Source organism: Oncorhynchus mykiss, chromosome 10, assembly GCF_013265735.2.
Source record: "Oncorhynchus mykiss isolate Arlee chromosome 10, USDA_OmykA_1.1, whole genome shotgun sequence".
In the NCBI taxonomy this organism is placed as follows: domain Eukaryota; kingdom Metazoa; phylum Chordata; class Actinopteri; order Salmoniformes; family Salmonidae; genus Oncorhynchus; species Oncorhynchus mykiss.
In genome coordinates this window covers 59,639,729-59,783,907 of record NC_048574.1, presented here as the reverse complement: position 1 = coordinate 59,783,907, position 144,179 = coordinate 59,639,729, and the positions used below count along the sequence as shown (strand labels likewise).

Here is a 144,179-nt window from a genome sequence, read left to right as displayed (position 1 = left end):
CAGTTCGTCTTGTCAGGTCGCACCAGTGTGTTTCCCCCCGTTTTTCTTGTCTCAAGTTTTTGTTTTTAGTCTTCCCAGTTCTGACCCTTCTGCCTGTCCTGAGCCTGCCTGTCATCCTGTACCTGCCTGACTCTCCTGGATTTTCGAACCTCTGCCTGCCCTTGACTTGCCCTTTGCCTGCACCCTGTGTTAAAAAAAACCATTCAAACTATCCGCCACCTGTGTCTGCATCTGGGCCTTATCCTGAGTCGTGATAGACACAAATACAGTAGTTTGACGATTAGGAGAGAACTCTCCTTTTCTTCAACACCTAAAACAATAGCAAAGTTATAATTGCAATGGCTTAGCAGATAATAAGAAAAGACGATCAGTATTTACCTGGCTAAAAGAGAAGGAATAGTATCTATTATCTATTATCTATATCTATTGTTTACAGGAAAGTCATTCAACAATTTTAGATGAAGTTTTGTGGAAAAGGAACTGGGGGGGGGGGCGAAATATATTTCTCCCACGGGCAAAGAAATTCATAAGGGGTGATGATATTAATTAACAGTAAACTTGATCCAAATGTGCAAATTGTCCAAACAGATCATCAAGGTAGATTGATTATTTTAAATATGTTATTGGACAATACAAATATATGGCTTATTAACCTATATGGTCCAAATAATGATGATCCAAGCTTCTTTGAAAATATATGTAAAAATGTATCAACTCTACAAGCAACACTAGACTCTATTATTATGGTGGGAGATTTTAATGCGGTTTTAAAAATACCTCTATGGACAGTAAAGGAAATCACACTACAAACTATCACCCTCAGGCACTTAAGGAAATCATGAATGTCATGGATATCTTGGAATTAGTGGATATATGGAAGCTTAAATACCCTGACCTAGTGAGATATACATGGTGGAGGCTTAATCAAGCCTTGATTGCATTCTTATGCCATTCTCTCTGGCACCAAAGTTTAAAAAGTGTTGATAAGGGACAGAATGCGGTCGGATCATCACATAATTGTCATATATATTACTCTTACAGAATTTCCACATGGGCGAGGATATTGGAAATTTAATCAAAGCCTACTGGATGATAACTTGTTTTTAACTAGGACAGAATAATTTAAAACTTACTTTTTCCGACATAACATAGGTACAACAGATCCCCTTATTTTTTGGGATACTTTTAATTGAGCCTTTAGAGGCCATGCAATTCAGTACTCATCTATGAAACAAGAGCAATTTAGATCAAAAGAGTCCATATTAACAAAGGAAATTTAAGGACTAACAGTACAGTTAGATAGCAATAAAAACGGTACCATAGAGGCACAGAATAAGTTATAGGAAAACAAAAAGAAATCAAGGAACTTATTCAAGAAAGATCCAGTGTAATATATTATAAAGTCAATTGAATGGAATATGGGGAAAAATGCATACAAATATTTTTCAATCTTTAACATAGAAACGCTACCAGAAAATGTACAAATGGAGTCACGCATGATTCATCGAATGATATTTTGAAAGTGGAAGAAAAGCACTTTAAGAATATGTCTTTGTTTCAGTCTCCTCCATCTCCACTAACCGAAGCTAATTGTATGGATTTTTTCCCTATTAATAATGTAAAATTAGCGTCTGTAAAGTGCCACATGTGAAGGCCAAGTTACAGAGGAGGAACTTCTTGATGCAATTAAAGCCTTTAAGGCTGTGAACTCCAGGGCTGGACCAGTGGAAGTATACCAAACGTTTTTAAATATATTCAGAGGACCATTATTAGCACCTTTTAACCACTCCTATATAAATGGTAGATTAACGGACACACAAAAAGGCTGACTGATTTCATTATTACTGAAACAGGATCTAAGTTGTATATATAAAGATCCAGACCATTTAAAAAATTGGAGTCCACTTACACTTCAGTGTTGTGAGGCAAACATTCTAGCTAAATGCTTGGCGCATAGAATTACAAAGGTATTGTCAGATATTATTCATTCTAATCACAGTTTTTTTTTTTTACATGGACGATACATTGGAGATAATATAAAACAAGTGTAAGGTTCTGTTTTAATTGTCTTACTCAACCTTGTGTTCTGTTTCGTTGTGTTCTTTAACGTCAAATCAAATCAAATCCAATTTTATTTGTCACACACACATGGTTAGCAGATGTTAATGCGAGTGTAGCGAAATGCTTGTGCTTCTAGTTCCGACAATGCAGTAATAACTAACAAGTAATCTAGCTAACAATTCCAAAACTACTACCTTATAGACACAAGTGTAAGGGGATAAAGAATATGTACATAAAGATATATGAATGAGTGATGGTACAAAGCGGCATAGGCAAGATACAGTAGATGGTATTGAGTGCAGTATATACATCTGAGATGAGTATGTAAACAAAGTGGCATAGTTAAAGTGGCTAGCGATACATGTATTACATAAAGATGCAGTAGATGATATAGAGTACAGTATATACATATACATATGAGATGAATAATGTAGGGTATGTAACATTATATTAGGTAGCATTGTTAAAAGTGGCTAGTGATATATTTTACATCATTTCCCATCAATTCCCATTATTAAAGTGGCTGGAGTTGAGTCAGTGTGTTGGCAGCAGCCACTCAATGTTAGTGGTGGCTGTTTAACAGTGATGGCCTTGAGATAGAAGCTGTTTTTCAGTCTCTCGGTCCCAGCTTTGATGCACCTGTACTGACCTCGCCTTCTGGATGATAGCGGGGTGAACAGGCAGTGGCTCGGGTGGTTGTTGTCCTTGATGATCTTTATGGCCTTCCTGTGACATCGGGTGGTGTAGGTGTCCTGGAGGGCAGGTAGTTTGCCCCCGGTGATGCGTTGTGCAGACCTCACTACCCTCTGGAGAGCCTTACGGTTGTGGGCGGAGCAGTTGCCGTACCAGGCGGTGATACAGCCCGACAGGATGCTCTCGATTGTGCATCTGTAGAAGTTTGTGAGTGCTTTAGGTGCCAAGCCGAATTTCATCAGCCTCCTGAGGTTGAAGAGACGCTGCTGCGCCTTCTTCACGATGCTGTCTGTGTGGGTGGACCAATTCAGTTTGTCTGTGATGTGTACGCCGAGGAACTTAAAACTTACCACCCTCTCCACTACTGTTCCATCGATGTGGATAGGGGGGTGTTCCCTCTGCTGTTTCCTGAAGTCCACAATCATCTCCTTAGTTTTGTTGACGTTGAGTGTGAGGTAGTGTAACGTAGCCCTGTTTCTTTGTGTTCTTGAACGTAACCCTGTCTTTCATTTTTGTTCATTTATTTAACCTGTGTTAGTTACTCACCTGGTCTTATCAGCTCCTTATTTAGTTCAGTTCATTCTGTTGTTGCCTTTTATGAGGTATTGTTCATTTTGACTGCAGTAAGCCTTTTCGTAGCTTGTTTGTGAGAACCAGTTATATCCTTCAGTCTTAGTTCTGATTCACCTGCCTGTTTGCCTACCTGTGTATGACCATTGCCTGCCTGTGACTAAGATTCCTGCTTTCTGCAAAGGCGGAATAAACACCTGCCTCGCTCTGCATGTGAATCTACACCTTTTTCTCCCTGAGTATTCATCAAAGAAGTACTGGAAACAACAGAATACTATGACATATCGGGGAAACCAGGCCTGGTTTTCATATCTGATTTTGAAAAGGCTTTTGATAAAGTATGACTGGAGGTTATATATAAATGACTAGAATATTTACATTTGGGATAATCTCTTATAAAATAGGTTAAAGTTATGTATAGTAACCCTAGGTGTAAAATAATAAATAATGGCTACTTCTCAGAAAGTTTTAAACTGTCAAGAGGAGTAAAACAAGGTTGTCCACTATCGGCATATCTATTTATTATTTTCATCGAAATGTTAGCTGTTAAAATTAGATCCAACAATAATGGATTAGAAATCCATAGCTTAAAAACAAAGGTGTCATTGTACGCTGATTCATGTTTTCTTTCAAAACCACAATGAGAATCCCTCCACAGCCTCATAGAGGATCTAGATACTTTTCCCAACCTCTCTGGATTAAAATCAAATTATGGTAAGTGTACTATATTACGTATTGGGTCACTAAAATGTTTTTACTTTTACATTACCGTGTAGTTTACTATTAAAATGGTCTGACGGGGATGTGGACATACTCGGTATACATATCCCGAAATAAATTAATTATCTACCTCCAATACATTTTAATAGAAAGTTAGCAAAAATAGATAAGATCTTGCTACCACAGACAGGAAAATACTTGTCTATATGTGGAAAAATCACCCTGATTATCACAGTTTACCTATTTGCTTATGGTTTTGCCTATACCTAGTGACCTGATTTTTAAATGATATGAACAAAAAAATATACAATTTTATTTGGAATGGCAAGTGGCAAGCCAGACAAAATTAAAAGGGCATATTTATATAACGAATATGAATTCTGAGGGCAGAAATGATTACATTTTAAAGCATTTAGACCTTTCACTAAAGGCATCAGTCATACAAATGTTATGCTTAAATCTGAAATGGTTTTCTACTAAATTAGTAACAATGTCTCACCACATGTTCAAGAATGGCCTTTTCCCCTTTTTTCAGATTACAACTGCTCACTTTCGGTTATTTTAAAATGAAATAATCTCCAAAATATTGTTCTTTTTTTAAACAAGCCTTAGAAAGTTGGTTGTGATTTCAGTTTAATCAACCTGAAGAAACAAAACAAATAATACAGCAAATATTGTAGCTAAACTAAAACACACTAATTGATAAAAAAAATACGTATTTTTTTGATAATGTTTTTAAATTATGTCATAAATAGGACTGGTGGAGTTATATCCCACATGCAGCTAACACAGACATATGGAAATGTCTGCTCTACCCAAAATTACAAACAACTAATTGTAGCATTACCACAAAAATGGAAGAGGCAAGTGGAAGGGGGAAAAGGAAGAAACTTGTCTCGGGCACTGCATTAAAGACCAAAAATGGTTGATACCAGTTTCATTTAAGGACCAAAAAATTGACAGCTGAGCCATATAATTTGCAAAATCGTTGGGAAGAGATTTTTGATGTGCCGATTCCATGGCACATTGTTTATGAATTGACACGCAAAACAATGCCGGATTCAAAACTTCTAATTTTTTAATTTAAATTATTATACAAAAATCTTATATGGGAGATACAATCTTCCCAGATTTCGATGGGAGGAGGCAGTCATTAGATCATTTATTTTGGTATTGTCCATATGTAGCTCGTTTTTGGTTACAGGTCCAGGAATAGCTGAAGAATTGCAACATTTACATAGAACTAACGCTGCAGATAGCAAAACTGGGTGATTTGAAAAGTCATAGTCTATTGATCAATAATATAATACTAATTTTAGCAAAAATGTTTATCTTTAATTTACAATCTGTGGAAGCTATGAGAATAGAAAGGTTCAGTACTTTTGTGAAGCATCACAGCACAGTTGAAAAATATATGGCAAGTAGAAATCCAAAATGAATGGTGTTAAGAGATAGATGGGAGGGGTTGAACGGAGTTGAAGGGTGGGACTAATAACAACAAGATAAGTAATGTAAAACCTACGGGGTCTGTAAAATGTGTATAGGCTCAGAAATGTTGCGAAATAGCACAAATAGAAATCAAACTGGATGGACATCAGAAATGGAGGAAGGCCAGGACTAAAAACAAACAAAATATAACTATTGTAAAATAGATTGTGTCTGTAAAATGTGTATAGTATGTATAAAGTGCAGGTAGAAGCCTAAGTGTTATTGTTTCTTAGTTTACTCCAATTGGGGGACAGGTGGTAGGGTTTGCAGGGAATAATAAAGGTATATTCTAAAAGAAAAGTGTGTGTGTGTGTGCGTGCGTGCGTGTGTGTGTGTGTGTGTGTGTGTAGATAGATAAATAGATAGATTTACCCCAAAAAAGATATGGGGGATTGGAAATGATGCAGACAATTACATTGATGGAAGCAACAATCTATCCACAATATTAAAGCTGATCCACCCGCTGAAAAAATAAATACAGATTCCTATAGTTTAAAAAAAAAGAAAAAGTTTTAACACACTGTGACCTGTAATCAAACAAACAGTAAGCAATCATACTTCGTAATAGCGACCAGCAATACAACATAACACATTTTCATTTGTAAAACCTGTCAAAATCTCTAAATATATACTGAAATGAACTATCACTTCAGGGTCCTAATTTGCATAACCAGGTAAACAGAATCCTTTAAGGCCCTATAATTGTGACCCAGAATGTACTCCACAATATCTCACTGAAGTGTTCTGTGAAAGTCCACGATGACAGCAGTCAGCAGTGGCTATGAGTCAGCCTAGTGAAGTGCAGTAGCAATCCCCCCAGCAGCTCTCCACTGGGTGAGTATCCCTGTAACAAACTCTTTGGCGTAAATCAGCAGGTCTCTTCCTCAGCCCCGGACCACACTCAGCCTCCCCCATAATCCACTCATCATAAAAGAGGAGAAAATGGAGGAAGGAAAGAAAGAAAGTGAAAAACCTTTGGCCCAAACACAGCTACTGTAATACGGGGAAAGCTAACAATGAGACTTCAACAAAGTGATAAACAAGGAGAACGATCAGGATATTTTTTGTTTATTTTGTTTAACCTTTTATTTAACTAGGCAAGTCAGTTAAGAACCAATTCTTATTTACAATGACGGCCTAATCCATGATACCCTTGATGCCTTTCCATGGTGATTTAGGTAATTGGTGAAGGAAAAGCGCAAGGTGCTTCTGTGACCTATTTCGGGTGTACCCACCGAATTGTCGCTTACATTTAGAATTTGGTTTGGATATCGAAGAATTTTCAGTTAAAATGACTATATTAGGCTACACTGTGTAAGACAGCCAATGACACTCAGACGCTTCCTATGAGTCACCCGTTTTATATACATTATAGATATTTAAACGTATACATTTCTCATGAGTAGCAATGAGCTGTTTTATTATGCATATTATCCCTTGTGTGTGTGATACTTAATGAATGTAAGACTAGCTGTCACCATTGGAGTTGGCTAACGGGGTTTCTAATCAAATAAATAAAAAAATGTATTGCCTTTATGCATTCATACAGCCCGCTAAAAAGGAGCATCTGAGCTAAATGCTTGTAGGAAGTCATAAAATGCACTATTAGGCACTTTAAAGCAACAGTCTGGGATTGGTACGTCCAATTTGAAAACAAACGATGGGTGGCCTTTTTAGTTGTTGTTTTTTTAATCACAGACTGTAGCTTTTAGTACATTCAAAACGTTTTATAAACAGGTGGCACATTTTTACCAGAAATGGTAGTGTGGTGACAAGAAGAGGCAATGTTCTAAGTTTCCAGTTTGGAGATAAGTTGTGCCTTTTTCAATACTTTTGCCAACACGGGCATTCTTAATACAAGTAGTCTAATTGGAATCCTTACTCTGGAAATTCACAGTCAGAATTAACAGGATAGCATACTGATGGAGGAGAAAGTCACATGATAGATCACCTGTCAACGCGCTAGCAGCCGTTGACAATAAATCAGGACCACTGGAGCGCCGCTTCGGGGCTCCTCGTAACCAACAAGTCATTAATTGAACCTCATCCTTTTAATATTAAACCAAATGACCATGCCCTTTCCATGGCTCCATCTTTTAATTGCAATAAATACTGCTGTGTGGGTGATTTCACCCCCCCCCCCCCCCCTCCCCTCTCTTTTCCGATCATTACTATTAATCTTACTGAGTATGTATCTGGTTTTGCTTCCATTTGTATTTTAATGAATTTGTCCTCATCTCATGGTTGAAATAGCTGTCGTCTAATGCCACCGTCATCTTACCTCTAGACATAGAGGCACCATCGTTTGTCATTTATTTATTGATTTATTGGTTTATGAGCTGAATAGGAGACAATAGACTGTTATCCCTCTTAAAGCAGTATAAATATAGGCGTAATACGAGACGATAAGTGAATGGCTCACCGATACAGTTAAACAGCTATAATAGCAACTAGTTATTTCATTATCTGAATAGACTCCTAATATTAAGGTGATTGCATTCACAGAGAAGATCCCATTTGGAGGAGAATCCAGGGGTGACAATCAGTATGTCTCTACCTTTAGCTACATCAGAGTTAAAGAATGTCTAACCCAGTTGGAGAAATGTCAGTGAACTTGACTAAACCCTCGCCAAGTTTGGTCAAAACACGTCCTTTTGATCAGTTGTCTCCAGGTTCATTAACATAGAGAGAAGAAGTCATCTCTATCCGCAAAATGGCTGCCTGCCAAAAGTATCTCCAGGTGTCCCACATTGACGATCAGCACAAACACATCATTTTCTCATTTTATCTTAATTGCATTGACTTTCACAGTGTGCGCCCACATGCAAAAAGCATTCCATTTTGCCTCATCCCAAATAATGTCATTCACCTCCATGTTTTAATTCAAATAGAGGAGTTTATCTCCTGGGTGGAATTGACTATTCATAGATTTTGACAAAGGTGGATCATTTTATTTCAGAAACTTGGCTGAGTTTGTAATTCCATTTTGGTTTCAAATAAAGTATTATGTGGCAAAACAAAGTTTTACATAATAAACTGATTGATTTCCTGCAAGATACATTTTGGATGTTCAAGTCCCAAAGTGTTCATGTGCTTGAATTAAATTAATTAGCCAACATGCTGAGCTTATCTGAGCTCAACCGACTGTTATCTGAACCCAAGGTCACATGCAATGTTTGTTCTGGCACTGTGAACAAAGACCTTGTGGATCAACTTTGTCTCTGCAACGTGGTCTCATTAGAATATGTTACAATATTGATATTTAACCATTGTAGTCACTTTTGCTTACATATTAGTTGTATGTCACCTAGCGACGTGTTGTTTAATGTCATGTGTTGAACAATACAAATTGGGAAATCCTACATGAATGGTACCCCATGTGAGGATATTCCCTTTAGGGCAAAAGAGAGCATTACATCTGTGGGTGGTGAAGCCCTCTATGATAGAGATAGAGACGGCCAGTGTGGCCATGGGATGTTTGACTGTATGAGGCAGGCACATAGAGATGGAAAGAGGCCAATCCCGTCTTTGCCATTGATCACGTCTGTGACAGCACTGAGGGCTAACGCCGTTTCATTGCTAAAACAGGCTCTTGTGACAAATGTGCCCTTTATCCATCTCTATGGGCACGCTGGGAAACTCTACCTCCCCAGTCAGCTCTTATCTGGCTGCTCCTTTTGATGAGTGGAGAGTGGGGGGGAGATGGTGTCTGAAGGTCACCCCTGGAAACCAACCAGGGGACTGATAAGGTTGAACACCAATGACCTGCTAAAAGGGACCATTTGGGCTAGAGTAATGACAAAAATATGTGTTCTATTGTGATATACTTATACAATCTTTCTATCTCCTGTGACATGTTTATATACAGTAAATACAGTGCCTTGCGAAAGTATTCGGCCCCCTTGAACTTTGCGACCTTTTGCCACATTTCAGGCTTCAAACATAAAGATATAACACTGTATTTTTTTGTGAAGAATCAACCAGAAGTGGGACACAATCATGAAGTGGAACGACATTTATTGGATATTTCAAACTTTTTTAACAAATCAAAAACTGAAAAATTGGGCGTGCAAAATTATTCAGCCCCCTTAAGTTAATACTTTGTAGCGCCACCTTTTGCTGCGATTACAGCTGTAAGTCGCTTGGGGTATGTCTCTATCAGTTTTGCACATCGAGAGACTGACATTTTTTCCCATTCCTCCTTGCAAAACAGCTCGAGCTCAGTGAGGTTGGATGGAGAGCATTTGTGAACAGCAGTTTTCAGTTCTTTCCACAGATTCTCGATTGGATTCAGGTCTGGACTTTGACTTGGCCATTCTAACACCTGGATATGTTTATTTTTGAACCATTCCATTGTAGATTTTGCTTTATGTTTTGGATCATTGTCTTGTTGGAAGACAAATCTCCGTCCCAGTCTCAGGTCTTTTGCAGACTCCATCAGGTTTTCTTCCAGAATGGTCCTGTATTTGGCTCCATCCATCTTCCCATCAATTTTAACCATCTTCCCTGTCCCTGCTGAAGAAAAGCAGGCCCAAACCATGATGCTGCCACCACCATGTTTGACAGTGGGGATGGTGTGTTCAGCTGTGTTGCTTTTACGCCAAACATAACGTTTTGCATTGTTGCCAAAAAGTTCAATTTTGGTTTCATCTGACCAGAGCACCTTCTTCCACATGTTTGGTGTGTCTCCCAGGTGGCTTGTGGCAAACTTTAAACGACACTTTTTATGGATATCTTTAAGAAATGGCTTTCTTCTTGCCACTCTTCCATAAAGGCCAGATTTGTGCAATATACGACTGATTGTTGTCCTATGGACAGAGTCTCCCACCTCAGCTGTAGATCTCTGCAGTTCATCCAGAGTGATCATGGGCCTCTTGGCTGCATCTCTGATCAGTCTTCTCCTTGTATGAGCTGAAAGTTTAGAGGGACGGCCAGGTCTTGGTAGATTTGCAGTGGTCTGATACTCCTTCCATTTCAATATTATCGCTTGCACAGTGCTCCTTGGGATGTTTAAAGCTTGGGAAATCTTTTTGTATCCAAATCGGCTTTAAACTTCTTCACAACAGTATCTCGGACCTGCCTGGTGTGTTCCTTGTTCTTCATGATGCTCTCTGCGCTTTTAACGGACCTCTGAGACTATCACAGTGCAGGTGCATTTATACGGAGACTTGATTACACACAGGTGGATTGTATTTATCATCATTAGTCATTTAGGTCAACATTGGATCATTCAGAGATCCTCACTGAACTTCTGGAGAGAGTTTGCTGCACTGAAAGTAAAGGGGCTGAATAATTTTGCACGGCCAATTTTTCAGTTTTTGATTTGTTAAAAAAGTTTGAAATATCCAATAAATGTCGTTCCACTTCATGATTGTGTCCCACTTGTTGTTGATTCTTCACAAAAAAATACAGTTTTATATATTTATGTTTGAAGCCTGAAATGTGGCAAAAGGTCGCAAAGTTCAAGGGGGCCGAATACTTTCGCAAGGCACTGTATATACAGCTGAGAAGCTTTTAAGGCATTTGTCAATATAAAGTTATTTCTATTTTTGTGATTTCTGTGTGATGTTGAATGTGTTTCAAGGAATCCATTGGGATTATTGGCCTTGCACAGGATTTCTCCTTTATGTTCAGTGCCTTTAGTTTCACAGATAGATTGAAATCCATTTAAAATCCAACGCAATGTCGCACCTATTCAGAGGAAAACGTTATTTAGCTTGTAAGTAAACTATTTCCAAAAAAGTATACTCAAATTCAACAAAAGCTTAAGATAGAAGCAAAAAATGTATTTAATTCAATTAGTTTGCGAAGCCAGTATGAGGGTCAGCACTCAGGCTAAAAGGAACAGTAACCAGTCCGTGGGAAAAATGTATCTCTGCTTAATTATTCTGCTGAGCTCTTTTTAGCATATACACCTTTTGTATTCTTTCAAACATGGATTAAATTAAGTAAATTCTTGCATCCTTGGCCTTGTTTTTTCCCCCATTTTTTTTTTTTACATTTCAGATCGAGATCCCGCTAAACTGTACTTCAATTAGTGGAAATGTAAGTCATTGTTAGTTCAAGTTGAAGTTCCTTAACTCAACTTGCCTCACTCAGAACATGGTTTGCTCAACTTGCGTCTAGCCCAAAGCACTGAAGGACAACATCAGTTTTAAAAAGGTTTTAAAGTTCATACAAAAAAAAGATGAGTAACTACAATATACTGTTTCCGTATTGTGTTCTTTCTATTCATCTCCCACCTCCTTCTCCACATTTATCAGCGTTAAATATTGGCTACATTTCTTGTTATATTCGCCTGCAATAAACAGCAAGTAGGCTTGGAAGTAGGGATAAGATAAGGATACAATACAAGAAATTGTACCTAAAATTAAAATGAGTTTCGGTTTGCACAGAAATCATATCCCAAACAATGGGGAAACTGTTTTTGTTAGCTATCCTAAAAGTTCCTTTGCAGGGAACGGTTACGTTGATATGTTATTATAATGCAGAAGTGAAGCTTTGTGAATATTGCAGACAAAAAAAACACTGGTTGCGGCCAGAAAAACATTTCAGAAGAAATGCTCACGTTGTTCGAATCGCAAAATATTAGCTAAGTACGTGCAGGCACAACAGGTTAACCTTTCGCTATCCACTATACACGCGGGCACATTTGAATACGTTAGCTAAAAGGCTGAGTAACCATTTCCTATGCAATAGGTCCCAGGCAATATGTCATAGGTATTATGTCAAAGGGAGTAGGGGCATCCTAAAACGTACACCGTGCCAGAGTTTAACTCTACGCAACTGACCTTGCAGTTTTCCCGCACCGTCTGATAAAATTAGAATGGATTTATTGATCGCTGGTCCATATTCATCCAGGTTAGGAGTGCACAGTAGTTACGATGGAAATGAAATGAAAATGTGTTGGTTCTACCTTGCGTGTTGGATAATTGCGATGTTTATGATAAAAACGTAACGTTGTTCATATAGTAATGACTATATGCCGTGGCAGAGCCGGGTTAAAATTCCCCTTTAAATCTGCGGTTGCAGATTTGGGCTCCAGAGACACTGACTGTGTATATATGTAATGATCTATAATGACCTTTACGCCACTCGGGAGCCCTATAGCAGTTGAGGTAATAGCTTTCCGTTTCACAACGTTATATTCCTACTGAACATGACCCCCAAATCAACAGTGTTCCTTTTTGTCATGTTGATTGTGACATTTTGAAAGTTGGTATCCTACCAATAATTTTTTTGTTGAATAGGAGTACTTACAAGCAATGTATGGCCACCACTATCCGGAATGCTAATTGTATTCAGTAAGTGGTACTCATTCAAACAAGAAATGACACTGATTTCTCAAACTGTACATTGAGGAATTGGGATTGATAAGGATAAGGATAGCTTGGTTTATATTCCGCAATAAGGAATTCATCTCAAATATGTTTCATTCTATGTCAGGAATTGTCTATATTCTAAACAAATTCATCTTAGAATCCAATTATTCATTACAGTTGGCTGTTCTACCTACATGTCTCCTTTTACCATAATCACACTATTATTTTGTCCTCTATATTCCATTCTCTGAGTGACTTCCCTCAAATGGCACTATTCTCTACTGTATACAGTGTACTATTTTTGACCTGGTCAAATGTAGTGCACAATAGGAATAGATACCAAAAACCTTTAGAGCAAAGTCTATCTTGGAGGAGTAGTGCCATGTACTACCAGCAAAAAGGCGCCAAAAGCCTGTAATTAAGTCAGAAATTATATACATTTTTACCTGAGATTCTCACGTATCCTCTTTATCGATTCCTGGGGGAAACAAAGCCTTTTTCCTTGTAACAAGTAACAAGGTGTAGTTTCACTTTTAAATCGGATACCAGGGCCTCCATTCAAGGGGTTCCAAGAATCGTGAATTGTTGTTTTGAGTGCTGTTGGATGTTTTCAATTATAAATGTTGCAGCAAAGGATATTTCGTATACCCCAGTAAGACACACACACACCCACACACACACACACACACACACACACACACACACACACACACACACACACACACACACACACACACACACACACCACACACACACACACACACACACACACCTCTGTTCTGGTGGTAGTGATAGATCACATAACCTCTCCACCCTCTCATCCCCTGTATGCGCGGCCTGAGGGACGGCGGCTGGAGGGGGAGAAACACTTGGCCACTGCGTTAGTGCCAGAGACGGCCCAGTAGTGGTCGATTTCGCCTTTGTTACCACATCAGCCTATTAGGCAACTCAACAGGTCTGGCTCTCGTGTTTTACCACATCACCCTATTAGGCAACTCAACAGGTCTGGCTCTCGTGTTTTACCACATCACCCTATTAGGCAACTCAACAGGTCTGGCTCTCGTGTTTTACCACATCACCCTATTAGGCAACTCAACAGGTCTGGCTCTCATGATTTACCACATCACCCCATCATTCATTACCTATACAAGGAGAGAGGGGGGAGGGGAGAGGGGTTCTTCAAGTTAACCCTAGTAAAAAAGGTTGCAGGATCGAATCCCTGCGGTGACAAGGTAAAAATCTGTCGTTCTGCCCCTGAGCAAAGCAATTAACCCACTCTTCCCCGGGCAATTAAGGCAGCCCTCCAATTTCGAGGGGTTGCGGGAAGACACATTTCAGTTGAATGGATTCAATTGTACAACTGACTAGGCATCCCCCTTTCCCTTTCCCTTACACTCGGTCTGGACCTCATAGGATCGTGGGGAGAGCTCACTGTAGACCTGGGATTCCATCTCACTTGCTTAAAGACAGAAAGAGAGAGAAAGAGAGAAAGGAGATACATTTACCCGCTACCTGCCACCCGAGTCCCCGCAGGTCCATTATGAGAGAGACAAATTAGAGTTGAAATGAGTGGTTTAGATGAACGGTGGATCAAACGGTTCATCTTGATGTTGGAACAACGGGGGATACAGTCAAAGCCGATGTGTTGTAACACAGCTGATATGCTGCACTGTGGTAGAAACATGTGATATGTACTGGTCCTCTAATCAGTGTACAAAACTAAATGTGGCCTTGCACTGAACTAATCCATCTGTTGGGAAAAATAGCTCCACCTTGTGGTGGTCTCTGGAAGAGGTGTCAGTTTAGGTATAAGAGGATGGAAATGACAAAACACGAAACACGGATGATATAATACACACTTTATTACCACAGACCAAACAGACACACAAGGCAAAACAGACACACACGGCTTCTACAAGAGAAGATCGTATATATTACACTGTGGTAATAGCAGTAGCAGTGCTATACAAAGAACAATATATAACAGTGCTTGCTATCAGTGCTGTGCTAAGAGTATTGGTATATGTGCATAAGCAGTAATAGGTAATGGCTATACCTGTAGCAGGCTAAACATAGCGCTCAACAGCCTGTAGGGTAAGTAGCAATGAGCAATAGCACACTATGTACAACGGAAGCTAACATAGCACACAATACAAACAGGGCCAGCGAGTATACAGTAGTAATGAGCTAGCACACAGAGCACTGTCAAACATATGCAATGATGGAGAGAAAGCTTCTCACCACCTACAAAACCTTTTTAAATAGCTTATTTCAAATATTTGTCATTATTTTTGCCTTTATTTATTCAGGTGAATCGATTGAGGTTAAAAATCTATTTTACACGAGAGACTTGTCTATGTTTATACAGTCTCCAATGGGAAAAGTATGGCTGACAAATAGGCCTGTGATTTCCCTGAAGGCATACTAAAATAACATGAAGAATTTCCAATATTTGAAAAATATTGACTTTGTGAGTAACAGCTTTGTCCTTTCCAGACAGGAGTAGCTCTACAGCGGTGCTAACGGCACTTTGTTTCCTGTAAAAAATAACAAATTACATTTAAAGGTGAGACTTGAGAGAAACCCATACACCTCTCTCTCTATATACTCTTCACCCTCTTCCTCTTGCCTTTGAGTTTACACTCTAACCTCGTTATTACGCAACTCTGAGGCATCGGAGGAGCACGACACGACATAAACACACGCGCACGCACACTGACTCGCACACCTCCCAGGAGATGGCTAAGTGCTTATTGTTATGTGCCAGAAAGAAATGACACACACACACACACACACTTAGGCCCTTTCTGACGGCTGAGGGGACCGACATCCTAATTGCTTCACTAGACTGACTAGAGCCTGTTTGATCCAATCCTTGTGGCAGGTCGGTCAGCAAGACTGACTCCGCCCATTTACAGGCTACAGGAATCATCATATCAGAAGCCATTTAGAAAGAGTTCACTATTGGCATTCATCACAGCTGTGTGCATTTCATGAAACAAGTCATTGTATTTTACATTTGTGTGACTGTCCTTGTCGATCAGTGGATCAGTGTTTTGTTTACTTTTTTGTGGACCCCAGGAAGGGGTGCTGCTTCTGCAAAAGCTAATGGGAATCCAAATAAATACACTGGACCAGCTGAAGGCTATGAGTGATGGTGCATGTGGGGAAAAAAATGAGTTTTTGTCCATTCTGAAACCATTTGAGGATGTGACTTGTAGAGCAAAGGTCACATGAAATTCACACTTGTCATTCAGATTGTGTGTCCCCACAAGGCTTGTAAAACAATACTGTGTGTGTGTGTGTGTGTGTCTCCCTCTTCCTAGCTTCTGTCTGTCTATCTGTCTGTCCTGCCAGTTCCAGTGTGTTGCTGACAGGTCTTTGGCAGGAGGAGGAACAGCAGTGCTGCTCTGGGAAGCTGCTCAGATGTCATTTGCTGCACATATGTCTCCCTGGGCATAAAACTGCAAGAAAATAGCTTATCCCCCTGATTCTGCAGACTGGGTTGTTCCAATGGGCACAGATCCTATAGAAATACAGCTGTGCCAGAGAGGAGAGATAGATTCTATAGAAATACATGAACACCTGGGGAGTGGAGAGAGATACAGATCCTATAGAAAAACATCTCTACCAGAGAGGAGAGAGATTCTATAGAAATACAGTACATGAACACCTGGGGAGCGGAGAGAGACACAGATCCTATAGAAAAACATCTCTACCAGAGAGGAGAGATAGATTCTATAGAAATACATGAACACCTGGGGAGTGGAGAGAGACACAGATCCTATAGAAAAACATATCTACCAGAGAGGAGAGATAGATTGTATAGAAATACATGAACACCTGGGGAGTGGAGAGAGACACAGATCCTATAGAAAAACATCTCTACCTGTCACGTTCTGACCTTTATTTCCTTTGTTTTGTATTTATTTAGTATGGTCAGGGCGTGAGTTGGGTGGGCAGTCTATGTTTGTTTTTCTATGTTTTGGGCCATTCCTATGTTTCGGCCTAGTATGGTTCTCAATCAGAGGCAGGTGTCATTAGTTGTCTCTGATTGAGAATCATACTTAGGTAGCCTGGGTTGCACTGTTTGTTTGTGGGTGATTGTCTATGTTAGTGGCTTGTGTCAGCACAGGTCTCATTTTGTAGCTTCACGGTCGAATTTGGTTTATTGTTTTTGTTACTCTTTTGTATAGTGTTCAGTCTTTCTTTATTAAAGATCTACCATGGACACTTGCCACGCCGCATATTGGTCCTCTGATCCTTTTCGCCTCTCCTCTTCAGATGAAGAGATTCTATAGAAATACAGTACATGAACACCTGGGTAGTGGAGAGAGACACAGATCCTATAGAATAACATCTCTACCAGAGAGGAGAGATAGATTCTATATAAATACATGAACACCTGGGGAGTGGAGAGAGACACAGATCCTATAGATATACATCTGTCATGACGTTGGCCTGTGGGAAAGGTTTATGACCCCCCCATAAATACTTTTCTCCCTTCCCTCTCTCTAGACTCTACAGAGGGACTCTTGAATAGCCTTTGTTAAACAGAGAGTCTGGGAACATCAAACAAGTGGAGGGAAAGGAACCATATTTCGGTAATAGAACCAGTTGAAAATATGCGTTGGTACTGAATGAATATGATGTCAGTTCGGTTGTCATCTGAGACATTATGACTGATGACAGGATGACCTAAACTGTATCTGGGAAAGTCTACACATTATAGTTATCAGATTCACATGGAATTGTAGTGCAATTCAAATGTTTAAATATAAAATTATTGGTGACAAGATGAAAGGTAGTTTTAGCTTCCAAATGAGAGATTTGGGTTTTCATAAGGTTAGGGCTCTGCTCAATCAGTGACCCGCCCCTGTGAAGAGACATGGGCTATAACTATGAAACACACCCTTCTCCCTCTATTATATAAGCCCTTGACGAAAATATAACCTCCTGTTCCGAGTACATAAGGATGACGATCCGATGTCAGAAGGGTTCAGATAATAACTACAGAACAAAGCCAACCTCAGCGTGAGCTTTGGTTGCGAATGGTATGAACTTTGAACTCGTATTCGCTACAGAAGTGATACCTCCTAGCCGTTGAGTTAGCAGCGGCCGCTGTAAACGTGGGCTAGGAGAGGACAGACAGAGTATCCCGTCTACCACACAATGACGACACTACAACGTTTCCCGTTCACCACCAGAGTCACTCTTAAAAGGACAAAGGACTCTGTTGGGCAACACGGCCTTCCATCTACCACCAACCTATTGAAGCGCAGCTCAGAGTAAATATTTATGCATTTTCCTTTTCCAAATGGGCGGTAATTTAGCATGCATAAGATTCTGTATTTACGATAGAGTAGCTGCCTACGGCCCGATAGAGACATCGCTTCTCCCTTTGTTCTTCAGTCTCCCCGCTCTTTCACGCAAACCCAGACCCCTTTTCTTTGTGTAACCAGCTGTCATATCTGTTCCGTCCGCTAGGGACGTTTTCCTTTATGACATAATTTGTAATCAAGGTATGATTCATTCTGTGTATATGTAATTCTGTGTGATTTAGTTAGGTATTTAGTAAATAAATAATTAACCCCAATTTTGTATTGCTGAGTCAACTTGATAGCCAGGGTTTGTGAAGATAACCAAGTATTTACAACTTTCAGATGAGACGATTAATATTGACTGTTATTGATATAAAATATTACTAGGTCTTTAAGAGTTTATTCGGAAGATAACTGCTCTATAAATATTATTTTGTGGTTCCCCGACTTTCTAGTTAATCACATTTACATTTACATTAGCTCAATCAGGTAATATTAATTACAGAGAAAGGATTTTATAGAATAGCATGTCATATCACTTAATCCGGCATAGCCAAAGACATGACACATCTATAGCTGAAAAGTGGAGGGAGATATTCATGACAAGCCCTATTATTCCCAGCCTACTTATCAGTCTTCTCTGCAACCCCACAGCGAGTGCCTGGTTGGTACAGATGAACCTACTAGCGTATATCCTGGTGTCCAGTTTATTAGCTAGGCAGTTTGTGATGATTTTGCTGTTGTGTAAACGCTGTATCTGATTTCTTCTTCCCACAGTAGATTTACACTGCAGCTATGGTACGCTCAACCCCAGTCGTGATAATGAAGAGACGTTAGTCAAAATGATTTAGCTTCTCAGAGGTCTTGTGAGCTCAGTTTGAGCATAAACTTACTAACGTAAACAACCGGTTGCCTCATTAGCTATACGATGATGGCTCAATTATTTGCTTTATCACAAATACTTTTGACACTTTCAAATGAGGGGCTAGATACATAAAGTGCATTTGTTTCTAAACAGTGAAACAGATACGCATCAAAATACCCTCAAATAAAAGGTGACATTCTGTACTGTTGCCTAATACATTCATTCTCAAATGCAGGAGTATAGAGCCAAATGTAAAATTCATATGGTGATGACTGCATCTCCTCAACACATTATTGAATCCCCTAAGGTATGCTACAATACTACACTACTGTAAATCCACAGATGATATCTCCTCAGGTTCTGGTCCAATCTCCTTTCCGCGTCTTTCAGTAGCAGTGCGTGGGTAAAATCACCGGGGAAGCTAAGCCCGAAAAAAAACTGCCATATTACAACCTATGTTCTGTGATAATTGAGTTGTTTGCTCTGTAACCTGTTAGTTCATATGCCTTGACACCATGATATATGGACCTAAGGCTGAGATAATAACCACACCTTTAGTTGCATCACAAAACCAGAGAGCAACATCTGTCCGATGAAGTCCACAAAACATAACTGTTTGACCTACAGCATGGTCACGTAAGGTAATGTTTCTGACATTTTCAGACTGCTAAACAACTATTGACTTAGAACCACGGAGAGTGACCGCAAGTCGCAAAGAAAACAACAGGAGCTGCCTCCACTATTCCAGCACCATTTCAACTTCGACATTTCAACATCCTCAAATCACCTATGCTTAGTCCAATTCAGTGACAACTAAAAGATGCCAAAAATAATTTAGTCCCATCATACGTAAGCTAAATATGATGTGGCTGTCCATGGTACTGATTTCTGTGTGTGTAAGTAGAAAAAATACATGTTGACTCACCCTACTTGTAGAGAAACACCAATGCCATCCTCCTCTTTCATGTTGCCTAAACGGTCTATGACTCTGTCATACAGTACACACATGTAGTTTTTGTTGTCCTAGGCTACCTGGCTAAAATGCTTGCTAGCTAGACTAACTTCCTTTCATGGACAGCAATGGGCCAGGCCTACTACATTTAGCTACATGTTGAACTTCCAGCCTCTCAGACCACGGGGCACAATGTATGAATTTATGGTTGGATCAGAATCGCTGTTATAATCAGTGTCCAGTACGGAGAATTAAGTAAAACCACAAGTCCAAATCCCTATCTCCATTCATGGTTCATTTAGGAAAGAGACGATTTTAGCTAGCTAGCCACCGGAGGACAACAACACAAAGAGATGCAAGAATTCAAGTTCCTTCTGTACATGAAGTTTGGCTTCTGATGTGATGTGATTGGTCTGAGGCCAAATCCCAAATGGCTTCCTTTGACACTTTTTTTTCACAACTGCACTCACTCATTTTAGCTCATTGGCCAAATGCTCGCTGGCTTCCCAGAGTCATACTCTTTTGTCATACTCTTTTTCTGTCACTCTTTTTGACCAGACAGCATCAGATAGATGGCCTACACATACTGAGACAGAGGGGAACTGTTTTCAGCCTATTGCGAATTGAAGGAAATTGATAAAACAGAGACAATTTATTTTATTTTATTTATCTTGGTCAAATTTTGGGGGGGGAGAAGCCTGGCTTCCCTTCGCATCCATGAATACATACCACTGGCGTCTTTTCATTTGTAGCAGACAAACAGACCAACGGTCCAGAGATGATTTGACCCTGATGCTCCTGGGATATTTACATCTCTATTGGATTTCCCTGCTCCGGGAACTCTCCTCTTCTATAACGCCAATAACACATCGCTAAACAAATTCTGTCCTGGTCTTCACTACAATTCAATATTATGTTCTTGACATTTTCCATTGGAAATATTGTCGTTGTTGTTTGCGGCAGCCTGGGAGGGAGAAAACTAAGCGTTGTTTTGTTAAATTGACATAAATACAGAGTGGCTTCCACAGCAGGGAGTTGACTGTCGCAACACCTTGATGCAGGAAACACTAGCACAGAGCACCATGCAGAGCAGGCAGCTCACACGCGCACAGACACACACACACACACATTAGCACAGGGCACCATGCAGAGCAGGCAGCCCTGAAAGTGCAGCACCTCAACAATTATGAAGCGTTTCTACACAGAGACAAAACATGGAGAGCGTAATTTACTCTCGTGGGGCCGCTCAGAGTGAAGAGCTTGTTTAGTTCAGAGTGTTGTCTCTAAAAGCCTTTAACTGAACACATGCAGTCCTGTGGGAGAGTGTGTTTATTTATGAATACATTTGAGGCATGCTATGACAGGATAATGTTTTTTTCTGTTCACAAAGTTGAAATCATCTTGGAATGGCGATGTGGGTGCCGTCTATTGCTCCATACATTTTTGGGAACCCATTTATGGCATCACGGCAAAGAAACCCCTCTTGACTTCAACCTGGTGTGCGATGGTGTATGGAAATGGTATGTGTTACTGTACGTTTTGCTGAGGATTTCACCCAAAACAGTGGCTCATTGGAGGGCTGTGACATGTCGATCCGGCAAAGCTCCCGTTTGAAAAGTGCCCTTTGCCAAAAACATGAGGGTGGATAGCACTTGGATGTGCATCGGAATGGCATGCGTTTGCCTTTTTGAAGTAGGTCTTATATCCTCACAAATATTCTATGCGATTGGTTTTGGGAATCGATATCTGATGAGCCAATCTATACTATAGTCCCACCTGGCTCGAAAAACACACTCTCTGCGAAATGCAGCACGTGCCAAATCTTCCAACAAAGTAAGATCAACCATCTCTCATTCCATTTCCCCCCGTTTTATAGTATTTAAACAAGGGTTTCACTTTCACACGAGCTTCTAATTGAACAAATTCCTGTACTGATGTGGACAAATTATATGTAGACTGTCAAGATATGTTGCATAAATTCACAATGGAAATACAGTACAATTCATTTGAAAAAGTATTGAATTATTACTCTCACAATTTCACACATTTTCAACATACATTTTCCGTATTCTACGCTTGACAAGCAGTTCCCTTATTACACCACATGGCACTGTGTGTACGCATGGTCATGGCTGTGTGTAAATGTACGCACACTCTCATATTGCTAAATCTCACACTTTGCGTGGAAAGGCATGGTTTATGCACAGATTTGTGCCTATCCATGATTGATTAAGGAGGACCCTTGGAATTTTGCAACCCTAGACATGACGAAACTAATCGAAGATTGCACAAAAAAACAAACTAAATGGAAAAGATCAGTTGTTTCTGTATATACAGCACAGCCTCTCGCTACACTGCTCCAAGTTGAAGCTTTATCCCATTTATCCATTTATCCCATTTCCTCTGTTTGTCTCTATCTCTCTCCCTTTCACCTTATGCCTAGCTCTTCTCCCCATCCTCACTCTGTGTCGTGCTCTCACCTTGTTCTCTCTCACCCTCATCCTGTCTCAACCTATCCCTCCATCCTCTCCTCCCTCCCCTGAACATGTAAAGTTTCCTTCCCGATGAATCTATCTCCCGCTGTGGCAGCTGAGGACCCAGCCAGCCATCCAGACAGCAGCCAGGCCAGATAAGACCAGTTAGAGCTGCTCCACTCTGGGGAGATGAGAGGAGAGCTGCCTCTCTGACACAAAACACAGTAAATACATATTTATAGTCTGAGCTGAGATTACAAGAGAGCACAGAGGAACAGAGATTCTGGACAGATTACCAGCAACCTGTGATTCAAGTTTCAGACAGCAAAGATTATTGTGTGAAAGGGGACCTGGATAGGGTTTCTGAGACTACAGTTGCTTTAAGGTTCAAATGTATCACATTTAATCTAACTTTATTTGCAGTGCAAAATACTTTACATTAAAACAGTCAAATAACTGAGATCCAAAATAAAAACAAGCAATACAATAAATGAATAAAAGAAGATTTTAAAAAAGAAGAAAAGGATGTCTAATATAACAGTCAAATAATTGATTAGGTTATATTAGAACAGCGTGTTCCCAGTCATACACACAGAGCTGTCATGTTTAAAGAGCCTAATCCTCAGCCTTCATTCTCCTCACAGTTCAATGGTTACCACTTTTCTCACAGTGACTCGGCTGTGGTGTTTTGCACACAAACCCTGAGAGAACTGGGTGCAGTTCGCTTTGCACCGACACGTTCTCTAGGCCTTCGAAGGGGAGCCGCTCTGTTCCCTGATAAAGCTGTGTTTGGACTTGTCTCTTTGAGGAAGGATATTACAGTAGGCAGAGATGATAACAAGGCGACTTTGTTTTTTTTATTTTTTTATTTTTTTATTTCACCTTTATTTAACCAGGTAGGCTAGTTGAGAACAAGTTCTCATTTGCAACTGCGACCTGGCCAAGATAAGGCATAGCAGTGTGAACAGACAACACAGAGTTACACATTGAGTAAACAATTAACAAGTCAATAACACAGTAGAAAAAAGGGGAGTCTATATATACATTGTGTGCAAAAGGCATGAGAAGGTAGGCAAATAATTACAATTATGCAGATTAACACTGGAGTGATAAATGATCAGAAGGTTATGTACAGGTAGAGATATTGGTGTGCAAAAGAGCAGAAAAATAAATAAATAAAAACAGTATGGGGATGAGGTAGGTGAAAATGGGTGGGCTATTTACCAATAGACTATGTACAGCTGCAGCGATCGGTTAGCTGCTCAGATAGCAGATGTTTGAAGTTGGTGAGGGAGATAAAAGTCTCCAACTTCAGCGATTTTTGCAATTCGTTCCAATCACAGGCAGCAGAGAACTGGAACGAAAGGCGGCCAAATGAGGTGTTGGCTTTAGGGATGATCAGTGAGATACACCTGCTGGAGCGCGTGCTACGGATGGGTGTTGCCATCGTAACCAGTGAACTGAGATAAGGCGGAGCTTTACCTAGCATGGACTTGTAGATGACCTGGAGCCAGTGGGTCTGGCGACGAATATGTAGCGAGGGCCAGCCGACTAGAGCATACAAGTCGCAGTGGTGGGTGGTATAAGGTGCTTTAGTGACAAAACGGATGGCACTGTGATAAACTGCATCCAGTTTGCTGAGTAGAGTGTTGGAAGCAATTTTGTAGATGACATCGCCGAAGTCGAGGATCGGTAGGATAGTCAGTTTTACTAGGGTAAGTTTGGCGGCGTGAGTGAAGGAGGCTTTGTTGCGGAATAGAAAGCCGACTCTTGATTTGATTTTCGATTGGAGATGTTTGATATGGGTCTGGAAGGAGAGTTTAGAGTCTAGCCAGACACCTAGGTACTTATAGATGTCCACATATTCAAGGTCGGAACCATCCAGGGTGGTGATGCTGGTCAGGCGTGCGGGTGCAGGCAGCGAACGGTTGAAAAGCATGCATTTGGTTTTACTAGCGTTTAAGAGCAGTTGGAGGCCACGGAAGGAGTGCTGTATGGCATTGAAGCTCGTTTGGAGGTTAGATAGCACAGTGTCCAAGGACGGGCCGGAAGTATATAGAATGGTGTCGTCTGCGTAGAGGTGGATCAGGGAATCGCCCGCAGCATGAGAAACATCATTGATATATACAGAGAAAAGAGTCGGCCCGAGAATTGAACCCTGTGGCACCCCCATAGAGACTGCCAGAGGACCGGACAGCATGCCCTCCGATTTGACACACTGAACTCTGTCTGCAAAGTAATTGGTGAACCAGGCAAGGCAGTCATCCGAAAAACCGAGGCTACTGAGTCTGCCGATAAGAATACGGTGATTGACAGAGTCGAAAGCCTTGGCAAGGTCTATGAAGACGGCTGCACAGTACTGTCTTTTATCGATGGCGGTTATGATATCGTTTAGTACCTTGAGCGTGGCTGAGGTACACCCGTGACCGGCTCGGAAACCAGATTGCACAGCGGAGAAGGTACGGTGGGATTCAAGATGGTCAGTGATCTGTTTGTTGACTTGGCTTTCGAAGACCTTAGATAGGCAGGGCAGGATGGATATTGGTCTGTAACAGTTTGGGTCCAGGGTGTCGCCCCCTTTGAAGAGGGGGATGACTGCGGCAGCTTTCCAATCCTTGGGGATCTCAGACGATATGAAAGAGAGGTTGAACAGGCTGGTAATAGGGGTTGCGACAATGGCGGCGGATAGTTTCAGGAATAGAGGGTCCAGATTGTCAAGCCCAGCTGATTTGTACGGGTCCAGGTTTTGCAGCTCTTTCAGAACATCTGCTATCTGGATTTGGGTAAAGGAGAACCTGGAGAGGCTTGGGCGAGTAGCTGCGGGGGGGGGGGAGCTGTTGGACGAGGTTGGAGTAGCCAGGCGGAAGGCATGGCCAGCCGTTGAGAAATGCTTGTTGAAGTTTTCGATAATCATGGATTTATCGGTGGTGACCGTGTTACCTAGCCTCAGTGCAGTGGGCAGCTGGGAGGAGGTGCTCTTGTTCTCCATGGACTTCACAGTGTCCCAGAACTTTTTGGAGTTGGAGCTACAAGATGCAAACTTCTGCCTGAAAAAGTTGGCTTTAGCTTTCCTGACTGACTGTGTGTATTGATTCCTGACTTCCCTGAACAGTTGCATATCGCGGGGACTGTTCGATGTTAGTGCAGTCCGCCACAGGATGTTTTTGTGCTGGTCGAGGGCAGTCAGGTCTGGAGTGAACCAGGGGCTATATCTGTTCTTAGTTCTGCATTTTTTGAACGGAGCATGCTTATCTAAAATGGTGAGGAAGTTACTTTTAAAGAAAGACCAGGCATCCTCAACTGACGGGATGAGGTCAATGTCCTTCCAGGATACCCGGGCCAGGTCGATTAGAAAGGCCTGCTCACAGAAGTGTTTTAGGGAGCGTTTGACAGTGATGAGGGGTGGTCGTTTGACTGCGGCTCCATAGCGGATACAGGCAATGAGGCAGTGATCGCTGAGATCCTGGTTGAAGACAGCGGAGGTGTATTTGGAGGGCCAGTTGGTCAGGATGACGTCAATGAGGGTGCCCTTGTTTACAGAGTTAGGGTTGTACCTGGTGGGTTCCTTGATGATTTGAGTGAGATTGAGGGCATCTAGCTTAGATTGTAGGACTGCCGGGGTGTTAAGCATATCCCAGTTTAGGTCACCTAACAGAACAAACTCTGAAGCTAGATGGGGGGCGATCAATTCACAAATGGTGTCCAGGGCACAGCTGGGAGCTGAGGGGGGTCGGTAGCAGGCGGCAACAGTGAGAGACTTATTTCTGGAGAGAGTAATTTTCAAAATTAGTAGTTCGAACTGTTTGGGTATGGACCTGGAAAGTATGACATTACTTTGCAGGCTATCTCTGCAGTAGACTGCAACTCCTCCTCCTTTGGCAGTTCTATCTTGACGGAAGATGTTATAGTTGGGTATGGAAATCTCAGAATTTTTGGTGGCCTTCCTGAGCCAGGATTCAGACACGGCAAGGACATCAGGGTTAGCAGAGTGTGCTAGAGCAGTGAGTAAGACAAACTTAGGGAGGAGGCTTCTGATGTTGACATGCATGAAACCAAGGCTTTTTCGATCACAGAAGTCAACAAATGAGGGTGCCTGGGGACATGCAGGGCCTGGGTTTACCTCCACATCACCCGTGGAACAGAGAAGGAGTAGTATGAGGGTGCGGCTGAAGGCTATCAAAACTGGTCGCCTAGGGCGTTGGGGACAGAGAATAAGAGGAGCAGGTTTCTGGGCATGGTAGAATATATTCAGGGCATAATGCGCAAACAGGGGTATGGTGGGGTGCGGGTACAGCGGAGGTAAGCCCAGGCACTGGGTGATGATGAGAGAGGTTGTATCTCTGGACATGCTGGTTGTAATGGGTGAGGTCACTGCATGTGTGGGGGGTGGGACAAAGGAGGTAACAGGGGTATAAAGAGTGGAACTAGGGGCTCCATTGTAAACTAAAACAATGATAACTAACCTGCACAACAGTATACAAGGCATATTGACATTTGAGAAAGACATACAGCGAGGCATACAGTAATCACAGGTGTTGAATTGGGAGAGCTAGCTAAAACAGTAGGTGAGACAACAGCTAATCAGCTAGCACAACAACAGCAGGTAGAATGGCGATTGATTAGGCAGAGAGGGTCGGATTAACTACACACAGAGCCTAAGTGCAGCTGGGGCCGACAGATAAAACATAAACAAGCAGAATGGATTACCGTGATTAATGGACAGTCCAGCATGCATCAGCTATGTAGCCAAGTGATCAGTGTCCAAGGGGCAGCGGTGGATGGGGCAGGGAAGCTGGACTGGCGAGTGTTATCCAGGTTAGAAAACTAACAATGACCAAATAGCTTGTAGCCAGTTAGCTGGTTAGCTTCTGGAGGTTCTTGAGTGTGTTCTAAAAATGTAAAGATAATAGCGGTTCCGTATCACATTGGGTGAGGCAGGTTACCGGAAGGTATAAACAAATTAAAAATCGAAAAGGGGTAGAAAGTAAATATGGGTTCAGTGAGTGTTTGGGACGCGGCGATTCAGACGGTTAGCAGGCCTGTGCTAACAAGCTAACAGTTAGTAGACGGTGCTAAACACGGTAGCAGTTAGCGGACCGGGCTAAACAAGCTAGCAGTTAGCAGGCCGAATTTGCAAGCAAGGAGATAGCAAGGGCTAGAGAGTTAGCCTTTGGGGACGTCGCGATGGGGGTATCTGTTTATTCCTCTTCATGCAGTGACATCGATGGACCGGTCGTGGGTCTGGATATTGTAGCCCAGGAGCTCAAAATGTTCCGTTTGCGATGGGAATCCGGGGATGAAAAATAAAATAAAATAATAAATAGGTCCGTTATGCTCTGGTTAGAGTCGCGTTGTTCGAACTGGCGAGAGCTTTCCGAGCTAAAGGTTAGCTGATGACCGGTTAGCTGAAGACCGCTAGCAATGTTTTGCTGAAGCTGGTAGTTCGTTGGCTAGCTTCAGTTGAGGGGTTCCAAGGTCCGAAGTAAATATAAATACTTTAGGAAAAATAGCTACGTTGGGTGAGGCGGGTTGCAGGAGAGTATTTAGAAGAAGTTGAGGTTCAGCAAAAAGTTTTAAAGATATGTGAAGAAAAAAAAACGAAAACAAACGATATATACAAGGGACACAACACGACAATACGTCCTACTGCTACGCCATCTTGGATCACAACCTTGGATCATAATCTTTTGACTTCAATTGTACGGTATGAAAGACTGTACCACATAGGGCAGTACAATAGCCTACACTTGGAAAGGAACCTGAAGGTACATACTGTACCAATCACCAGACACAAGGCAGGTGTGGACCAGTGCTGCCTTGACTGCAGACTGCAGTGTTGAGTTGATATTTGAAGGGTTGCAGGTTAAAAACCTGGGGCATGTTCACCTCCTCAAAGGGGGTGACACTCTAGACCCAAACTGCTACAGACCTATATCTATCCTACCCTGTCTTTCTAAGGTCTTCGAAAGCCTAGTTAACAAACAGATTACTGACCATTTCGAATCCCACCATACCTTCTCCGCTATGCAATCTGGTTTCAGAGCAGGTCATGGGTGCACCTCAGCCACGCTCAAGGTTCTAAACGACATCATAACCATCATCGATAAGAGACATTACTGTGCAGCCGTATTCATCGACCTGGCCAAGGCTTTCGACTCTGTCAATCACGTCATTCTTATTGGCAGACTCGACAGCCTTGGTTTCTCAAATGATTGCCTCGCCTGGTTTACCAACTACTTCTCTGATAGAGTTCAGTGAGTCAAATCGAAGTGCCTGTTGTCTGGACCTCTGACAGTCTCTATGGGTGTGCCACAGGGTTCAATTCTCTGGCCGACTCTCTTTTCTGTATACATCAATGATGTTGCTCTTGCTGCTGGTGATTCTCTGATCCACCTCTACACAGATGACACTATTCTGTATACATCTGGCCCTTCTTTGGACACTGTATTAACTAACCTCCAGATGAACTTCAATGCCATACAACTCTCCTTCCGTGGCCTCCAACTGCTCTTAAACGCAAGTAAAACTAAATGCATGCTTTTCAATCGATCACTGCCCGCACCTGCTCGCCCGTCCAGCATCACTACTCTGGACGGCTCTGACTTAGAATACGTGGACAAATACAAATACCTGGGTGTCTGGTTAGACTGTAAACTCTCCTTCCAGACCCACATTAAGCATCTCCAATCCAAAATTAAATCTAGAATCGGCTTCCTATATCGCAACAAAGCATCCTTCACTCATGCTGCCAAACATACCCTCGTAAAACTGACCATCCTACCGATCCTCGACTTCGGTGATGTCATCTATAAAATAGCTTCCAACATTCTACTCAACAAACTGGATGCAGTCTAGCACAGTGTCATCCGTTTTGTCACCAAAGCCCCATACACTACCCACCATTGCGACCTGTACGCTCTCGTTGGTTGGCCCTCACTTCATACTCGTCGCCAAACCCACTGGCTACAGGTTATCTACAAGTCTCTGCTAGGTAAAGCCCCACCTTATCTCAGCTCACTGGTTTCCATAGCAGCACCCACTCGTAGCAAGCGCTCCAGCAGGTATATCTCACTGGTCACCCCCAAAGCCAATTCCTCCTTTGGTCGTCTTTCCTTCCAGTTCTCTGCTGCCCATGACTGGAACGAATTGCAAAAATCTCCCTCACTAGCTTTAAGCACCAGCTGTCAGAGCATTTTACAGATCACTGCACCTGTACTTAGCCTATCTGTAAACAGCCCACCTATCTACCTACCTCATCCCCATACTGGTATTTATTTATTTTGCTCCTTTGCACCCCAGTATCTCTACCTGCACATTCATCTCCTGCCAATCTACCATTCCAGTGTTTAATTGCTATATTGTAATTACTTTGCCACCATGGCCTATTTATTTCCTTAACTTACCTCATTTGCACTCATTGTATATAGACTTTTTGTTTTATTTTGTTCTACTGTATTATTGATTGTATGCTTTGTTTATTCCATGTGTAACTCTGTGTTGTTGTATGTGTTGAATTGCTACGCTTTATCTTGGCCAGGTCGCAGTTGCAAATTAGAACTTGTTCTCAACTAGCCTACCTGGTTAAATAAAGGTGAAATAAAAAAGTAAAAAATAAATAAAAAATCAGGGCACGCAGTAGCAAAACATTTTGAAACAATTTGCAACTGAAAACGAAAGCAAGCTGTTCTTATTGGACAACTTCAGGTAGTACCTCCCTGTTTCACTCCGTTTTCTTCCATTTCATACCTAATGAACGTGGCCCTGAAGTACCTGTGTCCTCACAGCACCAGCGCTGCTCTGTAGAATTCGAATGACTAGAACCAAAATTCTCATTCAATTCAGTGTTCTGAGATGGGACCTTGCCCATTCTAGGGATGGATTTGTATGGCTTTCCCACCTCACTGTCTACCCTTTTGTGTCTCAGCAACATACAGCGCATTCGGAAGGTATTCCGACCCCTTAACTTTTTCCACATTTTGTTATGTTACAGCCTTGTTCTAAAATAAATTAAAGGATTTTTTCCCCTCATCAATCTACACACCTTACCCCGTAATCACAAAGCTAAAAACATTTTTAGAAAATGTTGCAAATGTATTAAAAAAGAAATGCATTATTTACATAAGTATTCAGACCCTTTGCTATGAGACTCGAAATTGAGCTCAGGTGCATCCTGTTTCCATTGATCATCCTTGAGATGTTTCTACAACTTGATTGGAGTCCACCTGTGGTAAATTCACTTGATTGGACATGGAACAGCACACACCTGCCTATTTAAGGTCCCACAGTTGACAGTCTATGTCAGAGCAACAACCATGCCATGGGGTCGAAGGAATTGTCTGTAGAGTTCCGAGACAGGACTGTAGAGGCACAGATCTGGGGAAGGGTACCAAAAAAATGTCTACAGCATTGAAGGTCCCCAAGAACACAGTGGCCTCCGTCATTCTTAATTTGAAGAAGTTTGGAAACACCAAGACACTTCCTAGAGCTAGCCCCCCAGCCAAACTGAGCAATCAGCGGAGAATGGCCTTGCTCAGGGAGGTGACCAAGAAACTGATGGTCACTCTGAAAGAACTCCAGAGTTCCTCTGTGGAGATGGGAGAACCTTCCAGAAGGACAACCATCTCTGCAGCTCTCCACCAATCAACCCTTTATGGTAGAGTGGCCAGACGGAAACCACTCCTTAGTAAAAGGCACATGACAACCCGCTTGGAGTTTGCCAAAAGGCTCCTAAAGGACTCTCAGATCATGAGAAACAAGATTCTCTGGTCTGATAAAACCAAGATTGAACTCTTTGGCCTGAATGCCAAGCATCATGTCTGGAGGAAACCTGGCACCATCCCTACGGTGATGCATAGTGGTGGCAGCATCATGCTATGGGATATTTTTCAGCAGAAGGGACTGAGAGACTAGTCAGGATCGAGGTAAAGATAAATGGTGCAAAGTACAGGGAGATCCTTGATGAAAACCTGTTCCAGAGCACTCAGGACCTCATACTAGGGTGACAGTACACCTTCCAACAGGACAACGACCTTAAGCATACAGCCAAGACAACGTAGGAGTGACTTTGGGACAAGTCTCTGAATATCCTTGAGTGGCTAGAGAGACCTGAAAATACCTGCGCATTGACGCTCCCCATCCAACGTGACAGAGCCTGAGAGGATCTGCAGAGAAGAATGGGAGAAACTACCCAAATACAGGTGTACCAAGCTTGTAGCATCATACCCAAAAGACTGTAATCGAGGCTGTAATCGAGGCTGTAATCGCTGTCATAGGTACTCAAACAAAGTACTGACTGAAGTGTCTGAATACTTATGTAAATGTTATATTTTAAACAAATTTGCTAACATTTCTAAACCTGGTTTTGCTTTGTCATTATGGGGTATTGTGTGTAGATGTATATTTTTGTCTTCAATTTAATACATTTAAAATAACGCTTTAACGTAACAAAATGTGGAACAAGTGAAGGGGTCTGAATGGACAGTAGTAACAATGTCTCCTGACCTTTCTCACTGAGTGAGAGAAAGACCATCCTAAAGTAAACAGCAGCCTATTTCAACACCATGCCAAGCATCTCATCGATCCTCTCAGTTCGGAGAAGGTCACAGACTTGACCTTTAAGGCAAGTGGTGGCCAACCCTCCTCCTGGAGACCTACTGCAATGTGCAGGCTTTTGATCCAGCCCTACAGTATCACATCTGATTCTACTAATTATCATCCCGCAAGATGAGCTGAATCAGGTGTAACAGGAAGGGCTGGAGAAAAAGTGTGCAGACCCAGGAGAATTCAGGAGGGTTGTCCACCCCTGGCTACACTGTACAACTGGCGACACGAGTCACCTAGTCGATCTCCAGGTGGAGGGTTAGCCACCCCTGGTTCAAGACTCACTTTTTTTTTAAAGTAAGCACATGAATGTGTTCTAGTGTTTGAATAATTGTATGTGATTGTGATGTGATTGTATAATGATAGCGTCGCTACACTGTATACTGTTAGGATCTGAGCAAAGCACGGGTCATTAACGCTAATGAGGGGTCATTCTTAATGCCTGCTGAATTGCAGATTTATGTAGTGGAAGGAGCAGTTGGAAGAGACAGGTGTGGGGATCAGGGTCGGATCATACCCTTTCCATGTGCTCTCACTTTTTTTGCCGTCGTCTTCTCTTCTCTTCTCTTCTCTCTCTCTCTCTCTCTCTCTCTCGTCCATGCTCTCTCTCTTTCTTTCTCTCCCACCCGTTTCTCTCTCTTTCTCCCCCTCGCTTTCTCCCTCTCTCTCCACCCCTTCTCTACACTCACACTCTTTCGCTCTCTCTTTATTTTCCCTCTCTCTGATCTCGCAGCTGTCTTCCTGCCACTCTTCCCCCCGCCACAATTAGCATCCTGAAAGGTTACAAATGCGAGAGACACAGGGGACGCAGGGAAACACAGATTGTTGGAGGCAAAGTCGGGCAGGTGGAAATGATGAAGGGAGGGAAAGAAGGCAGGTAGAAAGTGGACAGACATCTGTAGGCTTAATTACCAGTTCATTTGAAGATGTGAGCCAGTTACTGTTTGTTGACGCTTCTTTTTGAGAGGTGGTGACTTGAGGAGGTACAACACACCTGATAAGGTTGTGACAATCATAAAATAAGGTAGCATAGGCTTTTGTGGATTAGAATTGCATGATGTTCATGTCAAGTGTGTGTGTCTGTGTCTCTGTCTCTGTCTCTCTGTCTCTGTGTGTGTGTGTGTGTGTGTGTGTGTGTGTGTGTGTGTGTGTGTGTGTGTGTGTGTGTGTGTGTGTGTGTGTGTGTGTGTGTGTGTGTGTGTGTGTGGTGTGTTTGCATGTGCGAGTGTCTGTATGGGTGTGTGTTTGTCCGTACCTCCTATTCCCTCTGTTATGTTGTCTTTCCACTGGGCACAGACTTCTCTTCCACATTGGTTCAATGTAATTTCCTTCAACGTTGATTCAAACAGTGTGTGCCCAGTGGGTTGTGCCCCTGCACGTTTCGTGTTTTTGCTTAGGGGTACCTTCCCCTGCTCAAGAGAGGGGCCTACTTAGTGTGGAGAAGCATTAGGTGTGATTGTGTGGAAACACCAATCAGAGTACAGAAATTAGCACCCCCCACCAGGTATAAAGAGCCTGAGTGTGGGCTGCTCTGATGGAAGCTCTCATTCATTGCTGGACCCAGCGAGAAGTCACATGCCTAAGTTCCCACCAATAATGTACTAGAGTTGCGTGCGGTCAGTAAATTGATAACGAAACCGACTACAAGATCCTAACATAAACTGATATTATGGACAAATGCACCCACGTCGGGTCCTAACATGAATAGATTACCACAGTATGAGTCATAATACCCATAAAACCCACAACGCTCTAGGCGACCAGTTTTGATAGCCTTTAGCCGCACCCTCATACTACTCCCTCCTCTGTTCCTCGGGTGATGTGGAGGTAAACCCAGGCAATGCGTGTCCCCAGGCACTCTCATTTGTTGACTTCTGTGATCGAAAAAGCCTTGGTTTCATGCATGTCAACATCAGAAGCCTCCTCCCTAAGTTTGTTTTACTCACTGCTTTAGCACACTCCGCAAACCCTGATGTCCTAGCCGTGTCTGAATCCTGGCTTAGGAAGGCCACCAACAATTCTGAGATTTCCATACCCAGCTAGAACATTTTCCGTCAAGATAGAACTGCCAAAGGGGGAGGAGTTGCAATCTACTGCAGAGATAGCCTGCAAAGTTCTGTCATACTTTCCAGGTCTATACCCAAAGTTTGAACTTCTAATTTTAAAAATGAACCTCTCCAGAAATAAGTCTCTCACTGTTGCCACCTGCTATCAATCCCCCTCCGCTCCCAGCTGTGCCCTGGACACCATTTGTGAATTGATCGCATCTAGCTTCAGAGTTCATTCTGTTAGGTGACCTAAACTGGGATATGCTTAACACCCCGGCAGTCCTACAATCTAAGCTAGATGCCTTCAATCTCACACAAATCATCAAGGAACCCACCAGGTACAACCCTAAATCCGTTAACATGGTGACCCTCATAGACATTATCCTGACCAACTTGCCCTCCAAATACACCTCCGCTGTTTTCAATCAGGATCTCAGCGATCACTGCCTCATTGCCTGTATCCGCGGTCAAACGACCACCCCTCATCACTGTCAAACGCTCCCTAAAACACTTCTGCGAGCAGGCCTTTCTAATCCCGTCAGTCGAGGATGCCTGGTCATTCTTTAAAAGTAATTTCCTCACCATCTTAGAAAATTCTGAACTAAGAACAGATATAGCCCTTGGTTCACTCCAGACCTGACTGCCCTTGACCAAAACGAAAACATCCTGTGGCGGACTGCAATATCATCGAATAGTCCCCACGATATGCAACTGTTCAGGGAAGTCAGGAACCACTACACACAGTCAGTCAGGAAAGCAAAGGCTAGCTTTTTCAAGCAGAAATTCACATCCGTTAGCTCTAACTCCAAAATGTTTTGGGACACTGTAAAGTCCAAAACCTGGACCCATACAAATCAGCTGGGCTAGGTAATCTGGACCCTCTCTTTCTAAAACTATCCGCCGCCATTGTTGTAACCCCTATTACCAGCCTGTTCAACCTCTCTTTCGTATCGTCCGAGATCCCTAAAGATTGGAATGCTGCCGCGGTCATCCCCCTCTTCAAAGGGGGTGACACCCTTGCTGCGGGCGATTCGCTGATCCACCTCTACGCAGACGACACCATTCTGTATACTTCTGGCCCATCCTTGGACACTGTGCTAACTAACCTCCAAACGAGCTTAAATACCATACAACACTCCTTCCGTGGCCTCCAACTGCTCTTAAATGCTAGTAAAAACCAAATACATGCTTTTCAACCGTTCGCTGCCCGCACCCGCCCGCCCGACTAGCATCAACACCCTGGACGGTTCCGACCTAGAATATGTGGACAACTATAAATACCTAGGTGTCTAGACTGTAAACTCTCCTTCCAGACTCATATTAAACATCTCCAATCAAAAATCTAATCTAGAATCGGCTTTCTATTTCACAACAAAGACTCCTTCACTCACGCCGCCAAACTTACCCTAGTAAAACTGACTATCCTACTGATCCTCGACTTCGGCGATGTCATCTACAAAATAGCTTCCAACACTCTACTCAGCAAACTGGATGCAGTCTATCACAGTGCCATCCGTTTTGTTACCAAATCACCTTATACCACCCACCACTGCGACCTGTATGCTCTAGTCCGCTGGCCCTAGCTACATATTCGTCGCCAGACCCACTGGCTCCAGGTCATCTATAAGTCTATGCTAGGTAAAGCTCTGCCTTATCTCAGTTCACTGGTCACGATAACAACACCCACCCGTAGCACACGTTCCAGCAGGTATATCTCACTGATCATCCCCAAAGCCAACACCCCATTGGGCCGCCTTTCCTTCCAGTTCTCTGCTGCCAGTGACTGGAACGAACTGCAAAAATCGCTGAAGTTGGAGACTTTATTTCCCTCACCAACTTTAAACCCAAACTATCTGAGCAGCTAACCGATCGCTGCAGCTGTACATAGTCCATCTGTAAATAGCCCACCCAATCTATCTACCTCTTCCCCCTTACTGTTTTTATTGTATTTACTTTTCTGCTCTTTTGCACATCAGTATCTCTACTTGCACATCATCATATGCACTTTTTTCACTCCAGTGTTAATCTGCTAAATTGTAACTATTCACTCCTATGGCCAATTTATTGCCTACCTCCTCATGCCTTTTGCACACATTGTATATAGACTTTGTTTTTTCAACTGTGTCATTGATTTGTTTATTGTGTTATTGGCTTGTTTATTGTTTATTCCATGTGTAACTCTGTGTTGTTGTCTGTGTCACACTGCTTTGCTTTATCTTGGCCATGTCGCAGTTGCAAATGAGAACTTGTTCTCAACTAGCCTACCTGGTTAAATAAAGGTGAAATTAAAAATACAAAATAAAAAAATGTTTCCAATCATTTTTTCCACCATAAAATAAGGGCTGTGTTTCGTGTAGGCTTACGCTGGCATGACTGTGTAAAATCTCTCTAGGACAAGGTGACTTTTAGCAATATATTCGGTTCTATTTACTCTCAGATTCGAAAACGCTAATTAGCATCAAAGTACACGTTTGAAGTGTTTCTAAAATCCCCTGTGGGAAAAATGGATTGGAACCATTTCCCTGTTTGACTGCTAGGTTTTATGGGTATTATGACACCTCCACTGTGGGGCTCTATTGTTATCATGGACAACCTCCTGACATCGAGAATCTTAGCCTGCATGGAAACAAAACTCCCCGCACAATTTAAACCCCCCTTTTACTCTGGAAGTGTCCTAACCTCCATATGAACCCATATCACAGGTTTAACATTACATCATATATCATAGGTTTAACATAAATCTGTGAGATATAACACACTCTCAGGGGAATTCCATGGGTGCGTCCCAAATAGCACCCTATTTCCTATTACATGTAAACATTTGAGTCATTTAGCAGACGCTCTTATCCAGAGTGACTCACAGGAGCAATTAGGCTTAAGTGCCTTGCTTAAAGGCACATCGGCAGATTTCTCACCAAGTCGGCTCGGGTTTTCAAGCCGGCAACCATTCGGTTGCACTATTTAGGGAATAGGGTGCCATTTGGGACACAGGACACAGGGCTCTGGTCAAAGGTGGTGCACCATGGTAGGAATAGGGTGCGATTTGGGCCGCAGCCTTTCCAGAGCCATTGACATGCGCCCAGAGCAGAATCTGACCACCCTACTGAAACTGATGCTTTGTATCCCCATATTAACCTGACGACAAGTACCTGTCACGCTGCAATAAACATCTACTTAACTACCGGAGATTCCTTTCCCGGTGGCAGTGTGTATTCCACGTGATTCTAAGTATAGATAAAACCTGAAACGTTGTGTAAATTTCTCCACAAATAATACAGTTAGATGAAGGCAGTTACTTGAAGTTACATGAATACTTGCGATGGACTTTATTCTTCCCGAGGGAACTTCATTTGTGGTGTCAGGTCTTGTGGGTACAAGTCATTCATCAATTTTTAAGCTCCAGCAAATACATTTGCAGCGTGACAGATTGTGTTCGAAGTAGAACAAGGCTAATTTGCTTAAGTTAAGTTTGCATCAGTAGAGAAAGTTTCATCAGGGCCTTAGGTAATGAGTAGGAAGTCTGTTCAGCAGCATGGAATATTTGACTGGAGTGCGGAAAACAATCGCAGGATCCTTTGAGAATATTCAGAGTTTACCTTTTGTGCCTTGCGGAGTTGACCTCTCCTTGTCTTGCACACATTATTTTCTTTATTTTCTTCCGCAGGAGCGCTGTTACTGCGTGGCATGCTGTCATGAAGTAATTCCACCTCAAAATTCATTCATGACTTTAGAATTGCAGTTGCTTCAGAGAGGAAGACCATCTTCTACCAGCATGGTGTCCATATTAGAACTCCCTCGGTCTCAGCAGTCAAAGCTGTCGTAATATGGACACCATGGTGCCCAGATGCTGAAGAGGACTCAGAAAAGTGGTTAACAGCCATTAATTAATTAATATATATATATATATATATATATATATATATATATATATATATATATATATATATATATATATATATATATATGTATATATATATATATACATATATATATATATATATATATATATATATATATATATATATATATATATACAGTGCCTTGCGAAAGTATTCGGCCCCCTTGAACTTTGCGACCTTTTGCCACATTTCAGGCTTCAAACATAAAGATATAAAACTGTATTTTTTTGTGAAGAATCAACAACAAGTGGGACACAATCATGAAGTGGAACGACATTTATTGGATATTTCAAACTTTTTTAACAAATCAAAAACTGAAAAATTGGGCGTGCAAAATTATTCAGCCCCTTTACTTTCAGTGCAGCAAACTCTCTCCAGAAGTTCAGTGAGGATCTCTGAATGATCCAATGTTGACCTAAATGACTAATGATGATAAATACAATCCACCTGTGTGTAATCAAGTCTCCGTATAAATGCACCTGCACTGTGATAGTCTCAGAGGTCCGTTAAAAGCGCAGAGAGCATCATGAAGAACAAGGAACACACCAGGCAGGTCCGAGATACTGTTGTGAAGAAGTTTAAAGCCGGATTTGGATACAAAAACATTTCCCAAGCTTTAAACATCCCAAGGGACACTGTGCAAGCGATAATATTGAAATGGAAGGAGTATCAGACCACTGCAAATCTACCAAGACCTGGCCGTCCCTCTAAACTTTCAGCTCATACAAGGAGAAGACTGATCAGAGATGCAGCCAAGAGGACCATGATCACTCTGGATGAACTGCAGAGATCTACAGCTGAGGTGGGAGACTCTGTCCATAGGACAACAATCAGTTGTATATTGCACAAATCTGGCCTTTATGGAAGAGTGGCAAGAAGAAAGCCATTTCTTAAAGATATCCATAAAAAGTGTCATTTAAAGTTTGCCACAAGCCACCTGGGAGACACACCAAACATGTGGAAGAAGGTGCTCTGGTCAGATGAAACCAAAATTGAACTTTTTGGCAACAATGCAAAACGTTATGTTTGGCGTAAAAGCAACACAGCTCATCAGCCTGAACACACCATCCCCACTGTCAAACATGGTGGTGGCAGCATCATGGTTTGGGCCTGCTTTTCTTCAGCAGGGACAGGGAAGATGGTTAAAATTGATGGGAACATGGATGGAGCCAAATACAGGACCATTCTGGAAGAAAACCTGATGGAGTCTGCAAAAGACCTGAGACTGGGACAGAGATTTGTCTTCCAACAAGACAATGATCCAAAACATAAAGCAAAATCTACAATGGAATGGTTCAAAAATAAACATATCCAGGTGTTAGAATGGCCAAGTCAAAGTCCAGACCTGAATCCAATCGAGAATCTGTGGAAAGAACTGAAAACTGCTGTTCACAAATGCACTCCATCCAACCTCACTGAGCTCGAGCTGTTTTGCAAGGAGAAATGGGAAAAAATGTCAGTCTCTCGATGTGCAAAACTGATAGAGACATACCCCAAGCGACTTACAGCTGTAATCGCCGCAAAAGGTGGCGCTACAAAGTACTAACTTAAGGGGGCTGAATAATTTTGCACGCCCAATTTTTCAGTTTTTGATTTGTTAAAAAAGTTTGAAATATCCAATAAATGTCGTTCCACTTCATGATTGTGTCCCACTTGTTGTTGATTCTTCACAAAAAAATACAGTTTTATATCTTTATGTTTGAAGCCTGAAATGTGGCAAAATGTCGCAAAGTTCAAGGGGGCTGAATACTTTCGCAAGGCACTGTATATAATGAAACAAATACCAAAAATACTTTTTGGGTGGAATTTTCCTTTAAGGAAAAATAGAGCTGAGCGTTTTCTCCCGAGTCTGAAGGTCTTGCCTTCTGACAGGAGTTGATAAGCCAATTAGTCACAAAAGTCAATGACAATGAAATACTGGAGAACGTGAGGCTTTTACCGATCTCAGCTCCAACCTGATGACCCTTTTATAATAATGACTGGACATAATGGTTTTCCATGGCACAAATACACAGTGTCTCTATTCTGACAGCCTTCTGCTGTTACTAAGACTGTCCTAATATGGACACCGTTCATCAGATATTTTCTGATACGGCCCCAAAGTGGGATCTCCATTAAACAAGAAGAATAGGTAATTATGTATTTGTGTGTGAATGCATCTCTGTGTGCTTCTCAGCATGCTCTACTGTACTGTGGTCTCCACAGTGTGCTGGCTGCTGGCTGGAAGTGAGGCCCATCTATCATTGATGAATGCCACCGTCTCCATGCTGCTCCACTGATTTGTCTCTCTGTTCCCGGCTGTGATTTCCAGCGCTGGGTCATATGCTGGGAATTGTCCCCTCCACTGCACGCAAATAAACAGCAATCCACTCCTACTACTGTATGTGCTGAACAGCCTATAGTCCTGACGACTGCACCTGTCCTCCCAGGTGGAATGGATGAATACACTTGATGTAACATGAGTACACGTCCTCAATCTTAAACAGGATCCATTGGGTTGGCTTTTTTTTACTCTAGCCCAGCTCTAACACACCTGGCTGAACCAAGGGCTTGATGATGCATTGATTAGTTGAATCAGGTGATTAGTTGACTTGTTACATCAGGTGTTTAAATCGTACTTTTGCCAGGTAACTCAACGAAAACAAATGATCTTTCACAATGACCTGTTAAGCTGTTATTGGTGAGGTAGAACAAAACAGTGCATTGTTCGGTCTACCAAAGAGTTTGAGAAATACTGCCCAGAAGAACAGCTAACCCTTTGTATTGCCCAGAGGTGTGCTCCTTGTTAAGACTGGTTACTGGGAAACGCTGAAGGCAATGTCATGTTGGCCTGGGAGGATGTCCAAGGAAGTGACTCGCAACTTAGCTAATGGGGATGGTCTATGAGTTTTCAATGTTAGCTTAATTACTAACCCCCTGAACAGTTATTAATTCTGTACCCATTCAAACGAAATCTGGTAAGCGGCTTATTAATATTTGAAAGAAAGACATTATATACGTCAATATTCTCATAAACCCGTGTTAATTAACCTACAAATGACTGTCCTTTTAAAGGTTTCACGTGGGAGCTAATTATTACGTTTCACAGACGTCAGCCCTTGATCTATGCCAACCAGTGATTTGGAAGAAAAATCCTTTGTAATGCCAATATGGTGCGTGTCTTTAGTCTAGAGATAGATGTGATGATACAGGGAGTATTATCTCGCCCCAACAGGCACTATGAGGACCAAAACCCCAATCATGTGGACTGTCTCTGCTAAGGGCCTTTCAGAGTCTTTTCTCTCTCTGAGTTTAAAAGGGGAAATATGGGATTAGCGAAGCTCTTTAACGGTCATTTAAATTCTTGAGATTTACTTAATGATTCTTGAAGAATATAACTCATAAATGCCTCACGAGTTTAATCATTTCAAAGGTTATATGATCTATTTCTTTTTCAACAACATAAAAAAACAGGAACGTAAACAAACAATGTCTTGGGTGTCATGGACTGTCAGTTCTTGCATCTAGGGCACCCTGTTTTGTTGTTTTCAAATTGCAGACTGTAACTTTAAGCAACATAAAGCCTCGTCACTTTACGCTACGAGACCGAGACCAGAGTCGTCGCCTTGAGTCACTGAGTAGCTTCCCATTCCCAGGACCGATGTGACATCATGAGCCAGATCTGAAGATGAGAACCAGGCCAGGCCCAGGGCCGTTCTCTTCCCCAAGCTTCCTAAATAACAGAGACGATACGCTCCTATTAGATAAGCAAATGTGTGTGGAGATGCATAATACATGATCGCCCAGAACAGTACATTTGGCTTGTTTTTGTCAAAGAAAGGAAGGGGGAAGAAGGAGAAGAGAATATCATGGTGTAGCTTGAATAAACACAGCCCTACTAAAGGGCACCTGCTATTCACAACTTGTTGTTTAGTTCACCGTGATTTGTGATTTGTGAAAGGATATGCCGTAGGCAGAGTAAGATTCGACTGGAAATGTGTACAGAATGTGCGCAAGGAAAACACATGTTGTGCAAAACAGAGAAACAGCTGGACAGCACTCAAGAACTCAAAGAATCCTCAATCCATGCTCTCCTCACTTCTGAGGAGTCCGAGATGCAAATTGGACCATTTGATCTGGTTGTCTGTTTCTTTTTAACATAGTCGGAGGTGAGGAGCTTTATCGCAAGGCTGATAATTAAGTCTCAAGACCCCTGCATCTGCCTCACGTAGATAGACGCAAGAAAATATATTTATGTTAAGTTCTATTTTTCAGAACAGAAATGATCCTTGGCCCTCACACTCGGCTCAGATGAGTAGCGTCTGTTTGTAAAATATGTATTAAAAGGGAACCAAGCATCACGTTAATGTATGTCAGAACAAGATGATGGCTTTCTGCAAGCTTCTACTACACGGCTTTACTAATCCAAACATGCAAATCCATGTCAAAGATGCGCCTTTTGTGTATAATCCCAACACAGTTCCCATGGGATTAGGATTGAGGGGGGAAAATAACTGGTAGAGTATTTATAGAACCACCCCACAGCGCACAGACTTCTATTCCACGTTGCTTCAACGTCATTTCATCGAAATGACGTGGAAACAACATTGATTCAACCACTGTGTGCCCAGTGGGATGTGGCCAATGTGACCCATTCTGCAATGTATGGTGTTCATATTAGGACAACCTGCGGACACTGAGGATGTCCTAATATTGACAACGTATGCAATGTTCAGTTTCATATAGGCCTATATCTATCTCTTCAAAATGTGGGCTAAAGCCGCTTATGTAGGATTGAATGAGACATACAGTATAGAAATGATTTTGCAATGTATATCATTCTGTGTGTTGATGTCTTGGTGTGTCAGATTATGAGTAAACCAGGTACTAAATCCACAGGCCTATTTATTTCCCAAGAGCAGTAAATCAGATAGAATGTGATTAGTTAACATTTTCTGATTGCCTCGGGACACATCTCCACCTCTACAAAGACATAGTATGTTCTGGGTAGAGTCAACTTGTTAAACCACATTAAATTCAGGATAAAGACCAAAACTCAACTGCTCCCTCCCTCTAATCGATGGCTATTGCACCTTATCTGCCTCTAGCCTGTGTGTTTGCTGCAGTGAGGTAGTGTATGTTGAACTACACTACATATACAAAAGTATGTGGACACGCCTTCAAATTAGTGGATTCGGATACTTCAGCCACACCCGTTGCTGACAGGTCTATGAAATCGAGCACACAGACATGAAATCTCTATTGACAAACATTGGCAATAGAATGGCCTTTCAACGTTGCACCATCATAGGATGACACCTTTCCAACCAGTCAGGTTTTGCCCTGCTAGTGCTATTATTGTGACGTGGTAACGTCTAGGAGCAACAATGGCTCAGCCAAGAAGTAGTAAGGCCACAGAGGGTCACAGAAGAGGACCGGCGAGTGATTCAGTGCATAGCGTGTAAAAATCATCTCTCCTCGATTGCAACACTCTCTATCGAGTTCCAAACTGCCTCTGAAAGCCACGTCAGCACAATAACTGTTTGTTGGAAGCTTCATGAAATGGGTTTCCATGGACGAGCAGCTGCACACAAGCCTTGGCGCAATGCCAGATCTGTAATGCTACAGCAGTAACAACAGTTTGGGGAAGGCCCTTTCCTGTTTCAGCATGACAATGCCCCTGTGCCCAAAGCGAGGTACATACAGAAATGGTTTGTCAAGATCGGTGTTGAAGAACTTAACTGGCCTGTACAGAGCCTTGACCTCACCTCCATCGAACACCTTTGGGATGAATTGGAACACCGACTGCGAGCCAGGCCTAATCGCCCAACATCAGTACCTGACCTCACTAATGCTCTTGTGGCTAAATGGTAGCAAGTCCCTGTAGCAATGTTCCAACATCTAGTGGAAAGCCTTCCCAGAAGAGTGGAGGCTGTTATAGCAGCAAAAGGGGATCAACTCCATATTACCGTAATGCCCATGATTTTGAAATTAGGTGTTCGACAAGCACGTGTCCACATACTTTTGGTCATGTAGTGTATGTTCCCTTTGTAAAGGCTATAGCCACGTGAAATAACTACATGGAATTTGATGTAACTGAAGTTCAGTTCTAAGGACCACACCGCAACTCCTCCCCTCTGTCTCTAAGCAATGGCTGTATACACACCTGAGCTACCTCACTGTAACCTATGTGTTTGCTACAGTGAGGTATTGTATGCTCTGGGTGGAGACCAATGACTGTACAAGGTAATTTTGAAGAGTGTGTGGACAATCTGTGATGTAACAGCGGAAAAAACATTTGTCAAAATAGGTTGAACACGTGTTCATGATTGACTTCAGGTCATATAGTTACAATTGAAGTCGGACGTTTACCTACACTTAGGTTGGAGTCATTAAAACTCGTTTTTCAACCACTCAAAATGTCTTGTTAACAAACTATAGTTTTGGCAAGTCGGTTGGGACATCTACTTTGTGCGTGACACAAGTCATTTTTCCAACAATTATTCACAGACAGATTATTTCACTTATAATTCACTGCATCACAATTCCAGTAAGTCAGAAGTTTACATACACTAAGTTGACTGCCTTTAAAACAGCTGGGAAATTCCAGAAAATGATGTCATGGATTTAGAAGCTTCTGATAGGCTAATTCACATCATTTGAGTCAATTGGAGGTGCACCTGGGGATGTATTACAAAGGCATACCTTCAAACTCGGTGCCTCTTCGTTTGACATCATGGCAAAATCAAAAGAAATCAGCCAAGACCTCAGAAAACAAATTGTAGACCTCCACAAGTCTGGTTCATCCTTGGGAGCAATTTCCAAATGCCTGAAGGTACCACGTTCATCTGTGCAAACAATATTATGCAAGTATAAACACCATGGGACCACGCAGCCATCATACCGCTCATGAAGGTGACATGCATTCTGTCTCTTAGAGATGAATGTACTCTGGTGAGAAAAGTGCAAATCAATCCCAGAACAACAGCAAAGGACATTGTGAAGATGCTGGAGGAAACAATGTCAGGAATTGTGAGAAACTGAGTTTAAATGAATTTGGCTAAGGTGTATGTAAACTTCCGACTTCAACTGCATATTGAAACCCTTCTGCATAACCTGTACATGTGCACATCCCAAATATTCACACCGGTTCAGAGTCGAAAACAGACTAAGAAGAAAGAAAGTGTGCACAGCACATAGTCTCCACCCAAAGGGGGTGCACGATTACAGTAAAAACGTCAACGTTGCATTTACAGCACTTACAGTGTACAAACTTTCTTTTCAGGGGTCCTAGTAATAATAAATATAACCACAACAATAATGTATTATTTTAAATAGTGCTTTTCATACAGAATCTCAAAGTCACTTAACTTTTTTTTTTAAAGGAACCATGCAGTTGATGGGAGATGGTCTGCTATGCGGACAACGCTCAACTAATTTTCTCCTTCTGACACTTTTTTTTTTAAAGGAACCATGCAGTTGATGGGAGATGGTCTGCTATGCGGACAACGCTCAACTAATTTTCTCATCTCTGCATGCCTGGCAGACGTCTCAGATTGGATGTCGGCCCATACCTCAAAATCAACCTCGACAGGATGGAACTGCTCTTCCTCCCGGGGAAGGCCTGCCTGCTCCATGACCTCTCCATTATGGTTTACAACTCCACGGTGTCCCCCTTCCAGAATGCAAAGAGCCCTGGACAACACCCTGTCATTCTCTGCAAACATGAAAGCAGTGACCTGCTCCTGCAGGTTCAAGCTCTACAACATCCTTAGAGTATGACCTTTCCTCACACATCAATCGGCGCAGGTTCTAATCCCGGCACTCGTCCTCTCCCGTCTGGACTATTGCAACTCGCTGTTGGCTGGGCTCCCTGCTTGTGCCATCAAACCCCTGCCATCAAACCCCTGCCATCAAACCCCTTCAGAACCCTGCCGCCGGCCTGGTTATCAACCTTCCCAATTTCTCTCATGTCACCTCGTTCCTCCTCACACTCCACTGGCTTCCAGTCGAAGCTTGCATCCACTACAAGACCATGGTGCTTGCCTACAGAGCAGCAAGAGGAACTGGCCCTCTCTACCTTCAGGCTATGCTCAAACCCTACACCCCTATCCGAGGACTCCGTTCTGCCACCTCTGGTCTCTTGGCTCTCCCACCTCTATGGGAGGGCAGCTCCCGCTCAGCCCAGTCCAATCTCTGTTCTGGCACCCCAGTGGTGGAACCAGCTTCCCCCTGAAGCTAGGACAGCAGAGTCCCTGCCCATCTTCCGAAAACATCTGAAACCCTACCGCTTCAAACCGTCTTAAATAATCCTTCTCCTCACCTCGACAAAATAACCAGCACTTGAAATTGTCCCCCCCCACCCCCCTTCTAACTCTGACTCTGCTGATAGCTACGTAATTGAGGAAGAATGTACTTTGTCATGCCTGCGATATGTGGTTGTCCAACATAGCTATCTTAAGATGAATGTAAGTCGCTAACTGTAAGTCGCTTTGGATAAGAGCGTCTGCCAAATGACTAAAATGTTAATGTAAAAAAAACTGTACTAATCCAGGCACTTGTCATCTCCCATCTAGACCACTGCAACTCTCTGGTAGCTAGGCTCCCTGCTTCTGCCATCAAACCCCTGCAACTTATCCAGAACACAGCAACACGCCTGGTATTCAACCTTGCCAAATTCATTACTTGGGTCAAATTTGATTCACAGAACTGTATTGTGCCATATCACAATGTGTTGCTGAACTCATGACTGAGCAGCATGATTTTCCATGTTTGAAGGCTTATTTAGGCCTAGGCCTATTTATTTGTCAAGACAGCTGTGCATGGCTGCATCTCACTGTAGTAGGCTGTAGGCCATGTTTTGGTCATTTGGATCCCCATTCGCCTTTTGTTTACTGCATTTGTTTTCTGTTAATGTAACTAGCCTAAATAGAGATTGTGTCATGCCTTTATCGATCTGATATTTTGTTTACTAGACCTACTACTTGGGAGCTCTGTTTTGTTTAGTTAAATTAATTTGCATTTGCAGTTGTGTCGGTATTCTAAGCCAAACTGTTATTCAGTATTTTTGTTTGCATGCATGAATAACTAGGCTACTACTTTCAGGATTAAGTTTGCATTATTTTGGTAAAACAGCTATGTGTACGGCTGCATTCAAATAGGCTGTTTGTAATTGGCGAATTGGCATATCTATCTTGTAGCCTATATTCATTACCAAAACGGCATAGCTGTAGGGTTCTGTCCATTGTGCTAGTACAGCGCAGCAGAGATTTCAAAAGGACTAGATGATCTCAGAGTCTCTGCATTTAAACTTGATGTTTCTTGTGTTATAGCGTGGTTACAGTATATCAGCAGGAGTCAGTTAAATTCCAATGCAAGAACTCCAAACATTTAGTCCCCTCGTCGATTTCAACTGCCCCCTCAGTCACTTTATCCTGGCGCCCGGTACGGGAGGGCATCTCCCACTCAGCCCAGTCAAGGCTCTCCTCTGTCCTGGTACCCCAATGGTGGAACAAGCTTCCCCCTAATGTCAGGACAGCAGAGTCCCTTCCTATCTTCTGAAAACATCTGAAACTCTACTTCTTTAAAGACTATCTTGAATAAACCCCGCGGCGCCACCAGATATTTTAGCTAAACCCTCAAAAGGTTATCAAAAAAAAACCACACATATTCAATATTTATAGAGCTCTCTGCCTAGGCTTCCTCACCGCACCATGGTAACCATAGAACCTTGTTATACTCCAAGTTGCTATTCACCTCATAAACAAGGCCTACAATGGCCACCCTGAAGGAAAACAACTGCCCTTGACCATTTATGCCCATTCAACATAGCTACAGTGCCTTGCGAAAGTATTCGGCCCCCTTGAACTTTGCGACCTTTTGCCACATTTCAGGCTTCAAACATAAAGATATAAAACGGTATTTTTTTGTGAAGAATCAACACCAAGTGGGACACAATCATGAAGTGGAACGACATTTATTGGATATTTCAAACTTTTTTAACAAATCAAAAACTGAAAAATTGGGCGTGCAAAATTATTCAGCCCCCTTAAGTTAATACTTTGTAGCGCCACCTTTTGCTGCGATTACAGCTGTAAGTCGCTTGGGGTATGTCTCTATTAGTTTTGCACATCGAGAGACTGAATTTTTTTCCCATTCCTCCTTGCAAAACAGCTCGAGCTCAGTGAGGTTGGATGGAGAGCATTTGTGAACAGCAGTTTTCAGTTCTTTCCACAGATTCTCTATTGGATTCAGGTCTGGACTTTGACTTGGCCATTCTAACACCTGGATATGTTTATTTTTGAACCATTCCATTGTAGATTTTGCTTTATGTTTTGGATCATTGTCTTGTTGGAAGACAAATCTCCGTCCCAGTCTCAGGTCTTTTGCAGACTCCATCAGGTTTTCTTCCAGAATGGTCCTGTATTTGGCTCCATCCATCTTCCCATCAATTTTAACCATCTTCCCTGTCCCTGCTGAAGAAAAGCAGGCCCAAACCATGATGCTGCCACCACCATGTTTGACAGTGGGGATGGTGTGTTCAGGCTGATGAGCTGTGTTGCTTTTACGCCAAACATAACGTTTTGCATTGTTGCCAAAAAGTTCAATTTTGGTTTCATCTGACCAGAGCACCTTCTTCCACATGTTTGGTGTGTCTCCCAGGTGGCTTGTGGCAAACTTTAAACGACACAAACTTTAAACGAATGGCTTTCTTCTTGCCACTCTTCCATAAAGGCCAGATTTGTGCAATATACGACTGATTGTTGTCCTATGGACAGAGTCTCCCACCTCAGCTGTAGATCTCTGCAGTTCATCCAGAGTGATCATGGGCCTCTTGGCTGCATCTCTGATCAGTCTTCTCCTTGTATGAGCTGAAAGTTTAGAGGGACAGCAGGTCTTGGTAGATTTGCAGTGGTCTGATACTCCTTCCATTTCAATATTATCGCTTGCACAGTGCTCCTTGGGATGTTTAAAGCTTGGGAAATCTTTTTGTATCCAAATCCGGCTTTAAACTTCTTCACAACAGTATCTCGGACCTGCCTGGTGTGTTCCTCGTTCTTCATGATGCTCTCTGCGCTTTTAACGGACCTCTGAGACTATCACAGTGCAGGTGCATTTATACGGAGACTTGATTACACACAGGTGGATTGTATTTATCATCATTAGTCATTTAGGTCAACATTGGATCATTCAGAGATCCTCACTGAACTTCTGGAGAGAGTTTGCTGCACTGAAAGTAAAGGGGCTGAATAATTTTGCACGCCCAATTTTTCAGTTTTTGATTTGTTAAAAAAGTTTGAAATATCCAATAAATGTCGTTCCACTTCATGATTGTGTCCCACTTGTTGTTGATTCTTCACAAAAACATACAGTTTTATATCTTTATGTTTGAAGCCTGAAATGTGGCAAAAGGTCGCAAAGTTCAAGGGGGCCGAATTCTTTCGCAAGGCACTGTACTTAAATATAGGCTATTACTTCTAAACTTTTGGGGGTTCTCACAGGCTTACAATGTTGTTTAGATTATTGCTTGAAAAGCTGATTGTCTGTGATAGCAAAATACCTATTTTGGATGCAGCAGTTGTTAGCTAGAATGCTAACACTTATTGACATAGAATAGGCTAAAAGCTACAAACATTTTATTGATTAAAGTTGAAGTGTTTTTTAAGTATAATGTAGTTGATTTACGACGATGACACAAACGCTATATTAAGCAGGACATTCATATGAGCCTTACAATCCAATTATAATCCAAAAGTAGTGTGAAATGCACTCATAAGCATCATGTAAATTGTGGCTTTTTTTCTGGTGGTTTATGAGAACTCACCCATGTTTTCCCACACAGTGGGGAAATTGTGAATAGCGATTCAGAGTATAGCCTATTTTAGTACAGGTTAGCTTTTCATATACACTGAGAACAACAAACATTAGGAACATCTTCCTAATATTGAGCGGAGATGCTGGAATACATTAAACATTTTTAATCAAACATGAAAAATTCTGATAACCTATTTTACTGGAATTCCCTTGCTCTAAATCTGTGTTTTCATCATGTACTGTCCATATAACACCACTATTGCGATTTGTCCAAGGCAAAAGGTTCACACAGCCAAACATTACTCACTGAATCCCATTGACACCAAATTATGTCAGATTGGATCTCCTTCACAGCACATCCTCTCTGTTGTCTTTGTTTGAAGTAGACTATTTATTTTGCAGAAGGCTTATACTCTCTTCCTCTCCGCTTTCTCCTCTCATTCCCTATCTCACTCCCTCTCTCAATACCCCCTCCCCCCACTCTCGCTCCATCTCCCTTTTCCTAGTCTTCCTTCTTGCCTCTCACTCCCCACCATTTCCTCTCTTTGCTTTCTCTCTCTCTCTCTCTCTCTCTCTCTCTCTCTCTCTCTCTCTCTCTCTCTCTCTCTCCTTCCCTCTTTCTCTCTTTCCTTCTCTCTATATCTCTCTTTCCAACCCATTATCGGCAGCTCTCCTCTCAGAATACAACTTCAGAATCAAAAGTGATCTAAGATCAGATCGAAAGAGTTTCTTAACCCGAGTATTTAAACACTTCAGTTGTCTCAGATATGCTTTTTGGTTTCTAGAATGTTGACATTTAGAGTGAGAGTGGATGTTCGCATCATCTCAAATGCAGCAGAGAGAAATACAAATGAGCCTACCTACCTCCTAGCTGTGTGTCTGATTCAGAATGGGATGAATAATGCATTTGCAATGCAGTAGCTCTCTGTAATTTGTTTTGAATAGTGGATGTGATGCTCCGCACTACTATTTCATCGACTAATTGCAGAAAATGCTTCTGACATGAGGATTTGATAAGACAATTCACCGTTCTGAGAACAGTGGGGCTTAAAAATGGTCTAATCTATCTTTATAGTTGTAGTGTACTGACACTAGCCAGGATTTCAGATATTTCCTGGACTGCTAAAGAGGCATTGCTCGGTCACAGGAATGTAAAATGAAAATAATTGAAGCTGTTGTCCAGAACCTTACTTCAACATTTAAATTGTCAAACAAAATCAACCTTGGGAGAATACAAAGGATATTCATCATAATGCCATAATATACCAACTGTTATTTTCCATATTGACTCCATAGCGTCACAATACAAGACCAAAGCCCATCGATTGGACGGTGTGAAATCAAATCAAATTTTATTGGTCACATACACATGGTTAGCAGATGTTAATGCGAGTGTAGCGAAATGCTTGTGCTTCTAGTTCCGACAATGCAGTAATAACCAACGAGTAATCTAACCTAACAATTCCACAACAACTACCTTATACACACAAGTGTAAAGGGATAAAGACTATGTACATAAAGATATAATTCTTTGCTGTTGTTCTGGGATTGACTTGCACTTTTCGCACCAAAGTACATTAATCTCTATGAGACAGAACGCGTCTCCTTCCAGAGCGGTATGACGGCTGCGTGGTCCCATGGTGTTTATACTTGCTTACTATTGTTTGTACAGATGAACATGGTACCTTCAGGCATTTGGAATATGCTCCCAAGGATGAACCAGGCTTGTGGAGGTCTTGGCTGATTTCTTTTGATTTTGCCATGATGTCAAGGAAAGAGGCACTAAGTTTGAAGGTATGCCTTTGTAATACATCCGCGGGTACACCTCCAATTGACTCAAATGATGTCAATTAGCCTATCAGAAGCTTCTAAAGCCATGGCATAATTTTCTGGAATTTTCCAAGCTGTTTAGAATCACAGTCAACTTAGTGTATGTAAACTTCTGACCCACTGGAATTGTGATGCAGTGAATTTTCAGTGAAATAATCTGTCTGTGAACAATTGTTGGAAAAATGTATTGTGTCATGCACAAAGTAGATGTCCTAACCGACTTGCCAAAACTACAGTTTAACAAGAAATTTGTGGAGTGGTTGAAAAACATTTAATGACTCCAACCTAGGTGTATGTAAACTTCAAACTGTAAGTGCATGATTATGGATATGAACGTTATTCTCTTCATGAAATAGGTACACAAAGGTAGAAATATGCAATATCCTCCCTTGCATACGTGGGTATTATTCTACACAATGGCTATTATTTTAATGAGCTCCGCCACCAAACAAGACCCAATTTGGTTGGTCCAGACCATACCAAATGTGAAAACAATTATAGATATCTGTATTTCACACGTTTGGACATCAAAGTACAGCACAGTAGAGCTCAGTAGAGTAGAGTACAGTACAGAACATTAGACTAGAGTGCAGTACAGTAAAGTAGAGTACACTTCTATATACAGTACAGTACATTATAGAGGGATTCTGTTGTCAATTTACTAATGGAATTTTGAGTTTTAATAATTTAATAATTCATAAACCAAATTTATATCAGTAAAAACAATACCTAATTGGTAGGTCTACCTTTACTTGTTACTCCTGTGAATTTTCCTCCCTCATATATACAGTGGGGCAAAATAGTATTTAGTCAGCCACCAATTGTGTAAGTTCTCCCACTTAAAAAGATGAGAGAGGCCTGTAATTTTCATCTTAGGTACACTTCAACTATGACAGACAAAATTAGAAAAAAAATCCCAAAAATCACATTGTAGGATTTTTTATGAATTTATTTGCAAATTATGGTGCCTCCCGAGTGGCGCAGTGGTCTAAGGCATTGCATCGCAGTGCTTGACTCCAGGCTCTGTCGCAGCCGGCCGTGACCGGGAAACCCATGGGGCGGCGCACAATTGGCTCAGCGTCGTCCGAGTTAGGGGAGGGTTTGGCCGGCAGGGATGTCCTTGTCCCGTCGTACACTAGCGCCTCCTATAGTGGGCCGGGCGCAGTGCACGCTGACATGGTGTATGATGTTCGGTGTTTCCTCCGACACATTGTTGCGGCTTGTGTCAAGAAACAGTGCAGCTTGGCTGGGCTGGGTTGTGTTTCAGAGGATGCACGGCTCTCGGCCTTCGCCTCTCCCGAGTCCGTATGGGAGTTGCAGTGATGAGACAAGACTGTAACTACCAATTGGATACCACGAAATTGGGGAGAAAAAAGTGGTAAAAAATATTTTTAATTACATAGGGAATTTGGGACACAAACAAACATTTCAGGATAAAATCACTCAGAGTGAGAGGGAGGGGCTGAATTATTCACCAACCTGTGTATTTTTAAACCTCCCCATACATCTATAATGCAGAGAGATGTGAATCATGTTCCAGCTGCTATGAGACTGACATACTGTTAATCATTCAGTGTATCTTCACTTCAAGCCAGGTTTGCACACACACACACACACACACACACACATGTATATGCATGCAACACACACACTAGGGTTGAATAGCGGGAACCCGGTTACTGAGATTTACCGGGATTTACCGGCCAAAACCACTCCATTTTCCAGGGATAAATAACTGCGAGAAACCGGTAAATTTGTATAAATTATTTATATGAGCAGCATAGCGTGAAATGGAACTGTTAAATTATATGCAATGTCTAAATCTGGCTTCTCCACCGCCCGATGAATCAACGCTCAGGGTGGGGACAGACCCATCTCAGTATGGAGCACAGTTCACAAGACATGTAGACCTATCGTCTCACGGTAACTACTTGTTCTTTTGACAGGTAGGCCTACATTTGCTGCAGCAATGGTCTATGCTGCAGTAATGTAAAGACCGAATGCGAGTCTTATCTACCAATATTCCCCTGGCTTTCGGCGGTCACCTTGTTGTTTAATGTGTAAAGATTGTTTATTTTTCTTTTAATGCCGCTGCAGAGTTTTAAAATAGCCTGTCACTCGAAAATCATTGCTTTAAAACAGTGCACGCATCAACTCCATTCAAAAATAAATAATCCTGTTCTAGATTGATATGTAGACCTATATATACTGTAGATGTCCTAGCCTACCCTTTTCAGGTAATACATTCAATACCGTTCTATTTATATTCATTTATATTTAGCTAATTAATAACGGGTTATGCATAATAAGCTTCTAACTTATAGAGGCTGTCTATTGCACAATACGCAAGCACCTGTGCTTCGCTGGCCTCTCCTTAAAAAAATGCTCCTAAGCTCTTGGAGCCCCATGCAGGAAAAGCTAGACTAGAATAGCTTGCTGGACCTTGTTTATTTTTGCTGCGTTTCTTATACCAATAGGCTATTTTTTTTACAGCAGCCAATAGAACTCAAAGGGTAGTTTGAGAAAAGTGAACGCAATGGCGGTAGGCTATAGCAGTTATTTATTCAGACCCATAACCATTCAATCTTTGTGTAGAGAAGTGAAAGTCTTCTGCATCTAATTCTTACCTTACATTATATTATTCAAGGGTGTCATGAGAATGATTCACTTATTTCATTTCACCTAACTGTTTGAAAGGGAGCGAAGAAACGAAGCAACAATAGAGAGAGAAAGAGGAGATAGGCTAATAACATTAGGGGAAATATTATGAAAGGTATATATATGCGTCGGCCTATTAATTGTAAAAAATAGACCCTGTTATATTTCAAAATTAAAATCAAATTCGCTAGCCTATACTTGTAACTTTGTAGGCTGCATGTGCTGCACCAGAATTGCATGTTCTCTTCTGTTTTTTTATCATGGTTTGAACGATGTGCGTGATTCCAGTCCACGTAATACAGTATAATACAGTACAGTACAGTAATACAGTATAATACAGTACAGTACAGTAATACAGTCCACACTCAAAAAGATTAGCCCACTGGAGCAAGTTTCATTTCTATACCAAAGAGAGCGTAGAGCAAGCTACATCTATGGGCTTTTATGTTTTTCTGTCGTGCAAAATGTGCAGTAGCCTATATCATATATGTATTGGATAACGGCACAATTATTTGGGCTTTTTGGGGCTTGGGCTCATTAAATGTTGTTAATGAAGGGCTCATAAAACATATTTAATGTATGGCTCATCAGGCTCAAAGATTTGTTGGAAAGTATTGAAAATATTCAACCCTAACACACACACACACACACAATGAAAGCTTGTGATTGCAGGGCCTTCTACAGTGGAGGACTGTTTGATTGGAGGATCATAAATTCCGTTGCAAAACCTTTTGCTGCAGTATATCCTTCTGAACACAACCCTACACAGTATTTTTCTCAAAACCTTAAGGATGTCCATAGGATGTCGACAATAATTGATGTAGACCTGTTAGTTATTTTTTATGAGGTCGAAGTAACTTACCACACTGCAATATATACTGAACAATCAGATTGTGTGGCTTTCATAACAATCAGCAGTAGACAAACTCAAACTCTATCAGAATATGGATCTGTTCACCACCTACAACCTGTACCTATGCCATTGAAAATGGCCTCAATGAATATCATGTGTGCTTTTTAAAGCAGTTCCTCTCTTTGCAGGTGGCTGGTCCTACACCCTCTACACACGCTCCACAACACTCCAATCACAAGCCATATAAGATTTCCTTGAAATATAACGATGTTCCTCTGAATTACACATTCAGATATGCATAGCCCAAATACATTTCAGTATGATTTACTTTGGAATGCTACCTAATTCTCAGTGGCACACTCTGTGGCCGGCTGGCAACATAAAGCACTGTGGATGAGCAATTTCACTTGGCTTGGGCTGGTAGTGGTTAGGTCTCTGCAATCCTGGATCCTTGAGACATCCCTACCCCATTGAAGTAGAATTGTAAAATGGTTAAGGTGAGGGTTAGGTAAGACCGGGTTATGGTTATGGTAAGGGTAAGGCTTAAGGTTAGGGTATAGGGTAGGGACATCCCAAGGATCTCAGATAGAACTGACCTTAGTGATTAGTACGTACAGTATCTATGAGGTGGCACTGCCCCCTAGTGTTGGCATGTGACAGACAGGGGTGAGGGTAGACTATGATAAAATATTGAAACCGAATATTTTAAACACACACAGACACACGCAAACATGCACTCTCTCTCTCTCACACACACACACACACACACACACACACACACACACACACACACACACACACACACACACACACACACACTTTGACTGGACTCTACAGCCTAATCTCATTGGCCCAGCAGCAACAAGACCCATTTGGCTGCTAAATTAATCACTTTAACATTCACAACTGATGAAGCACAACCTTTAGGTCTGGAAGGATGAAAGGGTCGAGGGACCAGCATAAGACGAGTGGAACAAGGGTGGAAGGAGGGAGGGAAGGAGAGAGTGACAGAGGGTGAGGGGGTTGTGTAGCAGGAACGGGAGTGTGTGCCAAAGGCATTCAGAGTCCCCACACAGCGAGCACCTGCCAGGGAGAAGGCATGCTGAGGTGTACCTGGGGAGTGTGGGTCTGTCTGTCTGTATGCATGCATGCGTACTGTAGGACATCTACCGCAGGGTAACCTGCGAGAAACCGGAGTGTCACTAGTGTGGCCAATGGAGTATTACTGTACTCTGACAAAGAGAAGGGAAGACATTTCTATGATTTTTTTTCTCTTGTTTTTTACTTTTTACTGGACACCAAAATGACTGGTTTCTTCAATGTCCACTGCACAGTTTGTAATTACAGAGAGCCAGCTACAGGCCTAAATTTAACCGTGGTCCGTGGCACTATATGGAATCGGGGTTGTAAAAGGATTTTCTCAAATCATTGTTTTTCTCCAAACCACTAATATGAGGAACTAATATTTTTGTACATCAATGTCACTACTACTGCAATTATCGGTATGCATTTGTTGACAAAAGCATTAATGAAATGAGCCACCCTCATTTGGTCACCTGGAACGAGAGTAGTTATGAAATACTGAAGTAGGCTACTGTCATGAATGTATAATGTTGGAATTATGAATGTGTAATGAAGTCCTTGTGTGGGAACCCTTAAAATTAGGAGCGACCCTGTTTTAAATGACCATGGATGGAGCCATTTTGATGATTACAATTTTCACCACGGACCTTTGTTTGGCAGCCATTCATATGTCAGTTCTCCATCAAGTCCATTGTTTGAAATGGCTTTGTCAGGTGCGCCACCGTGAAATGGCATGTCTAGCGAAGTCAGACCGCCGTTGACTTGTCTCTCACTTGGCCTTATGGGAATTACTACTTGTTTTTTTTCCTATCACCAACATCTGACCTCTTCACGTGGAACCCATAAAGTGGTTACCTCTGTTTTCCACTCTTCCCCAGAGAGCGCAAAGTCTCTCGTCCTCCCTACGCACCGAGTGAGCATTAAGAAAAATACAGGTGGGAAAAAGGAAGGGTGGGGAGAGAAACAAAGCGGAAATGGGTTATCTGTTACCTCCAACAAGGTCCTGAAAGGACATTTCACGGCTGTTTATCCATTTTCTGAACTCCCATCTTCCATAGCCTGCGGCCAAATTGCCATAAGCCCCACAAATGACTAGAGACTGTAGTCAATTTCCAGAAGTACAGCCCCATGAAGTCAGGTAATGCCACAGTCCAGCACACCATGAGAGAAGTACTCTACTCGCTCCAAAACACTAGTCCCTGGACTGCTTCTTACTTCTTTTATCGTCTGAACCCCTTTTTCTTCCTGAGTTAATCTGTTTTTCAACTTGGGAGTATACAGCGCAGCACATCTTCAGTTTAACGTTAATTAGCTTTTTATTTGCGCTCTCTCTTCTATCTTGAAACAGAATTGGAAATGCAGGGCCCACAGACATCATGGGGCCACACACAAAGTGCTAGCTTTGTTTGAGCTTAGTGAAGCTTGAACTAAATGTACACTACCGTTCAAACGTTCGGGGTCACTTAGAAATGTCCTTGTTTTTGAAAGAAAAGCTTATTTTTTTGTCCATTAAAATAACATCAAATTAATCAGAAATACAGTGTCGACATTGTTAACGTTGTAAATGACTATTGCAGCTGGAAACGGCTGATATTTAATGGAATATCTACATAGGCCCATTATCAACAACCGTCACTCCTGTCTTCCAATGGCACGTTGTGTTAGCTAATTCAAGTTTATCATTTTAAAAGGCTAATTGATCATTAGAAAACCCTTTTGCAATTATGTTAGTACAGCTGACAACTGTTCTGATTAAAGAAGCAATAAAACTGGCCTTCTTTAAACTAGTTGAGTATCTGGAGCATCAGCATTTGTGGGTTCAATTACAGGCTCAAAATGGCCAGAAACAAATAACTTTCTTCTGAAAACTCGTCAGTCTATTCTTATTCTGAGAAAGAAAGCTATACCATGCGAGAAATTGCCAAGAAACTGAAGATCTCATACAACGCTGTGTACTACTCCCTTCACAGAACAGCGCAAACTGACTCTAACCAGAATAGAAAGAGGAGTGCTGATGCTCCAGATACTCAACTAGTCTAAAGAAGGCCAGTTTTATTGCTTCTTTAATTAGAACAACAGTTTTCAGCTGTGCTAACATAATTGCAAAGGGGTTTTCTAATGATCAATTAGCCTTTTAAAATGAAAACACTTGGATTAGCTAACACAACATGCCATTGTAACACAGGAGTGATGGTTGCTGATAATGGGCCTCTGTACACCTATGTAGATTCCATAAAGAATCAGCCTGTAACGGATCTCATCCTCCTCTTCTGAGGAGGACCAATTTGCAGCGTGGTAAGTGTTCATGATGTAATATTTAATGAATCAAAACTGAACACTGAAATACAAAAACAATAACTTGAACGAACGAAAACCGAAACAGTCCTGTCTGGCGACATACACAAAGACAGAAAATAAACACCCACGATACACAGTTGGGAAAAGGCTACCTAAGTATGATTCTCAATCAGAGACAACTAAGGACACCTGCCTCTGATTGAGAACCATACTAGGCCGAACACAGAAACCAACATAGAAAAACAAACAGACTGCCCACCCCAACTCACGCCCTGACCATACTAAAATAAAGACAAAACAAAGGAACTAAGGTCAGAACGTGACACAGCCGTTTCCAGCTATAATTGTCATTTACAACATTAACAATGTCTACACTGTATTTCTGATGCACTTGATTTCTGCTTTTCTTTCAAAAACAAGGACATTTCTAAGTGACCCCAAACTTTTGAACAGGTGTGTATTTCTGGAGTTTTTTTGTTCCATTGCACTCTCATTTGCAGAAGTGAATTTACACTAACACAACATAAGTCAATAACTTGCCACGTGGTTAACAGCTTGCTATGCTTATATTGCCCGTTTCCCAGACACAGATGAAGTATTTTTAGTGGTGAATCTCCATTGAACATTCATTTTAGTCTAGGACTAGGCTTCCTCTGTGTCTGGGAACCCAACCCATAGAGTCTGTGGTTGAGGGTCCACCCTTGTGTTGCTGTCCTCTTCTATCTTTTTGGAAGGCTTGGTACTGACAGAGAGAGGCGAAGCTATGTTTCCAGTTCATTTCAACGGCCCCAAAAAATCGATGCGAGGACGTTGAATCAACGTGGGAAAATGATTGGACTTAAAAAAAGTTAACATAAGGGAATATCCATTTTTATGCCCAACTTTTAACCTAAATCCAGTGACCTGGCAAATTGTTTTATTTATTTAATGTTGAATTCACATTAGTTGACAACTCAACCAAATGTAAATCAAAAATAGATAAATAGTTGAACACGTCTGTACCTAGTGGGCTATCTCTGACCAAATTCTGTCCAATTGAAGCAGTGGCGATTTTAGCATGTACATCTTAGTGGGCCAAACTACCAAAGAGTGCAAGGTGGAGCTACTACCATATTGTGGGAATACTCACACACTTTTTTCAGGTCTACAGAAAGTGCCTTTGATTTAGAGGCTAAGGGTTGTTTTTGGACTGGGCCATGTATCCATAGGTTGGAAAGTCCCCAACCACTACTATAATTATCAGGCCAGGGGTTACGCCCCTCTCAAATGACAAAGACACCCCCCCCCCCCCCACCACCACCACCATCCGGCCAAGAGATGACATCACTGTGTCATTTTTTTTTAACTCAGTGGGCCCCTTGGGACCACATCTTAAGAATCTGTTACTCAAGCTCTCTCCGTCTCACCAATGTCACCCACATTAAAGAGCGCTACAGGAGTTGGTAATCCCTGAAGAGCAGCCGTCAGCGGGGCACGGTGACATTGACAAAGTGAGAGGGGCCCATAGGGGAGCGTAACTGCACGCCGTCACTTAACAGGGAGTCGGGGATACCTGCTCAGTCGCTGTCAGTCACTTCACCCTGAATCACCCGAGTCCTCGCAGGAAGGGTTTGAGTGACAGCGGAGAGAGAGAGGAGGGAGGGAGGTGGTTGCGGGGGAGAGTAGATGGCACTTATGTTTGCAAGGCAGGCTGAACAGGAGTTGAGGGACTGTAGTGCTAATGGTTTGGGGGAAAGGAACGGAGGGAGAGAAGGAGTGGAACAAGGAGGAAGAGAAGGAGGGAGAGAGAGCGGTAGAGGGAGAGAATGAGAGAGAGAGGGGAGTGTTTGCATGTCAGTTCCTATCAATTGAGACGTCTCAAACTGTCTGCCGTTATCTGACGGAACACTCAGTCCTCTAGAGGATTTTTACTGGATAGCTGTAATTTAGGAACACCTCTGGTCAATCTCATCATTTTACAAATGGGATTGCTTTCCTCGGCGTTTAACTACTCACTGTGTGCATAGCCACCATCATAGGGTTCATAGTTTACTGTGGTGCGTGCGTGTGTATATTTGTGGGTGCTCATGCCCGTGCGTGTGTATATTTGTGGGTGCTCATGCCCGTGCGTGCACTTTAACATTAACTTTCAATGGTTTGTCATAGTTTACTTTCACAATCCCTTCACGCTTGGAAGTCAAACTAAAATGCCACAAACATCTCTCTTCTCTCTGAAACACTATTTCCTAAACCAATTTTTTTGTTATCCTTGTTTTGGGTCTTGGCCACATAAAGGACGATGAATTTTCCTTCACAGCTGAAAGGCAGCTAATGGAGCAGGAGGACTTATTAGATCAAATGCATTTTAAGGACAGAAAGGGAACATCACAGAGCTCAATTACCAAGAGGCAGAGTCTGAGTCCGAAATGCACGCTACTCCCTTTGTAATGCTCTACTTTTGACCAAAGCCCTATAGGCCCTAGTCAAAAGAAGTGCACTACAAAGGGAACACTGTACCATTTGGGACACAGCCAATCTAAACCTCCACAGAGAGCGTCTTCAGTTGTGTGTTTGCTAGAAACCGATTGAATAACTTTGTCAAAAACAGTCAAATCTAAGCTGCAGTGACTTCTCTTTCCATCCAGCGACATCTTTAGTTTTGTCCGAGCGTTCGGCTAATTGAGGCTTAAATCTTGATTCTCACTTGGTTCACACTCGCAAATGACTCTAATTGTCCAAAAAATATTTATGAAAACAAGACTAACTTTCATGTTTGCAAATTGATTTGGGATTACTCGCTCCACTGACTCAAACACATTGCAAACATTTTCAAAAGCAGCAATGTTTATAATCACATTTTGTTATCACTGCAATATATCTGAATTATTTTTAAGTCTCACATCCAGAGAACATTCACTACAATCTTCCCATTTGAGAAATGTTACTGGGCTGTGATCCAATCAAATGTCTTAATTTCCTTCCAAACTATAGGTAAGTGGAAGGGTGTGAGGGAATTCCACCATATTGCTTGCACCCTGGCATGTCCTTGCAGATTACTAGTAACTGGTTAGGAGTACGATGGCTATACTAGCTAATATGATAGAGTAGAGCAGTTTGAAACAAAATATGTGATTTGTCTTAAATCTCTACCCAGTACAGCCAGAAGAAGATTGGCCAACCCTTGGAGCCTGGTTTCTCTCTAGGTTTCTTATAGCTTCCTGCCTTCTAGGGAGTTTTCCTAGACACTGTGCTTCTGACTCTGCATTGCTTGCTCTTTGGGATTTTAGGCTGGGTATCTTTAAAGTACTTTGACAACTGCTGATGTAAAAAGGGCTTTATATAAAATACATTTGATTGATTGATCGTAAGTTATACAACTCTCTAAAATGACCATTTATCATCACTGAAAGCATTTAATTGACTTCAGTGATCCCACATCATCTGAATCTCTCCACTTTGTCTGTGTGACTTTTCAGCTCTGAGAAACACCACTGCCTGGTAGCGCTTTGCTTCACCACAAAGGGCAGGCTTCTGTCTCATTAATTTTACTTCCTGACACTGTCATCCAATGATTTATTACCTCCTGTCACAGGCTTCCTGATTGGCCTATTCTTCCTTAATGGGGTGCCATTAGTATAAACCTTAATTTGAGTGCACCCCTCTCACCTAGGTCGATACTTGCTATGGCTCACATGTTGGTTGTTTCAATGAAGACTCTGGGAGGAATTGGTGCAGGAATTTGACACAACGCCATGTACCTGTTAGCAGTCGGTGGAGTCAATGTTTCACGTTTCTGGCGCATTGTGTGATGTTGAGCAGCACACATATGCGTGTTCGTTGAAGTAGAATGAATTTGTGTGTGAGTGAGAGATACTTTGTGTGTGTGTGTGAAAGAGAGAGTGTGAGTGCCAGTGTGTGAGAGTGTGCATAAGAGAGAATGTGTGTGTGTGTGTGTGCGTGCGTGTGCGTTGGTCTGTGTTCATGCTCTCTTTCAGCCCCTCCAGGAGTCTTGGTGAATGAAAAAACAGAACCAATGTCTGGGTAGTAATTTACAGTAATTTGCTGGTCAGAGACAGCAGACACACAGTCTATTGAGAGAAAAGCCAAACTCCAGTACTCCTCTGAGCCAGGAGACAGACAGTCAATTTCCCTCACACTCACTGCCAGCCTTGGCCTGGACTCGGGTAGTTTACAGAGATACACTCTATGTGAGACTGTGCAGAGACTCTAAACATGGCCACTTAAGCTGCTCCTTGACTACGGCATGAATGGATGTGTGTGGAGTTGGGGTGACATTGTGAGTGTGTGCAAGTTTAAGTGCATGTGTGTGTGTGATTCTCTGGCACACTTAGTCTAGTGAAAAGCATGAGCTGTTGCACACCCCAAAATGTTCGTATAGGTGCTGACCACTGTAACAGCGAGAACTGTAGGCTATAGAAAATAGTCACAAACCCTCTATATAATCTCAGAGTAATGTATTGGGTAAACTACAAACGTTTTGGCATCACTGTGCCTTCTTCAGGGTAATGTCATTATTGCTTGAACCAGGTTATGTAGACAAACAGTGCAATTAGTGCAACCAATGACCATAGTAACCTAGAAGAAATGTTGGTTTCCTTTACCCATTAAATTACTGTGAGTTTATATAGAGCGTGTACGACTCTCTGTCACACTTAGTAACACATAATTACTAACACATCACCTTTTACATTTAACAAAATGCTAAACAAACAAGGCATTAGTCAATGTATTTTATGAACACATACAATGTTAATATATTCTCCAAAGAACAGATGTCGCTCGTTTGGAAACTGATATTTGTTTTTACCTCGACAGCCACCGTACTCGCATGTTTTCGTTTGTTTATGTTGTTAGCTTGGTGGCTAGCTAGTTTCCCATAATCTGAAGATATGGCTGACTATTCAAAAGTGAAAATAACAAAACTTGTTTTGAAAGGACTAAACAAGGGGTGAGTTTATTCCTCAACATCGAATTCAATATTTGTTTGTGTGGAAGATGGCGAATCAAGCTGGCTAATAATGCTATCAAACTAGCTATCGTTCATCGACTCTGACCAGGCATTAACAGTTAGTTACTGGCTAATGTTAGCTAGATAACTGTTTGCTATTTTCCTTTTTCCCAATTTGACCTTGCTAATGTTGATCCATAATTGTCTTGTAGAAAGAAGAAGAAGCACAAGGATAAGAAGAGAAAAAGGGACGATGCACAAGATAAACCGGATATTGTTGGTATGTTGTTTGCTGGTCATTCTTGGTAGCTAGCTAGTTGAAAAGGGTTCTTATGATACTCCACAAAGTAGCAAACAATCATGTTTTTTTTCTGCTTTCTAGGTGGATGGTGGTGTATCAGTGGCTTTGGGGAGATTTCAGGAACGGTTGCAATAGAGATGCAGACTAATTCCTACATCCATGCCCTGGATACTGGTCTGTTCACAGTTGGTGCACCACATCAAGGTAAGAAAAGTGCGAGACTATCTTTCGCTAAATTCACCCAATATGTCCTTTGTAGTACACTACTTCTAATCCAAGTCACATAGAGCTCTGGTCAAACGTAGTGCACAATAATATAGGGAGTAGGGTGTTATGTGTTTTGTCATTAATGCATGATGATGATGATGATGAAACACAATTTGCTGTATGCCATACTAGGTTGTTTTGCTACTTGATTGGACAGGGGGAAGTGTTTCGAGAGACTTTTTGCCATTTGTTACATCATTGAGTCGATAGGGGCATGATCAAAATGTTATGCTTGAGTAAGTGGCATATGGGAGCGTTGTACTGACTCAACCCAGAGGCTTTTGTGGTACAGTCCGTTAGGCTTTCACCTCTGCACCGCATGAGCTGGGGGTCGAGTCCCTGTTACAGCTCTCACTCTCCTGCTCCACCTGTTACCAGGGGGCAGGGAGGGAGGTTGAACGTAGTGGAAATTTTGATTTTGTTTAGATACAGATGACTGTTTTAGACTGTTGTGAGACAAACACTGGAAGAGATTGCAAACCACAGGTATCAAATAGGGGGCTTATGCACAATTCAAGACCTAAGGGTAAATCCTTTTGAATTCAATCACTTTTTTGACAGCACCCCTTTTGATTTAAAGTAAACCTTCCATACGTATTTGCCCTTTGTAGAAGTGCTCAGAAAGTTTTTAAATGAACCGTTTTTCTTTTCCAGTGATGAAGACATGGATGTCTCATGGTATGGTGGGATGTGCAAAAATGTGTCAACTCTGAGCACCTTTATCTCCTGAATGTTTTGGCATTCAGGTTCAAAAAGTCCCTTTGTGACAAATGTTTCCATGGGCAAACATGTATGGAAAGTTTTGTTTAAATGGATTGACCCCTAACACATCTTTGGGGCAGGGTTACTCATCACAAGACAGTACTGAGTAGGGTTGCACATTTTGGGGAATATTCAGAGGTGGGAATTAACAGGAATATTTGGGAATTAACAAAAATATATATGCAAATGAATACCATTGTAAATGTTTTTTTTGCATTGGATATATTTACCATATATGGAGACAGAAACATAAACCTTTTACCTTATCGTAAGTAGACATCATTTCAAATTATTAAATCCTTCCAATAGAAATAATAAAAAAAACTATTTAGTCACGAATTGAACTTTAATTAAATGATTTGACTCTTCACGTGGGATGATTTCACTGAACAACAAAATAAAGGAAATATTGAATGATCCCCAATGATACATCGCATCCCTAAAATGTTTTCAACATACATCTGTATAATGATCATCTAGAAACTAAAGCTTTGGTTGTCTTCCTCTCAGGCTTCCATGTCTTCTCCCTGGACCTCCTCAATGTCCACCTCTGAACATCAGACTCTGAGGCCTCATCTTTCACTGTCATTTTCCAACCTGGTTGAGGATGGCTCGTTGTCAGGCTCAAAAAGCCTCAAATTTGCTTGAATGGCCACCGATTTTTCAACCCTTGTATTGGTCAGCCTGTTGTGTTCTTTGGTGTGTGTGTTCCCAAACAAGGACCAGTTGCGCTCTGATTTGGATGATGATGAAGGCAACAGGGGAAATACCCTCAGATCCACAACGTCCCTCCCACTAGGTGGCTGATGAGATATGTTGGCACAACTGCCATATTGCATCTCCATCCCAAAGTCCTTGCTTGGAAGTATACTTCGCCCGACTGCCAAGAACCTTGCCCTCATTCAGGCCAAGATGGCGAGACACGGTAGTGATGACACCATATGGCTTGTTGATCTCTGCACCAGACAGGGTGCTCTTGCCAGCATACTTGGGATCCAACATGTACGCTGCGGCATGTATGGGCTTCACGTAGAAGTGTTCACACTTTTTGATGTATTTCAGAACTGCAGTTTCCTCTGCTTGGAGCAACAGTGAAGTGGGCAGGGCAGAATGAATTTCTTCTCTTATATCTGCAAGCAGGGTCTGAACATCAGACAGGATGGCATTGTCTCCCTAAATCTGTGCAATGGCTACTGCTATAGGTTTCAGGCTGCTTACCACTCTCTCCCAAAATACATCATCAAGGGGGGATCCTCTTGATGGGGCTGTCCATATCGGCAGACTGTGATATGGCAATTTCTTGGAGAGACTCCTTCCCCTCATGGAGACTGCCAAACATGATGACAACCCCACCCCAACAGGTGTTGATGGGCAGATTCAATGTGGTGCTCTTATTCTTCTCACTTGGTGAGGTAGATTGCTGCTATAACTTGATGACCCTTCACATACCTAACCATTTTCTTGGCTATCTTGTAGGGTGTATCCATTGTTTTCAGTGCCATAATGTCCTTGAGAAGCAGATTCAATGCATGAGCAGCACAGCCATTGGGTGTGAAGTGAGGGTAGGACTCCACTTTAGACCAAGCAGCCTTTATGTTCGCAGCATTGTCTGTCACCAGTGCAAATACCTTCTGTTGTCCAAAGTCATTGATGACTGCCTTCTGCAATGTAGAGACCGGTGTGTCTGTTGTCCCTTGTTTTGCTCTTGTAGAATACTGGTTGAGGGGTGGAGATTATATAGTTAGTTATTCCTTGCCCACGGACATTCGACCACCCATCAGAGATGATTGCAATACGGTCTGATTTCTCTGATTTTCTTGACCTTCACTTGAACTCTGTTGAACTCTGTATCTAGCAAATGAGTAGATAAAGCATGTCTGGTTGGAGGGGTGTATGCTGGGCGAAGAACATGACAAAAATCTCTTCAATACACATTGCCTGTGAGAATCAGAGGTGAACCAGTTGCATACACAGCTCGAGCAAGACATTCCTCATTATTTCTCTGACTACGTTTGCTATTGAGTCAAAAAAACTTCTGATTCCAGGAGGACCATGAGCTGTTAATATCGATAAGGTGTCTGATTCATCATTTTCACTTTGATTAGAAGTAGAGGGACTTTTGTCAGTGGTTGCTTGTTGAGAGCGCTGAGGAAACTTTATGCACTTGGCCAGATGATTCTGCATCTTTGTTGCATTCTTCACATATGATTTGGCACAGTATTTGCAAATGTACACAGTTTTTCCTTCTACATTAGCTGCAGTGAAATGTCTCCACACATCAGATAGTGCCAGTGGCATTTTTCTGTAAAGATTAGAAAAAAATGAGTTAGAAAAACAACATACAATTCCATGTACAGATAAATAGTTAAGAAGTTAGATTAAACAACTCCTTTTGTAAGATAAATGTTTTAAAATGGAACAGGTATGGAAACAGGTGTATTAACACTCCTCTGTTAGCAGGCTCAAGCAAGCTAAAACCCACATGGTAGCAACAACTAAGTAGCAGAAATTGTTAACAAGTTATAAATTATTTAAACACACTTTGCTGTAGGCTACTATTTACTAATTACAAAAAATCATGTATGTCATATAAAATATTCACCCCACCCAGTAAGCAAAACTTACCGGAAAGCATGTAGTCCTTGGCTCAGACAGTGTAGTAGTGTGAGCTCAATAGCATCTCATTAGTGTGCAAAATCTTGAGAATCAGCTGTACATGTGATGGAAGAATGTACTGTGCATGCAGAGGGTTGCAATTCCATTGAATTGTGGATAGTTTAACCAAAATATGCCACAAGACCTAGAATTGCCTTATGTGTATCCCATAAAAAAGGTTCACTGTTATAAGCTAACTTTTTTGATATCAAGCAAAATTCCCAGGCTTAACTTCCCATGGATAATTTTCAAAACATTTCCGGAAAGTTTCCTACCCTTTGCAACTGTAGTACTGAGTAGCCTTTAGTTTGATCCACTAATTTGAAGGGATGTCCACATAATTATGTTTTATATATATACACACACACACAGTGGGGAGAACAAGTATTTGATCCTACTTACAAAGCATGTAGAGGTCTGTAATTTTTATCATAGGTACACTTCAACCGTGAGAGACGGAATCTAAAACAAAAATCCAGAAAATCATATTGTATTATTTTTAAGTAATTCATTTGCATTTTATTGCATGACATAAGTATTTGATACATCAGAAAAGCAGAACTTAATATTTGGTACAGAAACCTTTGTTTGCAATTACAGAGATCATACGTTTCCTGTAGTTCTTGACCAGGTTTGCACACACTGCAGCAGGGATTTTGGCCCACTCCTCCATACAGACCTTCTCCAGATCCTCAGGTTTCGGGGCTGTCACTAGGCAATACGGACTTTCAGCTCCCTCCAAAGATTTTCTATTGGGTTCAGGTCTGGAGACTGGCTAGGCCACTCCAGGACCTTGAGATGCTCCTTACGGAGCCACTCCTTAGTTGCCCTGGCTGTGTGTTTCGGGTCGTTGTCATGCTGGAAGACCCAGCCACGACCCATCTTCAATGCTCTTACTAAGGGAAGGAGGATGTTGGCCAAGATCTCGCGATACATCCATCCTCCCCTCAATACGGTGCAGTCGTCCTGTCCCCTTTGCAGAAAAGCATCCCCAAAGAATGTTTCCACCTCCATGCTTCACGATTGGGATGGTGTTCTTGGGGTTGTACTCATCCTTCTTCCTCCAAACACGGCGAGTGGAGTTTAGACCAAAAAGCTATTTTTGTCTCATCAGACCACATGACCTTCTCCCATTCCTGACCAGGTCCTGCCGTGTAGTTCTGGGCTGATCCCTCACCTTCCTCATGATCATTGATGCCCCACGAGGTGAGATCTTGCATGGAGCCCCAGACTGAGGGTGATTGACCGTCATCTTGAACTTCTTCCATTTTCTAATAATTGCACCAACAGTTGTTGCCTTCTCACCAAGCTGCTTGCCTATTGTCCTGTAGCCAATCCCTGCCTTGTGCAGGTCTACAATTTTATCCCTGATGTCCTTACACAGCTCTCTGGTCTTGGCCATTGTGGAGAGGTTGGAGTCTGTTTGATTGAGTGTGTGGACAGGTGTCTTTTATACAGGTAACGAGTTCAAACAGGTGCAGTTAATACAGGTAATGAGTGGAGAACAGGAGGGCTTCTTAAAGAAAAACTAACAGGTCTGTGAGAGCCGGAATTCTTACTGGTTAGTAGGTGATCAAATACTTATGTCATGCAATAAAATGCAAATTAATTACTTAAAAATCATACGATGCGATTTTCTGGATTTTTGTTTTAGATTCCGTCTCTCACAGTTGAAGTGTACCTATGATCAAAATTACAGACCTCTACATGCTTTGTAAGTAGGAAACACTGCCGATTTGGCAGGTTATCAAATACTTGTTCTCCCCTGTGTGTGTGTGTGTGTATATATTTGACATTTCTTTTCATGATAGTCAAACTGAATGGTTAAGATTAGGTCTGTAAGAGCTAAAGTTATTGTACAGTCTGACAGCAGTGGGTAGAGTGGTGTTTTTGTTGTTTTATAATACGGGCAGTAACACAGGACTGTCTTTCTCAGCAGCCTGGTGGTGCATTCACCTCCCTTAGAGGGAGCGGGTCATGCAGGGGTTGTTCAAGAGTGCATGTTCCTTGCCAGATGCACTGCAAGGGAAGCTGTGGTTGGACTGCTCCAACTCTGGAGATGATCCTCAAGGCCCTCCTCTGCACCCTGTCTAGTTGGGCCTGCTGCTTTTTACTGCATCCAACTAACAGCACTCCACCGTTTTCCAGACAAGGTCTGACCAGTATAGTATAGACTGTGACCAGATCTTCAGTGGGTAGGCCATTTCTGGCAAGACCATTCAAAAAGTGCAGACATTTTGAGGCCTTCCTCACTGACTGCTCCACATGTGTGTCACCACTGAGGTTAGAGTCTAGATGAAAACCAATATATTTAGTTGTTGTTACCACGGGTACTTCCTGTCCTTCTAGGATTAGTGGTGTGGGTTGTGGATGGTCTCAATAATAACATATCCGAATTTCCACAGACTTTTTTTCCATTCAGGAGCAGGTTGTTGGATGTGGCCCACTCTTCCAGCTGCTTTTGCCTCCAAGCCCATGGAAGTGTCCTCCTGGATGCTGGTTAGTTGTATATGGCTCGGGACAGCCCTACATCATCAGCATACCCAGTGTCACTGAACTTTTCGGTTGGACATGTGAAGGATAAACGGATATGGTGAGACGACGCCCTCTTGTGGCACACCAGAAGTGGCCGAATGTGCCATTCATCATCACCCTCTGCCTTCTTCCACTGGTGTAGCTGTGGAGCCAGGCTAGTAACCACGGACACAGTTAAATGTCAGCCAGATGTTGCAGGAGCTTTGAGAGGGTAGTTTGGCAAGCTATCGCCAAAACACTTCTTGAATCCCCTCATCTCTGCCGCATCCCTAGCAGCTCAGCTGCTGAAATCGACTGTGATTCAAGTGACTTGCACCAATGTTACCAACTTGGGTGGTCTGCACAACTCAACAGGTTGGCCCACTAAACTAAAGGCATCTTCATGTCTCAAAAAAAAACAACTAATGGGACCGTAGTTTCAATTGGAACTTGATTTACTTATTATCATCATACATTAGGATTATCATAAATGATGGTTATTGTAAGGTATGGTCGCGCAACTGGTAGCTTGAGCACACGTTGTTTTGTGAACTTAATCTGCTTAAGTCAAGGCTGTGTGGTGTCTTGTGCAACCGTTTAGATGACAACTTCTCTCGAGTTGTCAGAATGAGTCACTCTAAAATGGCTGTAAATTCTTAAATGATTTCACTTTGCAATTCAAACTGACAAGATTGAAATGAAGGAGAGAGAGAGAAATCTAAAGTGGTCCTGTTGATTGTTCCCTCTTATAAAGTCGTTTTTGAAATGCAAGCCTGCCCAGCATGTCACTTGCATTTACTTGAATTGTCTGCATCGGGGCTTCCCGAGTGGCGCAGCGGTCTACAGATCCGGGTTTGATCCCGGGCTGTGTCGCAGCCGACCGCGACCGGGAGACTCATGAGGCAGCGCACAATTGGCCCAGCGTCATCCGGGTTAGGGAAGGGTTTGGCCGCCTGGGATGTCCTTGTCCCATCGCGCTCTAGCGACTTGTGGCAGCCGGGCGCATGCATGCTGACTTTGGTCGCCAGCTGTACAGTGTTTCCTCCTACATATTGGTGCGGCTGGCTTCCATGTTAAGCGAGCAGTGCGGCTTGGCGGGGTCGTGTTTCAGAGGATGCATGGCCTTCTCACCGGAGTCTGTATGGGAGTTGCAGTGATTTCCAAGACTGTAAGTATCAATTTGATTATCACCAAAAAATGTAAATACACTTTTTTGGGTCTGTGTTGGATTCTGTAATTCGGCATTATAGACAGAGCAAATGGAGCTGGTAATCGTCTGGAATTAATGAATCCCAGAAGTGAATGGAAGAAAATCTCCCCCATGAAGCCCAGTTTTCTCATGTTCCATTCTATTCCAATACGAAGTGAGGAAACCAAAGAGCCGTAATGGACTTCACGTTCCATTAGCCTGGCAAAGTGGCAGGGAATTTTTTGAGTCATTGTGGAGGAGGGGGGGGGGGGGGGCACTAATTGTTTCTTCCAACTTTATTTTCTTGCTTTTTCGATGACCGCCGCATTCGATGGCTGCCTGTGTGCGGTACCAAGCGTTTTGAAATGTAAACCAATTTTGTCCTAAACGGTATAGGATTTAGCGTTTCGTTCTAAATCAATTTGAAATCACACTCTGAGAGAGTGGACACGGAAAATGAAAGGGAGAACTGAACTACTATGTTGTTCCAGAAGCTATTAGGACATTCATTTCTGCACAGCTTGCCTGGTAATGGTTTTAGCGAGGAAGCTGGAATTGCTCCTCCACACACACACACACACCAGGCATTAATCTATTTCTTTGTCCTCTCAAGCACGTTATTGGATATCATCAATATGAATCTGGTGCTAGCTACGATTTATGGTGCCCATCCATTTGCAGAGGCAGGAAGACAATGAAATATTCGGAGGAAATGTATTGCACAGCTCTGTGATGGGTTAGAATGCAACAAGGTAACAGGCAAAGAGCTCTCTCGTCTCATGGTTTATGGATATCAAGATCCAAATGAGTATCATTGACCTAATGTCATTGTGATTCTTTGCCTCTTAAATGCATAGTTTTTCAGCACAACATATAAATTGGTCACGTTTTCATACCACCAAGTGGTATTGTGTCTAGGGTCCACAATAGATCCAGACCCACTGGGTAGTTTAAGGTGAAAAGTGTAGTCCACAATCTAAAATGAACGGGAAAGATCGGCACCAACCATTTCGATTGTATGTTTACCATTCAAAGTTGGCGTGCGTGACAAGTTAGAGGGATATTGCCAACGTGTGCTTGAATCACATCTTTGAATCCAGGCTCACAGACGATATGCTTCGTCTCCCCACTGTTAGCCCCACTGACTAGCAAGCCAGAGCCCCATTACACCAGCCCCTGAGCCTCAGGGAAAAGGCCTCAACTTGGGGGTGGAGCACCTAACCTAACTAGCCAAGCTAGTCTAAATGGGAGTTTCCAGGCAAAAATTCTCTGCCCTAAGGCGAGAGATGTTTTGAAATGTTCCATAAAACCCATCCACCCTCCAAAGACGCAGACCTGGGATTCAGCTCACGGTTTTTCATTGAAGCGGGAAAACGGCCAGGAGAATAAAACGTGAACTATTCCTATTCCCTTGGTGAGGCTCTAACTTGGGAGGCAGGCTCATTTAAATGAGATGAAAGAGAAATTGGGTTACAGGGACAGAGAGATGATGTTTCTGCACTTTTATGGGATTTTCACTAAGAAGGAACCCCGTCTAGAATAGTTTAGCCCTCTCAAGCTGAGAAAAGCCCTCAAGATGCTTAGTCACTGGATGCAGGAGACTTTGTGAATGCCCTCTGTAAGGTCACGGGGAGATATAGACCTGCTTTAGGGGATGGAATATAATTAGAATTTAACCTGTCTGTCTGACTATTGTGGTCTGAGAAACATGGTGGGGCAAAAAAGTATTTAGTCAGCCACCAATTGTGCACGTTCTCCCACTTAAAAAGATGAGAGGCCTGTATAATTTTCATCATAGGTACACTTCAACTATGCAGACAAAATGAGGAAAAAAAATCCAGAAAATCACATTGTAGGATTTTTTATGAATTTATTTGCAAATTATGGTGGAAAATAAGTATTTATTAGTATAAGCAAGATTTCTGGCTCTCACAGACCTGTAACTTCTTGTTTAAGAGGCTCCTCTGTCCTCCACTCGTTACCTGTATTAATGGCACCTGTTTGAACTTGTTATCAGTATAAAAGACACCTGTCCACAACCTCAAACAGTCACACTCCAAACTCCACTATGGCCAAGACCAAAGAGCTGTCAAAGGACACCAGAAACAAAATTGTAGACCTGCACCAGGCTGGGAAGACTGAATCTGCAATAGGTAAGCAGCTTGGTTTGAAGAAATCAACTGTGGGAGCAACTATTAGGAAATGGAAGACATACAAGACCACTGATAATCTCCCTCGATCTGGGGCACCACGCAAGATCTCACCCCGTGGGGTCAAAATGATCACAAGAACGGTGAGCAAAAATCCCAGAACCACACGGGGGGACCTAGTGAATGACCTGCAGAGAGCTGGGACCAAAGTAACAAAGCCTACCATCAGTAACACACTACGCCGCCAGTGACTCAAATCCTGCAGTGCCAGACGTGTCCCCCTGCTTAAGCCAGTACATGTCCAGGCCCGTCTGAAGTTTGCTAGAGAGCATTTGAATGATCCAGAAGAAGATTGGGAGAATGTCATATGGTCAGATGAAACCAAAATAGAACTTTTTGGTAAAAACTCAACTCGTCGTGTTTGGAGGACAAAGAATACTGAGTTGCATCCAAAGAACACCATACCTACTGTGAAGCATGGGGGTGGAAACATCATGCTTTGGGGCTGTTTTTCTGCAAAGGGACCAGGACGACTGATTCATGTAAAGGAAAGAATGAATGGGGCCATGTATCGTGAGACTTTGAGAGAAAACGTCCTTCCATCAGCAAGGGCATTGAAGATGAAACGTGGCTGGGTCTTTCAGCATGACAATGATCCCAAACACACCGCCCGGGCAACGAAGGAGTGGCTTCGTAAGAAGCATTTCAAGGTCCTGCAGTGGCCTAGCCAGTCTCCAGATCTCAACCCCATAGAAAATCTTTGGAGGGAGTCGAAAGTCCGTGTTGCCCAGCAACAGCCCCAAAACATCACTGCTCTAGAGGAGATCTGCATGGAGGAATGGGCCAAAATACCAGCAACGGTGTGTGAACCTTGTGAAGACTTACAGAAAACATTTGACCTCTGTCATTGCCAACAAAGGGTATATAACAAAGTTTTGAGAAACTTTTGTTATTGACCAAATACTTATTTTCCACCATAATTTACAAGTAAATTCATTAAAAATCCTACAATGTGATTTTTTTTGGATTTTTTTTTCTCATTTTGTCTGTCATAGTTGAAGTGTACCTATGATGAAAAGTACAGGCCTCTCTCATCTTTAAGTGGGAGAACTTGCACAATTGGTGGCTGACTAAATACTTTTTTGCCCCACTGTATGTGAGCCTAGGGAATTTATTTGCTATCCCAATGCCCAATGATTGCACACAGAGGTGTGGTTTCCCAATTTACATTTGCATCAGCCTGTCCTTGAAATTGACAGACTCTCCTTATCTTTCCCTAAAGTTGTGATAACCTGTGATGGTCACATCCTTACGGAGTGTGTTTCTCGGTATGATTAACTAGCTTCCTTTCATCAATGGCCCCTGATCTGGCAGGACAAAGCAATAGGGTAGAAATCCATCCACAACTTTTATCCATCACTGAGGAGAAAGAAAAGGACACTAGGGCATGAAGCTATAATGGGCAATAATATATATTGATAATATGTATTATGTGAATATACAGTACACATCACACGCGAGTAAGCAATTAGCCTTTTAAAATGTTTATCCGACATCATAAAGATAATGAATATAAAGATATACAAGCAAGCATTGGGCAAAATTTTCCAAGCATATAGATCCTAAGGTGAACTTACAGGACAAGTCTAGGAAAGGAGAATTGATCATGCAACCTTCCTCCATGGACTGGATACAGGACAAGAGAGAACAAAGGCATTTCATTCTATTTATAACATCTGAAGGTGTAACCTTTCAACCCAAAATCAACCACCATTGACCAATCAAACGATAAGTTGAGAGTAAACGAAACACTCCCGTGGCCGATCTCCACAGGGTGTCACCGCATTTAGGGTGGTGCTTAAATTGGGGCAATGATTTCAAGTGGAACATTTTCTGAAGGGGTGGGAGCCTTTAGCTGAGAGTTTCTTTTTTTTAAGGGGGTGGAGATTTCTCTAGTCTTATAGTATCTGTTCTCATACATCTCCCCAAGAACCTAATCGAGCATCTGATGCAATTACGCAAGATTTGAGGTCTGGGTTTCAAGAGAGTAGGGTTGGGTGTAGGCGATCGCTAGCACACAGCAGCAACATTGTGTAGCCCGAGGTTGTGTGTTATTAAGGACCATGGAGCATTAGTAAAACATCAGTCAGTACGACTCAAGGGTAGAGGAAATGATGCAAATGGCCGTTTCTCAGAATGACACATTATTGTACGTTTAATATATTCTAGATCAAATGCATTGTATTGGCACCACTGAAACAGATTTATTTTTCTTCCTCAAGATCACAACCCTTGGCGAGGGAATGTGAGAAATGCTAATCGCGCCCGACGTTTCGACACTCTGAATGTTAAGTCGGCAGAGCCGAGCTCCCAAATGTTTGAAGTGATAATAGAGTCATCTAGTTTTAATCCTCATTAAACCAAAACTAAAAGCTCCTCTCGGATAAAAAATAAGGGAAAATAAAAAAGTGAAAATGCTCTGATTTTAGAATATCAATCAGGGTTTCGTGACTCTTAAAAGGGAAATGTTTTCTTTGATATTTTCCAGACGATGAAGGGCCAGACCCCCCGGAGCAGTTCACTGCCATCAAGCTGTCAGACTCTAGGTATGTATGAAAGGAGTAAATATCACCTACGCACATTTTATGTTGACTTCTTCTCTCCAAATCTGAATAGAAAGTGTCCCCTGGTGAGTTATAATAGACTTTGGAAGAACAATTACAGTCTCTGCAGGTTTACAATTTTATAAATACAAAATTGGATTTAAATGAGAACGTTATAAAGGAGCATCACTTCTGTCGTTCAAATGGTCTATCTTTGAATAGTCTTTGGAAAAGTTTTTAGACACTCAAAATCAACCTGCCAGTATCCAGGCATGAATTTTGTTCTCCTGTGTTTTTCTCCCTAGGGTAGCCCTGAAGTCTGGCTATGGGAAGTATCTAGGGATCACCTCGGAGGGGGTCGTGGTGGGGCGTTCCGACGCCATCGGCTCCCGCGAACAGTGGGAGCCTGTTTTCCAGGACGTGAGTGAAGCAACTGTCAATCCCCCCCAAAAAATGGTCAAAGTCGATGCATACAAAGACTGTGATATGCCATTTCATATAGAACTTGTTGCATTGTAACCCAAAATATAGATAAGCCTCGTTTTCCCTCACAAGCTTGTTGCTTTGTTGATGTGGTTCGGAGTGAAAGCTTGACGCTCTCTGCATATGAGCTTTTACCTTGCGAGGTGAAACTCATCTGTCAAATATTTCTCTTTTCATTTCTGTTTGTCTTCCTTTCTTTTTTTCTTTTTTTTTACAAATTTCTTTCTCTTTCCCCCGTTCCAGGGAAAAATGGCTCTCATGGCAGCAAATAGCTGTTTCATCTCTTACAGTGAATGTGGGGACATTGAGGCCAAGGGCAAGTTGGCGGGGGATGACGAGATGGTTAAGGTGATGTATATATTTCACAAGGTCGCTCCATAACCCCACCACTCCCCATCTATACTACAGAAATTACATCCCAATTACATCCCACTGGGGCAGTGTGAAGTTGGTGACGGGATGAAAAAACAAAATGTCTCTGAACATTAGGGGGGGGCCAGGATATTGCTATTCAACATGCAACTGTTTTGTGTTTTGCCCCTCTCTCCTTCTGCCTCTCTCTCTCTCTGATGATGATGAACAGATCCGGTCATGCGCGGAGAGGGAGGTCAAGCGAAACGACGACATTGCCGACGAGGACAGGGGCAACGTGAAGAACTGCGAGCTCAACTACGTGTATGTACCGTCTGTCGGCCTAAATCACACTCACATTTGCAGCGGCAATCGTACAAGGCTGTGATTCCATGCTCTCTAGTCTAGAGGTTGTAAACCCCTGTTGTACGGCTGATCTTGTCCAAATGAACATTAGTAATGGTAAAGGTATCGGAAATGCCATGGCCTGCCCTATATCACGACAATGTTTTATGCATTTATGAAAAACGTTAAGACAGACCTTTTTGTCAGATATGCCCAACAAGGATCAACAGTGGACTGTTATCCTAAATTACTGTGCAGTACTGCAATTATACTGAAATTGTTCATACTGGATGCATATCTGTATTTTGAAAGTTCTGTATCTTAAACTTGATTGTTGACATGCAAAACATATTGGGACTATGTCAACAATGGACAAATTGTTTTGGGGTGGATTTTTCCTTTAAACTTCACCTACCAATTCTCACGGGGGGCATTTTATTTAGAAAATACAGCCAGGAAGGTGGATGGGATGAACACTGTGACCTTCCGTAGACAGACAGTGATTTCCCTCCATTTTCATCTGACAACTTTCCACTCTGCTTCTGCGAGATTTTGACAACTAATTCACAAGCCCGGATGCACAAGGAGGAGGAGGGTGCTGGGAGAGCGTAGGGGTGCCACCTCATCAATCCCGCTCCCTTAAAAGGCCGATTGATGGGCCAACGCTACGGGGATGGAAATGGGAACGAAAACGGAACCACCGCTGCCGCTTTTACGGCCCACGGCGGCCCATTAAGTTCTGAGAGCTAAGCGTGAACAAGGCTGTCATTGTGTTTTCCGTTTCTCCTCTTCCCACCTCAACTTCATGTTCCATTTTTAATCTTCCCCCTCTCCATCGTTTTTTATTTTAGAGGAGAAAAAAACACGGGGGAAATGGACTCATCATGTTGACGTGCCGATAATGGCTGCCCTTGAGCCCGTCATCGTGATGTAGTGCTTAGCATCCCAGAGCGTGTTGCATGAACAGAGCGCTGCCCGTGAATCATAAACCACTGACAGACTGTAACCACTGCTAGAGGGCCTATTGCACTCTGTATGTATCTACTATCAGGACTGTTTACGTCAATGAAATGGCACGGTACTTGCGAGTGTAAGTTGCTCTATACACATTTGTATACACATTTGTCATTGATAATAGTCGTCAGGTTTATGCCCCAGAGAGTGCATTGTTATTTATATTCCAAACTCTGACATTGCTCTTTCTAATATTTCTTAACCTTTTTATTTTGGGGATTTGCATGTTTTTTGGGGGGGTTTGTATCGTTAGGTATTACTGCACTGTCGGAGCTAGGAACATAAGCATTTCACTACACCTGTGATTAGATTTCTGTTCCGTGATGTTATTCTTTGTGTTTGATAGTGGCGTGTCACTGGTCCTTCCGTGTCTTATCACGTGTTAATGTCTCACTGAACACGGATTTCTGACGTTACAGAAAGAAGTTCCAGAGTTTCCAAGACAGGCGGCTGAGGGTGAACGAGGAGGACAGCAACACGCTGAAGATGGCCCGGAAAGACGGGAAGTTCCACGAGGAGCTGTTAGACCTGGTGGGGGGAAAAATATCTTCACAAAAGAGGCAAATCCTAAACTTCCACTTAAGTCTAATTTTCATTCAGTCTCCCATTGACATCAATGCATGACTAAGTGAAATTTTGATTTCAGTGGCTGTAAGTGCCCCAAAAGGAAAAAACCCGCGCACACAAATTGGTTTTAATGATCAACACAAACTTCCTTTTCCAAGAAATTGTTCTGGAACTGGTCCAAATTACTGTTGACATGACTCCTACTGATGGCCATTTAATAGCAGGATTCGGTCACTTAACTGGTCAAACTGCCAACATACTCTAAACCTATTTGCGCGAACCTGTTTCAATTCAACATGTGATTCAACAAGCTGATTTGTCACATGATAGCTAATCACATTGTCTGGTGGATAGTGGTGGATAGTTTTTTTTTTTTTTGTCCACAGGAGAGCCAAGATGAAAGCAGACCGATACTGCAAGTGAAGATACAAGAATTTATGGATTGTCCACTCGTCTTTGAATTTCTTATGTTAAAATCAAAAAGGCTCTTTTTTTAATTAGTTTTATTGTTTGACTGGCATTGATGTATCTGTTTTGATGGAACTTTTTAATCATGAATACATTTTATTTGGTTAAGAGAAAGTAAAACTGTGCGATTTATTGTCATTTCAATCCCCAAACCCCTTCCCTAGCAGGCTCCTCAGAAGACTGAATACCTTGTTTCACTGAGTTTCCCATCTCAGGTAATAAACAGCAGTAGTGGTTATGGTGAACTGGATTGTATTTGAGAGATTACTCAGTAACCAATTTTCCTGTAAATCATTGCTAACATGCCTACCACCACTATCTTTGTTTTGCCCTAAAAAACGGCAGATCAGTAGATCTGTTAGATGTTTGGGACAGTCCATTGATGTTTGTGTATTAGGCAATACTGTAGGGAGTGTGGGGTAAGTAGATTTTTTTTTGTTGCTTTCAGCATCACTACATCAAGGGAAATATAGTATTCTTTCTAACAAAGATATCTACATATATTTCAGGATGTTGTGTATCCCTGGAAATAATCAGAATTCATGTAAAAAAAAAATACAGTTTTGAAAACATAGCTTATTAAACATTCTCTTGGCAAAACTTACCCTGGGTATGTGGTAAATTGAGCCAACTGAAAATGTCTAAGGAATGAAATATCACCACTAACTTTTAAAACCATATCTATCTTTATTTCCCAGACACAATTCAACACAATCCCTTTTTTTTGTCTTAATCATTTTAAGCATATTTTAACACAGGCTTAAGACCTAACAAACACTATGTACTTTTAACATAGGCCAAGCCCTGTTTTTACCTCATATCCCAGCAGTAATGGATTGCATTACACCTGGGAAGAAAACGCACTTGTTCCAAAACAAACATTTGGACAATATTAGCCCACACACCTACAAGGGTGCACTTTAATGCCAGTTTTATGACCTCATATTGAAGCTAATAGAGACCCTAACTAATGTATAGAACAATCTTAAAATGATTTACTTTGGTTTTGATTCAAGCATCATGAAACCTCTCTAAAACAAATTAATTTGACTAGTTCAAAATCAGTTTTTTTAACCTAACTTGCTTACTACTTTCCCCATGTGGTTTCTTCCTTCACATACTTCATGAAATTATTACCTCTTTCTAAATATTTGGTCAAATTATTAATTGTGTTCAGGTTTCCGAAAAAAGAAATGTAGCTCATGTACCCCACTTAGCCCTACAGCTTCAAGGTGTGAATATGACAAAACGCCTCAGTTTTGCCTCATACTTTTCAACCTATTTTGAACAGCTTTTGTTGACAAGCGAATTAGCTTTAAAAAGTAATTTGTCACAACCCCTTAAAGTTGTTTTATGAGTAACCTGTGACGAACTTTAACTACAATTATCCCACTCCATTGATCTTAAATTGCCAGTCATGTCATTGTTATACTGAAGTGAAACAATCAGGAATGTACCAGTATCAGGGGTGGGAGGAAATATTTATATAATTTCACATCAGTAGGAGCCTATTTATACACTTAATCACTTCTATTTTTAATACGCGAGATAAAGAAAACAAATAATGTATCTGAATCAGAGAAAATGCCATGTGTAAAATCTGTTGTAGCCGCCCGCCTATAGCGTAATGGTACGCTCCTCTCAAATCACGAGGAAAGCATGCACTTCCGTATTTTGAAGCGGACTAAAAGTCGGGAGAAGCTTCACGCACACAAACGGGGCACAATATGGATAGGTTTTGTTGTATTCTCTTGGTGTCGTTATCTGGAGTATCGACACAGTTTATACCACCGGTAAGTGCATCCAAATAATGACTATTCTGTAATCGTAAACTGTCAGCCAAAAATTAGTTTGCCTGAGTGCTAGCTAGAAAGTGCGTCTGCACATGAACAAAGCTTTTCTTTCTTTCGCCCTCTTAACAGTATACCGAAGAATGTCAGACGGGCATGTACCCTCCCAAAGGTCCAACGTAAGTATTTGCCATTAGTTAGAGTATGTTAGCTGGTTGTCCAAGGTGCTGTCAAATGTCCATAACATCTAAACAACTTGCATACATTGTGTAACACCTGGCACAATTTCACGCATGAGGCGGCATACATTATGGAAGGTTAACAGGAAGTGTTTGTATAACAGGTGCGTATTGTCATTAGCTACCTGCCTCTGTCCATAGGGCAACATTGACTACTGTAGTGACTACTGTATTCTCATAAAATGAACCTCACATGACAATATTGTGCAATACCACTTTTCAGGGTATAGTAAAGTGACCTCAATGTCATTATGCATCAATCTAACATTTATCATGTCACGATTTTGATCAGATTCAAAGGGTCTGTCACCTGGTACACAATAGACCTGGATTTGCCCCCTAGTGAAAGATGGAAGCTAATCATGACTGACAAAAAAGCTGAGGTGAGAGTATTACATGTCTTGTTTGTATCCATTTAAATTACATAAATGTATTTACATGACTGTTTTCTTATTCACTATTTGTCTGGTTTTCTTCAGTTGGTCACCTTGATCCAAGCTATCAGGGATTTGGCAAATGCTTTGGTTCCTAGTGGGAAACTGATAGATTTGGTCGACAAGGACTTGGTGAGAGCGTTTGGCCATTTCACTGGAAAACGATTACACCTCGTCACATGAAATAATTTCAATTATTGTTTGATTTAATCATGTAACTGTTTCTGATCCATGATTCATGGTTTTGTGGTCTGCAGCCTTTGATAGTGAATACCCTTCCCTACCCATTCAACGAGGAAATAAAAGGAATCGCGACCGCCTCCGGTGTTCCCCTTGGTAATATACATTAACCCACAATTGCCTTATTCCAACCCATGGCCACAACATCACTATCATTCAGTCTCTAGTTTCTGTCTCCTCGGCCTCTATTCTGATTTTATTATACATGTTTCACTCCAGGCGAGGTTGTCCTCTTCAACATCTTCTATGAGGTCTTTACGGTGTGCACTTCTCTAGTGGCAGAGGACTCAAATGGCAAGTAGCTCATGTTTGTTATGACACATTTCAATCAATACTTTAGTCAGGCAGCAAGTACATGTCATCGTGGTAGGATGTGACGCTTGAAGTTCTCATGTACACAGATCATTTTGGTTTCTCCTTGCATTGTCATAGGTAACCTTATCCATGGGCGGAATATGGACTTTGGACTATTCATGGGGTAAGAATGTCACATGAAGGGTCCTACCACGCATTGTGTTGATAGGAGCTATTACAAACCCAAATTGCTAGTCAGTCACAGATTTTAGATCATGTGTGCATTTGTAATTTGGGTGAATGATACCTCTTTAACCAATCATATTGTTCACCTTTTTCCAGTTGCTACACCTTTTATTTTCTGGAAAGTAATGCTCTTGTTTCTTTCTCTACCAGGTGGGACATGAAAAACAGGTCCTGGTTAATAACAGAGAAACTCAAGCCTCTGGTGGTCAACATCGACTTCCAGAGAGGCAACAAGACGGTCTTCAAGTCCACTAACTTTGCCGGCTACGTGGGCATGTTGACTGGCATCAAGCCGGTGAGTTCCAGTCTGCTCCGGGCTGCATTCAACAGGCACAAATGGAAGAAATCAACATTATCTTTTGAACGTGACGCTGAAGTGCTCTTTTTAACCAATGATGACAAAATTGCTTTCTTACATCTGTTTTAATATCATGGTAGTTGTGAGACAGTAATTTAACATTTCTCATTTTCTTTGAAGCATGCTTTCACTCTGACCATGAATGAGCGCTTCAGCCTTGATGGCGGATACATCGGTGAGCTACCCAAGACGCTCGGTCTCTCAATCAGTACATTATAGACCTGTGATGAATGCGGAGCGGGGAATGTTAAGTGTGTCTGTCCTCTCTCAGGGATCGTGGAGTGGATCCTGGGGCATAGAGATGGGATGTGGATGAGTTTCCTCACTCGTTCCGTCTTAGAGAATGCTACCAGGTATCGTTCTACTTTCATGGAAGTATCAAATTACTATGTTCTTTTTTTGTTATTGAAGATAATACATATTCTTGCTTTGAAACTTCTTATGGCTTAGATCCCGCTAACGGGATCGATATGACAACAGCCAGTGAAAGTGCAGGGCGCCAAATTCAAAAAAGAAATCTCAATTAAAATTGCTCAAACAGAAGTATTTTACACAATTTTTAAAGAAAAACTTGTTAATCCCACCAGTGTCAGGCTTTACAGCGAAAGGACACCAAACGATTGTTAGGTCAGCACCTAGTCACAGAAAATGGCTGTGTTTTTTCCAGCCAAAGAGAGGTGTCACAAAAAGCAGAAAGAGAGAAATTAATCACTAACCTTTGATCTTCATCAGATGACACTCATAGGACTTCATGTTACACAATACATGTATGTTTTGTTTGATAAAGTTCATATCTATATACAAAAATCTGAGTTAACATTGGTACGTTATTTTCAGTAGTTCCAAAACATCTGGTGATTTTGCAGAGAGCCACATCAATTTACAGAAATACTCAACTTTAATATAAGATGCACAGAATTAGATATACTTCTCCTTAATGCAACTGCTGTGTCAGATTTCGGAAAAAGCAAACCATGCAATAATCTGAGTACAGCGCTCAGTCAACAAATCAAGCCGTACAGATATCCGCCATGTTGGAGTCAAGAAGTCAGAAATAGCATTATAAATATTCACATACCTTTGATCTTCATCAGAATGGAATCCCAGTTCCAAAATAAATGTTTGATTTGTTCGATTATGTCCAAATACCTCCTTTTTGTACACGCGTTTAGCCCAGTAATCCAAATGCTCAATGCACGATCGCTTAGTTCAGACACAGTCAAAAAAGTTATTACAGTTCGTAGAAACATGTCGAATCGATGTTATCATAAATCTTCAATAATGTTCCAACCGGACAATTCCTTTGCCTTCAGAAATGGAACTCAAGCTAACGCTCATGCCACTCTGCCAGACCTGACTCAATCCCTCCTTCACAGTAGAAGCATCAAACAAGGTTCTAAAGACTGACATCTAGTGGAAGCCTTAATAAGTGCAATTCGACCCCATAGACTATTCTTCAATAGGCAAAGAGTAGAAAAACCACAAACCTCAGATTTCCCACTTTCTGGTTGGATTTTTTCTCAGGTTTTTGCCTGCCATATGAGTTATGTTATACACAGACATCATTCAAACAGTTTTAGAAACTTCAGTGTTTTCTCTACAAATAATATGCATATATTAGCAACTGGGCCTGAGTAGCAGACAGTTTACTCTGGGCACCTTATTCATCCAAGCTACTCAATACTGCCCCCAGCCATAAATTAATATGATGACAATACTTAGCGAAGTGGAATCTGAGATTTGGGCTCTATTATGGAGGAAAATCTGAGCACATTCAAGACCAGCATTTTGAAACTGACATTTCTTTGGTCTCACAAAAACACACCGTCTCTTTAACCCTGTGTGTGTCCAGCTACGAGGAGGCAAAGAACCTTCTGGCCCAGACCAAGCTGCTGGCCCCGGCCTACTTCATCCTGGGAGGGAACCAGACGGGCCAGGGCTGTGTCATCACCCGCTCCAGAGTCCTCAGCCTCGACATCTGGGAGTGAGTGGTTAAAAACACATTAGTATCCAATTTCAACTACCCTATCAATAACACATTTCTAGTACAGCAGGGGTCTCTTAACTTGTGTCATGGAGAAATACTGGATGGGCAGGCTTCTGTTCCAGCCCAGCACTAGCATGTCTGATTTGAAAAGTTGCTGGGGTGGAACGAAATCCCACATTTATGAGTTTGGAAATTCTAGAGTACAAATTTCAACTTATGAATGTAGATGATGCCCAAGATCACATTGCATCACAATAGTCATATTGTTAAAAACCTTGGTTTGTAAAACATTCAGGGATGTGATCAACACTACAAAAGGGGAATCTGAAATGTCTAGCTGATATTCTTGGTTTTACTTTCTCCCCAATTTTGTGATATCCAAGTGGTAGTTAGTCTTCTCCCATACGGATTCGGCGAAGGTCAAGAGCCGCGCGTACCCCTCCGACACACTTCTCACTTAACCCGGAAGCCAGCCGCACCAATGTGTCGGACGAAATACCATACAGCTGGCGACCAAAGTCAGTGTACATGCGCTCAGTCGCTAGAGTGCAATGGGACAAGGACATCCCAGCCAGTCAAACCCTCCCTTAATCCGGATGACGCTGGGCTAATTGTGCGCCGCCTCATGGGTTTCCCGGTCAGCTGCAACACAGCCCGGGATCGAACCCGGATAGGTAGTGACGCCTCTAGCACTGGTATGCCTAGATATTCTTGATTTAATCAGGAAACATTATACTCCTGTTGTGAAGGATTGAGCTGAAGCTGGGCCGCTGGTACGTTCTGGAAACCAACTACGATCACTGGAAGGAGCCTCTGTTCTTGGACAACCGAAGGACTCCAGCCATGAAGTGTATGAACCAGACCATGCAGGCAGTGAGTTAACCATTCCATGGCTGACCAAAAAGGGTCAACTCTGCTCCTTACATTATATTTCCTGTACAAATTTACTCCGTGCTAAGATTATTTCCCTTTCTCCTCAGAACATCTCACTGAAGACTGTGTATGACGTGCTGTCGACAAAACCAGTCTTGAACAAGGTGAGTCCTTATTTACTGTAGTATCAACCATTTTCGCAATTGAACAATTCATCAAATGAAATAAATCTAATGCATAAATCCTGTCAGTATTTTTCAACAAGACCAGCTGAGTGACATTGACTTCTTGTCATTGCAGTTGACCACATACACCACGTTGATGGATGTGAACGAGGGCAAACTGGAATCCTACATCCGTGACTGCCCCAACCCCTGCATGCCCTGGTGAAGCCTCCAACAGACCTCAGATCGGTTTCTAAATGATCTATTGCACAGAACAGTGGTGGGGAGATGGGCTTAACTGATTCAGAAACTGGATAATCATGTTGAAATATGTACAAGTCTTTGCACTAACTGCTCTGATCCAAATATTGCCTCAATCTCATTTGCTTAACCTGTGGGCACTAATAAGCACCTAAATTGGAACATAGTGGATGTACAGTAACATCACAGCTCTGTATGGGTTTTGACTGACATCCATTTTGAACTTGCAACAAGAAGTGGGGCAATGTATTTTGAAAGATGACATTGAGGATAATAGCTTTGTCATACAAGCAACCCAAAACACCTGTGATTGAATGTGCCTGTAAAGTTACAAGATGACACATACCCTTGGTTATTCTGAAAAGAGTGATCCCATTTGTTTGAAAAAAAATGCACTGCTGCACTCATGACTCCTATGCGCACAAATTACAATTGCCTTGAAAGCCTAACACTTGTCACCCCACATTTTCCAAGAATAGTCTAGATACTGGATGTATTTGTTTGAGATTATACAAAGTACACTAAATGACTAACATGATTTTATTTGCAGTTGTACTTTCATTTCTATATAGGCCAAATGGCACCTCACTGCTTTGTTCCAAATTAACATGTATTAGCCTTTCTACTGCGGAAGGGATAACAAGGAAACACCTCATTAACCAATTCTATACAAATCAGAGAGGATGATTTTCACCCAATTGAGAAAGTGCCCAGGAATAAACAGGCCTCATGAAAGCAGTTCACATTATTTGCATTCAAATAAACTACACTAGTTAAACCCAAAGACAAGCCACCGCTTTGCAAAGTTCAATCATTTTATTCTTAACTACATACAGTGGGAAACTGCCCCAAGAAACAAAAAAGGTAACATGTAAAGATGACCGACAGCCCCCCTCACCAGCAGGCTGAATGTAGTTTGAGTTCAAAGGGTCAGATGCTTAAAAAAAAGCATGGGAGCTAGCAAGACAATTAAACGAGGCCAAGAAGACAGAACAAATAAAACAATTCAAAATGACAAACAGATTCCATATCTGTAAAAAACAGAACTAAGGTGATTTAACAAGTTTACTAGACTTAGAGGATTCAAACGAGGCTTGTAACAGCAGCATTGATCAAGAGAGAAACCCCGTCCTAAAACCCCAAATTAGAAACAAATCATAGAACACATTCAGGAATCAGGGGCAGTATGTATCAACCGTCTCAGAGTAGGGGTGCTGATCTAGGATCAGGTCCAACTTGTCCATACACTCAATATGTATTATCTAAAAGACCAAACTGATCTTAGATCTTCAGCACTCCTACTCTGATGTGCTTCATAGATACAGCCTCGGGAGTAGAAATAAACAAAAACAGTGTTGGTTACATTACAGTTTTAGTTGTTCTAACCGTTTCGAGTGACACTCAGTCACTAGCAAGTCATGACATTGTCTCGCCATCCAATAAATCAATCATTAAGTACAAATAGGAGTCTGAACATCTTTAGGATGATTCTGTAGTGGTCAATCGACAATGTTCGTACAAGATTATTTTCATGCACTTTGTGCACCTATGGTTTCTGTAAGAAAGATGAAGAGAAAAAAAAAAGTAGAATCATTCTTCCTGGAGAGATCGCAAACACAGGAGATGGATACAATAGTATATAGCCAACATTTACATGACAGAATAATATCAGTTCTGCAACATACATTTATTTACCTGGACATTCTGTTAAGAAGTTGCACTCTACCGGTTTCATAAAACTCTGCCAGACAGTGAATCGTTTCACTAGGCACGGTCTGTACCTACCTGGTTCTTTGAGTGTGTGTCCATTGCCCACTAGTCCAGCCAGTGTGTCAGTGTTCCCATTGAGGATCTCAGCAGACAGATTATTATTCTGCTGTTCCTCGACTATCCTCTTCTGGAGCGCCTCCTGTTCATCACACACACACAGATTATTCGATTTCACAAGACCAATGATCAGAGTTTGTAAGAAGAGGAAAAAGGGAAGTGGACGTATTGATAACAGGGGAAATGGAGTCATTCTGTATTGTCCCACCTCACATATGACACTGAGCTGCATGGGTAAGTCCTCCACTTTGACAAAGTCTTCCTCGTCGGACTTCTGGCTCGTGTTCCCTGATCCCACCTCCTGCATGAATTAAATGAAAGCATTAGAAAGTATATAAATGATAAAGAATTGGAAATGTAATAAAGACATTGGAATACACATTTAAAAAATAAATAAATATATATAAATAAAATCAATCAACTTTTTAAATAGATTTTTGTAGTTTAAAAAAAGGACCATAGGCCTGTGTAGTGGTCTTACATCTATGTTGACCATGACAGGTGACTCTGTGTCAGGGCTGCTGCTGCTGTTTGAGCCCTGGGAGTGGGAGCCCTCCTGGTAGTTGGTGGTGGCTGAGGCCACACCTCCCTGGCTCTCCCCCTCTGGCCTCCTGTGCTCCACACCCTCCCCCTCTTCCTCTGGGGAGTCCACCACCTCGATGGACTCAGACTTACTGCTCTTGACTGGGCGGGGCGGGAGGATAAGCAAGCAGGAAAGTTTAGGATGGAGAGGAGAAGGTGAGGGAAAAAGGAGGAAGGGAGAGACAAATGATAGGGGAGGGGGGGAATGGGGTTAATTGAGAATCAGAGGGGCTGAAAACACAGGCATCCATCAGACCAAACATTGCTATAATGAAAACATCCGACAGCCATTTATCAAAATGTGGACTATGTACACAGCAAAAGGTAGATGAAAAGAAAAACAGGTAGTATTGTGGTTGACTAAAAACTAAAAAGACAGAAAACACAACAGTGAGTGTTCTTACCATCGTTACTCTCAGAGCTTTCTTGGTCTGACTTTGTCTCTCGGTTTCCATTTGCTGCTCCCTGAAATACAGGAGAAGATGGTAACTAGAGTCTAGTGGAAGTGTGTGTACTGAGTGTGTGTGGGCACGTGTCCTAACCAGTTGCTCAACTCCGTCATTGCTAGCTTGCAGGGAGGTCTGTACGTCCTGGGGCTCAGCTTCAAACTCCTCCATCTCCTCCACCTCGTTCTCATCCTCCCCACTGCCGTAGTTTGTCAGGGCCTGGGTCTCCGCCTTGGACAGACCTGGCAAAGAACAACCATGAAGGGTTAAGCACTGGGACATGACTAGTCTAGGGTGTGGCACTCGTCATAAATCCTAGTAGGGGTTTACTTGGTTGGAAATAGATTGGCGGGAGTTGTAACGATTTGACCAGAAAGATTCACAACAAATCCTCCATTGTGAACCTGCAGAACAGTCGATCACAAGCTTCCTCTAGTAGTTACGGTCACTAGCAATGTTTGCTGTGGTTGAACTAACTCACTTTGCAGAGAAGCGTTTAGGCTAATTGTGGCTTCTCGTATTGTAGTGTTCACTCACTAATAGAGAGAGGCAGACTCTCTCCATCGTCCTCCATCTCAGAGGTCTCGCTGCTCCTGCTGTCCTTCCTCTTGGTCTCTTTCTGCTCTGTCTCGTCTTCATCCTGTCACACAGAGTGAGATGTATAGTTAAAGACATTTACACTATCCTTAACCCCAACCTTTAGACTACACTAGGGGTGTCAAATGACCTTTTTTTTATTAAACATTTTTGGTGGTAGAAAACAAACAAAATATACTTTCAAATGACTAAACCAAATTGAAACTGTAAAATTATAATGGACCTACATTCATACAGTGTCCAGCTAATAATCACTGAAATTAAAGCTACACATTTAGGGAGGGTCGAAAATGCCAAAAACGTATATTTTTTTGCTAAGTTTGACAACAAAGAAATATAACATTTGATGAGTTTGACACCCCTGTGCTACACGATGTGTAGTCTAAAAAGAGAGATCTGGCTTGAAACCACACTAGAAAATCAGATGTTGAATGTTGATTTCCTCACTTTGTCTTCAAGATACACTGGGGAAAAGGACTTCTCGACCGCCGGCGACTTGTTCTCCTGAAAGTAGATGGAAATGTTCAGTCTTGAAATTGATTCCCTTATTTAGTCAGATCGAATCACACACACACACACACACACACACACACACACACACAAATCCAATAAGAAAACACACTCACCCCTATCCCCCCCACCTACCTCATTATTCCTGTGTTCACGCTTGACTTGGTTATTATTAGGGGATTGTCTCCTGTGGTTCTTGTGTCTGGCTTGGGAGTTAGCTTTATTAGTAGCAGTACTACTGCTGTTGCTGTCCAGGTCCTGCATGAGTCTGAAGAAGGCCAGCTCGTTAAACAGGATTTCAGAGATCTCCACCAGCAGGTCCTCGCCACAGTCCTTTAGAGTACGTCCTACAAACTTACTCAGAGAGTCCTGAGGGGAGGGAGAAACTTCGGGCTCAATTTTGACAATAACGTTAAGCTAAAACAGCACTAGATAATAGACAATATAGGTGTTGAGAAAATCTAAGAACGCTGCACACCGATACAACTGTGTGGCTTGGCTCTGCCCCCAGCCTTGCTTGTTCAGACCACTATGTCTCATTTGTTCCCATTGGAAACGACAGACCACAGCCTATCTTTGTTTAGTTATACAAATCTTTGCTGATACTAATTTTAAAATGGCTGAACCAATATTTCTGGATAATATATACTGCTCAAAAAAATAAAGGGAACACTAAAATAACACATCTAGATCTGAGTGAATGAAATGTTCTTATTAAATACTTTTTTCTTTACATAGTTGAATTATCACAAAAATGATCAATGGAAATCAAATGTATCAACCCATGGAGGTCTGGATTTGGAGTCACTCAAAATTAAAGTGGAAAACCACACTACAGGCTGATCCAACTTTGATGTAATGTCCTTAAAACAAGTCAAAATGAGGCTCAGTAGTGTGTGTGTGGCCTCCACGTGCCTGTATGACCTCCCTACAACGCCTGGGCATGCTCCTGATGAGGAGGCGGATGGTCTCCTGAGAGATCTCATACCAGACCTGGACTAAAGCATCCGCCAACTCCTGGACAGTCTGTGGTGCAACGTGGCGTTGGTGGATGGAGCAAGACATGATGTCCCAGATGTGCTCAATTGGATTCAGGTCTGGGGAACGGGCGGGCCAGTCCATAGCATCAATGCATTCCTCTTGCAGGAACTGCTGACACACTGCAGCCACATGAGCTCTAGCATTGTCTTGCATTAGGAGGAACCCACGGCCAACCGCACAAGCATATGGTCTCACAAGGGGTCTGAGGATCTCATCTCGGTACCTAATGGCAGTCAGGCTACCTCTGGCGAGCACATGGAGGGCTGTGCGGCCCCCCAAAGAAATGCCACCTCACACCATGACTGACCTACCGCCACACCGGTCATGCTGGAGGATGTTGCAGGCAGCAGAACGTTCTCCACGGCGTCTCCAGACTCTGTCACATGCTCAGTGTGAACCTGCTTTCATCTGTGAAGAGCACAGGGCGCCAGTGGCGAATTTGCCAATCTTGGTGTTCTCTGGCAAATGCCAAACGTCCTGCCCGGTGTTGGGCTGTAAGCACAACCCCCACCTGTGGACGTCGGGCCCTCATACCACCCTCATGGAGTCTGTTTCTGACCGTTTGAGCAGACATGCACATTTGTGGCCCGCTGGAGGTCATTTTGCAGGGCTCTGGCAGTGCTCCTCCTTGCACAAAGGCGGAGGTAGCGGTCCTGCTGCTGGGTTGTTGCCCTCCTACGGCCTCCTCCACGTCTCCTGATGTACTGGCCTGTCTCCTGGTAGCGCCTCCATGCTCTGGACACTACGCTGACAGACACAGCAAACCTTCTTGCCACAGCTCGCATTGATGTTCCATCCTGGATGAGCTGCACTACCTGAGCCACTTGTGTGGGTTGTAGACTCAGTCTCATGCTACCACTAGAGTGAAAGCACCGCCAGCATTCAAAAGTGACCAAAACATCAGCCAGGAAGCATAGGAACTGAGAAGTGGTCTGTGGTCACCACCTGCAGAACCACTCCTTTATTGGGGGGTGTCTTGCTAATTGCCTATAATTTCCACCTGTTGTCTATTCCATTTGCACAACAGCATGTGAAATTTATTGTCAATCAGTGTTGCTTCCTTAGTGGACAGTTTGATTTCACAGAAGTGTGATTGACTTGGAGTTATATTGTGTTGTTTAAGTGTTCCCTTTATTTTTTGAGCAGTGTATATTACACACACACACACACACACGTTAGTTAGCACTTTGTTAACTTGTTCGAGTGGACGTTTTCAGCTCTTATTCTACCAAAATAAACAGTTACCAGACTAATCTGAGGTTTGAGAGTCGCAATGGGGAAAACCTCTCCCTAACTTTGCTATAATATCATAACGCTGCAGCTGTACATAGTCCATCTGTAAATAGCCCACCCAATTTACCTACTTCATCCCCATACTGTTTTTATTTATTTACTTTTCTGCTCCTTTGCACACCAGTATCTCTACTTGCACATGATCATCTGATAATTTATCACTCCAGTGTTAATCTGCTAAATTGTAATTATTCGCTCCTATGGCCTATTTATTGCCTACCTCATGCCTTTTGCACACAATGTATATAGACTTTTTTTTCCTACTGTGTTATTGACTTGTTTATTGTTTACTCCATGTGTAACTCTTTGTTGTTGTCTGTTCACACTGCTATGCTTCATCTTGGCCAGGTCGCAGTTGTAAATGAGAACTTGTCCTCAACTAGCCTACCTGGTTAAATAAAGGTGGGAAAAAAATGCTTATCATACCTGCAGTATGCCTCCCAGCTGTCGGTGGAAGAAGCGTACAAACTCCTTGCTCTCGTCGTTCTGCTGGGTGAGGGTGAGCACCATGCGCCGCACCGACGTCAGCAGCTGGTAGGAACACACCTCGTCCATGTGCTCCTGACAGACCACAACAACCTCTTTCAGGGCTTTGCCTTTAACAACATATTACATTGCTAGCCTGGGTACCACTTTGCTGCTGGATTCAAGCATGCTAGCTTTGTCAAATTGTTTGTTGGGACATCAACAGGTTGGCTAAGGCAGAAACAAGGGCTTTTAACATTGCCAAGCGTGAAAATATCTGTTCCTAGAACATAATGTGAATCATTGCTCAAGTCACACAAGACATAACATAAGAATATTGTGACTCTCACTCCAAATGTAGAATAATTATGGAACAAAAGCCTGCACATCCAGACCAGTAGCTTTCCAGGATAAGGATTGACCACCCCTAGTATAAATGGAGAGGAGACAAAAGGGAGACCACTATAGAGTATTGAGTGTCCTACCTTGAGGAAGGGGATGACTTCAGTCATGATGGCCTTAATCTGTCGATCCAGCTGCTGGGTGTCGATCTGGGGACAGTGGACGTCACCTGACCAGACTCCTGCACCTTTACACACATGCACACTTATTATCTCCCATCTGAGGTGTGCGTTTTGTAAGCTGGCATCAAGAGAAAACTAAACAGCTCAGCACACCATTGCCACGTCCCATTTTTCTTTACTAAGAGGGTGAGATGGCACAATTCACAGGCTCTACATGAGACTGCAGACAGCCAAAGTGCTTTGCACTTGGAACCACTAGTGGGAGTGCTCACACCCTCCGACCACAAGATCGGAGAGCGAGGTCGACGTCTCTCGACGAGAGCGAGGTCGACGTCTCTCGACGAGAGCGAGGTCGACGTCTCTCGACGAGAGCGAGGTCGACGTCTCTCGACGAGAGCGAGGTCGACGTCTCTCGAATCGAACGTGCCGGCACCGCCGAGAGAGAGCGAGAGAGCCGCCGATAGAGAGGGAGAGAGCCGCCAAGAGATGTGTACCTTCCAGCAGCTGAGCAGCGCTAGCAGAAGAGTTAGCAGAGGCCTCAGAGGCAGTAGCAGCAGTGGTGTTGGGACTAAGCTCAGCCTTGAGCTTCATGCGCTCATACTCCCTCATCCTGGCGAGAGCCTTGTCTAAGTGGATCACTGTGTTACCTGGCAGCACAGCAAGGGGCAGGAGAGAGCAAGAGAAGGATATTAGAAGAGCAATGAGGGATAATACATTCACGTAAAGTTACCACAAGCTAAAGTTGTCCTTTGACCTAATGTGCTGTATATTAGAGCAATGTGCATTTTTGATTGCGCATTATTATTATTTTTACCTAAGTCGTCGTTAGCGAACGGCTCCAGGTTGGAGGTGGTGGACAGGGTGCTCTCGTTGTCCACCGATTCTGCGTCATTCCGCCTCTTACTCGGGTTGTGATGCTTGATGACCCGGATATTCTTCTCCGACACGTCCTGAGAGACAGAGGTAAAAAGGGAATTCAGTTACACTACTCAACCACAAACACGATTTAGAGAAAAGGGGGGAAAAAAGACCATTTCCAAAATGAGAACCATCATCATCCATCATTGTCTCGAATGAGGGGGAACTGATTCATTTCAGAGACAGCTCTGCTAAACTCCCTTGACGTATTTTGCGCCTGTTCTCTCTCGTGAAATCAGTGAGGGATGCAATAGACTAAAAACAATGGGCAGAGCATCTTCCCTTGTATCCTTTTCTCCTAACATGGGGAATCGGGCATCTCATCCATCACTGGGGAACAAAGGAGTGCTTTACAAAAGGGATGGTTCTAATTTAGCAAAACCTCCGGGGACCTGGGCTAGAACAAAGACCTGCACAGCCACACATCTAATCTGTCCGGCAGGCAGCAACTGCAACGCTTCGCTCAGATTGACGGATGGGCTGCAAGGCACAGCCTTTCTGACAACTGGAACACTGGATATCAAAGACGAGAGTGGGGGGGTGGAGAACAAAAGAGGTAAGAGAGAGAGAGAGAGGTATAGAGAGAGAAATAGATGGGCAGAGTGTTTAAGATGGATGGCTGGAGAGAGCGAGAGATGTTGAGAGAAAGTGAGAGGTGTCGAGAATAAGCTATGGGAGAGAGCGAGCTAGAGAAAAGAGAGCTGGGGAAAATTTGAAAAGAGAAAGGAGGGAGTGGGAGATATGACAGCCAAGTGATTTAATGAGGCAGCAGGTGTGTGTGTGTGTATATATGCCTGTGTGCGTATATCCATCTGTCTCACCCCGTCGCTGGTGGCCAGGCTCTCACTTGGGGTGAGCTCTGACTGGGAGCCGGCCGCCCAGGCCACGGGACCCAGGGAGGCCTGGTCCCCGGCCGCACTCTTGTCCGTCAAGTGCCTGGTCACTATGTCCTAGTGGTCAACAGCAGAGAGACATGGTTAAACATGAGAATCCAACAGCAAGGAAGGTTACAAGGAGCTGTACATTATGAGAAAAAAATAAACACTCGACACTCCTACGTAATTTATCGACAACATTTCAACCCCTCAGATCTTTATCAGCAGCTTCTTGTGGCTTGTATCCATTCCTATGAGGTTCACCCATATATTGTATGAAATACTATTTACAGTCTCAGAGTAGGAGTGCTGGTCCAGGATCAGCACAAGATTCTCAGACGTGTTCACCTGTAGAGAGTAGAGTGCCCTCTGGCGCAGGTAGTCGGTGTTGAGCAGCTGCAGCTCGTGGAAGAGCTCGATGAGGAAGTGGGGCCGCGACTCGTTCTGGGAGATGAGTGTGGCCACCTCTGAGTAGATGGTCTCCCTAAGGGCCTCGAACAGGGAGAAGTCACTGCTGGCACCTGGAGGTGTTAAACCGCAAGACAGACACTCTAGAAGATGTTGTCGCAAATAATAAGAAGCAGTCATATGTGGCAGTCTATTGGGGATATAATCTCAGGTTTCCATCCAGTAGTGAAGCGGTGGCGTTGCAGGCTTTAGCTCCAGCCCTGCTGAAACATACCTTCATCAGGACCTTGATTAGCTGAATCAGATGTGTCAAGAGTAGGGTTGAAGAAAAAGCCTGCACACCGAGTAGTTCTCTAAGAGCAATGTACGGCTTTAATCAAAGGCAATGATACTGTACAATCCAATACATTGTACCAGATTTCAGGTTATATGTTCTTAAATGTGAAAGAAAAAGCAATTGCATTAAAAAATATCTATATATTTTAAAGCCAATTAGAATGCCAAGTATATTAGATCAAGCCAGAGATTCCAAGGTTACAAAGGTTGGGATCTAGTTTGAGTCCGTTAAAAGTTTAACTGTAGTACACTCATGAGGTGCTTGTAAGACCGATATTAAACAAAAGTTGTTAAAAAAAAAAACTCTGAACTTCAATCAGTGACAATCAGTGTTAGCTGGTGCTTAGCTGTGTGCTAGGAGTGAGTTTACCTGGCACTTCAGTGCATGCAATTCTGTTAGAAAGGAAAGGTGTTCTCCAAGCATACGCTGTGAGGAAAATCAACAAATAAAGTGACGACATAAATAAATGTAAAATGTGGTCACATTACGAAGAGGTGAGGACATAAACCAAATAAAAAAAATGATAATTAAACTAAAGATGTGAGTGGACAAGGTGTGGTGTGATCGGTCAAGGTTTTGTACCGGAGGAGAGGTCGTTGGGCTTGTTGCCGGTCTTGGTCTTGCTGTCCAGTTTCTCCTGGGTCAGTTTGTCCAGCAGGCTCTGGTTCTGATCCCGCTGACGATGGGGCTGCGGCGCCCTCTCCTGGACAAAGTCGGCCGTGCTGGACACGCTGTCACTCTCCACTACTGGAGATACACACATGCAAGGAAAGAGAAACATTCAAAACAAATCGAGGGGAGAATGTGTGAAAAACATTTAAACTTTCTGCATTCGTCTATTGCATAGATAGCGTTGACCAAGTCGCCTTGAGCAATACCATTTCAGCTCATCTCCTAAATATTGAGAGGTCTTCAAATATCTATTCTTAGGGTTTAAATATATCAACAGGCAGGTGCTACACAGTGGTGGTGGTTGGAGCGAGTTACCTCCCGACCTTCCTAACTGAGCTGCTGGAGAGGAAGGAAAATGTCAGGTTCGAGAAAAAGCGCTCAATATAAACCACTGCATGTCCCGACACTGTCCCCGTACCCATGTTCTTGTGGTGTCCCTTGGCCCGCCGGGTCCTCCTCTTGGAGTTGGGCGTCTTGTCGCGGGAGGCCAGGCAGGCCTGGGCAGAGACCTTACGTCCTGCCCTAAAGGTCTTGGTGACGGTGGTGGGGTCAGCCGGGTCCGGCATGCTGCTGAAGCTCTCCTGGGAGGCCTGGTCGAAGGCCTGGGGCCGGGGGATGTTAGCCCCTCTATAGGGTAGAGGGGAGGGGGATTCGTTGATAGGATCTGGCGGCTGGGAGACGTTGAGCCAGCCAGATTCATGGCCACGACTGCTGCTTCCTTCATTCTGCTTCTGGGGCCTGGTGGGATGGATACAGACAGAGAAAGAAGGTTGGACTAATGAAGGATTTAAGTATAGAACTAAGTAGTAATGAAGTACATTGAGGCTAAAAAAGTATTTGATCCCCTGCTGATTTTGTACATTTGCCCACTGACAAAGAAATGATCAGTCTATAATTTTAATGGTAGGTTTATTTGAACAGTGAAAGACAGAACAAAAAAATCCAGAGAAACGCATGTCAAAAATGTTATAAATTGATTTGCATTTTAATGAGGGAAATAAGTATTTGACCCCCTCTCAATCAGAAAGATTTCTGGCTCCCAGGTGTCTTTTATACAGTCAACGAGCTGAGATTAGGAGCACAGTCTTAAAGGGAGTGCTCCTAATCTCAGTTTGTTACCTGTATAAAAACCTGTCCACAGAAGCAATCAATCAGATTACAAACTCTCCACCATGGCCAAGACCAAATAGCTCTCCAAGGATGTCAGGGACAAGATTGTAGACCTACACAAGGCTGGACTGGGCTATAAGACCATCGCCAAGCAGCTTGGTGAGAAGGTGACAACAGTTGGTGTGATTATTCGCAAATGGAAGAAACACAAAATAACTGTCAATCTCCCTCAGCCTGGGGCTCCATGCAAGATCTCACCTCATGGAGTTGCAATGATCATGAGAACGGTGAGGAATCAGCCCAGAACTACACGGGAGGATCTTGTCAATGATCTCAAGGCAGCTGGGACCATAGTCACCAAGGAAAAACAAATGGTAACACACTACGCTGTGAGGGACTGAAATCCTGCAGCGCCCGCAAGGTCCCACTGCTCAAGAAAGCACATATACATGCCCGTCTGAAGTTTGCCAATGAACATCTGAATGATTCAGAGGACAACTGGGTGAAAGTGTTGTGGTCAGATGAGACCAACATGGAGCTCTTTGGCATCAACTCAACTCACCGTGTTTGGAGGAGGAGGAATGCTGCCTATGACCCCAAGAACCCCACCCCCACCGTCAAACATGGAGGTGGAAACATTATGCTAAGGGAGTGTTTTACTGCTAAGGGGACAGGACAACTTCACCGCATCAAAGGGACAATGGACAGGGCCATATACCGTCAAATCTTGGGTGAGAACCTCCTGCCCACAGCCAGGGCATTGAAAATGGGTCATGGATGGGTCTTCCAGCATGACAATGACCCAAAGCACACGGCCAAGGCAACAAAGGAGTGGCTCAAGAAGAAGCACATTAAGGTCCTGGAGTGGCCTAGCCAGTCAGTCTCCAGACCTTAATCCCATAGAAAATCTGTGGAGGGACCTAAAGGTTTGAGTTGCCAAACGTCAGCCTCGAAACCTTAATAACTTGGAGAAGATCTGCAGGGGAGTGGGACTAAACCCCTCCTGAGATGTGTGCAAACCTGGTGGCCAACTACAAGAAACATCTGACCTCTGATTGCCAACAAGGGTTTTGCCACCAAGTACTAAGTCATGTTTTGCAGAGGGGTCAAATACTTATTTCCCTCATTAAAATGCAAATCAATTTATAACATATTTTCTGGATTTTTTTGTGGTTCCGTCTCTCACTGTTCAAATAAACCTACCATTAAAATGATAGGCTGATCATTTCTTTGTCAGTGGGCAAACGTACAAAATCAGCAGGGGATCAAATACGTTTTTCCCCTCACTGTATGCCTTTCATTCTTTGCATACACACACACACTAGGGCTGGGAATTGCCAGGGACATCACGATACGATATCACGATACTTAGGTGCCAATACGATATGTACTGCGATTTGATGTTCCAAACATATTGCTCACTATATGCCTGCTACAGAGGGACAAGAGAGAGCATGAGAAAACTCGTTTTGATCAGTCAGGGAAATAGAAGTGCTGAAAACATGTTGGCTAACTACTTTAAAAAAAAGACAGAACATGAAAAATACTGGAGTTTTGGGCACATGTACAGCCGACTAGCGCTAGCTAACGCAACCTACATCGATTTTACAAAATCGATACTTGGGAGTCAAACGATGATATTATTGTCCAAAAATAATATCACGACATGCAACTATGGATTTTTTCCTCCCATTACTAGGCACACCTTTTGTCTACAGTGTTGAGTGGGGAGCGTTGTAGGGGCGGGGGGAAGCTCAAGTACTCTGAGGTGTTGGGATCCAGCTGCTGCTGCTGTTGGTTGTCTGGGCTGGCTTGGCCACCAGCACTCTGAAGGAACTCACCCATAGCAGAAGGGAACAGGGGGTTGAAGTTAAACCCTGTGGAGGAGAGAAAGAAATGAAGTGAGCACACATGTTGAGGTATATTGTGCAGGTTAGCGGTTTTTCCATTATGAATCTGGTTCTGGAGGCAAATCTACAGAGTGCGGCTCTGCCAGCTAGTGACCAAAGTCATAAAATCTCATTTTAAACCTAGCCCCAACTGCTATCCCTAATGCCTAACCTTAAATTAAGACCAAAAAGCTCTTGTGAATTTTTACAATATAGACCATTTTGACTGGCTTATTTAAGGGGGGAAAAATCTATTAAAAAATAAAATAGCTCAGTTCTGCCTCCTGGACAAGACTTACAAACATCAAACTGTGTATATTGTGATCTGGAAACAACTTTATTACAAGTGTATCAAATCAGGAATTTGTCCTAGTATTCCAGTATGCCCTCTGTGCCAGAGCTTCTCAATTTCTAAAGCTAACCTCTGAAATGAACTGGGTCAAGGTGACAGGTATTTGTAGAAGACTGCCTTCTACGACATTATTACAAAAGCAATTGATACATTTTTGCACACCCAGTCCCAGAAATAAACATTTGAACACTAACTACACAAAACATTTAGAACACCTGCTCTTTCCATGACAGACTGATCAGGTGAAAGCTATGAGGAGACAGGTTAAACCTTGAGACATGTATTTTGTATGTGTGCCATTCAGAGGGTGAATGGGCAAGAATTTAAGTGCCTTTGAACGGGGTATGGTAGTAGGAGCCAAGCACACCGATTTGTGTCAAGAACTGCAACGCTGCTGGGGTTCACACGCTCAACAGTTTCCAGTGTGTATCAAAAAATGGTCCACCACCCAAAAGGACATCCAGCCAACTTGACAACTGTGGGAAGCATTGGAGTCAACATGGGCCAGCATCCCTGTGGAGTGCTTTCAACACCTTAGAGAGTCCATGCCCTGACAAATTCAGGCTGTTCTGACAGGGGGGGGGGTGTATGTTCGGTATAGTCGGGGTATCCTCTTGGATTTTACATTCCTTTGAGAAAACTGTCACTCATACAAAAACAGATACTTCATAACATCGAGGAAGGATCTAAAAACATGGGATTGAAGGATGGAAGTTTGAAGGGGTGTTGGAAGGCATACCGGAGAAGGGCGAGAATCCAGCCAGGCCGGGAGGCAGGTTGAGGGCCTGGTTGACAGAGGGTTGCATGGAGGTGGTGAAGGGGAGAAAGAGGCTGGTGGGGGAGAGGGGGGGACAGGCACTGCCGGAGTCCCGGGACGTGGAGCCCTGGTTCTGGGGCTGCTGACCTGAAGACGAAGACAGCTGCTGCTGTTGTTGACGGAGCAGGTCGCTCAGCACCAGTTTCAGTCTGGGGACAAACAGGATACAGGCAAACCTAAATCACATTCATGTATTCACAAGTCATGTTTAAGCCTGATGTTATGTTCACATATACTGCAGATAGCCAATCACGGTTAATTGACTATGCATTCAGAACTATACATTAACGTAGACATGACATGCGTGTGAACCTAACAAACCAAAGCTGCAATAAATAAAATGTTCATAAACTGAATTGTAAGGTCTGGAAAACAGACGCTGATAATATCCCTCATGCAGTACATTCAGCCAGTGACATTAACATATTAGTAACATTTCTGTGGACTTCAGATGAGAATTAGCTGCAGTATATTGCTAAAATATGGTGCAATGTTTGTTGTACATCATCTGTGTCAAATGGGTCCCGTGTGGCTCAGTTGGTATAGCATGGCGCTTGTAGTGCCTGAGTTGTGGGTTCGATCCCCATGGAGGACCAGTACGAAAAAGTATGCACTCACTACTGTAAGTCGCTTTGGATAAGAGCGTTTGCTAGATGACAAAAATGTAAATAAACCAATAGAATACGTTTTTCTAGTCTATTTTTTGGGGGTCGGTAGCGGTGTGTTCGGTCTACCTTTCGACGTTGTTCTGCTGCCAGGCCAGCTGTGTATAACACTGGCTGAGCTGGTGCATGACCAGGTGAACCTGGGGGGAGGACAGGTTGTTGGGCAGCGCGTTGTGCGGTCCTGTCAGAAGGGTCTGGAGCATGTAGGACAACGTCTGGAGGGGGGGGGAAACGGGTAGAAGAGTGAGAGGATGTAGAAAGAATGTGTGTGTGTATGTGTGTGTGTGTGTGTGTGGAGAGGGAAAGTTAGTTTGAAGAGACAGAGAGAGAAGGGCAGGAGAAAGAGGGAGAACAGAATGGTATTCATGAACCTGTCCGTCAGTTGGTTTCCACATACAAGTTCTGACACCCAGTCAAATAGGAACTCAAGCCAACGGCTGATTTCTACAAAGGAATAGCAGCGTTGGCATTTCCATCAGGACGACACACGCTGAATAAATTCAACACCATGTCCTATAGGTTAATAAGTGTCACCGCCACCGTGCTATATCAATGACAACGTGGAGAAAATCCATTTAGGCACCTCTAACACAAGACTGGCGTGAGTAATACATTTTCTTTATTAACTTACTTTATGAAAACGTAATAGACATTGAACAGAAAGGAAAGTGAGCAGAAATGCCAAACATTGCTGCTACCTTCTCTATAGGGTCAGGTGAAACAGACCAGGGGGCGAATACATCATATCCAGAATATTTGAAATACCTGGTGTACTTTCTTTTGGCTTAGCTGGGTTATGTAAAATGGAAACAAACTCCACGTGCCAGGCAAGCTAAACGAACCTCAAGTACCTCATTTGGTAAGAGAGAATTCAGACCTGGATCGGATGTGTACTCCAAACATTTAAAAATACTTGAGGTACTTAATTTAGCTCGGATGGTACAAAGAACAAAAATGGTGCAAACTCCTCATGCCAGCTAGCCTCGTACCTGACAAGCTCAACCATGTCAAACGTTTGAGATAAGCCTACGTATTGGTGTGAGGTGACTGAAGTGTGAGCCAACTGCTATACCAACCTGCTGATCCTGCAGTAGGGTCTGACACATGCTGGTGCTGAAGTCCAGCTGCCTCTGTAGTGTGCCCACCTGCTCCTGCCAGTGGCGTGATGCCAACCCAGACCCAGGGCCAGAACCCTCCTGGAAGGACAGCTCGGCCGCCCAGCGTAGGTTCTCCTGGCGCCTCGCACCCCCGATGCTGACGCCACCATGGGCTTGTTGCTGTTGTTTGCCTCGAGAACGGGGAGAGGGACGGCCACTAGCTTCGGATGCGAATTGTTGGGGCGGCTTCAGAACGTTGCTGGAGAAAAAGAACGAAGAGAGAGTGATGTATTATTGGGTGTCCAGCGAGTTGTTGGTGCTGCTGTGAATGCAAGAGCCAATTTTCCCCACAGAACTTTCATGATGCCAAGATTCAAGTTTTATTTGTATTATGTACGGGGGGCTACGTATGGTATACATCGTCCAACGAAGTGCATGCTTGCAGGTTCCTTCTCGACAACAATAAGGAACGGTAAAAAATAAGAATACGAACAAAAGTAAATGGCAGTAGAATACCGTATTTAACCATATATCTATAGAATCCTACAGGGTGGATCAAAAGCCTGAAGGCTCAGTATCTCTTGGACTGGAGTTAGGTTAAGGTTAACCCTAACCCCTCATATCACTACTACAATGGATTAATCCTTAAGAGTCTATTAACGAACCCGTAATAAAAAAAATAAAAAAAAATTTTATTAACAATTTTGTAATTTGTATTTTTTATCAGTCAGTATAAGCTAGTGATATCAGTTTGCATGGGCTGCATCTCAATCCACCCATGTCGGCCTTCGCATCTGCGGTGGAAGGTGGCTGAGCCACAGCGTTGTCAGTCAGACCAGGAGACGTCCCGGAAATTGGTCTTCTCACGAAAACGTCTGTGGCAGCGGAACGGTTTGGCCTACAAACTATTGCGATGGAAAGATGACTCCCGAACGCGTTGGTGTTCTCCACTTTGCTCTACGACCCCCACAAGTGTCCCGTGACTCATCTGAAGGTAACCCCTACAAACACATGGAAGCACAAAGGCAGTTTTGTGCCCCCAAAAAATACAGGGTTAAATATGTGTCGATGTATATTATAGTTTTTTTATACCTAAAGGGTTCCTAAAATTCGATATCAAATAGACTTTGAGGTTAACACTATTGTGCCCTGTATATTTATGCGTAATTGAAAAACAATGGGTTTCCTTGTATGCCTCTTTCACAGACCTGCCCAGTGTCTTCCTGTTGCTGTAGGATCTCTGCTTCCTAGTGGAGTAGCAATGCAGGTCATCACTGGAGCTGGACTCTGCTCCGTCTTCTTCTTCTTCATCCTCCTCCTCCTCCTCTTCTTCCTCAGCGCCCAACTCAGAGGGGTAGCCGTCCTCGTCCAGCTGACAGGGGGTGGAGCCGCCCCATGTGGCCATGGTCCTGAGGAGGGCAACAAAGTCAATTAAGGCCCAACCCAGAGACGACACCGATACATTCAGAACGCTTCACGAGGTATCAGATCGAAGTAGATTGATGCTTTTTAGCCATCACATGCTTTCATATCTACATATCATGGAATTCACCCGATTATTTGGGGGTCTTCGCTCACCTCTCGTCCCTGCTGAGTGGCTGCGTGGCGGCGGCGGCGTGACCCTCGGGGTCTTCCATCCTGTAGGGGGAGTCGCTGAGGCCGCTCCTCCTCTGGTGCTCGGCCATCAGGGACTCCAGGTGCTTCCTCCGCTGGCGCAGCTCCTCCCGCAGGATCTGGTGGCGCCGCATCTCACACCACAGCTGCTGGGGAAACATGAAGGTAAATGAGCGCTGTTATTTTCATGGTTACATCTGCATGATAACTCACACTCCTATACAGCTCCCTGACATCCAGCCATAGCCATGGCTAACTCGGTCATGCTAACCCTCAGGAAAAGCCTTGCACTGCCTTGCAAGTCGTCTGTATGATTTTGGCGAGCCATCGAGTTCGTGGGATGTGCATACGATCCTTGACGTTACTGTGAACTGACCCTGTCAAATCGAAACAAATCAAGAACCCACCTCGTTGTCGGTGACAGAGGCGTTCGCGGCGGCCTGGGCTGTGGGTTTGAGCGTGGCGGCAGGAGAAGCATTCGCTTTGGGGGCTGCAGCAGGAGCAGGGGGAGGGGCTGGGGTGGAAGCTGCAGCCGGGACCTTCCTCATCAGGGCCTGCTGACTCACTGTGCTGCTGGACACTGACGACTGGAGAGGAGAAGATCGGAGGGAGAGGTAGAGCGTGTATGCGAGAGAATGATAGGAGGAAGAGCGAGGCTCTCTCAAATAACACCCTATTCCCGATATAGAGCACTAAGGTTAAAATGTCAGAAACAAGTTCTGACACCAAAGCCTTTCAACACAATCAATCAGGAAATAGAGTGGTGTGCTCAGTATGTGTTACCTGCAGGTCGGGGCAGGCCCACTGCAGGTCCTGGATCTGGTCTTGGATCTCCATCAGCCGCTGGCGTTCCTCGTGAAGCTGCTGCAACTCCTGCTGCTGCTGACGAAGCTTCTCCTCATACAGCTTCTCCCTGAGACACACAACTTATTTTAGATTCAAACAGAATCACCGGCGGTGTAATTCTCACACGCTTAAAGGCAGAAATGCACTCACTCCGATATAAATAGACGGAGGTACTTTCATACACTTATGATGGTACAACGGCTTCTACCGCGGGTGTGTGTTAGTGCTCCGTATGGGTGTGAGTGAGTCTCCGAACCTGGCTTTGTCTGTGAGGGTGAGGTCTCTGGCTCCTCCTCTGCAGCCAGGAGCCCCAGCAGCAGCACCTCTGGTGTTGTTGGGCTGCTGGTGGAGGCCCTCGTCCTCGTTGGCCGTGGCGGCGTCTGTATCGTCACTCTAGGAGACAGAAAGTCACATGGTTACTATTCCGTAAGGCCATTGCCCGTCTTCAACGGCTCAAATTCCAGCTCTTTATTTTCTTGGACTGTAAAAGGGTCCTCTTCCACTCTGAACTGTCTAGACCAGTCAACTGCACCATGGTCATTTTAGATGCTGTACCATGGTCTATTTTGTATTATTGACTTATTTGTGTGTGTTGATATGTTCCTACTCGCACGTGCTGTGAAAAAGTATTTGCCCCCCCCTGCTTTTTTTTTTTTGTGTACTGAATGTTAGCAGATCTTCAACCAAAACCTAATAATTAGATAAAAGGAACCTGAGTGAACAAATAACAACAATTATATTCTTACACAACACCCAAAGCCCCCGTTTGAAAATGTGTATTGCCCCCTTCACTCAATAACTGGTTGTGCAATGACTCAAACCAAACGTTTCCTGTAGTTGTTGATCAGTCGCTCACATCGCTGTGGAGGAATTTTGGAACACTCTTCCATGCAGAACTGCTGTAACTCCATGACATTTGTGGGTTTTCAAGGATGAACTGCTCGTTTCTTGTCTGCCACAACATCAACTCAATTGGGATTAGATCTGGACTTTATTTAACTAGGCGAGTCAGTTAAGAACACATTCTTATTTTCAATGACGGCCTAGGAACAGTGGGTTAACTGCCTTGTTCAGGAGCAGAACAACAGATATTCACCTTGTCAGCTCGGGGATCCAAGCTTGCAACCTTACAGTTAACTAGTCCAACACTATAACCCCCTGCCTCTCGTTGCACTCCACAAGGAGACTGACTGCCTGTTACGCGAATGCAGTAAGCCGAGGTAAGTTGCTAGCTAGCATTAAACTTATCTTATAAAAAACAATCAACCAATCATAATCACTAGTTAACTACACATGGTTGATGATATTGCTAGTTTATCTAGCATGTCCTGCGTTGCACATAATCTGACTGAGCATACAAGCATACAAGTATCTGACTGAGCGGTGGTAGGCAGCAGCAGGCTCATATGCATTCATTCAAACAGCACTTTCGTGCGTTTTGCCAGCAGCTCTTCGTTGTGCGTCAAGCATTGCGCTGTTTATGACTTCAAGCCTATCAACTCCCGAGATGAGGTTGGTGTAACCGATGTGAAATGGCTAGCTAGTTAGCGGGGTGCACGCTAATAGCGTTTCAAACGTCACTCGCTCTGAGACTTGGGGTGGTTGTTTCCCTTGCTCTGCATGGGTAACACTGCTTCGAGGGTGGCTGTTGTCGTTGTGTTCCTGGTTCGAGCCCAGGGAGGAGCAAGGAGAGGGACGTATAAGCTATACTGTTACACTGGCAATACTAAAGGTGTCTATAAGAACATCGAATAGTCAAAGGTTAATGAAATACAAATGGTATGGAAAGAAATAGTCCTATAATTCCTATAACAATCTAAAACTTCTTACCTGGGAATATTGAAGACTCATGTTAAAAGGAACCACCAGCTTTCATATGTTCTCATGTTCTGAGCAAGGAACTTAAACGTCAGCTTTCTTACATGGCACATATTGCACTTTCTTCTCCAACACTTTGTTTTTGCATTATTTAAACCAAATTGAACATGTTTCATTATTTATTTGAGGTTAAGTTGATTTTATTGATGTATTATATTAAGTTAAAGTGTTCATTCAGTATTGTTGTAATTGTCATTATTACAAATAAATCAAATGTAAAAATAAAATAAAAAATTGGCCGATTAATCGTTAAGACTTTTTTTGGTCCTCCAATAATTAGATAAAGGTATCGGCGTTGAAAAATCATAATCGGTCGACCTCTACCTTTTTAGACATTTTCATGTCGACTTGTGTATTTTGGCTCACTGTCTCGCTGAATGACCGAGCTGCGCTTCAGCTCACAGACAGATGGCCTGACAGTTCCCTGTTGAATTCTGATATAGAGCAGAATTCATGGTTCCTTCCATTAAGGCAAGTAGTCCAGGTCCTGAGGCAGCAAAGCATCTCCAAACCATCACACTACCACCATGCTTGGTGATGCAATGACGCAGTGTTTGGTTTTCGCCAGGTATCACGGCACCCATGCCATCCAAAAAGTTATACTTTTGAATCATCTGTCCATAGAAAATTCTTCCAAGAGTCTTGATCATCCAGGTGCTTTTTGGCAAACTTGAGTAAAATTTTTGGATGAGATTGGTCCCACTGACTTGCACTATGCTATGTTTCTCTGCTTCTAGTCAGTCCTCTCACCTGCACCATGGCCACCAGCTCCTGGAGCTGCCGTAGTTTCTGCTTGGCCGTCTGCAGCCGGTGAACTTTGTGGGCGAAGTCTGCGTCATCGTTCCCCAGGCTGCTCCTCCTGCTCGACCCCGAGCCCTCGCTGTCCCGGCCCCTGGCCCCCCGCACCTCTTCATCCTCCAGGGCATCGTCATCATTGACCTGGTTGTAGGGCCGGTTGTACTGGCACTCTTGTGGAGCCAGAGAAATCAGGGTTAGTGAGATGAGTGGGTTGTGTGTATGTGTGAGAACAGCAGGCGGGGGGGGTGTACAGGTGTACAGCATGTAATGTGCGTTGCGCTACCTATGGCTGAGGGGATGTTGAGGCTGCGGAGGTTGGCTGCTGCAGAGCGGTTGTTGATCTCACACTCAGTGTTGAGCCTGACGTCAGCGTGGTTGTTGGTGCTGCCTCCTCCTCGGCCGTTGGTCAGACTGTTCATTTCTGTCCAGTTCCCAGAATGCTGTGGGTTTCTGACCAAGGGAAAGAGAGATGGAGAAGAGGGTCAAGACTCAATTTCACTCTCTGCCATGATTTACCCTTGGGAACTGTATTCATCTAAACCTTAATAATATTTCTTAGTTTGTTCTCAATGACTTGCCTGGCTATCTTTTACAATAAATACCTGTTAATGTGGGGCACATGAAGGGAACAGATTATATGCTTGGTTTGAAGCGAACCAGTTACTGTCAATGGTTGCCGGTTCGAATGATGCTTAGTAACAGAAATGGACAAGGCCCACTAATAAACAGCTCTAATGAGTAATAATGACTTCACCCAACTCCGTCTGTGTCCCTCAAGTACCTGATGTTTGTGATGGGGGGCCGGTGGTTCTCCTGCTCAGAGTCGAACATGGTCTCCAGCATGGAGCCGTCCTCCTCAGTCTCCACCTCCTCCTCCTCTTCCTCCTTCACGTTCTCGTTGACCGTGTCCACCATCATGTCCGATGTCTGCTCGTAGTACTGTACCAGCTCACGCAGCTCGTTCAGACGCTTGTGCACCTCCTTCAGCTTCCTGTGGTGGGAGGGGGATTCTGTTTTAAAAATGGCCTGATTCTGTTTTAAATGTCTCCACCTCAAGGATTTAAAAGCATTGGATTGGCCTTCTGCCCAAAGTGTGCACCCCCCCAAGAATTGAAAGCATCCCAAGTCTTTCTTTTGAGTCAAATTTCAGAGAGAATGTGGTGGAATGAATAGGGAGAAATGGAATGTGGGAGAGAGACCAAGGTTGATACACAGACAACTGAAATCAATGAAGGAGAGACACTTGACTAATTGGATCTATTGTTGCACCAACTGATGAATGAATAAGAGGGATAAGGGTGATGGATGGTAGAGTTTGTCTGAAGGAACAGTGCAGTATGGATCTTCAGCTGCTGGTACCAGAGAGATAGAAAGGGTGCATGCTAATAGTCTGCATTGGTTCCCTCTACTCGTCTCCTTTGCTTCATTGGCACTGGGTTGTATTCATTAGGGCACACAAGTCCAGGTAGTCCCAATAGACATGGAGCACTGGTCACTTTAATTATGTTTCCATACTGTTTCACTCATTTCAGATGTAAATACTGTATTCTAGTCAATGCCATCCTATTCAACTATTGCAGAATGTATAATATTCTATCCACATACTATCTGCAATGTCTATACATCCCATCACATACAATGCATTCGGAAAGTACTCAGGCCACTTGACTTTTTCCACATTTTGAAACGTTAGTCTTATTGTAAAATTTACTAAATACAACAAAATTACTCAGTCTACACACAATACATAATTTACATAAGTATTCAGACCTTTTGCTGAGACTCAAAATTGAGCTCAGGTGCATCCTGTTTCCATTGATCATCCTTGAGATGTTTCTACAACTTTGAGTCCATTTGTGGTAAATTCAATTGATTGGACATGATTTAGAAAGGCGCACACCTGTCTATATAAGGTCCCACAGTTGTCAGAGCAAAAAACAAGTAATTAGGTTGAAGGAATTGCCAGTAGAGCTCCGAGACAGGATTATGTCGAGGCAGAGATCTGGGGAAGGGTGCCAAAAAATATCTGCAGCACTGGTCCAAGAACACAGTGGCCTCCATCATTCTTAAAAATGGAAGAAGCTAGGAACCACCAAGACTCTTCCTAGAGCTGGCCCCCCGGCCAAACTGAGCAATCGGGGGAGAAGGGCCTTGGTCAGGGAGGTGACCATCAAGTCTGACAGAGCTCTAGAGTTCCTTTGTGAAGATGGTGAGAGCCTGTCAGAAGGACAACCATCTCTGCAGCAATCCACCAATCAGGCCTTTATGGTAGAGTGGCCAGACGGAAGCCACTCCTCAGTAAAAAAGGCACACGACAGCACGCTTGGAGTTTGCCAAAGGCACCTAAAGACTCTCAGACCATGAGAAACAAGATTCTCTGGTCTGATGAAACCAAGCTTTAACTCTTTGGCCTGAATGCCAAGCGTCATGTCTGGAGGAAACCTGGCACCATCCCTACGGTGAAGAATGGTGGTGGCAGCATCACGCTGTGGGGATGTTTTTCAGAGGCAGGGACTGGGAGACTAGTCAGGATCGAGGGAAAGCTGAACAGAGCAAAGTACAGAGGGAAGTTTGATGAAAACCAGCTCCAGAGTGCTCAGGACCTCAGACTGAGGCGAAGGTTCACTTTCCAACAGGACAACAACCCTAAGCACACAGCCAAGACAACACGGGAGTGGCTTTGAGACAAGTCTCTGAATGTCTTTGAGTTGCCCAGTCAGTGCCCGGACTTGAACCCGCTCGAAGATCTCTGGAGAGACCTGAAAATAGCTGTGCAGCGACACTTCCCATCCAACCTGACAGAGCTTGAGAGGATTTGCAGAGAAGAATGCGAGAAACTCGCTAAAAACAGGTGTGCCAAGCTTGTAGCGTCATACCCAAGAAGACTCGAGGCTGTTGAAGCAGATTTGGGCAGCGATTACAAAGTACTATGTAAAAGGTCTGAATACTTAAGTATATGTAATATTTTCATTATTTTGAATACATTTGGGGTTTAATTATGGGGTATTCTGTGTAGATTAAGGGGGGGGGGGCTATTTAATCCCTTTTACAATAAGGCTGTAAGGTAGCAAATTGTGGAAAAGGGGTCTGAACGCTTTCCGAATGCACTGTACACATATCACCATTCAAAGGTTTGGGTTCACTTCTAAATTCTCTTGTTTTTGAAAGGCACATTTTTTGTCCATTAAAGTAACATCAAATTGCTCAGAAATACAGTGTTGACATTGTTAATGTTGTAAATGACCATTATAGCTGGAAAGGGCTGATTTTTAATGGAATATCTACATAGGCCCATTATCAGCAACCATCACTCCAGTGTTCCAATGGCATGTTGTGTTAGCTAATCCAAGTGTATCATTTTATAAGGCTAATTAGAAAACCCTTTTTCTTTGCAACTCTGCCCAGAGGCCAGCATCCCGGTGTTTTGTGTTTGCGGGTACTACTGGTGTTTTGCGGGTACTATTTAATGAAGCTGCCAGTTGAGGACTTGTGAGACGAGGCGTCTGTTTCTCAAACTAGACACTAATGTACTTGTCTTCTTGCTCAGTTGTGCACCGGGGCATCCCACTCCTCTGTCTATTCTGGTTTGAGACAGTTTGGGCTGTTCTGTGAAGGGTATAGTACACGGTGTTGTACGAAATCTTCAGTTTTCAGCTGTGCTAACATAATTGCGAAAGGGTTTTCTAATGATCAATTAGCCTTTTAAAATTATAAACTTGGATTAGTTAACACAACATGCCATTGGAACACAGGAATGATGGTTGCTGATAATGGACCTCTGTAGATAAAAAATAATAAATTATGGACTAAAGCCTTTTTCAGCTACAATAGTCATTTACAACATTAACAATGTCAACACTCTATTTCTAATCAATTTGACGTTATTTTAATGGACAAAAACAAGGAAATGTATAAGTGACCCCAAACTTTTGAACGGTAGTGTACATACATACTCATACTCCGGACATTGCTCGTCCATCTATTTATACATTTCCATTCATTTAGAGATTTGTGTGTATTGTTGTGAATTTTTTTATGTTACTGCACTGTTGGAGCACACAAGCATTTTGCTACATCCGCAAAAACATCTGCAAAATATGTGTATGCAACCAATAAAACTTGATTTTGGCAAGTCCAGGAAGTCCCTCTGCGTTTGTCAGTTTTCATCCTTTTGTTGCCCCATGAATACAACTGTGGTGTGATGTGCACTGATCATAATAATAGTTTGAGTTTAGTACCGGAGTTTGTCAGCTGGGGCGTCCTCATGCTGGGGTTGCTGGGTGTGTGTGGAGGGGTGGTAGGTGGAGGCATCCCGTCTTATGGCTGAGGCCCCGTTGGGCTCTCTGTACAGGGCAGACGGGCGGTCCGAGGAGGGGTCCGCGCCCAGAGCCAGGCTATGCTGAGAGGACAGGGGCACACTGGCGCTGCGACCTGAGGGACCAACCCACACATCACTCACACATGCACGACAGCAAACTTACAAGCTTCTATCATATGCACCAGGGTTCTCCCCAAAGAATGTAAGATGGGAGCTGCGCCACAAAAAAAAAAGAAAACATACGTTTGTTATGACTGAAGGCAATGTTTTGCTCTAGATTGCAAGAAATGGCAGTTGCAGGTGTTCAAGTAAGCAAAATAATAAAATATAACCCCCCCCCCCCCCCCCCGCCATCCCTGACGGTGTTAACCTACTCCTAGTCAGTTACAGAGACAAACCATAACTTACAGGAGTTGTTGTTGAGGGTCTGGTCACGGAGCGAGTGCAGCTCCTGCAGGATCTTGTCCATGGTCTGCTTCTTGTCCTGCAGTTCCTGCAGCTTGGTCAGCTTGGCGCTCGCCGCCGAGGCCGACGTAAGGGTGATGGAGGTCAGGGAGGTGAGAGGGGGGGGACGGAGGAAGGAGGAGGCGGCAGAGCGGGGAGGAGGGGAAGGCTGGGAGGAGCGAGAGCGGCAGACCTCCCGGGAGAGGGAGAGGCTCGCGGCTTGTCTGCGGTTGTCTGGGACTGCTGCCTTGGTCTGAGGAAGGAAAGGCACACAGGATGTTAGTAGGTGAATGACCACAAACTCAGCATATATTACTTTGATGGGTAGCACGTCACATTACCACACAGGATAAAGTGACAATAACATGGTAACAAGTTCTAATTACTCAACATGAAGACTTCATTTTGCCCAGTTATCCCTTTATGTAATCATTCTAGTTACAGGGTTATACACCACGTCTGTAATAGAGGGGTAACAATACCTTGTTCTTACCACACCAGCCTGTGGCGTAAAGTGCTACCTTTTGATGTTTCCCAGGGTTGTATTCATTAGGCATCAGACAGAAGAAAACGCTAATACTTTTGGCTACAGTGTGCCCTAATTCATACGACCAGGTATTATTGTATGTTGCTGGTACCTGGGAGTCGTGCAGCTGGTTGTGGAAGCGCTGAATGAGGTCGTTCAGCTCATCGTTCAGCTCCGAGGTGATGCTCAGCCCTGACACACTGCCTGTGGTCTCTGTCGGCACTGGAACACACACCAAATGAAAAGGGTTACGTGTGTGTGTGTAGCTACCTGCTCCGCATGTGCACTGTGTGTCAAGTCATTGTATGTGCTCCTTTGCATGCGCCCTCTCTATATGGCCCGTGTCTCACCGTTGTCAGCCATGGTGTGGGAGGCGTGCTGAGAGCTGTGCTGCATGGTCAGTAGTGCTGCCTGGCGGCCCTGTAGAGCCCTGAGCTGCTCCTGCTGCTCCAGCATCTTCTTCAGGAGCTCGTGCTGCTTCCTCAAGTTCTCCAGCTCCTCCTTCTGTTCACTGCGGCCTGCAACACGGCCCTGTTGGAGACACACACATTAGAAAAATCGCCAGCACAAGCAAAACTGGTTGTGCGTCAGAAGCTGACCGCGCAGACTTCCTGGTGTTACACCGGCAATGGGAGGCGGAGGGGGAGGGAGAGCAAGGAATGACGAGAGGGAGGGATGGTGGGCAATAAGATTAGCCTCAGTCTGCTTGGGTCTCTACTTCTAGAAGCAGCGTCTTACTATCTGGTAGAGATTGTAATGCAAATCCCTAGTGACCAATCCAAACTCCTCTACTACAAAAACAAATAATAATAATAAATAATTGTACAAAAAAAATTGCTGAAGCAGAACGGGCTGTCAGAACTAAAGGATTGGCTACTCACAGTGGCGTTGGAGGCGTCCGAGGAGCGCACCTCCATGTTGAGGGAGGCGCTCTCTGGCAATGAGCCTGAACCCACGGCCGAGTCCAGTGTTCCCGCCTCGTCCTCCTCGTTCTCCCTCGCCTACAGAAGAGGGGGCGGTCAGTAAAATAGTAGGCATGTACTGCAAGCACGGGCCCCCTCTTTGGCCTGACCTATACTGACTATGGAAACCAGGTCTCCTCAAGCATTTCCTTCCCTTTCAATGTAATACTTGAACAGTGGTTGAAGTGATAAAATGAGCATACAATAATGAAAATAGAAGGACTGCTGATAATTACTCACAAATGCCAGAGGGGGGTAAACCCATTTAATATTGATAGCAAGATCAAATGACACGTGCCATCCAGCAGTTCAGAAGCAATGCGTGTCATGTCCTAGATTTGTCTGCCAAATGGAACAAGATACACGACTGTCTTGTCGGCGTGTTTCAGACAACTTGGCATAAAAATTAAAAAATACATGACCAGGGTGCAAGTGAAAAGTTCCCAAACACAACAACTTGAACTATCAACAGCAATGTAAGAAGCAGTGGACTGCAGGCTTCTTTAACAGGCAAAAGCCCAAGAAGGCTAGCTTAGCTTGTTTTTACTATCAATACCATAGAAAAAGTTAATTGAAACTAAAAGTCTTCTGAAAGCAGCCCCTTTCATCCTTAAATGACAGGATGGAAAGAGAGATGGGCCAAAAGAGACTTTAAAAAAAAATGTAAATAATGAGACAGATCAAGCCAAAGTGAGAGAAATGGAGAAAAACAACGAGACACAGAAAGAGAGACGGTGAGAAAGCCGGGATAAGCCAGCGTACTGTACTGACCAGCATCTTCTGCAGGAAGCGGAGGTAGGACCTCTCCTGCTCCTTGAGGTGGGCGATGAGGTGGGTGAGGCGCTCCACGTTGGCCGGGATGTCCTTCTTCTCCACCAGGTCATCCCTCATGGAGCTGGCCTTGCCGATGTACTCCCGGATCTGAACCAGCTTGGTCACCACCTGACAGGGACACCAGAGAATGTGAGGGTGTGTAAGGGACAGGGTGTGTATGAGATAGTGTGACAACAGAGAGAAAGAGCATGTGTGAGTGTAAATGATAGCGAGAGCGAGACAGAGAAATAGTGTGAGAGAGTGCAGATACCAGGCCGCTCACTGCAGACTGAGCTAAACGAGGGTAGAACTCACTTGGGAACCTGCGGTGGTGGCATATTTTTAAAATTGCCCTCAATACACACTGCTTTCATCGTCATCTTGCTCACCTAGGCTCCCATCCTTGTTCTACCATTTATTTTCTTACAGGAGCGAGAACCCAGCACGCCATGTGATCATTTGCAGCCAGTACAGGACGATCAGTTCAGTGCAAGCATACTAAATGGTGAAAATGCTGTTCCAAGGTATGCTACTTATATAGATTTGTCCAAAATGTGTTACTGAGTAGGACAAATCTACCCACAACTAAACTACCTTGATCGTATGCATTGTCCTATGTCTGTTCTATTTTAACTAAGTATTGAAACTACAAACTTCAATAATTTGCATTGTGCAATATGTAGTTGATCAAACAAAACATACACTGTCTGTGTGTAGTCTAAAATACAAGTCCTGAAAAGCCCTAATCCTTCAGTAATCCCAAGTTCCTAGACGTTGCCTACCTGGCTACTGTCGATGCTGAGCTCTCCTCTCCCATCCTCCCTAGGGGGAAGGAGCCCTCTCTCGGCCCCTCTACCTAGCCTGGGGGTGTCATTGCTGGGCTGGGAGGGGGTGAACGCGTCCCTGAGACCCAGGCCAGGGCTCTGCTTTTTGGCTGTTGCGGCGACGGAGGGGGTTGCAGGGGCCGAGGCTGAGGGCGCCTCCCGGCTCTTGTTGGTGTTCACGTGCAGCGGCAGGAATTTGAAGGGCTTTTTGTTTTCCGCCGCCAGCTCTCGCTGGTTGTTGGCTGCTGTTACACGGCCCTGGGAGTCACTGCCAACGCTCCTCTGAGAAAACAGAGAGCGAGGGATGTCAGTAACCTGGCTTCCAGTCTATATTACAGTAACCTGGCTTCCAGTTGAAATTCCAGTACTATGAAACAGAACAACGCAGCAGAACCTCTGCGATATAAAAAGCTGGAAAGAAGGTTATTTGGAACATTGAAAGTGTTCAACTATTCACATTCCTAAAGACAACAAGTGCACGTTTTTAACAAGAACAGTACCCTTCCACAACATCTTTGGTGAAATTGACCCAAGGGATGCACGATATATCTGAATCGGCCAATATTAGCTAAAAATGCCAACGTCGGTATCGGCCCGATGTCTAGTTCACCGCCGATGTCAAAGCTGACGTGCATACCTATATAATGTAGATACATGACATACTGACACTATGTCAAATTTTGCGCTACACGTGCAACACAGCATTCCTAATCTAGCCCACACAACGTCTGCTGTGTGGATCGAGCAGTCAACAAGTCAAGCAGTCATTTGAAAGAGTAAGAGAAGTTCAGCGAGACAACTCAAAAGGCGAAATCCATTAACGGCAAGATAATAGAATTCATTGCCCTTGACAATCAACAGTTCTCTGTTGTGGGTGAGGTTGGCTTTTGCCGACTGGTTGAGCACCGGTACACAATACCAAGTGTGCTAGATTTCAGATGTTGCCCTACCGGAGTTACACACTAATAGCGTCACTGCTATTAGCTTCACGGCTGACATTTGGACCAGCGATATCAACCCCATGAGCGTGCCGAGTTTGACATCACAATGAGTTGTCGAGGATTTCTTACTGAGGAAAGTCGTATTGCATGCTCATGAAAATGCTGGTTGTCATACCACTGCTGCCATTTCAATGGCATTTGAGAACATGTTTGAAACTTGGAACCATGAACACACTAGCTAGCTCCATTCGAACAACTGACTCGAGAAAAAAGCTCATCAACTGCGCCTGCAGTAGACGTGATACCCTTCGTCATGGCTGTGAGAGCAAAATTGCAAGATTATGTTACAATACTTTTATATAATACTTATATTGCATCAAATGGTTGTTTTAGTCAACAGAATAGAGTATTCTTAACTTTTGTGTGTGTGTTCTACTGAGGATGGGCCTCTGGGCGATAACACTGACAGGAAATGTACGATGTCTTCTGGGTGATAAAACATAAAGAGCATTCCAGAGCATGAGTTAATGTTTTTTGTTCTATACCGTACCAGGGAGAGATGGTTCCAGTTTGGAGTCGGAGGGCCAGACACTGGTCTCTATACAATGAAAACTGTTGACACAGCAGATACCTATAATACACAGCAAACACTGTCTTTCATACAAATCTTAACCTTGTGACCCATTCTATATATCTGTTGTTCGTCATGTAGGTTGAAAGGGGTGTATCTTGGCTATAAAATACCTTTGTCTCGCGGCTCTCGACGAATCATTTGACCATGAATTGACGACCAGCCATGATTATCGTAGAGCACGCAATCGATTCACTTTATATGTGTGTGCGTTGTATTTACCTGCTCTATTACTAATAAGTGATTAAAGATTTAGTTTAAGTATAACTCTGACTTGTGTGATAAGTTTGTCTATCCTCATTTGATAGTAAAGATTAGTAAAATTAGTTCGCAATGAGCCAGGCGGCCCAAACTGTTGCATATACCCTGACTCTGCGTGCAATGAATGCAAGAGAAGTGACACAATTTCACCTGGTTAATATTGCCTGCTAACCTGGATTTCTTTTAGCTAAATATGCAGGTTTAAAAATGTATACACTTCTGTGTATCGATTTTAAGAAAGGCATTGATGTTTATGGTTACGTACACGTTGGCGCAACGACAGTCCTTTTTCGCGAATGCGCACCGCAGCGATTATATGCAATGCAGGACACGCTAGATAAACTAGTAATATCATCAACCATGTGTAGTTATAAATAGCGTTTATGATTGATTGATTTTTTAAAAATAAGATACGTTTAATGCTAGCTAGCAACTTACCTTGGCTTCTTACTGCAATCGCGTAACAGGCAGGCTCCTCGTGAGGCAGGTGGTTAGAGCGTTGGACTAGTTAACCCTAAGGTTGCAAGATTGAATCCCTGAGCTGACAAGGTAAAAATGTCGTTCTGCCCCTGAACAAGGCAGTTAACCCACCGTTCCTAGGCCATCATTGAAAATAAGAATGTGTTCTTAACTGACTTGCCTAGTTAAATAAAGGTGTAAAAATATACATGTATTTATTTATTAAATCGGCTAAATCGGAGTCCAAAAATTGTTATGAAAATTCGAAATCGGCCCTAATTAATCAGCCATTCCGATTAATCGGTCGACCTCTAATTGAATCGACTGCTCATAACTGCCAACACAGGCTGTGAACAAGCGATTCGGGGGCATTCGCTCTTTAAGGTGTCGCCGCCATGTACAAGGACAGCTACTTCGATGCAGACAAGAAACAGGGTTTACGTGAAATGTTACATATACACAGCTGGACAAGATGGAAACAGACATGGTATGGTGACAGTGCGCACCGAGGAAGAGGCCATGGACAGACAGAGCTGAATCTTCACTGCTTGACATGTATGATGAAATCCTGGTTGAGACTGAAACGACTGAACAAGTGAACAACAAAACAGTAGAGCAAGTAAGTGAAAGAAATAGGTTTTGATTATGTTTTACTGGTAATGGGGACATATGTAAATGCAAACAAAATTACTTTTTGGTCAGTGTGCATAACCTTTATTTAAACTAGGAAAGTCAGTTAAGAACAAATGATTATTTACAATGACGGCCTACCCCTTCCAAACCCGGACGACGCTGGGTCAATTGTGCGCTGCCCTGTAGGACTCCCAACCACGGCCAGATGTTAATTATGATTTTTATTTCACCTTTGTTTAACCAGGTAGGCCAGTTGAGAACAAGTTCTCATTTACAACTGCGACCTGGCCAAGATAAAGCAAAGCAGTGCGACAAAAACAGAGTTACACAAACAAACGTACAGTTAATAACACAATATAATTTTTGGGGGAAAAATCTATATACAGTGTGTGCAAATGTAGATGAGAAGGGAGGTGGGCAATAAATAGTCCAGAGGCAAAATAATTACAATTTAGCATTAATACTGGAGTGATAGATGTGCAGATGATGTGCAAGTAGAGATACTGGGGTGCAAAAGACCAAGAGGGTAAGTAATAACATGGGGATGAGGTAGTTGGGTGTGCCGTTTACAAATTGGCTGCGTACAGGTACAGTGATCGGTAAGCTGCCCTGACAGCTGATGCTTAAAAGTTAGAGAGGGAGATAGATATAAGGGAGATTGAAATTCTTTCTAGTCATTGGCAGCAGAGAACTGGAAGGAAAGTGGGCCAAACGAAGTGTTGGCTTTGGGGATGACCAGTGAAATATACCTGCTGGATGTGATACAGCCTGGATTCGACCCATGGACTGTAGTGATGCCTCTTGCACTGAGATGCAGTGCCTTAGACCGATGTGTCCGTGTGTGTGATAACAATTTAACTAGACTGCTTAAAATGCCACAAAAATTTAAAATATTGGTTATCGGTAGGGTTGCAAAATCAAATTCCAAGTTTTCCAGAAATCCCAGTTGGAAGATTCCTGGATTTCCTGCTTATTCCTGGAGTTTTCCAACCAGTGTTTCTGGAAAACCTGGGAATTGAGAAATTTACCAGAATTTTGCAACCCTAGTTATCGGTCAGGAAGCCTAGTGGTTAGAGCATTGGGCCAGTAACCGAAAGTTTGCAAGATCGAATCCCGGAGCTGACAAGGTAAAAATCTGTCATTCTGCCCCTGAACAAGGCAGTTGACCTAGGAACAGTGGGTTGTCATTGTAAATAAGAATGTGTTCTTAATTGACTTGCCTAGTTAAATAAACGTTTTTTTTATTTTTTATTAATGGTATCAGTTTTTTTGGCAAGGAAAATATTGGATATCGGTATTGGCCAAAAATGTCATAGCGGTGCATCACTACTCTACACATTTCCAGATTAACTATTACCCCCCTTCCAGACACTAACCCCCAACAATCACAGATGAATCCACCAAGAAATGCATAGTTCAGAAAACTCTAGGGAGAATCCTCTCACCTCATCGAGGTCAGTGAAGTTGATCCTCTGCCGGAGACGTTCCAGCTCGGCCTGATCGGGCACCGACATCTGGGTGGTGTACTTGACATGGGGGAAGGTGTGAGGGGTGTTCGTCCTTCTCCGCCCCGTGCCAGGTGTGGACTCCGGGGAGATGTCATTGGTCAGTCGGCTCTCCGCCACGCCGCCGGCTGAGAATTTCTTCCTGTTCTTCTCCGTCGAGCGGTTGGCCTTCTTCTGCTGGATGCCCCAGTCCTGAGGGGGGACAGGGAGCTCAAAAGGGGTGTAGGGTGCAGTTATCCCTAAACACTGATCTTGGGTCAGTTTTGCATTTCCTCCCCACAAATGGTTCAGGTTAGGATTGAGGGAGGGGGAAGCTGATCTTTGACATTTACCTAGGGGAAACTTCAACCTGGAGTTTAAAAGGACAGAAGCTCATATCGACATATACATGTGTTTTATGTAATACCATGTACTGCACATCATAGTTGCCCAAAGAGGAGACACTACAATAAACTTGTAATACACCATTTCAAATCCATGTCTTGCTTTGGTCAGCATTGTAGGTAGATTGAAAGACTCTAAAGCTAGTCAGTGAGGGGATGAATCCTTACTAAAGCTGTAGATACCACAGTGTGAGTCATAATACCCATAAAACCTAGCGGACAAACAGGGAAATAGTTCCAACTGTTTTTGCGCCATTCATTTTTTCCCCATAAGGGTTTTTAGAAACACGTCAAATAAGGACTGTGTTTTATGTAGATGAATGGTGGGGAAATGATTGGAACCATTTCCCTGTTTGGCCTCTAGGCTTTACGGGTATTATGACACCTCCACTGTGGGACTATATATCCACAAACTACTTATGCAACCAAAGATTTTTGTTACTTTCGCAAATCTCCAGTTAGGATTTAGCCTTTTAGTGTCCATTCTCAATGGTCCCAAATGCCACCCTATTCAGCAGTACCCTACATTCAACCAGGACCCATAGGGCCCTGGTCAAAGGTAGTGCACTACGTTGGGAATAGGGTTCCATTTGGGACACAGCCATTGTCTCCCTCGTCTCCTCTGTACCATGTTGTTGAGCCTGTCCTCCAGGCTGCTGCCGTTGGTAACGGTCCAGTTATGAAGCTCCTGCTCGTCTGCGCAGTCGTCAAAGGGGGAGCCCCCTGTTGCCATGTCCTCCTCCGCTCCGCACCTGTTGGGTCGTTGACATGCATCGTCAGTCAACACTATAGAACGGCTTTGGACTGGAGACTCTTTCATACTGGCATACTGTAAACAACTTATTTACTCACACACTCACCAGGTTTTCCATTAGATGGTAATTGTTGGCTTTAGGACAATTAAGAAAATGAAGCAGATAAAATTGTTGCCAGCCAAATTGAGCAGGAGAATAAAATAAAATCCTCCCAGTGCAAAAATAATGCTTTATATTAATTCATGGAAATACATTTCACAGTCAACCTAATAGACGATTAGCATATTTGTTACATTTAGTGGAAATAAAATTGGAGTCTGCTCCCCCGGGACTGCGGCACAGAAATATCAGCTCACAGATAACTTCACTCAACCTTCCAGAGCAGTGGTCACCAACCGGTCAATCATGATCGACCTCCAATGTACTCTGTCCACAAGAGTAACAACATGAATGTGTGTATAAAAAGAAAATTGAGACTGGCTACTTAGCTTATTCAAGCCTATAGGCAGAGGGTATCATCATTTCTGATTCTCTGTAAAAATGGTATGACAATAACGCATTTTATTTTGTTAAGTCTTTTCTTGCATCAAACAGCATTTTCAGTCACTTTGTCTGAAGGACAAGTTGATAAAGAGGTTATTGTCAAGCCCTGCATGTTTTTTCCCCAAAGGTCTCATGGAATCCTACATTGAATACCACACATTGGCTGCTACTGTAGGCTGAGAGAGAACAGCTATTTCCATGTTAAAATGTTATGGGACGCATTTGTGTCATTGTTTTTTATGCTAGGCCACTCTGGCAGGCCTACATTATGATCAAATAGCCACAGTTGCCTACACACATGGCCACTGTTAAAACTAACTTACAGCAGATATAACCTCAGTGCTCAGAGTAACAGCGCGTTGGAAGTTGCACAAAATGTTCACAACTTTCAAACATTGTTCTCAGCAGACCTGAAATTTGCTCAGTGACGAAGAAAACGAGGGAACATTGGTTGTAATGTATAATTTCTTACCTGCACACAGAGCCTATTTTGAGAAAAATAACACTTGTCAGACAGCACTAGAGCTGCAGCAGCTCCTCAGCTCGTTGTTGCTGGAGTAAAACATGTATTTTAATAAGACCAGTCATTGGGCAACAATTCTAACGCAGTCACAGTAACAGTAGGCATATTAATACTGAGTCACCCACCACTTGGCAATGTGAGCTGGCGGCAGTATGCATTTGGAAAACATACATAATTGTCTGAAACCTGAAAGTTTTTATTCATATTATGTGGCATGTTTTACCTTGCTACAAAGCAGCCTAGAAAAAAAATCTGACCATAGAAACGTGGAAGCAATTATTTTTATAAAAATACTTCCTCATATGCCATTTAAACCAGCATCTCTCCTGTTGGGTTTCATATCAAATCCCAGTTATATTAGCAACCTAAGTTTCTAACAGAGATCGTCATCTCTGTCATATATAGAACCGCTGGCATCAGGTGCGCTGTTTGTAATGGTGGTGTTTTCCCAAAAATTGCATTTTAGCATATTTTTGAAAATAATGCTTTAGTGTCTGCTTCATTAAAGGAGTTGGATGTTCTGTTAATTTGAATACCATAATCAAAATGTTTGTCATTCTGAGCACCGTGAGTGGGACATCCTAATGGGTTATACACACAATGCATAACATTATAGCTCAGGAACATTTCTCAAATTGACAGCAAATTAAAACATATCAGGTCACGTTGTCTGGGACACATTTTCCAAATGGAAAATATACAGAGGTGTGTTTCCTTAGTATCTACATCGTTATGACATTCGTTATGACATTAACAGAGTGCATGACTGTAGAGGTGTTTGTTGCTTTCAGAAACAGCCTCCAGTCCGAAACGGTGCCTTGTTCGGAGGAATGTTCCTGCAACTAAGCAACAGTCAACATTCACAGACCTTTCCCCTAGGACAAGTATTAGAGTAAACTAAACCATAACATGTGAAGCATAACGTTAATAATCCGAATACCACCACTAGCTTGCCACAAACCAGTGTATGACTTATTTATGACATAGCTAATAGTAATAAACATTACCGATTTCAATAACGTTACCTATCGATTACGTACCTGTGCGGTGTATTCAGTCACCCACTATTAATTGGTTGGTTTGCTATTGGAGAGGTAGCGGATTGAGTAAGGATTTCTTGACGACTAACAGTAGTTAGCTAACTTCACGACAAAAGGCGCGGTTTAGTCTATATGGATTTGCGTTAAACCTCTGCGGTGTAGACCACTAGAATTCCCGGTCAAGTTTACGAAATTCCCTCCACTTCTGTGAGTTCGCAGGAGCCAACTGTCACTAGCAACAACTAGCCCCCCTCTGAGAACTTCTAACGTAACAAAGTATGGGGACAAATCAATGCGGCCTATTCATCATTTGGGATACAAAATGTAGCTATGCAATTCTAAACTAGTTTACATTTGGCTTTGTCACTGTTTGGCAACATGAAGTTGAACGCCATGGTAACACTTGAGCCCCCCACTCCCCTACCTTCCCCGCGAAAACTGGGGGTGAAATTCCGATAATGGAACATACGTTGAAGGCTAACTAACGTTAATTGTTGCATTCACTGCCCTTGGAAAGTTTGAACAATTGATATTCAAAACAAAAGCTGATGTTCAATTCGGGGGGGGGGGGGAAGTACTGTCACTTGCTAGTAGGAATTACAGTTAGCTAGGAATTACAATACCTTGCTGGCACTGGCGTAGGTAACGTCAACTTGTTAGTAGCCAACGTGACCTTTCTAGGTAACGTTAGCTAGCTGGCCAACTAAAAACAAACAAGATTTCACGGCCTGACGAGATAGCTAGCTACCTACTTAGTTATTGTTGTCTATAGCAGTTTCAAAATGAGTACACGTAGCTGGTTAAATACATTAGCTTTTCATGACTCCTCGAAAATACAGCACCAACCTAGTTTTGTTTTGGGTAAGGGGGTAGCTAACTTGATAGCGAGCTGCGTGATGATGCTAAGTTAGCTAGCTGGTGGTGAACTAGCCACTTTGCCTTGGCTAATAAAAGTAGTGGAAATAAATGAATTACCTCAGTGAGTTTTTTGAGAAATTATCGTAACACGTTATGGTCAACGGCTCATTCTAAGAGACATGAGAAAGCTGGTTTCTCAATGAATAGAAATGTCGTTTCGGTGTTGTTGATGAATCCCCTCAGTCAATGTACGTTATCCGTCCAGTGTCAGCCATTATATTCCCTGTTCAAGAAGGCGGAGTGATATAAAATAGTAGTGCTACTTGCACAAGAGAACCTCATCATCAATACGGTTATGTTTTTCCTCAAATGCACACACACAGAGATGTAAGGAGTATATCAAAGTGACTGTAATTGTGTGTACAATATTGTTGGATAAATGTACAGGCAATGGCACCCCTATTGAATAAGGTACTATTTGGGCTCTCGGATGGTTAATTATTGGTACGTTACGTTGCAAGAATGTCAGTGTTTAGCCTAAAAGTTTAATTTTGAACAGATCAAGTTTAATTCAATTTAATCAAATTGGCCAATGACTGACAGTATTCACTCACACTAGTGTCATGGAAGCGTGTAAATATTCAAACTGTTACTAGCTGTAATTATATGATAAGCAAACAGACCCCTTTGTGAATCAATAGAACCTACCCTTATCATCTGAGCTGAAAGTTTACCACGCACATACACATACATTTTTTTCTCCCTAAAATCTATATTAATAATACACTGAGACTGTAGAGAAGTATAAAAAAACACCGCAAGATCTGCTTAAATTTACAGAATAATGTGTCCGACCACCAATTTACAACTTTGCTACAACTCCATCCAGCTAAATGCTCGCCATCCGATGAAAAACACAAAATAAGATGACAGCGCAAAAGTAGAATTGGAGGCGAGCATACATCGGTGTAGGCGAGTTTTGATTGGGACTAAAGCAAACCAGACGACATCATTTACTTGTTTTTATTTTATTTACGGATAGCCAGGGGTATGCTCCAACACCCAGACATCATTTACAAAGGAAGCATGTGTTTAGTGAGTCCGCCAAATCAGAGGCAGTAGGGATGACAAGAGATGTTCTCTTGATTCGTGTGTGAATTAGACCATTTTCCTGTAATGCTAAGCATTCAAAATGTAACGAATGTAGTGAAGTTAAAGGTAAAGTAAGGTGCAGAGACCCCCCAAAAACGACTTACTTTACACCACTGCTAAGGTTAGCTGAAGTTTGTCGTGGCTGTTTAAAGAAAACTGAACCATGGTTTACAGTTTATTTTGGCCCATAGACCACTTTCAGGGCGAGGAACAGTCTAACATCAAGTTGTAAAATAGTGAAAACAGAATGACACGGTAACATCTTCTCTCCTGCTAAGTCTGTTATTTTATGCCCAATATAATTGTTTCTATTTCAACGATATCTGTACAGCCTTATCGTTCATCTGAACTATTACTATATACGGGAGATAGATTATTATATTGATTCCGTTAACATCACACTCACAATATCACCCTTCCAACTTGCTTGCTTTTTAAAAATCTATCCCAGCTCAAAACACCATCCAGCGGGTGGCGTTGTTGTCTATTTCTGGGCTCGCCACCCGCTGAAAGCTCAAAAGAAGACGGCAACGCAAGCAATTCTGCAAGTCGAGGCGAGTTTGTTTTCGACTGAATGCCGAACTACCCGTCCTTTGAAAATGGCTAAACTACAGTCTTTGATTGTGTTTGTCAATGAACGTTTAACAGTGGCTGCAGTGGAGATTTTAGACGTTGTAGAGAAAGTCTTCGCCGAGTACCAGGAGGAGATTCCCAGATCTGAAGAGGAGAATGACCGGCTACGGAGACTTCTGCGGATCACACCAGAAATAAAACAACGTATAATAGACTCCCTCCACTCCTCTCTCGCTGACTCTGAGGAGGAGGTTATCCCTGAGCAGCAGCTCCCATTCAGATTAAAAAGGAACAGGAGAAGGGGTTGGGAAGATTCAAGGGCTAGAGGCTGACCTTGTAGAGTTCATATACACTCCTCCCTGTGTGAAAAGTGAATGTGATCAGGAGGATCAACTTCAGTCCTTGACTCTTCCCCGCACAGAGAGAGTGACCCTAAACCAGGGATTGTCAATCCACTGAAGATGTCTAAACTACAGTCTTTGAGTGTGTTTGCTAGTGAGCGTTTAACTGTGGCTGAAGTAGAGATTTTGGGAGTAATGGAGAAAGTGGTAGAGGAGTACCAGGTGGAGATTTCCCAATTTAAAGAGGAGAATGACCTGGCTAGGGAGACTGCTACGGATCACACCCGGAATAAAACAATGTAGAATATACCCCCTCCAGTTCTCTCTCGCTGTCTCTGAGGAAGAGGACCCGCCCCCCCGAGCAACAGCACTGTGAGCAGCTGTGAAGCTCCAGTGTGGGGCAGGGGGACACAGAGCCCACACAGATTAAAGAAGAACAGGAGGAAATTGGGACCAGTCAGGATGTAGGGCAGCTTCAGGGACTGAAGGCTGACATCATAGAGTTCATATTCACTCCTCCCTGTGTGAAAAAATGAATGTGATCAGGAGGATCGCCTTCAGTCCTTCACTCTTCACCAAACGTTGGGGTACAGAGGGACTAACTCTAAACCAATTCATCTCAACCCTTTTGTCACTGTGACCCACCTTGACAATCCCTGTGACCCTCCAGATAACCAAGACAATGTCTCCTGCCACAGATCAGCCGCAAGCAGCGATCCAGTAGGACTTGACAGCAGCCGACCATTGGATCCCAACCCACCATTGAAGAAACCCAGCACCACGTCTAAAAAAAACTCTCACCGGGAAAAGATTGAATCGCAAAGGGACCCTAAGCAGGCATACACAGACTCATACAGGAGAGAAACCCTTTAGCCATGGTTCCTGTGAGAAAAGCTTCAATCGCAAGGGGACCCTAAATGAGCATATAAAGACTCATACAGGAGAGACACCATTTAGCTGGGATGTCTGCGGGAAGAGCTTCAGACATAAGAAGAACCTAACTGAGCATATCCGGAGTCACACCGGAGTGAAACCGTTTAGCTGTGGTGACTGTGGGACAAGCTTCAAACGAAAGGTCTCTCTTAAAAGGCATGTACTCACTCACACAGGGGAGAAATCGTTTGTTTGTGGTGACTGCGGGAAAAGCTTCAGACAGAAGGTTAGCCTTAACAGTCATATGCAGACTCGCACGGGAGAGAAATCATTTGTCTGTGGTGACTGTGGGAAAAGCTTTAGACACAAGGGGACCCTAACTGCACATCTACTGACTCATACAGGAGAGAAACCATTTAGCTGTGGCGACTGCGGGAAAAGCTTCAGACAGAAGGTTACCCTTAACAGGTATATATGGGCTCATACAGGAGAGAAACCATTTAGCTGTTGCGACTGTGGGAAAAGCTTTCAAGCATAAGGGAGAGCTAACCAAACATGCACTGATTCACACAGGAGAGAAGCCAACTTTTCCCGCGGCGACTGCGGGAAAAGTTTCAACAAGAAGGGGAACCTAATTGTTCATTTACTGACACACACAGGAGAAAAAAACAAACATTTAAGTGTGTTGACTGCGAGAAAAGCTTCAGACTTAAGGAAAACCCACCTGTGCATATGCAGACTCGCAAAGGTACAGGGGAGAAACCATTTTGCTGTGTTAACTGTGGGATGAGCTTCAGACACTAACTGAACCGGGACAGTAATATACAGAACATCCACAAAGAACGAAAACAGGACAAAATTGGATAAAATAAAGACAAGGAAGACAGAGATCAGGGGATGGGAATTAGAAGGCAGGATATGGACAACTCTGTTAGGAAAGCAAAGCAACTCTGGACCATTCATGTTGTTGGTTTAAGATAAATGTACTGTATGTGTGATTAATTTACTTTAGTAAAATTAGTTTGATTTAATTTCACGGTCAAAGAGTACAGAGTATTATAGGAAACCAGTCCTGGTCTGTGAGGAAAATCACACGTCTGTTGTTCAAAGTACATTGATGTTTTCACCCTATTAGAAACAGGAATTCCTGGATGTTTTTTTATGTCTCTCAGGGCTGTGAGAGAATGGCAAGACTGATGTAATCAATATATTAAACATGTTATAATGTTCAGGGGAAAGGAGGGGGGGGGGGGGGTTAACTAATGAACCAATAATTGATTCAAGTCCCTCATTAGAAACAGCTGTGGTAGTGCTTGGCTGAAACATAAATATGCACTCCCTGGGGATCCCTCGGGAATGTATTGAGGAACACTGTTCTGTTATGTTCGCTAGATTCTAGAGTCCTGATGGATTTGATAATGATGGAAACTCCTTCCAGCCAATGCTTTCACCAACTCAATGCTTTGAAATCCTTTACGGGGAGTGTTCAAGTGTACACTTTGAGAGAAGTATGGAGAATTGAGATGCAAACAACGGGAGAATGTCAATTGGGGTGCTTGACTCCTCGCGTCCTCACCTCCGTCCTCTCCTCGCCTCCTTTTGAAAAAGGTAAACGAGGAGAGGTGTCTCCACTTGCGCGTCATGAGGCATGCAATCAACGCTATCAGCCCACCGCTGGGTTCCAAACCCTCCATTGAAGAAACCCAACACTAAACCCAGCACCACGTCTAAAAGAAACCTCAGTGGGGGAAAAAATGTCAACCTTAAGGGGCCCCTGAAAAGGCCCATATGGACTCATACAGGAGAGAAACCCTTTAGCTGTGGTGACTGTGGGACAAGCTTAAATTAAAAGGTTACTCTTAACAGGCCAAGGTTATTCTTAACACACAGGAGAGTAATTGCAGGAAAAGCTTTAGAAACAAATTGAGCCAAGACCATGAACATCTACAAAGAAAGAAAACCTGGACAAAAATGGAAAGAAGAAAGACAGTTGAGACAGAGGAGCAATTCCAGTGTTATGGATGTGACATTTGCACACAAGATCAGAAGCAAAAAATGTCTCACAGAATGGACAAATAAAATCAATGTAACTTTTGATTGCTGTGTCTATAGAACCCCTTGGGTGGGAGTGTCAAGGAAAGGATCTGAACTTCCACGGGTGAAACCATGGTTTTATTTGGAAATGTCAAACTTCCTTTTAACTCAGGTTGACGTTACTATAGAATCGGCGAGATCAAATCAAATCACATTTTGTCACATGCCCTGAACACAACAGGTGTAGTAGACCTTACAGTGAAATGCTTACTTACAAGCCCTTAACCAACAATGCAGTTTTAATAAAAATACAAAAAAATAAAAGTAACAAATAATTAAAGATCAGCAGTAAAATAACAAGAGCGAGGCTATATATGGGGGTACAGGTACAGAGTCAATGTGCGGGGGCACCGGTTAGTCGAGGTAATTGAGGTAACATGTGGGTCGAGTTATTAAAGTGACTTGTGCATAGATAATAACAGAGAGTAGCAGCCGTGTAAAAGAGGTGGGGAGGGCAATGCAAATAGTCTGGGTAGCCATTTCATTAGATGTTCAGTAATCTTATGGCTTGGGGGTAGAAGCTGTTTAGAAGCCTCTTGGACCTAGACTTGGTGCTCCGGTACCATGCGGTAGCATAGAGAACAGTTTATGACTAGGGTGACTGGAGTCTTTGACAATTTTTGGTATACTGGTATAGAGGTCCTGGATGGCAGGAAGCTTGGCCCCAATGATGTACTGGGCCGTACGAACTACCCTCTGTAGATTCTTGCAATCAGAGGCCGAGCAGTTGCCATACCAGGCGGTGATGCAACCAGTCAGGATGCTCTCGGTGGTGCAGCTGTAGAACCTTTTGAGGATCTGAGGACCCATGCCAAATCTTTTCAGTCTCCTGAGGGGGAATAGGTTTAAGAATAAGAAGGCAGGATATGGACAACACTGTTAGGAAAGCAAAGGAACTCCACATCCTTCATGTAGGTTTCAGATATTTACTTTTGTAAAACGTTCTATGTAAATAAAGTATTATTTGATTTGAATGACAATATAATTATCAAACAGTGCAGAGTATTGTGGGAAACCAGTCCTGCTCTGAGGAAAGTCACGCAGCTGTTATGTTGATATTTTCATGTTTTTAGAAACGAGAATTCATGGTCATTGGTTTTGGAATATATCTCAGGGGTGATGAGAGAATGTTGAACTGATGTTATTAATAACTGATGTTGCGAATAAAGTCAACTAGTTAACCACTTATCATGTACTTGATTAGAAACACGCGTGATAGTGCAGAGCTTAAACTAAAATGTGCACTCGTGTACCAACAATCCACACTCCTTTCCAGATGTAATTCCTTTACTTTGATCAACCAGTCATTTTATGACCCATTGTTTTCCACAGTATCTGTTGATTTACAAAGAAAAAGGCTAACCATGAAGCAGACAATATCGATGACGTTTTCTCCTTATGGTTCTGTGGCACGTTGGTGTAACCGTTGCTTTCTTAATCTCACGAAGTCAGAATTATTTTGTTTTTCATCAGCATGTGTGATATTTTTCTAGCTTGCTTGCCATTCTCTGTTCGGCTATCCTTGTACCCCATGTAATATGCCAAAGACGGAGTACAAGGAGTGGAACGTTGCAGAGCCAGGTACTAGGATTCTTCAATATCTCAAGATAATCAACTCTGGTTATTATTTCCCCAGTGCATTTCCTGAAAGGATGTTAATTCTCATCTCAATAACCCATCTGGTTTGACGTACATACTTTTTTTGTTCCCAATAGTTTGTATTTCAACGACATCTCTACAGCCTCATAATGTTTCATCTTATCTGTTACTGCATACTGGACATTTAAGTGATAATGCCCTCGAAGCCGGTGTATGGAGGATATATTGGCACTTTTGTTGTTAGGCACGAGATGAAGTCGAGGGCCGGTCAACCGTGCCAATATATCCTCCAAACAACAGGTTACCAACATATTAAAATAATGATTGACATATTTTCATTAACAATGTTATTTGGATGAATTTATTCATACTATTTCATCCTTCCACGAGATATAGTCCCGACACAAATCTAGGGTTGCTATCGAAGCCGGCTGGTCAATCATTCTATCGGTTCGGTTAAGACTAGCTGACATTCACATCCTTTGACCTTTTTTCAATTGACATATCTTTGTGTAAATCCATAAAAATTATAACAGCTGATTCATGATTTCGACTGGCTGAGAAACGCTGCCTGTCTTGTCTTGTCCCGATTCCCAACACATACATTACTATGGGACAGCTGGAGATCGAATTTGTTTCAATATTCAATGTTGCAAATGTCGGAGAGACAGACAGAAAGGTTTATACAAATCTCTGCTGTTTAAAGCAAAATGTTAGACTAAAAGAAATGTGAGATAATGTCTAGATGCTTTTTATAGTGGAGATCAAGTTTATAAATTGCTTGGCAGGGCTGATGAGACAGTGGATTGCTCAGTCAGATGGAACAGAGTACATAGGCATTTTAACATCATAGATATCTATTGTGGAATAGACACCGGCTGGAATGCGGTTTTAACCAGCATTCAGAATTAGAACCACCCGTTGTATAAATTCCATTATTATATTGGTTATTTTTAACATTTTACATGATCACTCGCCATATCAACCTTTAAACCATCCAGCTAGGGGCGCTGTTTTCTTTTTTGGGACTAGCCAACCGCTGACTAACACACAAGAAGAAAACAATAGGAAGTAGAATTAGAGGGAAGATTGTTTAGATTTTGCACCAGGCATATTCTTTGCGTGGGTTTAGATGCAGTGAACTGAATACCGAACTCTCAGTTCTCTAAAAATGTCTAAACTACAGTCATTGAGTGTGTTTGTTAGTGAGCGTTTAATGGTGGCTGCAGTGGAGATTTTTGACGTAGTAGAGAAAATGGTAGAGGGATACAAGGAGGAGATTTCCCGTTCTAAACAGGAGAATTACCGGCTTCAGAGACTGCTGCGGATCACACCGGAGATAAAACTACGTAAAATAAACTCCCTCCAGTTCTCTCTCGCTGTCTCCGATGAGGAGGTTACACCTGAGCAGCAGCACTGTGCGCACGATTGGAGCCCCAGTCTGGGACAGGAGGGCACAGCGCCCACACAGATTAAAGAGGAACAGAAGGAAATCAGGACCAGTCACGAGGTATGGCAGCAGAAGGAACAGGAGGCTGACATCATAGAGTTCATATTCGCTCCTCCTTGTGTGAATAGTGAATGTGATATTCCCCAGACCCAGACTGTGGAGGACAGAGGGAGTGACTCTAAACTGTTGGATCTCAAACCTTTGAGGAAATGTAAAAAAATCAGCACCACGTCTAAAAAACCTCATTGCTGCCTTGACTGTGGCAAATGCTTCACTCAGGTTGGCCGACTGAAGATGCACTCGAGGATTCATTCAGAGGCGAAACCATTTAGCTGTGGAGACTGTGGGAACCGATTTCAGCTGAAGGGAGAACTAACCAAACATATTTTGATTCACACAGAAGATAAACTTTTTAATTGCGGTGACTGTGGAAAAAACTTCAATCACAAGGTTGGCCTTAACAGGCATATACTGCTTGTCCACAAAGAAAGAAAACAGAACGAAAATGGAAAGATGAAAGGGGAGAAACCATTTTGTTGTGGTGACTGCGGGAAAAGTTTCACTCGCAGGCAGACTCTGAACAGACATAAAATGATTCACACGGGAGAAAAACCATTTCATTGTGGATTTTGTGGGAAAGGCTTCAATCGCAAGGAGACCCTCATTGACCATATCCAGAATCATACAGGAGAAAAACCATTTAGCTGTGGTGACTGCGGGAAAAGCTTCAACAGGAAGAGGAACCTAACTTCTCATTTACTGACTCACACGGAAGAGAAACCATTTACCTGTGGTGACTGTGGGAAAAGCTTCAAGCAAAAGAGTGACTTAACCAAACATATAATGATTCACATGGAAGAGAAACCATTTAAATGTGGAGAATGTGGAAAAAGCTTCAATTACAAGGTTAACCTCAACAGGCATATGCTGTTCATCCACAAAGAAAGAAAACAGGAAGATAGTGGAAAGAAGAAAGACAATTAAGACACAGAGATCTTCTGTCAGGAGATTAGAATAAGAAGCAGGATATGGACAAGACTGTTAAGAAAGCAAATCAACTCTGGATCATTCATCTTGTAGGTGTGTCGTTCCATGAAATTAGTGCCTTTTGCGTCCCTTTGATATTTTAAGTAGATTTTGTGCATGAATATTGAATTGTTAAGCCTGTTACATTAAATTACGTGCCCTGTAATATATCATAGATCACATGGAAAATTGAATAAATCAGATTTTTTAATATGGAGAAAGACTTGCTACATTGCGAGAATTCAGCATTTTGACATACAGTTGAAACAGATTGGAGAATTCCAGAAAATGACGTCATGGCTTTACAAGATTTTGATAGGCTAATTGACATAATTTGAGTCCAATTGGAGGTGTACATGTGGATGTATTTCAAGGCCTACCTTCAAACTCTGTGCCTCTGCTTGACATCATGGGAAAATCAAAAGAATTCATCCAAGACCTCAGAAAAAAATTGTACACCTCCACATGTCTGGTTCATCCTTGGGAGCAATTTCCAAACGCCTGAAGGTACCGCGTTCATCTTTACAAACAATAGTACGCAAGTATAAACACCATGGGACCACTCAGCCGTCATACCGTTCTGTCTCCTAGAGATTAACGTACTTTGGTGTGAAAAGTACAAATCAATCCCAGAACAGCAGCAAAGGACCTTGTGAAGATGCTGGAGAAAACAGATACAAAAGTATCTATATCCACAGTAAAACGAGTCCTATATCGATATAACCTGAAAGTCCGCTCATCAAGGAAGAAACCACTGCTCCAAAACCGCCATGAAAAAGCCAGACTAAGGTTTGCAACTGCACATGGGGACAAAGATCATACTTTTTGGAGAAATGTCCTCTGGTCTGATGAAACAGAAATAGAACTGTTTGGCCACCTGGAGGAAAAAGGGGAGGCTTGCAATCTGAAGAACACCATCCCAACCGTGAAGCACGGGGGTGGCCGCATCATGTTGTGCACTTCACAAAATACATGGCATCATGAGACGTGGATGTGGATATATTGAAGCAACATCTCATGACATCAGTCAGGAAGTTAAAGCTTGGTCGCAAATGGGTCTTCCAAATGGACAGTGACCCCAAGCATACTTCCAAAGTTGTGACAAAATGGCTTATGGACAACAAAGTCACGGTATTGGAGTGGCCATCACAAAGCCCTGACCTCAACTATCGACAATTTGTGGACTCAATTGAAAAAGCGTGTGTGAGCAAGGAGGCCTACAAACCTGACTCAGTTACACCAGCTTTGTCAAGAGGAATGGGCCAAAATTCACCCAACTTATTGTGGGAAGCTTGTGGAAGACTACCCGAAACGTTTGACCCAAGTTAAACAATTTAAAGGCAATGCTACCAAATACTAATTGAGTGTATGTGAACTTCTGACCCACTGGGATTGTGATGAAATAAATGAAAGCTGAAATAAATAATTCTCTCTACTATTATTCGGACATTTCACATTCTTAAAATAAGGTGGTGATCCTAACTGACGTAAGACAGGGAATCTTTACTAGGATTGAATGTCAGGAATTGTGAAAAACTGAGTTTAAATGTATTTGGCTAAGGTCTACGTAAACGTCCGACTTCAACTGTATGTCCCTCTGTGCATCATCTGTGACTTCTAGGAAGATTTTAACCCACTTAACCCCAATATTTCTCCCAAGTTTTCACCATCATTGTAAAGCCCTATGTATTTGGTTGCGTTGACAAAGTTATTTCAGAAGTTATTTTTATTGGTGATTCACTTTAAGGAAACCCCCCCCCCCCCCCCCCACACACACACACACACACACACCTGTCCCTCATTTTAAGGGCAACCCTGTTACGTGAGCTGAGCTCTTGTTTTAATATGGTGTAACTATATTTTTTTCATCTAATAGTCAAATTAACATCTAATAGTCAAATTAACATCTAATAGTCAAATCATAGTGTAAAAGCATCACGAGGATTTATGGCTGATTTAAGATGAATTTGTCACCCCTGTTACCTTATTTGGCACTTAATAGTCACTATCGTATTTTTTTATTTAACATCTTGAGATGGGAAAAGTGTTATTGTTATTTTTTTCATCCCCATCAAAATCTTGTCTGTTTCAGAATGAGATGTGTATTTTTTGGCACGGGCTGCGTCTCAATCTATCCCATCCGCCGATGTCGGCCTTCCCCGTCTGTGGTGGAAGGTGGCAGAGCTTCAGCGGGGTTTGTCAGACCAGGAAACATCCCGAAAATCTTTCTTCTCACAAAAACATCTGTAGCGTCCCAACTCATATGATCTCTGTATGGAAAGATAAGACTCTCATGAGCATGATGGTGTTTTGCTCTACAACCCCACAAGCCGTCTTGGGACACATCTGAAGGTGTCCCTGTACCGGGACAAAAAAATTAATGGAAGTGGATAAGGCATTTCCACGTGAAAAGTATACGGGTAATTACACTAATTATTGTTTTTTTTAATGAGTTTTCTTATCTCTCTCAGATATAGCACAGACACTTCAAAAACATAACTCCTTTAGATTTATTTTTGACTGTTTTTCCATGTCAGAATCTGTTAATTCATGTGTTTCTATGGGCTAATAGCAGTTAGGCCAAATTCAATGTTTCATTAAATAATTTCCTAAATATATTTTGATACATAAAAATTGAAATAGCTAAATGATCCTTGGTATGAACATCTTAAAATAATTCCATATGTTAGCTTAGTAGAAACCCAGTCCCGGGCCCTTAGACTTTAGTTACAGTTACTGAAATAAAACAGATCTTGGTCAGCAAGAAACTTCCGTGAGTTTGGCAAACACAAAATTGCAGAGATAGAAAAGTTTGATAAATAGCAAGTTAGGTTCTCCATGTTGGCTCCATGTCCAGCACTGGTTGTGTGACTTCCACCGGGGCCCCTTAGACTTTAAGGAGTTAAGTTGAACACGTGAGTTTTCAAATTAGGTTACACTACTCAAAAGGCACCTAATTGGTGGGAACGACCCAGGTTTCAGATAAATGGATCATTTATTTACTTTTGTAAAACATTATTCTATGTAAATAAGTTTTTATTTAATTTGAATAATGATATAATGGTCAAACAGTACAGTATAGGCTGTTGTTCAAAGTGTGGTGTTGATGTTTTCACGTTAGAAACCAGAATTTCCCAGGCATTGGTTTTGGAATGTTTTGAGACTGTTGATACATTCAACATTTTGTACTAAACATTTTAAATAAAAAACAACTCATTAACTAATCAATTATTTTATTAGAAACATTTATCCCTCCACACACACACACTTATGCCGTGTTCACGTGCTTGTCGGAACTAGGAAACTCAGACATTTCTGACTTGCTAATTGTTTGAATGCAGCACGCAGTGGCAACCCATCATTCAGGGCAGGTGGTGCAGAGAACCACCTGTTTTGAGACTCACCTGTTTAGCATGCATGTTTTGCATGTTATTTTGGCATTGATACGTGTCACATAACAGTTTGCAAACAATGTAAATAAAATAAATTGTTAATAAATCTGCATACAAAATGGTCTCTTTTTTTGTTTTCTTGAGTAAGGCTGCTCCAAAATGCAGGTGTTTCAGCCTAGCTCAGTGCAGTCTGTGGTGGTGGGGCAGCCAGCGGAAAATACGAAGTGTAGGGGTTGGTAATGTTCTCTAGTTGCGCCGTGATTGGCTCAGTGTCCTGTCACTCATGGGGACAACACATCACAGCAAAATCTACGGGGAGAGCTTGAAAATTCAAGCCCCTTCGATGCTGCCATACATTATAGGTGCCCATCCAAGAAGGCTCAAGGTCATGGGCCACAGATAAAATGACGTCAAATCATGTTATCTCTACCATAGCTTTGATTGGACTGATCATGACAACATCATACTTTCAAGATCTTAGTAGCAAGCTAGCAGTCATCATCATGAATCAAGTCAATAATTGACTTGAAAATCCTTTTCAATCCTTGTCATATGAAAAGAAATTATGAAGAGAAATGATAGATAAAACTTATCGGTGCTCATCGACCATTGGACATTAACATTACACAACAAGTTGGAATTAGAAAAATTCAACAATAAGTGGTTTGGAAGGAATCAGTGGCTAACTGCAAATAAATCACAAGCCTGCTACTCAGTGTAGTGGGTGTGTAGTCCAAGTCTCAGTTTAAGGGTTTCTTTTCCAAGCTTAAAAGGATAAACATTCAACATGGGCCATGCTGTCCAGCATGACGTCTGCCGCAATCAAACAACTGGAAATTCAGAACTGGGAAATGTCAGACTTCAGTGAGTTCAAGACAACTGGGAAAACGAGCTCCTCAGGGAAAATACGTTTTGAACGGTCATTAAACTCGGAATTCCAAGTCGGGAACTCGGGCCTCTTTAGAGAGCTCCAACCTGAAGATCACTGGCGTAATGATTCAACTTTGTTTTTCCCCCAGTTGTCTGAAAGCACCATACATCCAGAGAATGCCAGACTTTGATGGCAAAGTTTGATGACAAAATTTACCCACAAAGGACCACCAGAGTTCCAGTGATCACAGTAGAACAGGGTGAGTCAAAAAAAGTATTGTATGCTGCTGCATAAATTATGTAATATGACAGGGAGATATGTATCCTGCAGCTAAGAAAGTAATACTAAGTGTATGTTGTGTAGTAAGCTGTTCATAATTTAGCCTACTGTTCTGACTTGGTGGTGCAGACGTAGCCTATAGCCTGTTTTTGAAAAATGTCATGTCATGTCATGTCATAAAATATTGTAAGAGCTTTCATTGTCTGCTTATGAGCTGTCTTTATTTATCCTACGGTTCTGACTTGGTGTACAGGGAGATTACTGTAACAAGGGCCCATGTTCTGAATTCTGTCGCTGTACATTTCAAAAGACTTAATTGTCTGTAGAAACCACATTTGTTTAAGCAAGTCAGCCATATCAGCTATGTTTTTTTTAAAGGCTGTAAATGAGGCTGAATGAACTGTTTCGCTGCCAGACAAGGCTCCGCTGATAGCCAGGTGTAGCAGTGGTATTGTGTTGGGACTGCTGGTGAGGCCCAAACAGTTGCGGTCACCGTTTTCACCGTTATAGTGCAATTAATGTATTGTTTAGTGTTGTGTAGTGGCTTTGCTGGCATGCATCTATAAAAACATTTTGTGTTTGCTCCACTAAGATTTACATGCTACAATGACTACTGGCAGCACGTGTATAACTACAGTTTCCTAGTTCCGACTAGTGTGGCAATAACTATTGCAGGTGTGAGGGCATTTTCTGTTGAACCTTACTAATGCTTGTGTACTAAAATATCCTTCTTTAAGCCTAGGCATTGGGCTTGAGATAGTTAAAGAAAGTAACTCATATAAGATAGAAAAGTGTGTGTGTATTAATAAGAGGCCCGATCTAACTGTTCTGTGTGTGTAGAATGACCCCATGATACCTGGGCGCTCAGCCAAGATCTGACAGAAACTAACTGGTTCCTTTTAGCTTAACTGGAGACAGAGGAACGTGTTATATTCTGCACACCAGTGATAAAGCTATTAATCTATTTGGAGCCTGTTTCTGGGCGAAATATTCATGTTTTGTGTGTGTGTGTGTTCTGTGTGTGTGGCCAGTACGACCATACATAGAGGAAGTATATCTGGAGTGACTCCCTGTCATTCTGGCTGTTGTCCTCTCTCAGTTGCGAAAGACTGAGGCAACCTTTTCACCCAGTTTTCTCCCCTCACACACACAAACACATACATAGGATCACGTGTTTTGCAGATGCTTGCTTGGGGTAGTTTGACTATATAAATGTTCCTGTACTCTTTGTACAGGAGGCTCCCACTCCATTTCACCTGCGTGGGTGGTGTGACCAGCCTCCTGATTATAATACGTTTTTAATAAAAGTAATACCTTGATTGATTGTTGACTTTGCCTCTCCTCATTATTAGTTAAAGGTAGAAATTCCACCACACAGGTGAAATGGTTGGGGGGAAAAAAAGAAAAAAAAAACGTGGCAGGATGTGAAACATCTGAAAACAAGGCCCTTTATCTAAATAAAAACATTCACAATTTCCTACAATACATCATGTATGGGGAATATCGAAGACACGATGTCATACCCATGCCTAGTATAAATTTGTAAGAAAATAAATCATTCGGTTAGAGATCTTGGATTTGACCATCAGAAATGAGGTTAAAGAATAATTATGTGTACGATGCCTCTGTCGAAATGCGCATTGGCCAGGTGGGAAACGTCTAAAGACTATCCAGTCTGCTCCAGGAGCTCATCCAGCTCCAGATTACGGATGATACTGATCAACCCCTTACTGATGCGATAGGTGTGCTGGGGGTCAAAAGCATCTCTGTGATGATCATGTTGGGTCACGTAGATTCTGCCCAACACACGGTCTGACTGCATGCTGATAATGATCCGGTCGATGTTGCTGTCGTCATTGTGTCCTGTGTAGTTTTTGCGGACATAACGCGGTATGTTCCTAGACCCAGGGGCATTGAGATTGCCCACTTCGTAGTATGGTAAGCCCTGGTCTGGTAGCAGTTGGTTACGTTGGCCATCATGCTCCTCTATTTTGTCGAAGAAGCGGTGGAAGCCAAACATCTTCTTCTCAGGGTTGCTCACTGTCAACATTTCACCCTTTTTGTTGAATTTGATGTAGTCGTGGGCGAACCAGTGAAGGAGATGGAGGCCGTGTCTAGGTCGAGGTGTACCAAAGCCAGATGACTGGAGGTGTCTCATTTCGTTAAGTGTGTCCATGGAGGAAGGACAAGGAAGTGCGTATCCAGTCTGCTCCAGGAGATCATCCAGGTCCAGATTACGGATGATACTGATCAACCCCTTACTGATGCGATAGGTGTGCTGGGGGTCAAAAGCACCTCTGTGATGATCATGTTGGGTCACGTAGATTCTGTCCAACACACGGTCTGACTGGAGGCTGATAATGATCCGGTCTATGTTGCTGTCGTTATTGTGTCCTGTGTGGTTTTTGCGGACATCATGCGGTAGGTCCTCAGACTTTGCAGCATTCAGATTGCCCACTTCGTAGTACGGTAAGTCCTGGTCTGGTAGCAGTTGGTTACATTGGCCATCATGCTCCTCTATGTTGTCAAAGAAGCGGTGGAAGCCAAACGCCTTCTTCTTAGGGTTGCGCACTGTCACCATCTCGCTGTCGTTGTTGAATGTGACATAGTCGTTGGAGAACCAGTGAAGGAGTTGAAGGCCGTGTCTAGGCCGGGGTCTACCAAAGCCAGACGATTGGAGGTGATCAATTTCGTTCAGTGTCTCCATGGTTATGATGTAATCTAGAAAGGAGGGAGGGCAAGGTAGAAAAGGTGGAAAGATGGAGAGAGAATAAGAGTGGGTTTTGATTGTCAAAGAGTGCTAGCAAAACATTTATTGAACTGTTCTAAGTGAAAGAGGACACACACTTTTCTGTCATTGTCTCTACAGAGTGGTCCTTGAGAAAATGGTTTGCATCCTCTTCTCAACACGACAGAAAAACACACTAACTAGAGGTGGACTTCACCCTTATGGTCCTTTTGCTGTTCTGCCTATCTGCCCTTCAATGGAAATCTGAACAATAAAAGAGATATAATCAAAGGTGTCTGCAAAGGCAGGACAGTCAAGTTGCATCTGACTGTAAAACTAGAGGAGCAGTGTAATTTCTCGTGACCATTCATAGAGGCCAGGAGGGTACCGGCTTAGGTGTACACGCCTGAAGGCAGCAGGCCCACCGGTTCAGGAAATGGTGGGTACCCCAAGTCAGGAGGCCGAGACCCTAGCAAGGCGGGAAGCCTAGGGCCTCACAAGGCAGGGGACTCATAGCCAGCTACTACTAAGGCCACAAACTGCTGGAGACTAGGAGCCTAACTGGGCATGAGACATACAGTAGGGCCTAGGACTAGAACAGGACACTACGGGATGTGTTTCAAGTTTTATTGTCACATGCACAAGTACAGTGAAATGCCTTGCTAACTTTCTTCAAATCGAACGAGGGACTGTGGACCTATGGAACAGGTAGCCTAGTAACTGGACAGAAGACAATCCGATAGGGTGAGATGTTTTTCATCATCAATGGCAGATCAGTATTGGGGTTATGGTCATCTGAGTCTAGATCTGTGGGTAGTGTGAATGTATCCCAGTTGGGTTACTATTTATTAATCCACATATAATTATAAATAAAATTCCCAGTGCAAAATCCCCTCTCCCTTTCATATTTTAGCCATCATTAAACTGATGATCACGTGATCAACCTTCTGAGCCTGAAATGTGTCCTCAAGAGGAATTTGCATTTCAATACAGACTTCTCAGCTCGCACAAAACGTTCTAAGAATCATAAAGCATGGTGAGAGTGTTGTTGTCCTATGGTTATTTAGCAAACATCCTTCCCTGGGAATGTTGAAGGATAGTGGCTTGGCTTTGGTACATTATCAGCACATTTAAGGAACTTAACAAAAAAAAAAATCTGGCAAGGCGTGCTTGTAAAACAATTCGAAAACATTTAGGCCTACATTGTTGTCTTAAATCAGTCAAACCTCATTGCAAGATACCGTCTTTGAGCAAACCTTGAACGTCTTGTCCAACTAGTCTAATACAACAACCAAGAATTTCTGTAGCCAGCCAGCTTACTTCCTTATGTCCATCATTATGCAGAAGACATGTTTACAAATTGTACATTGAATGCAAATAAATATTTAAAATGAACAACTTACCTATTTTGAATGAAGTATTTTCAATGTTTGTGAAGTGGGAATATGTTAGGCTGCTATGGAGTTACAATTGTATAGCAATAGTTTCACTTTTAGCCTGCCGAGTTGTTTATATGCAGAATGTAGACGTGTCCTAACCACTCCCCAAAGTTCCATGGGCAAAAAGCCACGGCTATTTAACACTATAATCTCCTAATGTTATTTTGTAAAAATGTTTTTGTTGTTGTTGCCAACTCTCAACTAAAATCACAGTTTATCAGTATGCTTAGTAACACAATATACAAACTCCCATCTGTTAATTGGATCTGAAAATAATTCCAATACATGAATTGAAATGGCTTGCGTTCAACTGTCCAAAATGAAATTCAAGCCGGTAATCACAATACATTTCATTGAATGCTGAAAACGATGAGCAGCATGCCACCCTTTTCAAATCTTGTAATAATTGTAAAGCGACCACACTGGGTGGTTTGCATTTTTCATTAATCCCCTCTAGAGAGAGTCCTGGTATGTCAATATGTACACATTAATTTAGAATCAACTCAGTATTTAAGACATGAGTCATACTTTCAATGCCACATATTCTTTAGATTCAGAGATGTCTCTGACGTAAGAGGTACATGGAATGTTGAATGACCAACCTTTTGTTTCAATAATTGTAAATCTTGTGCCATTTCCATGTCTCACAGTCACAAAACTTGACCTGAAAGAGGACAAACTGTACTAACAGGTTCTTCGTTGTCACACGGACACATGAGAGAATCAATGCCTCAGGGAAGGTAATGCAAACAACATATTTTGCATTGCCTGCCCTGAATCATTCATTCATGTGTCAGTGTGACAACGAAGAACCTGTTTGGCAGAATAAGGCAACAGTGTAAAATCATGTTTAATTCCAGGACTATAAACTTCATTTTATCAACACAGAAGTTAGACAGTGTTATGCTTGAATGTTTTTAGTTGAGCTACATCTAATGACAATGCTTTCCTTTCAAATGACACAACTGGGATTGGTAACTATGGGCGTTTACTTAACGCCTCCTGCAACACCCAAATTTGCAAAGCTGCTGGTTATAAGCGCAGTGTGTCTTTCTAAAAACGTGTTTTGCGAAGAGGTGCTGAAGGGGAAAGGTATGTATTCTCAGATGAACGTGTATTCCAACATCAAACATGTCGTCCTACAATCTGATGTGACGTGGAGAATTACTCTCTCCATTTCATGATGCGTCTTTCCACAATAATCCTTTTTTGTTTGAAAAATATAAAATATTTTTCTATAAAATAAGGATGATGGATATTTTTTTAAAGGGGGTTGTAAAAGTAAGAGTATGCAAGAGAAATTCTACAGGAAGAGAGACTGCAGATTCTTTCAAACAACAGTTTTGTCTACGCAGATTAAGATAGTTGACGTTGCCACCGTTGTCTGTTCCCTCCAGCATGTTTCCACACATCTGAATTCCTGTCGATTGATAAAACAGAATGTCACAAACTGCAGTCGTGTCCCAAAGGGCTCTTATCTGTACATCCAGACGTATGACTAAGTCACACGACAAGCTTGTATCAGTAAAAATACTAACATAACATAATAGACAATTCTCTAAGTAAAAACAGCATAGTGTGTCAAATTAACGGTATACTATGTAATTCATATTTAATTTCCACCCCAAGTATCATTTAAACAATGATATTAACTGGCCAACGACATTCTTTTTTTTGTGTGTTTTTTCTCTCCCAGATAAATCAAGTGCATCAATCAACAGGGCAATATAAAATCTAAACGATCTCAAATCAAATGACCAGACAAAACAGGGCAGATAAATAGAGGAGGAGGGGGGGTTGGAAAGAGGATACAGATTTAGGGTAAGGAGACCATCAGAGGAGGAGCAGAGGGAGCAGGGGAGGGGGGGGACATAGACTGGGAGAAGATCAGAGAGGTAGGTGGATCCAGTGTAGATTGATAAGGATTGGTTTGATGTGTTTAGTTGATCCGGTGTGGATTCTGGAGAGTTCAGAACCATTAGGAGTCGATTGCTGAGTTTGGTGGGGGATCTGGTGAGGAGAGTGTTACAGTATTTCAGTCGGGACGTAACGGCGGCATGGATGAGGGTTTCGGTGCTGGAGTGTGACAGTGAGGGGCGGAGCCTGGAGATATTGAGTAGATGGAAGAATGCTGTCCGGGTGCTGGTTTTCATGTGGGGTTCGAAAGAGAGGGAACTATCCAGGGAGACACCGAGGATTTTGACTTGTGTTTACAGAGGGACCGGGAAACAATCTGTGGGGATGCTTGGAGAGAAAGGATTGGAGCAGATGAGCATGACCTCTGTCTTGTTGCTGTTGACTTTGAGGAGATTCATGCTCATCCAGCTCTGGATGTCGTGAAGACAGCTGAC

The 144,179-nt window shown here is 42.7% G+C and overlaps 4 protein-coding genes across 9 annotated transcripts; 2 read left to right on the top strand and 2 right to left on the bottom strand.

The window, feature by feature from the left end:
- The first annotated feature begins 62,454 nt into the window (after positions 1-62,454).
- Positions 62,455-79,390, top strand: LOC110534408 (protein FRG1). 2 transcript variants are annotated; one of them, XM_036933520.1, is made up of 10 exons: positions 62,455-62,804; positions 63,383-63,476; positions 63,689-63,756; positions 63,859-63,981; positions 75,863-75,920; positions 76,223-76,337; positions 76,644-76,748; positions 76,984-77,075; positions 78,530-78,636; positions 79,060-79,265. In XM_036933520.1, exons 2-10 carry the CDS (start codon positions 63,418-63,420, stop codon positions 79,098-79,100), a joined length of 768 nt encoding a protein of 255 aa, XP_036789415.1. In that variant the 5' UTR covers positions 62,455-62,804; positions 63,383-63,417; the 3' UTR covers positions 79,101-79,265. The 2 variants fall into 2 exon arrangements, with proteins under 2 accessions (XP_036789415.1, XP_036789414.1); XM_036933519.1 differs by lacking the exon at positions 62,455-62,804 and having other exon boundaries at positions 63,259-63,476; positions 79,060-79,390.
- Positions 79,391-80,388: 998 nt separating this feature from the next.
- Positions 80,389-86,574, top strand: LOC110534407 (acid ceramidase). The gene is made up of 14 exons (XM_021619264.2): positions 80,389-80,938; positions 81,068-81,114; positions 81,467-81,557; positions 81,654-81,740; positions 81,866-81,944; positions 82,068-82,142; positions 82,281-82,326; positions 82,539-82,683; positions 82,867-82,921; positions 83,018-83,099; positions 84,599-84,730; positions 85,483-85,606; positions 85,714-85,770; positions 85,907-86,574. The coding sequence occupies exons 1-14, from the start codon at positions 80,873-80,875 to the stop codon at positions 85,994-85,996; spliced, it is 1,176 nt and encodes a 391-aa protein (XP_021474939.1). The 5' UTR covers positions 80,389-80,872; the 3' UTR covers positions 85,997-86,574.
- A 258-nt stretch (positions 86,575-86,832) lies between these two features.
- Positions 86,833-124,298, bottom strand: LOC110534405 (pericentriolar material 1 protein). Of its 5 annotated transcripts, none has more exons than XM_036933514.1 (40): positions 124,129-124,298; positions 120,921-121,044; positions 119,850-120,101; positions 115,438-115,761; positions 114,614-114,784; positions 113,762-113,881; positions 113,231-113,411; positions 112,993-113,102; positions 112,319-112,607; positions 111,831-112,023; positions 108,374-108,583; positions 107,876-108,042; positions 107,545-107,762; positions 105,173-105,309; positions 104,854-104,983; positions 104,478-104,657; positions 104,035-104,219; positions 103,665-103,865; positions 102,436-102,715; positions 101,429-101,574; positions 100,617-100,843; positions 99,342-99,513; positions 96,945-97,264; positions 96,437-96,601; positions 96,224-96,280; positions 95,458-95,630; positions 95,056-95,184; positions 94,131-94,266; positions 93,811-93,963; positions 93,278-93,381; positions 92,754-92,888; positions 90,129-90,362; positions 89,931-89,987; positions 89,424-89,526; positions 88,983-89,128; positions 88,845-88,905; positions 88,340-88,542; positions 88,067-88,159; positions 87,817-87,940; positions 86,833-87,586 (listed from the first exon to the last, which is right to left on the bottom strand). In XM_036933514.1, the coding sequence occupies exons 2-40, from the start codon at positions 121,023-121,025 to the stop codon at positions 87,561-87,563; spliced, it is 6,417 nt and encodes a 2,138-aa protein (XP_036789409.1). In that variant the 5' UTR covers positions 121,026-121,044; positions 124,129-124,298; the 3' UTR covers positions 86,833-87,560. The 5 variants fall into 5 exon arrangements, with proteins under 5 accessions (XP_036789409.1, XP_036789411.1, XP_036789410.1 ...); XM_036933516.1 differs by having other exon boundaries at positions 96,437-96,598; XM_036933515.1 differs by having other exon boundaries at positions 104,035-104,216.
- An 11,104-nt stretch (positions 124,299-135,402) lies between these two features.
- LOC110534404 lies at positions 135,403-141,928 on the bottom strand. Its single transcript, XM_021619261.2, has 2 exons — positions 141,793-141,928; positions 135,403-140,382 (listed from the first exon to the last, which is right to left on the bottom strand). The coding sequence occupies exon 2, from the start codon at positions 140,366-140,368 to the stop codon at positions 139,328-139,330; it is 1,041 nt and encodes a 346-aa protein (XP_021474936.2). The 5' UTR covers positions 140,369-140,382; positions 141,793-141,928; the 3' UTR covers positions 135,403-139,327.
- Between the last annotated feature and the right edge of the window lie 2,251 nt (positions 141,929-144,179).

Coding starts and splice junctions, on each gene's coding strand:
- LOC110534408 (XM_036933519.1), top strand. CDS start 63,418: ATGGCTGACTATTCAAAAGTGAAAATAACAAAACTTGTTTTGAAAGGA. Junction 77,076..78,529: donor AACTGCGAGCTCAACTACGT/GTATGTACCGTC, acceptor CTGACGTTACAG/AAAGAAGTTCCAGAGTTTCC. Junction 78,637..79,059: donor GTTCCACGAGGAGCTGTTAG/ACCTGGTGGGGG, acceptor TTTTTTTTGTCC/ACAGGAGAGCCAAGATGAAA.
- LOC110534404 (XM_021619261.2), bottom strand. CDS start 140,368: ATGGAGACACTGAACGAAATTGATCACCTCCAATCGTCTGGCTTTGGT.
- LOC110534405 (XM_036933514.1), bottom strand. CDS start 121,025: ATGGCAACAGGGGGCTCCCCCTTTGACGACTGCGCAGACGAGCAGGAG. Junction 115,762..119,849: donor ACTTCACTGACCTCGATGAG/GTGAGAGGATTC, acceptor CTGTTTTCTCAG/AGGAGCGTTGGCAGTGACTC. Junction 114,785..115,437: donor TCAGCATCGACAGTAGCCAG/GTAGGCAACGTC, acceptor TGTCCCTGTCAG/GTGGTGACCAAGCTGGTTCA.
- LOC110534407 (XM_021619264.2), top strand. CDS start 80,873: ATGGATAGGTTTTGTTGTATTCTCTTGGTGTCGTTATCTGGAGTATCG. Junction 81,945..82,067: donor CGCCTCCGGTGTTCCCCTTG/GTAATATACATT, acceptor GTTTCACTCCAG/GCGAGGTTGTCCTCTTCAAC. Junction 82,922..83,017: donor CCTTGATGGCGGATACATCG/GTGAGCTACCCA, acceptor GTCCTCTCTCAG/GGATCGTGGAGTGGATCCTG.